Source organism: Onychomys torridus, chromosome 5 (genome assembly GCF_903995425.1).
Source record: "Onychomys torridus chromosome 5, mOncTor1.1, whole genome shotgun sequence".
Classification (NCBI taxonomy): domain Eukaryota; kingdom Metazoa; phylum Chordata; class Mammalia; order Rodentia; family Cricetidae; genus Onychomys; species Onychomys torridus.
The window spans coordinates 50,781,103-50,923,046 of record NC_050447.1 but is presented as its reverse complement, the minus strand read 5'-3'; the positions used below and the strand labels follow the sequence as shown (position 1 = coordinate 50,923,046).

The following is a 141,944-nucleotide window of genomic DNA, read 5'->3' as shown; positions in this document are numbered from 1 at the left end:
TTTTGTATTTGTTTTTAAAATGTGGAACTTTTTAGCGACACACAAATACAGCTTCTATTTCCATTTAAAAAATATTTATTTTTAAAATTAGATTTATTCATTTTATTTTATCAAGGAGTATTTTGCTTGTGTGCATTTCTATGTGCCATGTGTGTGCTTGGTGCCTACAGAGGCTAGAATGGGGCACCAGAACCCTGGAATTAGAGTGACGGGTATTTGTGAACCACCATGTGAGTGCTGGAAGTTAAAACCCCAGTGTTCTGCAATAGCCTCCAGTGCTCTTAACTGCTGAGTCGTCTCTCTAGCCCCTCTATTTCAGTTTAAATATCAATGACATTTACCATTCAAACTTAAGTGTGCAGTGTTTTCGGAATAGCCTCCAGGTTCTATCATACCTGAGTATTGATGTGCTCCAGCAGGTATGTATGTATTGGTGTCTGAGACCCCATTCTTGGCTGCTGTACAGAATAGCACCATCTGTGAGGGACCTCAGGGCCAGATCCTCCCTCTGTGATAAGTGCTGGAGAGGCCAGAGACAGAACTAGTTGTTCTTGTCCAGTCCAAGGTGTTGATTGGAATCGATAAACCCCACTCACAGAGCCCCTCACGTCAGCCTGGTGCCAGGAGTTCTTCCTGGGTCTGGGTATAGTGGTCACAGTGCTAACTGTTGCTCTGCCAGACAGGTTTCTCTTTGTGGTGCACATAGTGTGAAGGGACCTCCTGCTACCATCATCATGTTCTATGTCCACCTGGGTTTTGATTTCTAGCTGTTCTTCTTCACCTTTCTCTTGCCTCCATGGCACCATGGCCTATATGTATAAACATCAAATGACCTGAGTCTCAAATAAAGACTTGCTCTTGTGGGGCACATTTTCAGAAACTACATCCTAGGTGTTCATGTGCAGTTTGTCTAGGTCCCACTTCAGAGGGGTACATTGTATCTAATCCATACTATTTTTTTCATAGCCAGTAATAAAAAAATTATTCAAATGTTGAAAAGTATAAAACAGTAATTATAAATTAGTAAACACCTAATTTAAAATGCAGTATTTTCTTTTCCTTATACAGCACAAGAATCAATGATTTGGCTATCATTTTTAGCCACCATTTGCCCTAGATTGACTTCACTGAAGACAACTTTTTAGTTTGTTTTGGGGGTAAAAAGTCTAAGTGAATATTAAGAAATAACTATTGTTTTTAACTCATGTGTTAAGAAATACAAATACCATGTTAACTTGTGATGATAGCATCTCAAGACAGGTATTATTTCCAAAGGAAAATTATTTTTCTTTTTTTTTTTTTCTTTTTTCTTTTTTAAAGACAGGGTTTCTCTGGGTAGCTCTGGCTGTTCTAGAACTCACTTTGTAGACCAAGCTGGCCTAAAACTCACAGAAATCTGTCTGCCTCTGCCTCCCAAATACTGGGATTAAAGGTATATGCCACCATCGCCCATCCCATGCTGATGTTTTTGATGCAAACAAATTCCAGACTTATTCATGACCAACCAAGTGTTGGCATGTACTTCATGTGGTGGGGGATGTGGTAGGGATCATGTGGCCAGAATTGTATAGCTCCTGGGTTATTATCCTGTAACAGAGACCCTCCTTCCAGCCCCTTGCATAGTAGCTATGGTTAGGTAGGCAGACTTGAATTTGCCTTACTTGTAGACATGCTACCTCCCAGTATCTCAAGCCTGGGATGAAGTAGGAAGTATGGGCAGGGTACCTTCTATCAGGAGCAGCCCATAGGCCCATATTCTGAAGCAGAACAGCAAAGCTTCAATTCAGTAGATATTAGATGGACACCGAAAGGGGATTCAAGGTTGTTGGAGTCACCTGAGGGCTTAACCCTTGGCCCCTGCCAGCACTTTCTTCCATATGAGAGTTACACTGGAGAGTTTGATTGCACATTGTAGAGAGAATTCATTGTTCCTCATTAACAATACGCCCCCAGGGAAGTAGTATGGGACAGAAAGCAACTTGCTCTTTCTTCATTTGCACAGCAGCTTTCAGTTAAAGGATGAAGAGCATGTACTGTGAGCCTGTGGTCAAGGCCAAACTGCAGTCACTAACGGCCTGCTTAGCCTTGCACATGGAGCCTGGAACAGGAGAGTCTGTAAATAGCCCCAGCAAGAGATTTCCTTTCTTTGGCACATAAAGTAAAGTCATAGCTGATTTGAGAAATTAATTTGGGAATAATATGTGAAAACATCACTTTCTTTTCTAGGATAAAGATAAAGTTTCTCTAACCAAGACTCCAAAGCTGGACCGCAGTGATGGAGGGAAGGAGGTGAGAGAACGAGCCACCAAGCGGAAGCTGCCCTTCACCGTGGGGGCCAATGGAGAGCAGAAAGACTCGGACTCAGGTACCAGACAGTGGCCACTCTTCCCATCCCTTGCCCCTCCCGGTTTAACACTGTATCCATGGAGGATTCTTGCTGTAGCTGCTGCACCGGCCTATGCAATGATGGTTCCTCCAAGTTGAGCCCGTGTCATTAACAGGAAAGTCATCAAACATATAAGGGTCCCGGTGCCCTGGTATACTTCCCAGAAGTTTATACAGAGCAAAGATGGTTTCCCACAGGGCTATCAGGGCACATGAAAGTGAGGCAGCTGGTATCGTCTTCCTGAGAATGGATAGGTCTAAGATTCAGAACAGGAGTATACACGGGCATGTATAGAGGTTGGGGTTATTACCCCTTATTGTGTATATTCCCAATCTTATTCTGTGTTGGGCTTCATAAGGAAGGAGAACCCTGCCTGGTCTCTGCTGCTGTTTTGCATATCCTCCTGCATTTGATGATACTTGTACCCAGACAATACTCCTCCACTCTACTGGTCATCTGACTTTTCTTTTCTTTTCTTTTTTTAAAGAAAAAGACTTATCAGGCAGCAGAACACCAAAATGGCAGAGGCCTGGGGTGAACCAACTGAGGCAGTATCCTGGGCATGAGGCAAGGGTACACAGTATACACTTGAACATGCCCACAGAAACTAAACAGAGATGATGATTAGTTAAGTGGCTTATCTTTGCCTAAGATTTAAGCAAGTGGTATGGGTTGGTGCACATGACTCCTGTAATTTATTACTGTGTTTGGGGAGGGGGCGGGGTTTGTAGAGACACTTAGATGAAGAAGGAAGAGGGATGGGTGTTCCATTCTCTATCACAGATGCTTCCAAGGAAAAGCAGAAGTACATGAGTATTTATGATAGACATACACATGTGGCTGATAGGCTTCCTTCACCTCACCTCTGTTCTGCTGTAATAGAGAGGCTGCGTTGTAGAGGAGACAACACAGTTCCCTGAAGCTCATAGGGATGTACTCCGAGAAAACCAGATCAAACCTGTATGTCTTTTTCCTTTTGTGTGTGTGTGTGGGTTGTGGGGGCTCTCTCTTGACTTGGTTGTTGCAAAGTGTGGTATTCCCAGTTGGCTGTTAGTGTTTTGGATAGTGGTTGTGGAGGTTGAAATACAGCCTCTGAAATGGTCACACATTCTCTGGAAGTCTTGTTATAAAGAGTTAATAAGGCAAGTCCCTGTGCTTCCTAGAAGGACCCTGTGACTTCTGGAAGGTGATTGATGTTATGCTAGAGAAAATTCTTCCTCAGGAGCTATGGGAAGCCTCTTGGACCTGTGCGTATCAGTGATGTGCCTCTGTGAGGCTCTTCCTCCATGGAAGATCTCTAAATTGTCCTTTAACCTGTGCTGAAGGTGTACTGTCCAACTGTGCATGTTCACACCAGGACCTTCTGAGGCCAGCAGAGGCTCAGCTGGGGAGACTTAGAACATTTTGGAAATAATATTTTGAATCAAATCTGAGCTATAGATAAACATATAAAATATGTATGCCCTGCCCTAGGTTTAGTATTATTTTGAGGACTAATTCTTTAGTATAACATTAAGTTTGTTTTGTTAGTATAACAGCAGTCATTCCAGTGAAATGATGCTGATGTTAGTGTGCATGGTTGAACTTCTTTGTCTTCTAGTTTATTCCTTCAGTCATTTTTGTAGCACTGGAAATAGAACCTAGAGCCTGTATATATAAGTACTCTATCACTGATCTTCATCCCCAGCCTTAGACATCTCCATATTTTGAAATGGGGTTTCATAGTGTTTCCCAGGCTGGTGTCAAACTCCTGATCCTTCTGCCTTCATCTCCTAAGTACTGGAATTACAGATGTGCAGTACAGCTGTAGAAGGCTAGCAAATCTTTGTCTTCTTCCAGTGAGTTCCACCCAATCGCATGTTCTCACACAATCATACACCTTTCTTTTTAAACTGCCTTTCTATTCTGCATTTTGTGGTGAGTTTGGATACCTAACGTATTCTCCTTCTACTCAAAGAAGCAGGGCTGGCTTAGAAATGTGGTATGATGGAGTAGGAGGCATACCTCTCATCTCCAGGATGTTCTGCAGTGGCACTCACCACGTTATTCAGGATGGAGAAGCCATGAAATGTGTGAGGTGATGGTGGTGAATATTTTCTCCCATGTAAAAGAGGTTTATTTTGGCTTAGAGTTCTGGAAGCTGAAAAGTGCTGGCTGGCATCTGCAAGATTTTTAACTTGATAAAATAGTGACTGAGATACAATCTCTGGTCATCTGATAGGGTTTTTCTGATCTCCCTTGAAGTGTGTGACTTAGTCATACTAAGTACATTCTAGCTCTGAAAGGTTATTATGAGCCAATCCAAGCCCCTGGCCAACAGCTTAGCCATTCCTGACCCTACAGTGTCCCTCCAGCGCCCTCTGCTGATAATGTACAGTTTAGTACCCATTGTTGATGACAGAAGTGGCCTACCCAAGTAACACAAGGAATGTGCTCCTCCCCATCAGGATTCCCAGTAGCAAATAGTGAGTTTCCTCTGCTGCGCCCTCAAGTGGCAAAATGCTAGCTAGCCTCAGACCACCAAACCATACAAATTATTTTCCGGTTTCTCAGACCCTGCTGGATGTGACCCAGCCCACTGGAGGTGCGGCCTTCCAGTGCTTAGTCAGGACTGAAGGCAGCCTGCCAAGAACAATACAGTTTTGTCTGTTGTGAGTCAGCCTGGTTGAAAGTTTGCTCTACCAAGGTTGTACATCAGTATAGTTGTACAACACTATTGCCATCACAATGCCTGGAAGCTGTGGACAGAGCATATCAGAAGCACACCTGTTAGGGTTGGTAGTGCAGGGGAAGAGACTGGGAAAGTACATTTCTGACAGCTAGCAGTGGGCAACTGACCCTTGTGACATGCTGGCAAGGCTGGAAGCCTTGTCTTTATAGGAAAATCAGGCAGCCCAGTGTCAGTACCTCTGTCTTCTTAGAATATAAGACTATTCCTTGGGGCCCTCTTCCAGAGCAGATCTGTAGGACTGACCACACACATCACTTTGTCCTGGTGAAGAGCTCTTCCTTCTCATGTCTTGGTCTGGTCTGTTTAGAATTCCAGCATCAGAATTACTCATGATGGCCTGGTGTGGTGGCAGGTACTTTGATCCTGGCACTTGGGAGATGGGTGGATTCTGTGAGTTGCAGTCAACCTAAGGCTACATAGTATCTTGAAGGGGGGAAAAAGCCTTCATTATGGAATTATATGATGTCTAGGATTTACTTCAGATGATACTATTTTGCCCCCATTTTATGTTGGAAAATTTCTCATTAATTTAAAAATCTGTAAATAACCCCTTACCTAACCTTTCTAGGGTTTACACAGAAACCACCCACCCCATTGCATATGTCATTGTCAAATACTGGAGCCAACAACTGTCTATTCCTAGTTTCTATTGCATCTTTGGAAGAAGGGAGGGAATTAAGGCTTTCTTATATTGCTTATACTTTTGAATAAGACTCTTCTCAGGTTTTTGCAGCACATTGACTCATAAATTCTTAGGTATTCAGTTAGGTGTTCATTCCTCAGGTCTTGATCCCTCAGTTTTTCTATGGTAAAGAAGGATTTTTCCAAGTCTCTTGCCATTGGCTGTGTAGGAATTTATGAAACTCGGAATGCTTGGTATAAGAGATAGTGATTTTGGGCTAATGAGGAGGCTTCTCCACCACCTTGCTCACTAGAAGGGCATATTACTGTGGGCTGCACATTGGCAGATGCTGGACCATGGCAAATGAGAGAGTAGAGTCTGCATTTTGTCTGACTTACTGGCTGGGGGCGTGGAAGAGAAAATGCTGTGAGAACAAGGTGATTTCTGGCTTACTATGACTGACCAGCAGCCTCCACCCAGCACTCCATAATTGCCTAGTGAGGAGTCTGATATTAGCCCAAGAACCACATGTGACTGCTGGTGAAGAAACAGATCCAAATAAAATAGTCACATAATTGAGAAGTCTGTGGTTGGTCTGGTGTATTTCTCAACCATTTTTCCTGTCCAGACCTAAGCTATTTTTTTCTTCAACAAAAGGAGATCATAGACTAGCAAAGAAAGTTCTTTCTGGTTCAAATTCTGTATTTTCCAAAAATCAAAGGCAGTTATTCTGGTGGGCAAGCCCATTACATAATGCACCTACTTGATACCAAGGCTTAGGGGCTTTTGTTTGGGATTTATAGCAGTGAGACAGCAAAATAAGCCAAGCTAAAAGGTATTTGGGATTAGAACATAGCTAGGGTAGATAAAAGGAGAAATGCCAGGCAAGTACAGGAGCCAAGCAGGTTAGTCCTGGCTATATACACTGTTAGACTTTGAGCCTTGCCTTTGCTGCTCTCCCTTTCCAACTGACTGGCAGCAGCTGCCAGTGTCTGGGCTTGTCATTTTACTTACCTTTAATCTTCAGCATGTGTTGTGTGGTGAGAGTAAGTGGCAGGCTGTGAACTTACCCTGCTTGTCTATTGTGTGTATCTTTATGCTAGTATCACTCCTCATGTTCTGTTACTGAACTATGCAACAGCAAGCATACCTCCTGAAGGCCATATGCCTCATGTGATTCAGGGAAAATAATGCAGTGAAGGCCCATGTAAGTCTCAGTTTACAACTTGGGAAAACAATCTGCAGCGGTCTTAGAAGCGAAGACATGGTCTCACTTGTGTCTGACCTCACTACCATACTACAGATGGCTAGTCCATTTCTCAGAAGGAGGAACAAGAACTAGAATAGTCCACTGGGGGATAGGAGGTGTCACAGCACTTAGGTGACAGGGGTCACTTATCACAGCACAGGTTTTCTTCCTCTTCCCCTTCCTTCCTTCCTTCCTTCCTTCCTTCCTTCCTTCCTTCCTTCCTTCCCTCCCTCCCTCCCTCCCTCCCTCCCTCCCTCCCTCCCTCCCTCCCTTCCTTTCTAATGATTAATTGTGACCCTCACAAAAATGAAAGAAAAAGATGTATCAGCAAGTCAGGAGTGCAGTTAGCAATTATCACCATGACTTGATGAGGATGTCCTGCAGGTTGGGCTGCTGAGACCAGCACTTTGAACCCTCTACCCACTATGGTGAATTGTAGCTCGGATAAGTTAGATGGAGGTCCTTTTTGCAACTTATGACCTAGTGTGTCTTGTCCACAGTTGGGACTTTGTGGCCAGAAACACTGTACTTACTTACTCTAGATTCCAAGACTAGGTCAAATATTTGGTTGGGGAGGCATGGTTTGTTTTTGTGGGAGTGTGTGGGAGTGTGTGTGTGTGTGTGTGTGTGTGTGTGTGTGTGAGAGAGAGAGAGAGAGAGAGAGAGAGAGAGAGAGAGATAGTTAGTTAGTTCACTATACTTTACCTATATCTAGGAATGGTGGGAAATTATTCCATGGAGAGATTTTCATTGGCACCTACAAGGCATTTACTGCTATTTCAAGATATTACCATGGAAGTTGTTTCTGTAGAGATTCTTAAGACTGTACTGGCATCTAGATTCTGAAGTGGGTAAATAAGAGTTACAATTTCAGTAATGAGCTGTAATCTGTACCCTAAAAAGTGGTCTCATTGCAAAAGCCTAGAATTAGAATTGCCAAAAACAACCCCTACACTGTGAAATGAACTTTTAAGTACAATACCTCAGTAGAGTTCTAGGCCCCAGAATTGGACCTCTAACCTGAAGCCAGTCCTCGGACACCACAGAATTCTCGTCCCCACAAAATGGCAAAGTCTTTAGATCACATTTGTCTACAAGGAAGGCAGTCTCCATTTAAAGATCCCAGGCTCTGTTGGTATATTCTAAAGAGGATTAGTTGGCTTCTGCTCTGAAACTTGTCCCCTCCTCTAGTAGGGTTCAACTTACTATGCTTCCATACCCACTGGCAGGACCATAGGTTTAATGCCATTGCCTAGATTCCTGGATGCCAGAACTCCCTGATAGAATTACAGACAAGAGAGAAGGATGCTTTTTCAAAAAGCTCTGCAAGGGCTGGCTTTAGAATAACACCCTGGAATAGACAAAATGAAAACTAGTAGAATATAATAGAAGAAAAAAATTAAGGTCAGTAGGAAGAAATAAAAAACTAAGTATCAAACATCTGGAAATGGAAATTGTCACTAAAATTAAAAATTCAGTGGCCACACTATATAGTTTATTATATATGACATTTAAAAAAAGAATCAGTGGGAGTAAAACACTTATGTACAAAATTGAGAATTTGCACAAGCTAGGTTTTGGTGGCATGTGTTTGTAATTCCAGATCTGGAAAGGTATAGACAGGTAAATATCTGGAACTCACTGGCCGGCCAGCCTAGCCTACTTGGCAAACCTCAGGCCATTAAGAGGCCATGTTGCAAAACAATAAAAACAAAAGATAAAGATGCACTGTGTCTGTGAAAAAGATACCCAAGGTTGACCTCTGACCTGCATATACACCTACATATACAAACACCCACAGAATAACCAGTGAATTAATTGTAGCTGGAGAAATTTTCTGAACTAAGACATAGATTGAAAGAGGAGATGAAAGAGTAAGGATTAATGAATCTGGTTAGAGTTGTAAGGGAGAGGAGGCAGGCACAGGAGAGCTGACTCTAAAGGAGAGTGAAGGAGAATCAAAAGCAAGGAAAGAATCAGTATAAATATGAGCATTTGTTGTAGGTTCCTGAGGATATATCCAGGTCAGTGAGCCGAGAAAACACTGATAGAGTCATAGGCCTCTACTACCCCAGCAGCCAGGAGCTGGATGTGTTGCCCCTTCAGGATTCAAGGAATCTGTTCTCTGTTCTTGCTGCCGAAAACCACTGTGCATCTAGAAGGCCTTTCTAGATTCAAGAAGGAGTCAGTCAGAGCAGGCTGCCAATGCATTTGTCCAATCTTCCTGAAAGCCACACCAGCAGTGCCAGGTGATGGGAAGGAGAAAGGGTCAGTGGGTGATCCAACCACAAACTAGGAAGTGCTTATTGGTATCTTGTGTTTCCCATCTGAGTGATAAAACACAACTTTGTTACCTCAAGATCTGACATGAGGCATGTGGGTGCAAAGAAAGGTACTGCAGAAAAGCAGAGCACTATCACATTTTTTGTTGAATATAGTTGAGAAGTAGAACCATCCAGGCTCATGTCTGCCTAAGAGAACTGCCATAGCTGAGGTCTTTCCTTGGGTGTTGGCAGGGTCTGTGGGTCCATCCTCCATTCTCTATTTCCTCAGACCCTCTGTCCTTGGGCTCTACTCAAAGCAAAGCCTAAGGAGCACAGTTTTAAAGCGGACTCTTGCATCCATTGGACAGCCCTCCCCTGCTGCCCTTCTGTAGGCTCAGGTAAACTTGTGATCCTACCTGCCACTCATTCAACCTTGTCATAGGCTGAATTTCGCCTTGGACTTGTCAGTATTCTACTTTAGCAATTTAGCAGATACCATTTGGAATTCTTAATAAGTCTACTTTGCTTCCATTTGATTAATAGAAATGGAAATCAGTATAAAATGCCAGAGGAACTCTGGTTGTCTGCAGGAAGTAATAGTTTCTCCTGCTTCCTGCTCCATTTCCTTCTAACAGACAGGATACAACTGTGACAATGGGTGTGGAGGTGGGTCACCTGAGCCCACAGCTTAGGCCAGCCCTACAGACTGCCAGACTGTTCAGCATCTGGGGGGGGGGTGTGCGGGGGCATGCAGGTAGCATATCCTACTGCAGGAACATCTGCAACACAGCCTGTGTCCATATTGAGTAGCTCAACCATTTTTGGGTACATTAAGCCTGAGTGTATTCTGAATCTTGACATGACAGAACTTTCAGTTGTCCTTTCAGGGACTTCTTTGGTGTCCATCTTTTACCCCAGAAGTCTGATAGGCACTCAGGTTTGCTAACCTTTGAAGCTGGGGAGTGAAATTGGACAGTTGTGGGTACCAGTTGTTGCATGTGCTTAGCAAAAGCTACATTTACAATGAAGAGGTTCAGACTCTTAGGAAAGCACATTTCAGAACTATCCCTACCCCAGCTCCCATTTGGACAAGTAAGTGATGAAGTTCTAAGATGTGTGGCTGTGTGAGAAGTTACTATGCTCAGGGACCAAATTCTTCAGGGCAGGGGAGCAGAGCAGTGTTTTAGTGGTGCTGCATGTCCCTGGGCCTTTTTAAGAGCAAGGAAATGCCTCTTGGTGAGAGAGAGCCAGTGGTCACAGAGCTGCAAGAGGGATAGCTACTGTCTTAAAAGCCCAGACCTGATACCCTTCCCAGCCTGTGTGTCCCCTGGTTGGCAGCAGCTGTTCTGAACGACAGACAGATACTGTGTTCTTAGTTTCCCCACAAGGAAAGAGCCCAGAGTGGGCTCCCAGCCTGAACTTTTGAATGACTGCTAAAGTACATGTGCCTCAGACTGCTAGCCTGGTACATTTTTACTAGTTTCCTTTGTTATCTTTAAAATAACAGGTATGTGGCCAGGCATGGTAGCAAATACCTTTAATCCCAGAAGGAAGAGAGGCAGGCTGATCTCTTAAGTTTGAAGCCAGCCTGGTCTACATAGTGAGTTCAGGGCCAGTCAGGGCTATGTAGTAAGACCCCATCTCAAACAAAACAAAACAAAATGTATAGGTATGTCTGTGCATGCCTATAATGCCAGCCCTTGTGGAGGTGGAGGCAGGAAGATGGGATGTTTGAGGCCAGCCTGGGGCTATATGAGACCATTTTAAACAAACACCACCTGTAACTTAGTTGACAGGGTTGGGAGTTTCATTTGAGACTCAGTATAGTGCCATACTTAAACAAAACAGACAAGTATGCTTTATAATCTAAAGACACACTAACCTGCACTATAGCAACCATATACTGCACAAAAGCAGAGCTGACCACTTGGAGTTGTCAATGTAATTAGCAGGTGTCACCACCACTAGGAGTATGACATACTATGGAATGTATGAGAGCGGCATGGTTTTCTGACATTTTGATCTCGCCATATTCTTAATGTTTTGTTGTTGTTCTTTCTCATGTTGTACATCATGGCTTGTTGAGAACTAGCTAGTGGTGGCTTGAACTATTTAGGGGAGTTTTGCCATGCGTTGTTAAACCGGCAAATGTTGCTGCCTACAAGCTTGTCACATTAAAAATCTTCTAAATCAGCAAGCCACAAATTTAGTTTTTAAGAAGGCAGTCTGAAATACTTGTAAAGAACAAACAGTTTGTCAGAAAAGTGGTAGGATGGTTTGGGGACCTGAAGACCCTAACCTAAACAGAGGGAAAGTGCTGATGAAGCCAGACAAACCAGCTGAAGACCAGAGTGAGTCTTCAGTGCCCGGCAGTCATGTGATCTACTGAAGCTACTTTCTGAAAGCTGTCGCCTACCTCTAGAGTCGGGCATTGGTTTCAGAAGCTAGTTTATCCCTGAAGAGGGTTTTCTGGATAGGAAGGGGAGAAAACTACTGCCAGTAAGAGCCTCATCAGCATTTTCCCTTGCCAGGCTATGTACCCTGTGACCTGGGGAACCCTGAACCCGTCTTAGCCCTGCTCAGGGGCTTACCCCTGATCTCCACAGCAAGAGAGGTACTTGCTGCAAGCTAGGCAAGAAGCAGAGTGAGAGCCTTTGTGTTCCCAAACCATGGACTTTGGAGTGTTTTCTCCACATCCCACCTCTTTTAAGAGCAGCAGCAGTCTTTCCAGTAGAGGTTGGCAGGGCATTTTGTCACCTGTCAGAGGCACCCAGGACCTGCTTGTTAGGAGGCGGTTAAGATGGAACAGCTGAGCTGTTACATCGTTCTTGTTAGTGCTCTGTGTTGATGCCTTTAGATGCCTCCAGCTCAGTCCATGTTGTGGTACTGCAAGGCTGGTACGGTCCTCGAAGCACCATGGCATGAAATGGAGGTTCCTAGAAGCAAGAAGAAAGGTACAGTACTGACAAGTTGGCCTTGATTTATTTACATATATTAAACTGTGTCTGCCATTTTATATCTGCACTGTTTGTTTGGAGGAGGGCTGGGAAGGAGTTTAATTGCAGACACGTGTTAATAATAGAGACCTGTCCCATGTGGGCCAGGCCAGTGGTGTTGAACCATCCTACTGCCTTCGTGTGTGGCGCCTGTAGGGAGCAAATGGTTGGTGGAGACCAAGACTTAGATCTGATGGGCTGACAACAGGGCATTTATACTGTGTCTCTCACAGCTACTGCTCAGAGTGGGGTGATGTCAGTGCTCCCAGCACTGACACTTCCCCTCATAGACCTTCCTTGTTGCTCTGTAAGCTATCGGGTGGAATGAAGGGGCTCTGTAACATTAGTTAAAAATCCAGCTCTGAGGATTGGGCATGAAGTCTCCCCTCCCTTTCTCCCTCACCTGCCACACAGAGAAGCAGGGTCCCGAGCGGAAGAGGATCAAGAAGGAGCCTGTTGCCCGGAAGTCCGGGCTACTGTTCGGCATGGGGCTGTCTGGGATCCGAGCTGGATACCCTCTCTCTGAACGTCAACAGGTGGCTCTGCTCATGCAGATGACTGCTGAGGAGTCTGCAAATAGCCCAGGTGAGCCCCAGGCACCTGAGTGGTTTTGTGGACAGGGAGGGAATGGCTATACTTGGCAATGGGTTCTGTGTGGATCCCTTTTCCCTCATGAAAATGGTTGGGTTCTTGAGGTTCCCATGGAACAAAGCTACCTGCTGTAATGCTCTACTTGTTTCCTCCTTGGCCTGCAGTAGACACAACACCAAAGCACCCCTCCCAGTCTACAGTGTGTCAGAAGGGGACCCCCAACTCTGCCTCAAAAACCAAAGATAAGGTAAACAAGAGAAATGAACGAGGAGAGACACGTCTGCACCGAGCAGCTATCCGAGGTGATGCCCGGCGCATCAAGGAGCTCATCAGCGAGGGTGCAGATGTCAATGTCAAGGACTTTGCAGGTAAGTCCTTGCTGCCCTTGGTCCCAGAACATGGAAAGGAAGTGTTTTTGTGGAGTATGGTTGGTTTCTGTGGCTGACCTCATGTCCACACAGTGTTATTTGCTATATTTTAGGATCTTAATTTGCTTTTGTTATTCGTAAGCAAGTAAAGGGGCTTTAAATATTTACCTTCTATGGGTCTACTACAAGGCAGGTTCCTGGAGGGTCTTGCTCTGGTGTTTAAAACGTACCTGCTTTGTTCCAGCAGAGGCCATTCTGCTGTAGATTGAGCACTCATGCTGGTTCCTACAGAGGTTGGATTGGGCATAAGTGGTGGTACCTCCCGAGATGTGAGGCCAAGGCTCTGTTAATTGTGTGATTTTTGTGATTAGCGTATTGGACTGCCTTTTTGAGATGCCCTACACCATGATGCAACACTGTAGGAGAATTATGTGCTCATGGTGCAATGATAGCCTGGACAGGGTAGTGCTGGAGAATATGGTCAGAATACATTGTAAAAAAGTATGAAATTCTCAAAGAATTTTTTGAAAAGATTATCTCAGGAAGAAAAAGTGAGGAGAGGTTTTGGGCAAAATCAACTTTGTGCAGAACCTTAATTTCTCTACTGCCTAGTTTATGATTGTTTGATTCTGCCAAATTTAGCATGTTATTTTAAAACAGTTTTCCTTGGGGAAATTGGGAGCTGCCTGTAAGGACTTCCCCTAACCCTAACCCCACCCCCGCCAGAGCCCAGGGGCCTCCTGAGTCGTTTCTTCTACAAGTTATAAATCTGCAGAGGTAGTAGGCTAGATAGTCATTATGAAAAGCATAAGAAAAAAAGTGATGCCTTCTCGGGGTATAACATGCTTTCCTAGAGGCTCCTCCTTAGGGAAGAAACACCACCACCCCCTCCTGCCACCCCTCCCCCCCCCCCCCCCACACCTGTTGTCATTCACTACAATTTAGGCAGGAGCCAAGTTTTCAGAGATTATATAACAAATACCCTGAGTTTCTGTTTTTAGGCTGGACTGCACTGCATGAGGCGTGTAACCGGGGCTATTACGACATCGCCAAGCAACTGTTAGCTGCTGGTGCAGAGGTGAACACTAAGGGCCTGGATGATGACACACCTTTGCATGATGCTGCCAACAACGGGCACTACAAGGTTGGCATCTCCCTGCAGCCCGCCAGTGGCTGCTCTGTCCTTAACTTCTGGACCATTCTACAGCTTCCTGTTTCTCTGTCTTAGCTAGTTTCTACATTTTCTGATACTGGGAAGTGAGTTTTATGTTGTCATCATTGTTGTCCCCTGTTGATCCCAATCCCCTTTCCAGCCCTAAGGCTTAGCTGTTCATTCTGCCTAGATCAGTACTGAGATAACCTCTCAGTTTTGATGACTAATAGGACTATATTAAATGTACAATGTTGGCTCTGTTGGCCTGCCTGGATAGTTGTATGAGTTGCTGCTGTGTCCCTGTTACCCCTGGTACCGATTCCATCCAGAAGGTCAATTCAAAGTCTTGGGTAGAGTAACACTTGAGAGATAGAGTCAGCACATGGGATTATAGTCAAAATTAGATTACTGTGGTAGGTCAGGACCTCATCTCTTAAGGACAGCATTTCCTGTATCTCTGCAGCAGGAAACACCTAAGATGTGCTGGGCATACACCTCTTCCTACAAGAGAATGGGTTGCAGAATGGGTTGCAGAAGTGACTTCATTACTAGACTCCCTTTGAGTGGACAGGACAATAAGCATGGAGAATGAGAACATCTGCCTGGGTTAATAGTGCTGAAAAGCAACCCCTGCCCAGCTATTTTGAGAAGTACCAGGAACCTATAGATCGGAATCCTCCAAGAACTCAGTGGTACACAGTGAATCTTTGTGGGTTGGGTCTTTTGAATGAAAAGATTAGTGAGACAGCCAGGAGGGGGGAGTGTATGTATGTATGTATATATATATATATATATATATATATATATATATATATATATGATTTTAGGGCCTATTTAGTTTTTAGGTGAGATAATGGCATGGTGGTTTATTTGTTTGCTGGTTTTTAGGAGCCCTTTTAGAAAAATGTACTGGAAAAGTTTATCAAATGCCTAAGACTTGTAAAAGAATACCCTGAAAGGTGGGCATTTTGAGTACAGGTTGCTGTGAGCTTGCAGCTAATAAGACTTGAGGGCAAGGGCCATTATCAAAGAGTTTTAACTTCTTTTATAATTATGTAAAATGTCGCTGAGCGGTGGTGGCGCACGCCTTTAATCCCAGTACTCGGGAGGCAGAGGCAGGCGGATCTCTATGAGTTTGAGCCCAGCCTGGGCTACCAAGTGAGTCCCAGGAAAGGCGCAAAAAAGCTACACAGAGAAACCCTGTCTCGAAAAACCAAAATAATAATTAATAATAATAGTAATAATTATGTAAAATGTCACAAGCTGTAGTAACACAGTGAAGTGAGCAGAACTTCTTAGAAGAGAACATACAGAGTGGTTCAAAAGGCAACTTTTGAAAACCTCTCTTTCTAGCTGGAACAAGGAGATGGAAGAGACAAAGATAACAGACCTGTTAGGAATATGGCGTGCGTTGCTGGCCTTAGGGGAAAGTCACGGGTGGGTACTGACTTCTTACAGCAGGGAAGCAGATCCTTGGTCTTACCACCACAGGAACCAAATTCTAACAACAACACAAAGAAGGAAGGAGCCAGCTTTATCTGTACCTTGATGTCAGCCAAGCAAGTGAAAACTGATTCCTAAAGGCTGTAGGTTGTGGTGATTTGTTACAGCAGCAGCAGAAAACTTATATGTGCTAAAAACTCTCCATGCTGATGATCCAATGCAAAATATTGCCTTGAAGTGGAAACACTGTGAGTGACGAGAGTATGTATTAAAGCCTGGACTAAAGTGGAGGGTAGACTAAAACTGGATGTTTGCACTGGAGTTGAGTGAGTTTCTGTCAGGCATATGCAACATAGATTGCTGGTTATAAATGGTTGAATAGAGCTGTTGAAATGTCACCTTGAATGTTTCTGTCACCCATGTAACCATCTTCATGCATGTAAAATCAAGCAAGGAGGAGTTATCTTATTTTCTAATGTAAATGAAAATAAATAAACCAGCTTACAGAAATGTGGTCTTTGTTTCCTCTATTTTCCACACCCCAGTCCTCCAAAGATAACTTCCTTTATGTACCTACCCTTCGGACTTGCACTGCTGACCAGCTCTCTCTTGGTGGGAAGGGAGCTGTGTAAAGATTTTTTGGGGAAGAGGAGGAGAAATGGAGCAAGTGAACCGCTTTTGGAGGGGAACCCTGTGCAATCTCTCACAAAAAGAGGACAGGCTTGCTGGGCACCTAGAGACCTTGCCACAATGGCTCTGCATATAGTACCCCCACAACAGGATGTAGAATGGGCTATAGCTTTCTACAGGCATGGCAGAGTAACTATTTTTCAAATAGTCTGCTAATACCATTATTAATGTTTTATAGGTGGTGAAGTTGTTGTTACGATATGGCGGAAACCCTCAGCAAAGCAACAGGAAAGGCGAGACACCGTTGAAAGTAGCCAATTCCCCAACGATGGTGAATCTCCTGTTAGGCAAAGGCACATACACTTCCAGTGAGGAGAGCTCCACTGGTAAGCCAGGCAGACAGAACACGTGAGTGGGTGGGCAAGGCTCTGTACTCCCTGATGGGAGAGCGCCCTGCAGTGTCTACATATGGTATTTCCCTGCAGATTGTCACACAGGGTCTACAAGCCTCCTCAGGTGGCTGGCGCCTTCAGGAACTTGCAAATACAGGAGTTCTGCCAGGGTTCCTCACTGCCAAGATGCCTGCACTCTGTCTGCTGAGATGCCAGCTTTGTCTCTCACAAAGCACTGTGGGTTCCTTCTGCCTATGGTTGGCCTCAGATGTGACTAAAGTAAAGTGCTTCTTTAGAAGCAAAGCCAACCAGCCTCCCCTGCGGGGTGGCCATGCGCTGGGAAGGCCTGTTCCTCCACAGCTGGAGAGCATTCTTGACTGATGCTAGGAAAATGATTCTGACCTGCCTGATAACTCCCTTCCTGTTCCCAACAGAGAGCTCTGAAGAGGAGGATGCCCCATCATTTGCACCTTCCAGCTCCGTTGATGGCAATAACACAGACTCGGAGTTTGAGAAAGGCCTCAAGCTTAAGGCTAAGAATCCGGAGCCCCAAAAAACTGTGACCCCTGTCAAGGATGAGTATGAGTTTGATGAGGATGATGAGCAAGACAGGGTTCCTCCAGTGGATGACAAGCACTTGCTGAAGAAAGACTATAGGAAAGAAACTAAATCAAACAGTTTCATTTCCATACCCAAAATGGAAGTTAAGAGTTACTCAAAAAACAACACGCTTGCACCAAAGAAGGCAGCCCATCGCATCTTGTCAGATACTTCAGATGAAGAGGATGTGAGTGTTGCCATGGGGGCTGGAGAGAAACTGAGGTTGTCAGCACACACAATGCTACCTAGTAGTAAGGCTAGAGAGTCTTCTAGTTCTAGGCAGCAGAAAGAAAAAAATAAATTGAAAAAGAAACGAAAGAAAGAAACAAAAGGCAAAGAAGTTCGGTTTGGAAAGAGGAATGACAAGTTCTGTTCCTCCGGGTCAGAAAGTGAGTCCTCAGAGAGTGATGAGGATGATGGGGACTCTGTGGGGAGCTCAAGCTGCCTCAAGGGGTCCCCGCTGGTGCTGAAGGACCCCTCTCTGTTCAGCTCACTGTCTGCCTCTTCCACCTCGTCTCATGGTAGTGCTGTGGCCCAGAAACACAGCTCTGGCCACACGGACCAGCACACTAAGCACTGGCGCACTGACAATTGGAAAGCCATTTCTTCCCCAGCCTGGTCTGAGGTCAGCTCTTTGTCAGACTCCTCAAGGACGGGACTGACCAGTGAGTCTGACTGCTCTTCTGAGGGCTCCAGTGTGGAATCTCTGAAGCCTACTAGGAGGAAGCAGGAACACCGTAAAAGGGGTGGCCTACAGAGCATGCCACCTGAGAAGAGAAACACCTTCCACCCCTGTACAGACGGAGCTGTCCCCAAGTTGGACAAGGAAGGGAAAGTAGTCAAAAAACACAAAACAAAACACAAACACAAAAACAAAGAGAAAGGACAATGTTCAGTCAGCCAAGAACTTAAACTGAAAAGCTTTACGTACGAATATGAGGACTCCAAGCAAAAGTCAGATAAGGCCATCCTCTTAGATAACGACATTTCCACTGAAAATAAGTTAAAAGTGTTGAAACACGACAGAGACCATTTTAAGAAAGAAGATAAACTTGGGAAGATGAAGGCAGAGGACAAAGAGTGGCTCTTTAAGGATGAGAAGGCACTAAAGAGAATCAAGGATGCCAATAAAGACATCAACAGATCTTTCCGGGAAGAAAAAGACCGTCCCAGTAAGGCAGAAAGGGAGAAGTCTGCAAAGGAAAAGTCTCCCAAGGAGGAGAAACTGAGATTGTACAAAGAGGAAAGGAAGAAAAGGTCCAAAGACCGACCTTCCAAGTTAGAGAAGAAGAATGACATAAAAGAGGACAAGGTTTCCAAGGAGAAAGACAAGGCCTTCAAAGAGGATAAAGAAAAACTGAAAAAGGAAAAGGTGTACAGGGAAGATGCTACTTTTGATGACTATTGTAACAAAAGTCAGTTTCTGGAGCATGAGGACACCAAGTTCAGCCTTTCTGATGACCAACAAGAGAGGTGGTTTTCTGACTTATCTGATTCCTCTTTTGATTTCAAAGGAGAGGACAGTTGGGACTCTCCAGTAACAGACTATAGAGACATTAAGAATGACTCGGTGGCCAAACTTATCCTGGAAACAGTCAAAGAAGACAATAAGGAAAAGAAGCGTGACAACAAAACCCGGGAAAAGCGAGACTTTAGAGATTCTTTCTTCCGAAAGAAAGACAGGGACTATCTAGACAAGAACTCTGAGAAGAGGAGAGACCAAACAGAAAAGCATAAAAGCATCCCCAGCTATCTCTCTGAGAAAGATAAGAAGAGGCGGGAGTCTGCTGAAGTAGCCCGGGACAGGAGGGATACCCTAGAGGGCTCCCGGGAGCGGAGGGATGGGCGTATGCGATCTGAGGAGGTCCCTAGGGAGGACCTCAAGGAGTGTGGCTGTGAGAGCACTTTCAAGGACAGATCAGACTGTGACTTCACCAAGAGCCTGGAGCCCTGGGAGCGGCCCCATGCAGCACGGGAAAAAGAAAAAAAGGATGTCCCAGAAAAGGAGAGGAAGGAAAAGGGCAGGGCAGAAAAGTACAAAGACAAATCCAGTGAGAGAGACAGAAATGAGAAGTCTATCCTTGAGAAGTGTCAGAAAGACAAAGAATTTGAAAAATGTTTCAAAGAGAAGAAAGATGGCAAGGAAAAGCATAAAGACATACACAGCAAAGACAGAAAGTCATCTCTCGACCAAATGAGAGAGAAAAAGGAGAAGATGTTCCCAAGCATCATCTCAGAAGACTTCTCAGAAAAAAAGGACGATAAAAAGGGAAAGGAGAAGAGCTGGTACATTGCAGACATATTCACAGATGAAAGTGAAGATGAGAAAGACGATTACATGGCCAGCAGCTTCAAGGTTGGAGAGGCCAGTGACATACAGAGAGTGGATAGCCTCCAGGAGAAGGAGGATGGAAGAGAACATCCTTCAGACAGACACAGGAAGTCCTCTTCTGACAGGCAGCACACAGAAAAGCCGAGAGACAAAGAGCCCAAGGAAAAGAAGAAGGACAGAGGAGTTGTGGAAGTGGGGAAGGACAAGAAGGAAAAGATCTTTGAGAAGCACAAAGAAAAGAAAGATAAAGAGTGTACAGAAAAGTACAAGGACAGGAAAGACAGAGCTTCTGTCGACTCTGCCCAAGAAAAGAAAAATAAACAGAAGCTCCCTGAAAAGGTGGAGAAAAAGCACTTTGCTGAAGACAAGGCCAAGAGTAAGCACAAGGAAAAGCCAGAGAAGGAGCACTCCCGAGAAAGAAAGTCTTCACGAGGCCCTGAAATGGAGAAGAGCCTTCTGGAGAAGCTGGAGGAAGAGGCTCTGCATGACTACCGTGAAGACTCCAATGACAAGATCAGTGAAGTCTCCTCGGACAGCTTTGCTGACCATGGGCAAGAACCCGGCCTGAGCACACTTCTGGAGGTATCCTTTTCTGAGCCACCACCAGAGGACAAGGCCAGGGAGAGTACCTGCCTCTCAGAGAAGTTGAGGGAGAAAGAGAGGCACAGACATTCCTCCTCATCCTCAAAGAAAAGCCATGAGCGTGAGAGAGCCAAGAAAGACAAGGCAGACAAGAAAGAGAAGAGTGAGGACTACAAGGACAGTAGCAGTGGCTCCAGGAAGGACTCCAGCCAGTATGAGAAGGACTTCTTAGATCCAGACACTTACGGGGTTGCCTACACCACAAAAGCTGACATCGATGAGGAGCTAGATAAAGCCATTGAATTGTTTTCTTCAGAAAAGAAAGAAAGAAATGATTCTGAAAGAGAACCTGCAAAGAAGATAGAAAAGGAACTAAAGCCGTATGGGTCAAGTACCATCAGCATCCTAAAGGAGAAGAAGAAGAGAGAGAAGCATAGGGAGAAGTGGAGAGATGAGAAGGAGAAACACAGGGACAAGCATGTAGACGGGTTCCTGAGACACCACAAGGATGAGCCAAAGCCTGCAGCCAAAGATAAGGACAGCCCTCCCAACTCCTTTAAGGAGAAGTCCAGGGACGAAAGCCTGAAGCTCAGTGAGACCAAGCTGAAGGAGAAATTGAAGGAGAACACAGAGCGAGAAAAGGGGGACCCCTTGAAGATGAGCAATGGGAATGACAAGCTCCTGCCATCTAGAGACTCAAGCAAGAAAGACATCAGGCCCCGAGAGAAGCTCCTGGGAGATGGTGACCTCATGATGACAAGTTTTGAAAGGATGCTCTCCCAGAAAGATCTTGAGATTGAGGAGCGCCACAAGCGGCATAAGGAGCGCATGAAGCAGATGGAGAAGATGCGGCATAGGTCTGGAGACCCCAAGCTCAAAGAGAAGAAGCCCACCGATGATGGACGCAAAAAGAGCCTGGACCTTCCCTCCAAGAAAGCGCTGGGCCTAGACCCTCCTTCTAAAGACAAAAAGCTCAAGGAGTCAGCTCCTATGCTGCCCACTGGTGAAAGCAAGCCACACTCTGGACACACACTGGGTACAGAGTCCAAAGACTGGCTAGCTGGGCAAGGGCAACCCTTGAAGGAGGTTCTACCTGCTTCACCCCGGACTGAGCAGGGCCGACCCACTGGGGTGCCTACCCCCACCTCAGTGGTGTCATGCCCCAGCTATGAGGAGGTGATGCACACACCCAGGACCCCATCCTGCAGTGCTGATGATTACCCTGACCTGGTGTTTGACTGCACTGACTCCCAACATTCAATGCCTGTCTCCACCACATCCACCAGCGCCTGCTCTCCACCCTTTTTTGACAGGTTCTCTGTGGCTTCCAGTGTGGTTTCAGAAAACCCAGGCCAGACGCCTACAAGGCCTGTCTCCACAAACCTGTATCGCTCAATCTCTGTGGATATCAGAAGGACACCCGAAGAAGAATTCAGTGTTGGGGACAAGCTGTTCAGGCAGCAGAGTGTTCCTGCTGCCTCTAGTTTTGATTCCCCAGTACAGCACTTACTGGAAGAAAAGGCTCCTCTGCCACCAGTTCCTGCAGAGAAGTTTGCCTGCTTGTCCCCTGGGTACTATTCCCCAGACTATGGTATCCCCTCGCCTAAGGTGGACACCCTGCATTGTCCACCAACAGCTGTGGTCAATGCCACACCACCCCCAGATAGCGTCTTCTCCAGCCTACCAGCAAAGTCTTCCCCTTCCCCAAGAGGTGAACTGTTGACCCCAGCCATTGAGGGGGCCCTGCCCCCAGATCTAGGCCTACCTCTGGATGCCACAGAGGACCAGCAGGCCACAGCTGCCATCCTTCCCCCAGAGCCTAGCTATCTGGAACCCCTGGATGAGGGCCCCTTCAGCACAGTTATTACCGAGGAACCTGTTGAGTGGACACACACTGCTGCTGAGCAGGCCCTTTCTTCCACCCTTATTGCTAGTGCCTCGGAAAACCCTGTCAGCTGGCCTGTGGGCTCTGAACTTCTGCTAAAGTCTCCACAGAGGTTTGCAGATTCCCCAAAACATTTTTGCCCTGGAGAGTCCCTCCACTCCACCACCCCAGGGCCCTTCAGTGCTGCAGAGCCCACATACCCTGTCTCTCCAGTAACTTACCCTTTGCCAGCTCCTGAGGCAGGCTTAGAGGAAGTCAAAGATGGTGGGACAGGAGCAATCCCAGTGGCCATTTCTGCTGCAGAAGGGGCTGCTCCTTATGCTGCTCCCACCAGGCTGGAATCCTTCTTCAGCAACTGTAAATCACTCCCAGATACACCCCTGGACACAGCCCCTGAGCCTACATGTGTTACTACTGTGGCTCAGGTAGACGCTCTGGGACCCTTAGAGAGTGGTTTCCTAGACAGCAATCATGGTATATCTGCCCTCAGCCAGGTAGAACCAGTGCCATGGCACGAAGCTTTTACCAACCCTGAGGATGACCTCGACCTAGGGCCTTTCTCACTGCCAGAGCTCCCTCTCCAGGCCAAAGATGCTTCAGATGTTGAGGCAGAAGCTGTGGAGGGCGGTCCTGTTCCTCCAGTAGAGAGCTCTGCAGGTCCTACTGGGGTCCTCAGCAGTGGGGAGATCTCTGCCACAGCAGCTGAGGAACAACCAGCCCCGCCTCCTGAGGAAGCATCGCCTCAGCTCTCCACTGAGCCTGAGCCCACAGAGGAGCCAAAGCTAGATGTAGTTCTAGAAGCTACGGTGGAAACAGAGGTCCTTGCAGATGACAGTGCCCCTGAAGCTTCAGTCTCCAGTTTGATGCCGGCACCCAGTCCCCCTGAACAGCACCCCCTGAGAGGTGGTGATGAAGAGACTGAAACTGGAGACCCTCCTGCTCCCTGCTGTGCCCCCGATGGCCCCACCACAGATAGCTTGACACAGGCACACAGTGCAGAGGCCACCTGTGATGTGGCTGCAGCTGAAGGGTCCCCAGGCAACATTCAGTCAGAGGCTACAGACCCAGAGCCCAAACCTGTAGCCGAAGTCCCCAAGACTCCCAAGGTGGAAGAAGTTCCTCAGCGCATGACCAGGAACCGTGCCCAGATGCTGGCAAGCCAGAGCAAGCAGAGCATACCTCCAACAGAGAAGGATCCAATGCCTGCCCCAACCTCTAGAGCTAAGGGCCGTGCCTCTGAGGAGGAAGATGCCCAGGCCCAGCACCCTCGCAAGCGCCGCTTCCAACGTTCTAGTCAGCAGCTGCAGCAGCAGCTGAACACATCCACTCAGCAGACTCGGGAGGTCATTCAGCAGACACTGGCCGCCATTGTGGATGCCATAAAGCTGGATGCCATTGAGCCCTACCACAGCGATAGGTCCAACCCATACTTTGAGTACCTTCAGATCAGAAAGAAGATTGAAGAGAAACGCAAGATCCTCTGCTGCATCACTCCACAGGCACCCCAGTGTTATGCTGAATATGTTACCTACACGGGGTCCTACCTCTTGGATGGCAAGCCACTCAGCAAGCTGCACATCCCTGTGGTGAGTGCCATGGGATCTGTGTGTGCACAAGCACCAGGCAGTAAGTAGGGCAACAAGGTACTGACGTGCAGAGGCCTTTGGGTCTATGTTGGCACCTTTGTGGTCAGGAGAGGCACTAGTATTTTTGGTTGTTGTTCAAGACAGGGTTTCTCTGTAGCTTTGGAGCCTGTCTTGGAACTCAGAGATCCTCCTGGCTCTGCCTCCCAAGTGCTGGGGTTAAAAGCATGTGCCGCCACCTCCCAGCTGGCACTAACATTCTTGGTTGTCATTTGTGAGGGTCAGTGCCTCTACCTCACTAGCCCTGTATTATACGTACCCACCTCCAACCCATCTGTACAGTGGCTGTGTGGATCAAGGCCCTGGTCCCAGTGCTGTCCTTCATGGTTCCTTCCCTTTTCCTGCTAGCTCTTTTCTACACCCCTTTCACAATAAAGGGCTTCAGCTTATCTCTCTCTGTATTCCCACCCTCACTCATCATGGTTCTTGAGTCTCACTGGAACCCTGAAGCCTCCCCTCCTTTATTCTTCATTGGCATTTTAAGACATCTGTGGCTACTATTCTGCCTGACGGGGCCATCTTTGCCTCATCCTGCCTCATTCCCCTGTGTCCCTTCAGGGGTCCTCCTGTAGCACATCCTACTTGGCCATGCAGATAGCTTTGACATCAGCCTTCAGAACTGGCCTTTTTTCCACACAGCCACACATGTTGCTTTCCTAACTTCAATATCTTCATAAAAGCCAAAAGGAGGTCATTTTTCACCTCACTACTTACTACTAGCAGTTTCCTTATCTACACAGCTGGCTTTTGTAGCCAGCTTACTTGCTTGCTACTCCCTAACTTGGATGGACTCCATCATTGTGCTACAACATAAGAAGTCTGTCTCAATGAGCAGCACGAGGCCTGGAAGGAATTGTAGTCTTATTAAGGGAAGGACCATGCTGGCCCCACAGCAGTGTCCTTTTTCTAATGGACAGGTTCAGAGGGAAATTAAAATAATCATCCCTGTATTCAGTTTCCTACCTGATTCACGTTATAGATGACTTGTTGTCTCTGCCCCATTGGGAACCTCATACTGGAGGCTAGGTTTACTGAGAGGTGTGACAAGCCAAGCCTGCTGAAATTTCAAGGTCACTCCCTGCTCTAGTTTTGTTGTGTATTTGTGTGTGCACAGCACAACACACACATGGAGGTCAGAACAGCTACTGGGAGTTAGTTTTCTCTTTCCACCATGTGGGTCCCAGAGATTGAACCCAATTTATTGGGGTTGATAGTATGTGCCTTTACCTGAGCCATCTTGCTGGCCCCTAAGATTTAGTTTATAACTAAAAAAGTTCAAACCTCAAAGCAGCACAGAATTTACAGAGGTTGTTATGGCCAGTCACAGATTGATTCCTGGATGTGCCTGTAATGGCTCTCTGACCCTTCCTAAGAGTACTTAGAAGTCATGCTGATCATGGTCTAGTGTGCTTTGGTTAGATTTCTACTACATAGACATGAGTCTTTGTGTCACATGCTTGGTCACTGGGCGTGGACCTGAAACATGAAGTGAGGCTGCTAGCCAGGCCTCCCTACTGAGAAATTTTTGCCTGCATTTTGTAGCTCACCTTAGTGGAAAGGCTGTGAGACCCCAACAGTCACTCTAGCTTTCCTTGTTGTCAGGTCTTTTCTCTAATGATGGAGTTCTGCCATCAGGAAAAGTTGTTAGCCTCACAGTTTGCTTTGTGGTACAGAAAGCCCTAGCCTTTTGCTTATCTTCTGAGCTTCCACCTTCCTGGCTCACAGGGAACTCTATTTGGTGCTCCATCCCAGCCCTGCCACCACCACTGCATGCTGCTCCTTTGGTTTACAGTGACAAGAGCCAGGAAAATTTGTTTGCCTGTGGCCCTGTGCACACCACACCTCCTTCTGTGTCTGCTTTGGAAGTCTGACTCCACACTAACCTGACTTCTAGTCAGCACTACAAAAGTCTGTCTTCTGTTCCTCATTACCTATGGTGTTAATTATTTGCTCACCCTGTGATACACACAGTGCTTGTAATAAGGAATGTTGTCAACAGCCCAGAGCCTCTTCTATAGGGCCATAGGGATGAAGGTGGGTTCTGTTCAGTGCAGACTTGTGTGGTTGTCTAGTGCCCCATGCCACCCTGGCAGGTGTCCAGGATTCTATATGCATTTCTATTGCATGCACTCTGTTGAGTCATCTATTCACTCTCAAAACTCCCACATTCCCACTGCACTCCTTTTGGCATAGGTGGGTACACTGACTTCTTCCTTGCACAAAGAACCACAGACCCTAGATGTTCTTTGCCCTGCCTTTTCCGTCACTATTCATAGGGCAGAGTTCACAAGCAGCTCTTCAGTGTTGCTTCCAGGTAAGCATCTAGTATCTAGACAGGTTTCTGAGTTGGGGTGCTAGACTGGTTCATGTCTAAATTTTAAGCATGCTTTTTGTAGCTTACTCCTGTCCCCTTACATCTGCAGATAGCACCCCCTCCCTCCCTGGCAGAGCCCCTGAAGGAGCTGTTCAAGCAGCAGGAGGCTGTGCGGGGTAAACTGCGCCTGCAGCACAGCATAGAAAGGGTAAGTGGAGCCTTGGGCAAGGGGCCTGATGTCAGTGACTTGAAGCTCACCTGTTCCTCTCCTTCCTCAGGAGAAGCTGATTGTGTCCTGCGAGCAAGAGATCCTTCGGGTTCACTGCCGGGCAGCCAGGACCATTGCCAACCAGGCAGTACCATTCAGTGCATGCACAATGCTGCTAGACTCTGAGGTCTATAACATGCCTCTGGAAAGCCAGGTCAGTAGCATTTACCTGGTATAGGTGCCAGTTTTCACCACCACCACCACCACCCCCAGACTCATTCTGTATACTTAAGCCTCCGCCCTGCATCTGGACTACAGCTTCTCTGCTCACCGCATACTTTGGGACCCAAGATCTTAACCCCCAAGTTACCCCAAAGGCATGGGAGTGTCATGGATAAGACCCTCAAGCCTTTTGTATATTTCAGTCTCTTACAGTTTCTAAGTTCCTCTGGGGCAACCTGTGTACACAAGATGAGCAGCACCCTCCTCCCTCTCACAGGCTGCAGGGGTGATTGATGTCAGTCTGTTTAAATTTGCAGCCCCATCTACAGTTAAGGGGTGACCAGAGCTGCTGTGTTAGTGGCCATAATGAGTCAATGATAATTGCAGCAATAAGACATTGGGGCTTCAGGCCAAGTGCTCCTGTGAGGCTACAGAAGCCTAGATAAACTTCCTAGTTGGTTTTATCTGGGGTAGTTGGAGCCACAGGGCCTGGAAGCATTTAGGCAACAGCCCATCTACACTACCCACCAAAGCAGCATTCCAAAGCCTTAACTGCATTCCTGCTCTAACCCGTCACTGAGCACACTTCTACCTCACAGCAGCCTTTTTATTTTTATTTAATCTTAATTAATCTTTTAAATTTAATGTTTTGTATTTTGTGAAGGAGTGTGTGCATGTATGCGTGTGGTACTTTCACAAGTTGGGATTAAACTCAGGTATCTTGCCTTGGCAGCAAGCACCTTTACCCGCTAAGCCATTTCACTGGCTCTCTAGGATCTTTTGATGTTCTGAATTTGTGTCTCAGATCCAACAGATACTCTTAGCTCCTCTCTGTCACTTCTTTCTACATCATTTCAGATCCTAAGTCTCCCATACATAATTTCCCTAAACCCATTCTGCCAGGATGGGGGGGGGGGATTATCTGGAGTTGTGTTTTGTCACACACTTCTCTCTGTCCTCAGGACAGTCTCCTATCAGACGTCATGGATCAACTGTTTGAGAACTTTTCACTTGCTTTGCCCCCCATTACTCAGGCATACAGGCCAACTATGTCAGAGCAGCCTGTTTTGCTGCAGCTGTTCCAGCTCCAGGTTTTCCCCCTTTGTGAGGCAAAATAAAACTTGTTTCTTGTTTGCAGAGTAGTCTGTCACAATACAGCCAAGGTCATGTGTAATGAAAATGGAAGTGAGGATCTACTTCAAGCTCAGACTCCACACAGGGAAAGCCAGTAAGGAAGCTGATCCCAGTCTACAGAAGACCCTCAGTTCCCACCTCAAGCTTCTTAACTATCCTTTTCGAAGCAGAAAATCTACTTTTAGCTTCTAAAAAGGAATAAATTAAAATATGCCATTGCTAGTTTAATGTGACCCTGTGATCTTAAACAAAAATAATGGAGGGCAGAGTTTATATGAGGCCTTGATCTCTGCCCCCTTCCCCCTAATACACCAAGTTCCTGCATAGGAAACTGGTTCTACTCAACCCTACCCTGTACATCCCTGCCAAGTATTGACTACCCCATCACTCGGTAGATCAAAAGCTGAGTCTGTGCCCACCATTGCCTAGGAATACTTTTCCTCAAGGGCAAGAGAAAATGGTTGAAATGTACTGCTAAGATGAGGTTACCTGTGTCCTCTGATGGGAAAAGGAACAAACCATCAAATGTTTTTACCCTCCTCATGGCCTCCAAGAGCTTTTGTGAAGATCCCTATTTGGTTTCTACAGGGTGATGAAAACAAGTCTGTGCGAGATCGCTTCAATGCCCGACAATTCATCTCTTGGCTGCAGGATGTAGATGACAAGTATGACCGCATGAAGGTGAGTTCTTCTAGTGTCAGATTGCTCTGAGCAAGGAAGCTGTTCTACTACCAGGCATGATCACAAGTGATGCTTTTGCATGTTCCCACACCACTGCTGAATCCAGGGAACAAAGGTCTTGGGTCTGTTGTCTCTTCAGTGTCTTCCCTTCTGTCCAGGTGAAAGGAGCAGCTCTTGACAGGACCTAACCTGAACCCTCCTAAGAGGTCACAACATAACCTTCTACAATTGTAGTACTGGCTACTGCAACAGATCAGTAAGGAAGAAGCAAATCCCCACCTATAGCTGCTAGAGCCAAACATAGGGTACCATGACATTCCAGTATGCCAGTCACAAAATGAGACGTTGATACCTCTCCTTTATGTGGTTTCCACATAAATATTGCTCTTATGCAGAAAAGGGGAGCAACCCAGAGTCTCCTGATTGCTGCCATCAAATGCGTATTGTTGACAATAAGATGTCAGAGACAGCATATCATAGTTCATTCAGAGGTGCTGAGAAGACCTTGGGAGAATCCCAAGCTCTGTGGCACATGAGCTGCAGGGTATTCACAGAGCGTGGGCCTGAGGCATTTTTCCCCATGAACGTCTACTCCCCTCTCTCTCATTTTTTATCCTAGAGTCTCCTCTAGGTCCCTAGACATCTCATCCCGATATGTAATGTTCCCCAGAAGACCTAAGAGAGACTATGAGAAGAGGAATAGGCTTTTAACCTAACACATTAAAATTTGACCGTGTACATTGAAAATTTTGTTACTTAACTGATAATAAAGAAAACAGTTCTAACAGTCCTGGAAGGAGATAAAATTTCCAAATCTTGGTAAAAAGATATTCAGTGTTAATTTGTTTTAGAACCAAAAGGTGAGTGTGATTCTTCACTCAAAAGACTATGCAAAGCTGGGTTGGAGGAGGCTGCCTGGTTCCCTGTAGTATGGGAGATATGCCACCTAGTTTTCATTGAGTACATCATACACCTAAACTAGCAGTTTAAATGACTTTAGTCATTTAAAACTTTAATGCCAGGTGGCGGTGGCGCACCCCTTTAATTCCAGCACTCGGGAGGCAGAGCCAGGCCTCTGTGAATTCAAGGCCAGCCTGGTCTACAGAGTGAGATCCAGGACAGGCACCAAAACTACACGGAGAAACCCTGTCTTGAAAAACAAAAGCAAAGCAACAACAACAACAAAAAACTTCAAGGATATGAGCAATGTGTTCATTGAGATAATCCAGTCAACTGGACACCCAAAGCTGTCCTTCATTAACCAGAGTCAGCCACATAACAGTGTCAAGCTTAAACATCAACTCTGAGCCTGGGTGGACTCCCTGGGCCATGTTTAAAATTATTTATTTGGTCCCAAACATGTCCCTACTATATGCAGGTCCCTTATGTACGTCTTTAAATTGGCATTTCTACTATGAACACAACTATATCACACACACACTACAAAATGGGATAATAATCCAGGTTCTATGCTAAAACCAAGGGTGGGTATGCAGTCCTGTGCTGAATGAAACCTAGAGGCAGTGATGGAAACCGGGGGCTGGCCATTCCTCTCACCTTGTGTGTCCCACAGACATGTTTGCTGATGCGGCAGCAGCATGAGGCTGCAGCCCTCAATGCTGTGCAAAGGATGGAGTGGCAGCTGAAGGCCCAGGAGCTGGACCCCGCTGGGCACAAGTCCCTGTGTGTAAATGAGGTGCCATCCTTCTACGTGCCCATGGTTGACGTCAATGATGACTTCGTACTATTGCCAGCATGACATTTAGAGGAAGGTCACAGGACACAAACAAGGGCCATATAGGTCGCCCAGTGCTGCCGATGAGTCCAGGCAGCGGAGGAGGGAGCACCGCGTTCATCAAGTGGGAGAGGCCCAGAGACTGCACCTGGCCACTCGTCTCCCGCTTCAGATGCCAGTGAGGCAGAACGCACCTCTTTTTACCAGTTGCTGTGGGGAGCACGAGGCCCAGACACTGCAGAGCTTTGCCAGCCTTGGGACTAGGAGACCATGGCCGCAGACAAGGTGGTGCTGTCTCAGCCATGCCCTCTGGGTTTTCTTCCAGCCAACGACAGGGCACTTGAGGAGTCACAGAACAGAATGTGTTTTTTAATTCCTCGTTCCATTCTGATCAACTAATGGAAAATAGACTAAGGCGTCCACCTCGCATAAGCAGTGACCTCCAGGTCAAAGAGGCAGGAAAGTGCTGTCCCGCCATGGTCCCTGGGACAGGCTTGGACACTGGTGCCGGCAAGGGTCCGGCTGCCGCCTGCCTAGACACAGGGACACAGCCAGGACTCTCCAATAGTGTTTTTAATGGAGTCAAATCCACGTGGTTTGTATATTTTTTCCTTTAATCTTGGGCATTTTGTTTCTCTTTCTGAGAACGTAACTTGAAACACTACAGAGCCAATAATCCTATAGAGTGTATCCGCAAACTTGTACAGTTTTATATACATTCACAATGTACTTTTGCTGCCTTCTAGATAATTTATTTTGCAACACATTACTGCACAGTTGTAAATAACTTATGTACTGTAACATCACTTTCAGTTATGTGTAAAGAAATAAATAAATTAATTAAAATGTTTTTTGTACACGCAACGTCCCTTCAGGTAGCAGGATCCTTCCTAGGAGGGGCCAGCTTATTAACATATAAAAGTACGTGGGCTTCTGACAGCTTGAAAGGAAGATCCTGTGCTTGCAACTGCATAGTTCATCCTGTGTTCCAGGTAGATGAACAAAGCTAAAGCAGGGGTCAACCTTGCCTGCCAATGTTGGCCTATAAGAAAAGGGTAAACACCCAGAACACCTTGCCTCTAAAGCAACCTGTCAGCCTCCAAGACACCCCCCTTGTCCAGCTGGCTGTGGACACTGGGATTTTACCACCAACACATCTATCACATTTGTTTCTGCTGAAGATCCTTGACCTTGGGAATGGCCTGGCAATGTATGGATGTCCTAGTGCCTCTGCAGTTAAGGGAACATGATTTATAAACAAAGCTCCCCTGTCTTTTTCTAGTTCTTAAGTTCACTGTTTATCCCTAAACCTTTATTGTGAAACACTTCTTTGCAGCTCCATTTTGCACTAAAAAGAAACTGCATTATTCCAGTTTTTCCAAGCATCCCTAGAACCAAGAGTTTCAGCCCACAGTGACAAATCACAAACTCTATAACCCAGTGCATAAAGAAGGCTTCCTTGCAACTCTGCACAAGTCTAATGTATTGCTGCCAGGGCCTGCTATAAAGATTTACAGACACGCATCTTACCTATCAGTCTTAGAAGCCAGACCTGAATCCATGAGAACTTTCTGTATGCCCAGTATCTCTGAAACCTAAGACTGTCCATATATCAGTGGCCTGCCAACATGAGAGGCTTTGTTGAGCTGAACCAGATTTCTGCTACCAAAGAGCCAGGAACCTCATGCACATCAAAGCCAGCTCTGAAACACAGATGCCTGCAGAACATGTTCAGAAATCATAGAGACAGCATTTTTTCAACACCCTCCCCCTGTCCCCAACACACACAGGGCTGATGCCTGGCTAAGGGTGCTAGGCTAGGGTAGAAAAAGGGAATAAGAAGAGGTAGAACACTAATGGTGGCTCTTCAACCAGTAAATGGGTGCCAGTTTTCATAGAAAACTCAGGAGCAGCTTCCCTCCTGCACAGATGGCTCTTGAGGAAGGGTTAGGTCCTAGGCTGGCCTAAGGACAACTCTATCTCGGGGTTTTGTGTCTAGTAGCACCTGGATCCTGGTGAGGGCTTTTGCCGTGGAGAACCAGAGTAGCTCCTACAAGTCACTTCCATAAAGAAGCTGATTATACCAGAGATAGGGAAGGCACACAGCAGAGTGGAGAAGAGAATGAAAAACTTAAACTAGAGGGGCAGTAGGAGTCAGCCAGGATGGGCTGCAACAGGCACAGTAACTAACTCCTCCAGACGCTGCGAGTTCTCTACCTCAGAGGTATCACACAACAGCGTTTCCTAACCTCAGTGCTGCTTAAGTTCCACATTGGTGGAGGCAGGTCTGAGTACTTAACTACCAACTAATGAATGTCCAACAATATGCCTGGCCCCCATGCGGGAAATACCAATTATCCACTCCACACACAGTGTGACAACCAGCAAGGTCTCAGCTAACTCCAATTGACAGCTTTTGATATAAAGCAATTGAAGACTACAAAATAACACCTGTATTCAAAAACAATTGTATTTAATTTGTATGAAATTTAAAACAGAAGTGAGCTCTGCCATGATCATGTTTTGGGCACCTCTTATTTATATTTCACAAACAAACTTGGGGGAAAATTGCAAATAGGAGACATTTCTCCATTTTCACAAGGCACCAGAAATTATAGTCACAAACACTCTACCAAAATAACTGTCAGCGCAATTTGCTTTCCAAAGTCCCAAAACATGAGAGAACAAATTCAAAGCAGTGGTTTGCAGGTCATAACCTCTGAGGAGATGAAATAAAGAATATTAGTTTGATAGAAAACGGTAAGATTTGAAAGCAGCAAAGTACCTTCAAAATTCTGCTCCTTCAGATAGTCAACAGAAACAAACTGAGATTTGCCATTCTAGTACTTGAGAAGTTACAACAACAGGCTTATGGAATCCATGGGCTGCTAACAGAAGAAAGCAACTGAGAAGTGAGAATAGTGAGGTCTGTGTCATCTATTCTGTCATACCCAATTGGCTCTGGTGCCTTGAGAATCAGCCTGCAGCCAGCCAGGAGGGTTCCCTGCATGGAGCCTATGACCATCGGGCCTACCTGACAGCTCCTTGGAAAAGCAACTGTTAGTGGTTTGTCGTTACTGGACTCGGCCTGGACTTCAAAGGAATTCCCTCTTCCCACAGCATTGGTCAGGAACACCACAGTGACCTGATGACACAAGAGCCAGTACTTGGGGAAAGGTCTGCCGTGGGCATCCTGAAAGCTTTAATGGACACATTCCTGAGGGAGAGAAAGCTGTAATAGGTCTGTGTGCATGCCCAGGAAGCATCTGAGAACGTTTTCTTAGTTCCAACTGAGACTGATCTTATGCAAACAGCTTGTGCAAATAGCAAATGAAGTCTAAAGTAGCATTGCAACCTGTCAGCCACCAAGGGAAAACCCTGGGGAATGAGAAACTGATCTTACTAGATAGACTAAAAACCAACTTAGAAGTGTAAGTGAGAACATGTCTAAAGAATTATAACGCGGCTGATGACAGAAAACCTGTGTCTTACCAGCCAGAACAAGTTGCTTTAAAGAACCAAATGGACATTCTGATAAATAGTGAAGTAGATGAATTTGAGTTGGAAGTCAGTGCACTGGGAAGTAGCTTGTTGAGACAAATTTGAGAGAGAGAAAAAAGACAGAAGGAAAATAAAGCTTTAGTTCTGCAGATACCAGCAGGGCAAGTGTGAAATGCCTGAGGGGTTCCTGGAAGGAAAGAGAAATAGTGAAGAGAGGATGGTCAGAAGTTACCCAATTTTGATTTTTTTAATAAAAATGTAAGCTCAATGAATTTAAATAGATAGTGTCAAAGCAAAAGAGATCAGCAGAGCCAGGCGGTAGTGGCACGCCTTTATTCCCAGCACTCGGGAGGCAGAGGCAGGCAGATCTCTGTGAGTTCGAGACCAGCTTGGTTTACAGAACGAGATACAGGACAGGACAGCCAGGGCTACACAGAGAAATCCTGTCTCGAAAAAAAAAAACAAAAACAAAAAACAAAAAACAACAACAACAACAAAAAAAACAGAAGAGGCCATTGCAGCCACAGGAAGAACCTCCAGATTAGCCAGGACTAGACAGTAGAGTCATAAAGGTTAGAGGCAGCTGGCTGGCCTCCCAAAGTGTGGAAAGCATAACTGAAAAACTATCCCCCTGAAATTGGTAAATTAAAGACATTTCTGGGTCATTAAAAATTACCTTAATTTTTCGGAAGGAGATGTTAGCATCCCCACTTTCTAAAATGGATCAGAAAGGCAGGAAGTCATCACAGACCAACCACATCTCTTTGGTATCCAGACAGCATGCACCCAGCAGTCCATTGTATGAGTTACTCTCCAAGAAGAGCAGATAATAGGCCAGAAGTCAGGCTCAGAAAAATGTAAAAGGATTGAAATGACCAAACATTGTACTCCAGGGACTGGAATAAAGAGAATCTGGATGATTGAGGAACATGAAAATGTACCATCCTCCTAAGCAGCCCACTAGCTTAGCAAGGAAATCACAAGGGAACATTGAGGGAGATGGCCCAGTTCAGAAGTACTCAAGACCAGGGTAATTCCACCATGCTTTTGGCCATGGGGCCTAAATGACTGATATCCACAGCATTCACAGCTGTGTACAATGTTGCAGATCTGTGTCTCACCTAGAGAACCAAAAAGGGTGTCCCAGGAGAGGACCAGAAGAGCCAAAGGTCACCGCTCACTTGTGCTTTAAGAGAGCCCAACCTGCACCAGCACAATGAAAATAACACAGATTATGGCCCCTGATCCAGACTGAGCATGAGTATGAGAACTGAGCTGAGGTCTGGAAATATGGTTTGGCAATGTACCGCTTGCCTGGTATACTTGCGGCCCAGTACCACACAAAAACAATAGTCTGAAAGCCAAACTGATCTTAAGACTGTGGGTGGATGGAAGAGGGAAAAGGGCAGACAATGGGAACTGGCACGACCATAGCCTGATTCTAACTAGACCTGTTCCCTGATAAAGTAACAGTCCTCACAGTTTTTAAGCAAGACCCAGCATCTTAACAATCCTGGATACAAGGTTAAGTTACTAAGCATACAAAAACACACAGAAGTTCATTTGCCTGGGAAGACCCTATAGATGCCTATGCCTCAACAACAGTGTTGGAGGCAGCTATTATACCAAACTTCAAAGAAGCAATCTAACGTTCTTTAGGCCATTTGAAACAATACATCTTGTGAAAAAATAGAGGACATAAAGAATGAACAAATGGCTGACTGGAGATGGATGTGTGTGTGTGTGTGTGTGTGTGGTAGTTCATGACTGTGGTCAGAAGATGGCTACAAGTTTGAGACCACCCTGGGCTATGTATTGAGTTCAAAGTCAGCCTCTAGTAAGGAGCAAGATCCTGTCTCAAAACATGAACCAGGCTGGGAATGTAGCCTAGCTGGTAGAGTGCTTGTTGCAGGCCCCAACTTCAGTCTTCAAGACCACAGAAACCAGGCAGAGTGGTCATACCTGTAATGCCAATACTTGGGAGGTGGAGGGTCATTTTGAGGCCATCTCAAAAACACAAATGGAGGTTTTAAAGCCAAAAAATAACCAGCAAAATAAGGCACACCTGCCTAAACTTGCTGACAGGCAGAGCTGGCTATTTCTGATAGCAGTGAGAATTGTTTATCTGGAACACAAGTGAGGTAATGGAAGGGCAACTGGGCCACATTTGGTTTCCATGAGGCTAGGGAATCTCTGAATACCAGTTCCCACAGTGCCAGCAGGTTGGGGTCTGGGGCTAGTGACCTTCAGTGTGGAGCTACATTTCTGGAGGAGGATGCCATACTCACCACCCTTCAGTCTTCCTAGGACTCTGCCCTTGTAGGAAGAGGGGGGGGATGTGAGCCACCTCCAAAGTAGGAGATAAAGAGTACCCTAAGACAGCTAGTCCCCAGTTTCATCCATTCACCTGTCACCAAGATGTAGACTATCAGTCAAATACAGATGCCAAGGCCAGCTAACAGTATCATTGAAGCCGGACAGTAGTGGTGCACGCCTTTAATCCCAGCACTCAGGAGGCAGAGCCAGGCGGATCTCTGTGGGTTCGAGGCCAGCCTGGTCTCCAAAGCGAGTTCCAGGAAAGGTGCAAAGCTACACAGAGAAACCCTGTCTCGAAAAACCAAAAAAAAAAAAAAAAAAAGGACCATTGACTAAGACCTGGTGAGCAGCATCTACAAATCTGTGTGGAAGCTACAGAAGTGGACTATCACACTACACCTTGTGAAACCCCAGATTCTAAAGCTAACAAGGGAACCATGCAGAGCCAAAGGCCCTAGAGAAGGATGTAGGAGAAAACCTTGGAGGAAGTGGTGGGAGGAAGTAGACATGAATTACGTCATGTAATTTTGACAGAGAGGCTCCTACAGGTGACAGTGATAACAATGTAGATGAGGCTACACACATGACATATCTTAACATCTCCCCTCTGCTGCTCTAGGGAAAGAGCAAAGAGCCAACATCTTAACTAAATGTGGCTAATATTGTTAAGGGTTCTAAGGAGCAAAGCAGCCAGCATGCAGAGGCGGCTGAGGAAGGTGGAAAATGGAGCTAATAAAAGAAAACCAGAAAGATGCTAAAAAGGCAGGAGTGGTACTGCACATCTGACATCCCAGCACTGGGGAAGCTGAGGCAGGAGGATCACTGCAAGTTTGAGGCCAGATGGTGCTACATGAGACCTTGTCTCCAAAGAGGTAAGAAAGTGTCTTAGGATTACTATTGTTTGCTGTGGAATGATCCCCTTGTGTACTGTAAAGATTTGTCACTCAAATTGCTTTAATGAAACGCTGATTGACCAGTAGCCAGGCAGGAAGTATAGGCGAGGCCACCAAACTAAGAATGCTGGGAAGAGAGAGGGTGGAGTCAGGAGTCACCAGCCAGATGCAGAGGAATCAAGATGAGAAAGCTGTTCTGAGAAAGGATACCAAGCCACGTGGCTAAACATAGGTAAGAATTATGGGTTACTTTAAGTGTTAAGAGCTAGTTAATAATAAACCTGAGCTACTAGCTAAGCATTTATAATTAATATAAGCCTCTGTGTGGTATTTGAGAAGCAGCTGCTGGGTACATGGGAGTTGCTAGCAGGACAGAAACCTCTGATTACAATTGTTCTGATGAAAAACCATGACCGAACAACTTGGGAAGGAAAGGATTTATTTCACTCACTGTTCCATATATCAGTTGGGACCTAGAGGCAGGAGCTGATGCAGAGGTCATGGCGGGGTGTGTTGGTAACTACCTTGCTCCTTGTGGCTCCTTGTTGTCACAGCCACGTGCCAGAGCTCACTGCCTTAGGTAGTCGAGTTAGCCAACTTGCTGCAGGGAGTCCTTTGTTCTGCCTCTTGAGCACTAGGATGACAGGTTGTCACAGCCACCTGACATTTACCAGGTGCCACATCCACCAGCCCAGGGATGACACCACCCACAGTGGGCTGGGCCCTCCCCTATCAGTCACTAATTAAGAAAATGCCTTACAGCTGGATCTTATGGAGGCATTTTCTCAATTGAGGTTCCCTCTTCTCAGATGACTCTAGTTAAGTCAAGTTGACATAAGACTTTCCTGCACAGGAGGGGAAGAAAAAACAGAGACAGGCTAGAGATGACCAGCCTGGGGAAGTGGAGGATGCCGCTGCTCTGCAGAGCTGACTGGCAGACTGAGCTCCACTGACGAAACCTGAACTGAGGACACAGTAAGAGAAACCTCCAGACAGACAAACTGAACAGACAGGCCCCAGGACAAGGGGCCAACATTTGAGTACTAGGAATAGCCAAAGGCATCTGAAGGAGTAGTGACTGACAGACTTCTGAGATTCACGTCAGACACCAAACTGCTGAAACTCAAGAGGACACCAAACAGGATAAGTGCCAGGAATGGTTGCTCACACTTGTAATCACTATATGTTTGAGGTCAGCCTCGGCTACATAGTGAATTCCAGGCCAGCCTGGGCTACAGGGTGAAACCCAACTACTGCCTTAGGGGGAAAATAAACAAGTAAAATTATATCAGAGCATGATGTGTGTACATGTGTACATCAGAGATTGTTTAGACCTTAGGTGTGATTTCTGAGGAAACATATGCCTTGTTTGTTTTTAAGTTTTGTTTTATTTTTAATTATATGTATATGTATATTGGGGGTAGGTATGTGAATGTGCCTCTGAGGGCCAGGGCTATCAGATCCTTTATAGCTAGAGTTAGAAGCAGTGAGGAGCCACTTGATGTGGGTGCTGCAAACTGAACTTGGATCCTCTATAAGAGCGAATGTGCTCTTAACTGCTGAGCCATCTCAGGCCCATCCACCCTGTTTTCTGAGACAGGATTTCTTACTGGCCTGGGGCTCCCCTGTTCATTTAGGCTGTCAGACTGCACGCCCAAGAACCCTATCTTTACCTCTGTGGTGCCGGGGCTAAGTGTGTGCCATCATACTAATGGTTTTTATGTGTTTGTATGTGTGTACATGCATGTTGTGCTGACTAGTTTTGCCAACTTGATACAAGCTAAAGTCATCCTAAAGGAGAGAACCCCAATTGAAAGAAATGCCTCAAGATCAGGCTTACATGCGTGCAAGCCCGTAGGGCATTTTCTTAGTGACTGATGTGGGACTAGGCCCAATGTGGGTGGTGCCACCCCTGGGACTGGTGGTCCTGGGTGCTATAAGCAAGCAAGGTCAGCAAGCCACGAGGAGCAACACTCCTTCATGGTTTCTGCATCAGCTCCTGCCTCTAGGCTTCTGCCCTGACTTCCTTCAGTAATGAATCACGGTGTGGAAGTGGAAGCAAAACAATGCTATCCTCCTCAAGTCTTTTGGTCATGGTGTTTCATCACATCAGTAGTGACTCTAACTAAGACACATTGATATCGCCCTTGATTGCTCTGCACCTGATATATTGAGGCTCCTGGGGTCTCACTCAAACCCAGAGCTCACTGCCTTAGGTAGTCGAGTTAGCCAACCTGCTGCAGGGAGTCCTTTGTTCTGCCTCTTGAGCACTAGGATGACAGGTTGTCTCAGCCACCTTCCATTTACCTGGGTTCTGGGCTCTGAACATGGAGTCTCACTTTTTTGTTGTTTCGGTTTTGTTTTCCAGACAGGGGTTCTCGGTGCATTACTGGCTGTCCTGGAATGCACTCTGTAGACCAGGCTGGCCTCGAACTCAAAGAACCACCTGCCTCTGCCTCCCCAGTGCTGGGATTAAAGACTTGTGCCACCATCCCCTGGCTGGATTCTCACTCTTAACACTGCAAGCACTTTGCCAACCAAGCCATCCCCCAAGTCTCTGGGCATACCATTTTAAACCACAGAAATCCTGAGAGAGGCTGGCTGCTCCTATGGAAAAACAGTAGTAAGAATCACAACCAAGCCATCCCCCAAGTCTCTGGACATACTAATTTAAACCACAGAAATCCGGAGAGAGGCTGGCTGCTCTTATGGAAAAACAGTAGTAAGAATCACATCCAGCATCTCAGGAAGAGTGAATGAAATAGCATTGGTGGAGAAACCACCAACCTAGACATCTGTTCCTTGTGAAGGACAGCCAGATGTGGTCATGCACACCTTTAATCCCAACACTCAGAAGCAGAGCAAAGCAGAATTCTGGAAGTTTTGGACTACATAAAGGGAAAAAAGAAAACAGTGAAGGACAAATAAGGTCTTCTTAGACAAAAATTGAAGGAATTTGTCTTGAAGGCCTCCCCACAAGGAATTTTAGACATTATTTAGAGAAACACAGGTCAGGTTAAGGTGTGTCTGAGTGTGTGGTTAGCTTGCACAAAGTTCAGGGGATCTGGGAGAGAGAAGGAAACTCAGGAACTCAGATCTGTGTCTGGAAGAGATGGCTCAATGATTAAGACCACTTGCTGCTCTTCTAAAAGACCCAAGTTTGGTTCCCAGCACCTATACTAGGCAACTTACAACTACCTGTAGCTCCAAAGGATATGACATCTTTTTCTGGCCATTGCAGGAAACAGTACACTTGGCATACATCCATACAGACGTATATAAACAACAAAGAGAAAATTTAAGAGCCAGGCACAGGCCTTTAATCCCAGCACACAGTCAGAGGCAGGCCTCTGTGAGTTCAAGGCCAGCTTGATCTGCATAGTGAGTTCCAGGACAGCCAAGGATACAGAGTGACTCCCTATTTTAGAAAAACAAATGCACAAAAAGAGATTTAAAAAAAAATTTAAGGGCCGGGCGGTGGTGGCACACGCCTTTAATCCCAGCACTTGGGAGGCAGAGCCAGGTGGATCTCTGTAAGTTAGAGGCTAGCCTGGGCTACCAAGTGAGTTCCAGAAAAGGCGCAAAGCTACACAGGGAAACCCTGTCTCAAAAAAACAGGTCTACATAAAGAAACGAAGAGCAACCAAGTATAAGGGGTACACACCCACAGTCCCAGCACTCAGGAGACCAAAGCAGATGGATTGCTGTGAGTTTGAGGCCAGCAGGGCTTCATAGCAAGATCTTGTCTCAACTCCCACTCCAAGAAAACATTAAGAAGAATATAAACAAAGTTTTGGTTTAGCTTCGTGTTCTCATTCTCTGGTTGTCTTCCATTCTCTTTCCTTCCCCATGCTCTCCACCTCAAAGGCACACACAAAGCATGTTGGCCATTGCTTACTAGGCTTCGGTGAGAGTCCCACTATAAGGACGTGAGTCTTGGCGTATTGCATGGAGTTCTTAGGGTCAGATGCCTGGTTACTAGGGACTGTTCTAGAGTACGGGGATCACAGCTACTACTAGCCAGGCCCCCTTGCTGAAGTTACTGCCTTTCCTCTGCAGTCAAATTATGACACCAAATCAGACATGGGGAGGCACAAAGAACACCAAGCCCATACATGCCATAAAACTGCAGCTGATCTAGGCTTTGTGGTACAATCTATAATCTCAGTACTCAGGAGGTAGGAAGACCACTTCAAGTTTAAGGCCAGTCTAGTCAATAAATAGAAGAAGACCCCATCTAAACAAAGCCAAGGACTGTGGCTCATGTCTGAAATCTCAGCTCTGGAGGTAGAGGCAGTAGAACTACAACTTTGAGGCCAGCCTAGGCTATCGTATGAGACACTGTCTCAAGATAAATACAATATACCTATATTGAGAGAGGTTGAGAGAGAGAGTGCTAGAGGAGAGGCAGATAGGCCTAGCATCACAATCAGACCTGAGCGCCATCAAACAGTTTCAGTAGGCATGGTGGTGCTCCTCTGTAATCTCAGTGATTTGGAGGTGGGTAGAAGCAGAACAGTCAGGAATTCAGGTGATCCTCAGCTACATAGTGAGTCTGAGGTCAGAAGGAAGGAAGAAGAGAGAGGGAGGGGAGAGAAGAGAATGAACAACACACAGAAGCAGGCCTGTAGACTGGAAGCGGATAATGATGTCATGATGAGAGCAGCACCCACATCTGGATACAGCTGACTACAGATCTCTTCAGTAGCAGAACACAACTTCTTAGGCTTACATGGAACATGTGGAAAAGTACATTCTGACCTTAACAAATTTCAAGGAAATCATACCAGGTCTGTTCTTATACCACGATGGGATTAAAGTAGAAACAACAGAAAGATAGATAAAAAGTCCCAAAACTCTTCTAAATAACACAAAGGTCAAAGATGAAACAAATTGAGGCAGGATCTTACTAGCCCTGGCTGGCCTGAAACTCACAATATATACAAGATTGACCTGGCTGTATATTCACAGAGATCTGCCTGCCTCTCTCAGGATTAAAAGGTGTATGCTACCACACTAACTAAAAGTTTTTTTAAGTTTTAATTCTATATGCATGCGTGTTTTGCCTGAATATGGCTGTGTGACAGTGTTGTATCCCCTGGAGCTGGAGTTACAGGACCTCTGGAAGAGCAATCAGTTCTCTTAACACTCACTGAGCCATCTCTCCAGCCCCTAAAAGTTCTGTTTTGTTTCTTCAAGACAGGGTTTCTCTGTGTAACCTTAGCTCTCCTGGAACTTGCTCTGTAGACCAGGCTGGCCTGTAACTCACAGAGATCCTCCTGCCTCTTGAGTGTTGGGATTAAAATTTTTTTAGATGGGCTGTGATGGCACACGCCTTTAATCCCAGCACTCAGGAGGCAGAGCTAGGCAGATCTCTGCGCGAGACCAGCCTGGTCTACAGAGTGAGATCCAGGACAGTCACCAAAACTACACAAAGAAACCCTGTCTTGAAAAACCAAACAAACAAAAAAACCTTTTTAAAAATTATTTAGGCTGGAGTGATGGCTCAGAGGTTAAGAGCACTGAATGCTCTTCCAGAGGGCCTGAGTTCAATTCCCAGCACCTACATGGTGGCTCACAACCATCTGCAATGAGATCTGGCACCCTCTTCGGTATACATAATAAATGAATCTTTTTAAAATTTATTTACTTTTACTCCTTTACTTATTTACGTGTGTGTGTGTGTGTGTGTGTGTGTGTATCACAGCTCATGTATGGAGGTCAGAGGACAACTTTCGAGAGTCAGTTCTCTCCTACCATGTGGGCCTGGGATGCAAACTCAGGTCATCAGTCTTAGTGGCAAGCATCTTTACCTGCTGCGTCATCTCACCAGCCTTTAGATGATTTTAATTTATTGAGAATAAAACAATTGTCAAGGGCCAGAGAGAAAGCTCAGCAGTTAGGGAAGCTTAATTTTCTTTTAGTCTAAAGGATCTGATTTTGGAATCTAACACCCATATCAGGCATCTCATAACCACCTGTAACTCTAGCTCTAGGGTATCTGGCACCCTCTTCTGGGCTTCACAGGCACTATATATAAATAAAAGTAATAAAATAAATGTTTAAAAAATAGCCAATCTGTTTTTAAAAACATCAGAAATTGCAGGATGCAGCACAAATCATGCCAAGGGGAGAATTTATACCCTCTACTATGCAGAACGAATGACGGTTAACTCAATCACCTGACTCTCCAACCTAGGAAACTAGGAAGAGTGAACCAATCCAAAGCCTGCAGAAAAGACTACAGAAACCAGTGAAACTGCACACAGAGTATCAGTGGAGAAGATCATCAGAACCAGACCTGGCTTGGTGTGAAAAGACCACTCAAGCCTGCTTCTTCACATTTTCTAGAACCATTGGCTGATACAGGAAAATTGAGTCAAAATTTAGAAATAAAATAGAGCCAGACAGTGTTATCACACACCTTCGATCCCAGCACTTGAGAGGCAGAGGCAGGCAGATCTCTCTGAGTTTGAGGCCAGCCTGGTCTACACATCGAGTTCCAGGACAATCAGTGCTGTTACATAGAGCAACCTTGTCTCGAGAAAGAAAAGAAAAGAAAAGAAAAGAAAAGAAAAGAAAAGAAAAGAAAAGAAAAGGGGGCTGGAGAGATGGCTCAGCAGTTAAGAGCACTGGCTGTTCTTCCAAAGGAACTAGGTTCAGTTCTCAGCACCCACATGGTAGCTCTTAACTGCCTGTAACTCTAGTTTCAGGGGATCTGATACCTTTACACAGATATACATGCAGGCAATACATGAATGCACATGAAATAAATAATTTTAAAAAGAAAATATAGGTATACTGAAAGGGATAAATGTGCCTTACTTCACAGATAACAACATGATTACTTAAAAAGAAAAAATGACAGCTCACAACTATCTGTTGTCGCATATTTTGTTTGTGTTTTGACTAATAAAGCTTGCATGGAGATCAGAGGAGGAGGAAGCAGGAAGACCAGGAGTTCAAGGCTACCCCTGGGCTACAGGAAATTGAATGAGTCTAAATAGAGAAACAGACCTGGGCAGTAGAGGCTCACACCTTTAATCCCAGCACATATGACCTGAGTTTTCGCCCCAGAGTTGGAGACTATAAGGTGGGTGGAGAAAGGACCTCAGCCCATTCAGTCTGAGGATTCAAAGAGACAGGATGCTCCCCATTCAGTCTGAGATTTTGTAGAGGTAAGAAGTCTCTAGTGGCTGGCTGCTCTGCTTTTCTGATGTTTGAACTTTCACCCTCAATATCTGACTCTGGGTTTTTATTGTTAAGACTAAATAGATTCATGCTTCAGTCTGTAACTTCAGTTCCAAGGAATCTGACACCCTCACACAGACATACATGCAGGCAAAACACCAGTGCACATAAAATAAGAATAAATCATTTTTAAAATGTTTAAAAAAAAAAGGCTGGGCAACATACTTTTAATCCCAGTACTTGGGAGGCAGAGGCAGGCAGATTTCCAGGTTTAAGGCCAGCCTGGTCTACAGAGTGAGTTCCAGAACAGCCAGGGCTACACAGAGAAACCCTGTCCAAAAAAAAAAAAAAAAAAAAAAAAAATCTAAAGAGAGAGAGAATCCAAGACTGATCTGGTTTGGGCTGGAGAGATGGCTCAGCTTTCTAGAGCACTGGCTGCTCTTCCAGAGGACTGGGGTTCCATCTCCAGCACCCACACAGAGGCTGACAGCACTTCTAGAGGATCTGACACACTCTTCCTTGATAGAGTGCTTGCCCAGCATACATGAAGCTCTGGGTTTGATCCCCTGCATCACACAAAACCAGGTGTGGTGGTGCTATATGATCCTAGCACTCGGGAAGTAGAGACAAGAGTCAAATTCAAGGGCATCTCGGTCTGTATGAAATCCTGTCCCACCCCACCCACCCCACAAATTAATAAGGCTGGGCGCGGTAGCTCAGGCTTAACCTGGCAGAGACAGGTGGATTTCTGTAGTTCAAGGCCAGTCTGGTTTACATAGCAAGTTCCAGGCCAGCCAGAATTATACAATGAATACCTGCTCCCCCACCCTCCATCCCCCCAAAAAAAACTGTAAGGAGAAATGAAAAACTAAGAGTAGCCAACACAGTTTTGAAGAGCAGAGTCAGAGACCTGACATGACCCCGACTTAGAACGACTAAAGCTGTAGTCATCTAGGCAGCATGGTGCCAGTGAGAGAGTAGACACGTGGCTCTATGAAACAAATGACAGTGCATAAATGTAAGCAGCCGGTCTTTGCCAAAAGCTAAGGCAAGTCAATGGTGTGCACCACTACCCAGCTTTGCTTCGCTTTCTAAGAGCATTTCCTGGGCCCTGAGTTCAGTTCCCAGCACACAAATGCCAGCTCACAATCATCAGTAACTCTACTTTAGGGGATCTTCATCTTCTGGTCCCTACCAGGCACCAGGCACATGCAAGGTGTTCAGACATATATCTGAGCAACACGTTTATACACATAAAATAAATAATTCTTGAATCTACTTTTAAATAAAAACAAATGGGCTGGGGAAGTGGTTCAGTAAAGAGCACTGGCTGCTCTTCCAAAGGACCTTGGTCTGATTCCTAGAACCCATACGGTGGCTCACAAACATCTATAACTCCAGTTCCAGAGGATCTGATGAAGTCTGATGACCTCCATGGGTACCAGGCACTCGTGTGATGCACAGACATACATGTTGGCAAAACATTCATACCCATAAAATCTAAAATGTTTTTTAAAAAAGCCTTGAAAAACTAGTAAATAAATAAACCAAAACATTGTGAAAGCACAGAGGGAAACATGTAGATGACCTGACCCTGGGTTTGACAATGGCTTGTAGAGACAGCAACAAGGTCCAGTCCATGAGAAAACTAAGCTGGAACAGTGAGATACTGAGTCTGTCATGGTAACCACCCACATAAAGGCAGAGAGGTTCTGGGAAATGGCAGAGTGGGCGGCTCCAAGAATCCATTTTCCCAACTAGACAACAGAATCTGAGAGGCAGTTATTTAGGGGTTCCCCAAAAGCTTGTAAGTCTCAAGAGAAGGCTTGTGGTCCCATGTTGTGTTAACTGTCATGATTTGGGAAACTAATACTTTTTAAAACAAAAATAACTATTCATTTAAAGCTAGTCACAAGTTATTTTGCTTTTTACATAATTTAAGAGACTAATGTACGAAGTTGGTTTATATTTGGGAGCACACAATGGACAAGGATATAATTTTGTGATATCAATAACCAAAACAGATGGGGAAGGAGCTATGTGGGAGCAGAAGTTTGTATGTTATTGAAGTCCAGCTGGTTTATAAATCCAAATTAGAATATTGTGCCTTTAATTAACCCTAAGAGCCAACTCAGCAGACAGATCACACCTGTAGCTCCAGCACGAAGGAAACTGAGGTAGAAGGATTCTGTTAGATGCCAGCCTGGACCACATCATGTGACACTGTCTCAAAGAAAAAAATCTTCATGGTAACCTCTTAAGAAGACAGTGATAGATTGTATAAAGAAATGAAAAAAGAACTCAGATGTTTTTGTTTCACTACAAAAAAAAAAGTGTAACAAAAAGATAGTAATTCCAAAAATGAAAAAACAACCTTATACTGTACAGAAAATAATTACCATAATGGCAGAAATCCTTTCTTAGCAGTGACTAAAAAGATTAAACTCTCCATTCAAAGACAAGGCCTGGGATGTGTTATGCTAGACACCTCCAAATAACTCTTCCCTTGAGAAATCTCACGGTAACAATGACAGGACAAAGTGCAGAGGTGAGAAAGAGAGGGAGTCCAGAAGAAGTCAAGATAGAAGGTTGATCATGGTATCAAATGCCTTAGAAAGGCAGAGGCAGATCTCTCTGAGTTGTAGGCCAGACAGCCAGCCACACAACAGCCAGGGCTACATAGAGACCTTGTCTCAAAGAGAAAGAAAGAAAGAAAGAAAGAAAGAAAGAAAGAAAGAAAGAAAGAAAGAAAGAAAGAAAGAAAGAGAGAAAGAGAGAGAGAGAGAGAGAGAGAGAGAGAGAGAAAGAGAGAAAGAGAGAAAGAGAGAAAGAAAGAAAGAAAGAAAGAAGGAAGGAAAGAAAGAAGGAAGGAAAGAAAGAAGGAAGGAAAGAAAGAAGGAAGGAAAGAAAGAAGGAAGGAAAGAAAGAAGGAAGGAAAGAAAGAAGGAAGGAAAGAAGGAAGGAAAGAAGGAAGGAAAGAAGGAAGGAAAGAAGGAAGGAAAGAAGGAAGGAAAGAAAGAAGGAAGGAAGGAAGGAAGGAAGGAAGGAAGGAAGGAAGGAAGGAAGAAAGAAAGAAAGAAAGAAAGAAAGAAAGAAAGAAAGAAAGAGAAGGGGGGGGAGAGGGAAGGAGGGAGGGAGGGAAGGAGGACAAACAAGATGGCAGACAGCTCAGCCAGGAAAGGTGCTTGCCACCATCAAGCCCAAAGATCTGAATTCAGTTCCTGGAACTCAGATCTTAGAAGGACAGAACCAATGATTCCACACCTGTGCCAAGGCACACGAACATTCCTCTCCACACAAAGTGTGGAGATAAATACAATAATTTTTTTTAAATAGAGTAGCTAAAAAGCACCCAAAACAACAAATGGTACAGAAAAGTTAAAAATGACAGTTTTATGGAACATATACTTAGTCATTAGTTTGGAAAGACCAAAGTTACTCTTTAAAAAAAGAGGGCTGGGAATGTAGTTCAGTTGGTAGAACCAGTGTGCACAAACAGGGTGTGGTAATACATACCTGAAATCCCAGCTCTCAATTGGGGGATGGATGAAGGCGGAGGAATCAGAAGTTCAAGGTTATCCTTGGCTACACAGGGCAGCCTGTGCTACAGAGATTCTGCCCCCACCAAAAGGAAAATATTTCATAAAGACCTGAACAGAAAGCCCATATGTGCAGCAGCCACTCAGGTGATACCCAGAATAAATGGAGACAATTGCCACAAACACCTGCAGTCAGGTTCATGGCAAAGCTTAGTTTTCCGGTTGCTGCCTGGTAGAGCAAATCAAGGGAAAAGCAGGCTTTCCAGTCTATGATGACAAGGACGTCACAGTGACTGGAGTTTACCGCAGCTGATCACAGTACACCCTCGCCAGAAAAGAGCGACATAAATGCTATGTGCCAGTGCTCAGCAGACTTTCTCCACTCTTAAAACAGTTCCGAATCCCCTGCCCAGAGAATAGCGCCACCCCCAGTGGAGGCGTCTTCCCACCTCAATTAACATAATCAAGATAATCTCCCACAGGCTTATTCAGAGGTTAGCCTTCCTGGTGATTCTAGGTTCTCAAGTTGATTATTAGCACTACCCAGCCCAGCTGGTTACAACCTGCAAGGTGGGAATGACCCAAATGTCCACTCCTAGGAGCCCATGAACAATGTGAACACTCTTCAGTCCTTCAGACATGCGGTGTTGACTCAAAGTTAAAGTGGAGTTGACGTAGTTTTTATGTAAAGATTCCTAACCCGAGGCCTGAGGATTTAAGAGTCCCTTGCCTGAAGCATCAAACCAGTGGCAGCTGGTTGGTGGCTGGTAGTTGCTGGAACAAGGAAACAGGTAGTGAAGCTACCTGGAACAAGGTTTATATTGGACTTTTATAATGGTCGTATCCATTGCACCCCCCCCCCTTTTTTTTTTTTGGTCAAAATGCTGGGGATCTAGGGTTAGGTTATAACTCATATTAGGCAAGGCCTCCCAGCACTGAATTACAACTTAGAGTTGTGATCCTACTTCAACTTTTAAAAGTTAAAGGCCGGGCGGTGGCGGTGCACACCTTTAATCCCAGCACTCGGGAAGCAGAGGCAGGCGGATCTCTGAGTTCGAAGTCAGTCTGGTCTACAGAGCAAGTTCCAAGACAGCAAGGGCTATTCAGAGAAACTCAAAGAAAAAAAAAAAGTAAATATGTTCGATACAAAAATTTGTCAATTATGTTTATGAAAACGCAAAGCCCGTCCATAGCACAAAAATGACGAATCAGTGAGAAATGCTAACCTTGGAAATGCTGCAGCCAAAGAGCAGGAGCTTGAGACCTGCCTGTACCGCGCAGAGCAAACCTGGCGCCGCCCCAGCACTGTGACGTTGCCTGCGGCGACAGAGGCCTGAAGACCTTAAGACTTGCAGGACAGTACCTTCCACCTAGGGCCGCACGTGCTCAGCTACTGGGACGCCTTGACGAGAAGGCCTGGTCTGGCAGTCATCTCTGGACTCAAGCCCAGCATGGATCACGAGGGAGTTTAACCCGCAGACACCTGGGTACGTTCGCCAGGACAGGCCCCGCCCTGTTGTGACCTCCTCCACGCTTCCTGGACACGAGCCCCGCCCTCAGCAGGTTTCCTCTTTGTGGAGCCCGCCCACCGTTCCGCCCTGTGCGCAGGATTTTGGCATTCTTGCGTGTTGACTCTTATGGGCTCAGCCTTGTGGGGCTTCTAGTGATCGCTCCCCATGGCTCTGGGGCTGGTGTAAAACTGAGCCTCTGTTGACGCCCCCTACCCTCTGCCACCCTGTCCTGCTGCACAGCTTGGTCAACCCAGGACACCTGTCCTAGAACAGTGGACCGGCCTGCTATCCTCCCCATGGCCCTCCTCTGTCTGCTAAGGTGTCACGCTAGGCTTCTCATGGGACCCTCCTGTCTTGTTCAGGCTGCCCCTGGGGGACAGGCTGGGACAGGCTGGCTCTCCCATCAGGCCTAGGGATGACAGGTTGCTGGGCCTGGGAAGGAAGATTTAAACCACACTTTGACAGCAGGTAGGCTGGCTTTAGCAAGGGCCTGGACACCATACTATGTGAAGTTTTTGAGCAATCTGTGTTTGGGCTGGTGCTGTTACAGCTAGAATTCCATGACAGGAGGCACTTTAACTAATAGAATGACCTGGTCAGTTCAGGTTAAGGCGCAGACCAGAAGGGAATTGTCCATGAGGTGCACAGGCACTGGATTGTAAGCAGTGTGTGCCAGAGGCAAGCTCAGTGCTCTGAATGGGAAGTGGTAGCTGCCGCCTTCCAAGCCACCTTCATTCCTTCCTACCCTTGGGCTGATAACCTGCCTGCTTCACCACCTATTGTCCCCTTTGGCAGCCTTGATTTCACAGCCATGTCCTTCTCTTGGGCTGGGTGGAAATTAGGAAGTGGCCACATCTCTGTGAGACCTGCCAGAAGGTGCTGAAACCTGCCGCAGATGGCCCCTACCCTTCTGTCTGCTTTCACAAATGACCAGGCATTGGAGTCAACTCTGGCCTAGCACTCCTCAAAACGGTATTTCAGGCTTGAAGAGGCATAAACCCAGAAAAGAGAGGCAGAAGACCTAGCTAGGTCGAGGGCCTTGGCATCCAGAAAAGCTCTGAGTCCAACCCCACCTGGTTTCTGGGGTTGCTCTTGAAATAACACACAAGTATGGGGCTGGAGAGATGGCTCGGCCGTTAAAGGCTAGGCTCACAATCCAAAACTATAACACACAAGTATTATAAAACAAACAAGTGAACACTCCCACATACAACTTATATACACTTAGGGAACATGACAGTGTGATGAGGATGGCCCCCATTTTGAATTTTGTGCTTTACTGAAGGTGTGTCACTGGGGTTGGCTTCAGAGTTGTTATTGTTTTTGGTTTTGTTTTTTTTGTTTTTCCTTCAAGACAGGGTTTCTCTGTGTAGTCCTGGCTGTTCTGGAATTAGCTCTGTAGACCAGACTGGCCCCAAACTCAGAGATCTGCCTGCTTCTGCTTCCCAAGTGCTGAGATCAAAGGTGTGCAGCACCACTATCCAGCCAAGAAAGCTCCCAATTAGGACACGTTGGGATTGTTTTTATAAGTTTCTCAGTCATGGTGTCTCTTCACAATAATTTGCACAGTAACTATAAAACATCAAAACTGAGGCCCAGAGAGTTGAGGGCCCAGAGGATCTTCTTTGACAGTGTTAAATATAGGGATCTGCTGGGCGGTGGTGGCGCACGCCTTTAATCCCAGCACTCGGGAGGCAGAGGCAGGCAGATCTTTGTTGAGTTCAAGGCCAGCCTGGTCTACACAGCAAGATCCAGGAAAGGCTCAAAGCTACACAGAGAAACCCTTGTCTCAAAAAACCAAATATATATATGGTTTAGGTCTAGAACACTTGCTCCTAGGCACAGGTGCAGTGCAGAGGTGAAGGGTCAGAGGTTAGCAGAGCCTGGGGTAGGCAGATGCTGCACCTTTTCATGGTGGTGGAACTTGCTGTAGCATGGTACATGGGAAAGCAGTGGGGCACACAGTGAGAAGTGGATATTGTCCTAGCTTGATCAGGAAGGCTCCTCTGGAGTCTACACTGGGCTGGCATCCTCCTGCAAGACTCTTACATGGAAAGGGGTGGGGGCTTGGAAGGAATGTGCCTAGATAGGGTGGCTACCCCAGGGGACCTCTCTCACCAAGAGGTGCAGAAACACATGGTCTCTGCTTCCCTGGCTATCCTGCTGATTGACAGTCACAGCTGGGGTCCACCCATCACTACAGGACACCCACTTCTTCATCACCCTATCTGCCAATTCCCAGTAGCACAATCCCACCCAGCAGCCTCTATCAACTGGGACAAAGGACACAGCTGAGCACTTCAAATGCCCAGAGCAGAGGTAACTAACAACAGGATAGACATCACACACACACACACACACACACACACACACACACACACACACACACACACACGGAAAGTGAGCAGTGCTTGGTCTCTGCCCTGGCCAGACCCATTAGGATAAGGACAACTGTAGAACTCAGTCCTCTTTTTGTCTGAATCTGGGGGTTGGAGGGGCCCTTGCTAATGCCCCTCTGCCCCTCCCCTATATGTGTACACATAATCACACACTCACTCTGAACTCACCAGTCCTCTGCTTGCTGCCCCCCCTCACTCCCACCAACTGTGCTGAGCAAGGCCCTGAGGTCCCTCCCGAAGGCAGGCTTGAGGCAAGGGATGCTGCATGCTCTGTAGTGTAGCACTGGTCATCTGTGGTCCACCAAATACTGTTTTTAATTCCAACCCACTCCTTAGACTCCTGCTTTGATACAGAGGCGAGTACAACTGGGAGACAAAGATGGATGTACATCCCTGGCAGGGCAACTGAAGGTGGCTTCCCCACCCCAGCAGGAGAGTGCCCCCTCTGCCTATGCTCCAGGGTCTCCTCCACCACCCCCAACTCAGTCCTCTCTTGAAGTCCATAGAGATGGCCTCAGTCAGTGAGATTATCTGCCATGGAGCCAAGGATGGGATTTCCTGTTGGCCCTCCTAGTATCTCTGGGTGTGTGTCCCCAGGAGAAAGCCCCTTGGCTGGGCCAAATGGCCATGTCCAGACAGCACATCTGCTCTGGCTCTGCCTCTCACTGATGGCCGTACATGTCTGCCAGCCGGGCAAAGCGGGGGCCCCAGTTCCGAAGGTAATCATAGTCTTGGTCCTCATCTCCCAGGCTGGACATGATGGAGCTCAGTGTCCCTGCCACAGAGCCATCTCCCTCGTAGTCATAGATGAGAGCTGTGTCGTAGGGAGGCACGCTGGGGTCACTGTCCGCAGCCTCCAAGCCCTGTGGAAAAGCCCCCACAGACCTCAGGACCACTCAGAGACAAGCCAGGAAGGAGCCTTGTTAGCCATGGCCAAGGCTAAGTCTGCCTTGGGCAGTGCACCAGAAGGGAACTTCTCTTAAGAGGGATGAGTGTAGAACATCTCCCAGTACATAATGGGCTAGCAAAAAAGGTTCTTTCCCCAGCAGCATGGAGAGACAGCTCAGCCTCCCTCTCAGGAGCTTTTCCATAAGCATCTGGCCTCCTCCACTGCCACCCTCTCATCTTGTAACCAGTACCTGCACTAGGCTTAGCACCCCCAAGAATACCCCTGATTTGCTGGGAACTTTCTCTGGGCTGTGTGGGCAGGCCTGTGAATAGGATATTCCTTGCATGGCCCAAACTAGCCATCTACCCCACTTTCTGATCATCTTTTGTGTAGACAGTAGTCATTCATGCAGTGTCCCACTGAGGCTCTGTCCAGATGACTCTAATACACGTGCTGTCCATGCTTCATCAGAGTAAACACAAGGAAAGAGGTCAGGAAACATGCAAGGCTGGTATGCCCCACAGAGGGACAGGAACAGAACTGTGAAGGCAGTGCCGGCTGGCCTTCTGTAGCCATGCAGCTGCTTATGTTCCTCTGCAACCCACAGTGTTTGGAAAGTGCCTGGCTCACCTGCTCACTAACCCTCTGGTACTTTCTTTCCTAAGGCTCAGCCAGGGTCCTGCTGGTGAGCTTACCCCGATTCCTGTAGTGTGAGAACTAGAAGCAAGGTCTGGATATGGGTGTGTTTGTGTGCATGTTAAGCACACAAGTATGCCTGTGCCCATTCTGGAATCAACCCCAGGGCACTTACCTCACTGATGAAGTTGGCAATGTCAGATGGGCTGGTGGGCAGCACTCGATGTGGCTGTGGCATGTAGCTAAAGGGGGCATCCCGGCGAAGGGGTGGCCTGCCTAGAGAGTGGCTGGTGGCCCTTGGTTCCACTGGGTGGCGCAGCTGGTTTATGTCATAAGCGTCCTGTGAGCCAGAAAGCAGTTACGTTCAGAATAGGGACCACCTGGTTGCCAGACCTACTAGGAGGCTGGTAGGCATTCTAGGGACTCCTTCCCAGGGCTCAGTGTGTCTAAGCCATCCTGTTTCCTTACCTGGTCCTCCTCCCCACCTCCTTGCTCATCGTAGTTAAGGATGTTGTCCCGAAGGTCCTCTTGTAGCCCATGCAACAGACTCTTGTCCCGTGACTGCCCCCGGAACCGTGTGCGGAGCGCAGCAAGCAAGATGAGAACTGCAGAAGCATGAAAGGCTGGCTGCAGTGTGGGCGCTTAGGGGACTTACGGTGGGGAAGGGATCCAGGACAGAGGGCGGGACCAAGGTCCCGCACTCACCGAGCAGGACCACGGTGCTGGCCAGTACAATGACCAGTGCGCCCAGGCTGACGCCCACACCTCCTGCTCGCAGTGCAGAGGCCCCAGGCAGGCAAGCACCGTCAGTCCCACAGCGACACACAGTAACGTTCAGCGTTTGCTCTCGCTGCTGGGGTGGCTCCCCAGAGTCCTGGAGCAGCAGGCTCAGGCGATGCAGGCCCTCGGAGACCTGATGATGGAGCCTCAAGCGTGCATGGCTCACTGAAAAAGGTGCAGAGGTCAGCACAAACTCCAGGATAACCCTGCTCTCGTCCGGAGAGTACCAGAGTCACTGGGTGCCAGTCTCTCCACTACCCATTGAGTACTGTGGAAAGCAACCTGGGGTCCTGCCCAAGGATGTAATTGTGGCGATACATTCTGTCGGCCTATCTCCTAGGTCCCAGGGTCTTGGGGGGCAACACACCGTTAATCTGGCTGAGGCTCCAGTTCCGGCTGAGATCTGGGACCCTGGGGTTCAGCTGGAAGTGGAAGGGAGCACCGTGCGGAGGCAGGTCCTCATCTGTGGCACCCAAGAGGAGGCCAGGGCCCTGGTCTGGTTCACTGCACAGGCTGCCAGATGGAGGAGGGGCCAGTGCTGGGGCGTGGTCGTTGACTTCTAAGATCTCAATGGACAGGGTGCCTGTGGCTGTGCTGGGTGGCATGGCTGCAAGTAGAGGAATGCTGATAAGCTCAAGATCAAGCCACAACCTACCCTTTCAGTCCACTTAGAAAAGTGCTGGGTTGTGGGACAGGGACACCACCCAAGGCAGGGGTTTCTCCTCACCATTGTCCAGGGCCAGAATGATGGCCCTGTACCAGCCATCCTTCAAAAAGGGTGAAGCAGGGCTCAGCACTCGCTGGGTCTGAATCCTGCCTGTGGCCCCATCCACTTGCAGCCAGTCTTCTGGGTCATAGTCCTTGGAGTAGCTGTTGGTGGGGATGGGGGAAGTAGGGTGAGGTGCACCCATATACCCAGACATGGGATCACATATCATATATACAAATACCTATTATCACACACACGCCCATATGTTTCTGCCAGGAGCTGTGGTTACCCAGCATTCAGCCTTTGAGGCCTCCCAGCCCCTAGTTAACTTGTTTTCTTTTTTTATTTCATTTTATATTTTAAATATTTTTACATTTATTTATTTGCACGTGTGTGTACATGCATGAGCACCATGACATACAAGAGGTAAAAGGGCAATGTGTAGGAATTGGTTCTCTCCTCCAACCAGGTGGGTTCCAGGAAATGAACTTATGTGGTCAGGTTTGGTGGCAAGCACCTTAACCCACTAAGCCATCTTGCCAGCCACCAACCCTCCAAAGCTCGTTATCTGGCCCACCTGCACATGAGGCAGGCTGCTGTCCAGTGCCCCTCAGCAACTGGCAGTCTGCAGTCCACTTTTCTCACAACTGGTACCATGGAGACACTGTGCCAGGCTTGAGACCAGTGGTGTACTTAAGGCATTAGTAGCTCTCCCAGGAAACAAGGGTCCATGAAAATGGACAGGTCGACAGTCAGAGACTGGCGAAGAACAGTCTTGGACTGGACTATGTATCCTTATTGGAGCCCAGTCCTGCCCTATGGGGTGTGGTCAATCCACATGCACACATAGGTATCCAAGGGACTCAACACCCCAGAGATCCACCCCCCAGGGATGTACACCAATGGCCTCTCTCACCCTCAGAATCCAGAGGTACCCTCCCCAGGAATGGGGCCCCTGATTCCTCTGCCTGACCCCCAGGGCCCAGGGCACCCCACCTGATTCTCTGCAGCTGTTGTGTATCAGGGTCTCTGGCAGAGAAGGTGGCCACGGAGGTGCCTGGGGGGGCTCCTTCAGCTACACTTGTCCTCAGTGGGTTCTCTGGAAACACTGGAGCCTCATTGGTGTCCTGAACCCACACACTGACCCTGGTCTGGCCCCTCTGGGCCCTGGGGGCAGCTGCCTGCAGTGGGGCCTCATTCTGCACAGACACTCTGAGCTCATATTGCTCACGGCTTTCATAGTCCAGGGGCTGTGGGAGGATAACAGAGACAGCTGAAATCCCAAGTACAATCTAGACAGCCTTTCCCTGGGCCTGTCCAGAGAGCCCGTTTTTCCTTCTTCCTCCTTCAAACCTTGGTACAATAAAAATGATGCAAGACTCAAATATTAACAGCTTACAAGATGAATTCCCGTCACTCCAAAGGAATTTGTTGAGTGTGGAATGGCAGCTTCATGTGTTACTCAACAGCTACAGGTTTTTGGACATAGTTGGGTGGTAGATGTGCCAGTGGATGCTAAGCAGAGGAGCCAACCTGGCTCACAGTGGTCCCCCACCATGCAGGTTTTGAGAGCAGCATGCAAGAAATTCTCCCTTGAGAGTTCCAATCTGCCTCAAATTGTCTGACCAGCTTCTTGCAATAAATCTTCAAATGCACCAACATCCAAATGCATCTATGTCTACGTATGTGATTGCCTATACCTGTATTATTCATGGTACCTGCATCTCTGGCAGGAATGGGACTCATGCTGGTTCACTTCTCCTTGAAAATGTGGGACTCTCTAATAAGGAAGGAGAAGGCTATAGTAATGGCCTCCTGCTGCCCAGTTCTGCCAGAGACTTGTAGTCAGCATCCAGTCCATCCCATGACCTTACCCCAGGTCAGCTAGCACAGCTCTACCAGTAAGGGACCCAGGGCAGCTCAAGCTGCAGGAAGATGCCTACTAGCAGATTCTAGCTGAGGGAAACGCACATGACAGGGACCCGGCTCACCTTGACCACAGACAGCACACCTTCATTGGTCTTGGGGTCTGTGTAGATCTTGAACTGCCCATCAGGATCGCCTTCCAGGATGGTGAACCTGGCCACCCAGTTAGGGGAACCGGGCAGGTCTCTGTCCTCTACCTCGAGCCGTCCCACATCCACTCCACTGACAGCTTCTACAGCCTCCATGAAGAACTAGGAGACCCCAGCCCCAGTTACTCACCACATTGGTAGATTGAGGGAAATAGAATGCCTGGCCCTATGACCCAGGGTTCCTTCCTTGCTTCTCACCTAACTATGCTGCTCACCACAGGATAGTTCACAGGATTGTCTGTTCCTGAGCTACTGGTCCCGCATGCTGTAGCAGTTCCTGGATGCTGGGCCAACTATCTTCCTCACACAGCAAGGGTCTAGGAGACTTACTCTGGGCTGAGGACCCTGAGGGCACCGTGTAGCTGCTTCTCTCTAAGGAACCTCACATGTAATCCGTGTTCCCGGGGCCCCTCTATTTCAGGTTCCCTGTTCATACACTGCCCTTCCCCAAGCCTTGAAATCACCCATCTTCAAGAGTCCCCAACTGGAACCTACAAAGGGAAGGTAACCCTAAGCTGGTGAGGGGGGGCGGAGGTGTCACCTCGTCCTTGGTGAACTCAGGGGCATTGTCGTTGATGTCATCTATGGAGATGATGGCCGAGGCTGTGGCAGTGAGGCCATCTCCTGACATGTCTGCCACCTGCAGGGTCAGGTTATACACAGCGACCACCTGGGGACAACGTGACATGAACTCAGAAGATGTGATATCTAAAAACCATTTTAGGAAGGCAGCAGAGCCACCTACAGGCTTACTCCTTCCAGGGTCTGCCCCTGCCTCAGTCAGCTGTGCTACTGGAAATGTCAGATGTTAGGGGCAGCAGTAAGCAGATTGCTGGCTGAGGGAGCCACATCAGGGGCAGGAACAGGAACACCCAGGTCCAGCTGCACACAAGAGCCGCAGGCATCTTTAGGCACAAGTGGTTTAGGCTCAGAGGATGAGAGCATGAGCAAAGAGCCAGGCAAGGGTACTAATCACAGTACAGGCTGAGAGGTGGGAAGGCCTGTGAGGAGCCTTGAGGCTTAAGGAAACCCGATGCAGAGAACTGGGCCCTCCGTTTCCATGGGGCTGCCTCACCTCACGGTCCAGTCCTACTTGTACTGTACGGATCTCCCCGGTATGCTCATCAATGCTGAAGAACTCAGGGCTGCCCTGCTCCAGGATGGAGAACCTGAGCGCTGCATTGTCAGTCTCGGGGTCATCGGCATCTGTGGCCTCAGCCCTGGTTACAAAGGTACCTAGGAGGATGGGAAAATGGGATCAACGGCCATGGGGACAGGTGGGGGGCACCCAGTTGGTGTGGAGGATACACACATTCCCTAGGTCTGACTATGAGCACAGAGTGGATAGCCTGCTTTCACTACTGTGTGTCACTGGGGCTGGCAGTGTGCAACAGCCTCACATCCATGGCACTCCTGCTGCCTTGCCTGTACAAGGTTGACCACTGCAGGAGCATTTCAGCGAAGAACCAATGTGTCTTCTACCAGATGCTAGGTCAGTAAGTGGAGCTAATTTACTGGGTTAGAGTGCTAAAGGCACAGGGAACCTCAGATAGCCCTGAGCCCAGCTTTAGGGTGCTGACACCAGCCCAGGTGAAGGAAACATAAATACATGGGTACAGAGCAAACCAGGTTCCTAGCATCCTCCAAGGTGCTGCCGATAGGGAAGCTGTGGCCATTGGGAAGGTGCTACTGGTCAAGGCCCCAGCACAAGGAAGGGTCCTCCTCACCTGTCACCCGCTTTTCTCTCAGAAGAGATTTGGTCTGACCCTCTCTCCAGAATAGATGTAAGAAAGTTGAGGCAGTGGAGTGGGTCAGGATGTGAGGACAAGCTTCTGGGCACCCTGTATCTCAAGCCCTTGGCTTGCTCACCTGTGATGTCATTTGCTGGATGCTCTGTAGCAAATACCAGCCAGTGCTTCAGGCCTACCTTGCACAGACAGGAGCTACTGGGTAATTTCTGCATAGTACCGGCCCCCAAGCTGAAGCCAAGGACAGTGCTTCCAGCAGGCTTCTGAGTCATGGGACTGATTACCAATCCTGTGCTCTGGGAGCGTTCTCTGGCAAGCAGGTAAGGAAATGTAGGCATGAAATGCCAGCTCCTCCATCAGAGAAGGGGCTGCAGTGTGCTGTGGGGAGGGGACCCTGGGCTGACTTGGAAGCAGAGGCATCTCTGGGAGCTGGAACCCATGTGCCGTGACTCACATAGGTGTGAATGAGTTCACATGTAGTGTTCACACGTGCACATGTCCAGATGTGTGTGTATTCCCAGATGCATGGAACATGAGACTACGAAAGCAAGAATCACAACTCCAGAGACCAGAGCAAAGGCTCAGCGACTAAGAACACTAGCTATGGGCTGGGGATGTAGCTCAGTGGTAGAGCGCTTGCCTAGCAAGCGCAAGGGCCTGGGTTCGATCCTCAGCTCTGGGAAAAGAAAAAAGAAAAAAAGAAAAAGAAATACAATGCTACCAGTCTACCCAGAAGAAATAAGCCTTCCCCACACAGTGGGGAGAAGGGCCCCAAAGGACAGTTCTAGCCCACTATTGTGGCACTAACAAGTACCACAAGGACCCTGTAAGGAGCTGAAGCTGGCAGGGGATGTGGGAAGCGTAACGAGAGACATGCAGTCCGGGCCGGGACTGTGAGAGAATATCTCTGCCCTGGTGCCAGACCTCTCCTGCTCTCCGAAAAGCGCTGGAGCAGAGCTGAGGTCTTCAGGAGCAACCCCTGCTAGGAAGGGTAGGTGGCCAGAAAACGCTTGGGCATGCTGGCCAGGCAGAGAGAGATGGAAACACCCAAATAAGCCATTCACAGCTAATCACAACTGGGATAGAGCTGCAGTCAGCCCAGCCCCATATCCACTCACACACCAGTCGCTCCCTGCAAGAGGGGACCAACCCCAGAGCAGGAAGGCCACTCTGCTCCAGGGGGCTGAAATGGCCAAGTACTGTGTGGGCCTGGTGGACCTGGGAGGCACACAGGGCGAGATGGCAAAATCAGAAGAGGCACAAAGAAACAAGCCTGATAGAGAGAATGAAGGAAAGGTTGCGGGACTAGAACACCTGACCAACTGTTCTCTAGCCTTACAAACTCATTACTATGGAAATTACAACGGGATAAGGTCAGTAGACGCCACGCTGGGGTGGTATGCACACGTATTTCCTGACTTTGGTAATTACAGAGAGCTGTCAGAACACACTGTCATTGTAAGAATGTTCAGCATCCAGTCAGCCAAGTAGCTGAGTGAGAAGACCAAAAAAAAAAAAGTAAACTGATAAACAGGTCCCTGCAATGGGCACACAGGAATTGTTTTAGGCTTTCCGAAATCAGGTCAGAATAAAGATTATAACGAAATGCATACTGCTACTTTAAATCTCATTTACTTAATGAGTAAATGAGATGGAATAGAATGAACCTGAATGGCAAAGCAGGGCAAGTTTCTGCTGCTCACATGCTTTGGGATTCTGGAAACTCTTACCCAGTCCAGGTTTGAACACACTGGGAACAGGCAGAGTAGAACAGAGGGGGAGTGGGCACAGTGCTCTGCCTGGCCCTGCCCAGCCAGACCGCCTGAGGAAGGACAGGACTGGTGTATGGATTTGAAGGGGTACTTGGGGTAAGAGCAGAGTCTCATGGAGTCAAGGCTGCCCTCAGATTGGTTAGGTAATTAAAAGCGACCTTAAACTCAGGCTCCATTTCCTAGGTGTTGGGCTCCCAGGCAGGTGCTATCACAACTGGCCGGGTTATTTGAGACCAAACTGCACCGGCCAGAGGAGGGGATACTTGGCCCTGTGGAGTTTCCTCTGGAGGGTAGAAACAACACAGGCAAGCTCAGGCTCTGTGGATTCACTCAACAGGACTGAACGATTCACCACCATGAAAGAGGGGGGAACTCCTGGAACACAGACACCCAGAAGCCTTTCTGCGCTGGGCAATTTTTTTTTGGGGGGTGGGGGTTGAGACAGGGTTTGAAGGTCAAATTGACATGGAAGTGTGAAGGAGACTGCTTCCTTACACTTGACCTTTTGGGTGACCTTTGACTTGCCATTTGGGGGCAGGGGGTAGGGAGCATGATGCAGAGGGCAGCTGCATCTCTAGTCCTTAAACCCTTGGCTGTGGGGGATTCTGGACTTGGACTTTCTGAAGCCCCACCCCATGGACTTCCCACCTCACCTGGGATGGCACCCTCCAGGATGCGGCCTCTGAACACATCCTGTAGGAAGGCTGGCCGGTTGTCATTTTGATCCACCACAACGATCTCTAGGTCTGTGGGCTCCTCCAGGGTAGAGCCACCCAAGTCCAGGGCAAAGGCCCTTAGCTGTCCAAACAGAAGGTAGGCAAGGGCTGGCTCTGTGTCTCTAAAGCCATGCAGAACAGCAAGTGCCCATGGGCTGAACACAGGTGCTGAACACATGGGACGGAGTGTATGTGTGGGCATGCACCCTCTCCCTGAATGGATCCTGAGTTCTCCCAGCACATAGGCTACAACCTCTCTCCTTGGCTGCCAGGACGCTCACTGCATCATCTTGGGGGTGAAATAATGCACTCACTAAGGTTCTGGGTTTATCTCCCTTACTCTATGTGGTTTGGGCTTCTGTCAAAATTTTACTCATTCCTCCTTCTTCTTAGACAGGCTATGGGCCCTGGTGTCCTGGAACTTGGTAGACCAAATTGGCCTTGAACTTAAAGAGATCTGCCTGCATTGTGCCTAGCTTAATTCATTTTACTTTTTGGAGCAGGGTCTCACATGAGCTTACAACATTTTAACCTGCTGCTTTTTGGAGAATGGCATGACATAATTTCCAAACATTCAGGAGGCAGAGACAGGAAGGTAAGTTCAAGCTCAGCTAGAGATACACAGCAAGACATTGTGAATCACATTTAAAAAGAAAATCATCTAATGGATTCTTCTGTAAGAATACCATAGTAGTCTCTCACTTTGGAAGAATGTCTAGAGGATGTTAAAGAAATGTTGGAGCCAGGTGTGGGGGCGCACACCTTTAATCCTGACACTTAGGAGGCAAAGGCAGGTAGATCTCTTAAGAGTTTGAGGCCAGCCTGGTTTACAGAGCAAGTTCCAGGGAAGCCATGCTACACAAAGAGAAACACTGTCTCAGAAAAGAAAAGAGAGGAGAGGAGGGGAGGGGAGGGGAGGGAAGAAGGAAGGGAGGGAGGGAGGGAGGGAGGGAGGGAGGGAGGGAGTGAGGGAGGGAGGGAGGAAGGGAGGAAGGAAGGAAGGAAGGAAGGGAGGGAGGGAGGGGAAAAAAAGAAATGTTGGTCCTTGGAAGAGTGGAGATAGAAAGCTCTCCTGCTTCAGCCAGATAGGATGCAGTCCACAGGGTCCTGGTACAGTACTTGATTCCTAGTGTTTTACTTAGTTTCATTTTTGTAACTCTGTAGCTCAGGCTGGCTTCAAACTCATGATCTTCCTGCCTTAGCCTCCTAAGGCTCACAGGCCTGTAACACTATGCAAAGCTCTATTTATTTATTATCTATTTATTTAGTCATGTTGGGGATGGAATCCAGGGCCTCTTCATGTTAAACAAGCACACTACATCTCAGCCTGGCAGATGTCTATGTGCAGAGAACCCAGAGGAGGGCCTGGGCTCATCTCTTGGCCTTGTGCACATCTCAATGTGACTCTTACCTCCTTTCTAATCCCAATACTGTAATGGTAGTGAGGCCCTTGCTGGCCAGTCAGTCACACCTCAGAGATCACTTTCTGCTGCTGACGGTAACACTGTTTTGGAATTCTTGATGACATACCTATCCACCAACAGAACCTGGATCCAGAGAGAACTGGCTGTCGTGCCATCGGTTGCAAAGATGCTCTCACCTCCAAAGGAACACCCAGCCCTATTTCATGGCCTCAAAGTGACGCTGTGTTAAGTGGGAACATGATCCCAAACCTTGAATCCTCAGATGTGGGTCCTACGAGGACCAGCTCTTGCTTCAGAAGCATCTGACCTACAGCCTGTCAGGTGGGCAGCAGAGGCCTACCCTGAAGCGGTCCGTCTTCTCACGGTCCAATGTGGCGTTGAGGTACACCCGCCCAGTGAACTTGTCAATGGAGAAGACATTTTGGGGCTCCTCATCCACACCGGGCCCCTGGATGCTGTAGATGACACTGCCCAGCTGTTGCTTATCAGACTTGATCTGTAGAGTAGGAATGGGGCTTAGTGGGGGCCAGAGAGTACCCCGACACCTTCATGTTCTTCCCCAGCTAGGTGCACAAAGGTCCAAGGCTCTGAAGACCAACACATTTCCCTCCTAAACTCAAGCTCTACTCCAGGGCATCCTGGGGTTTGGTAGCCAGTTACATTCTGGGTATGTGGAAGGCTGACTGTTCATGTCACAGGTCTACTTGTACTGGTGAATAAACAAAGCATGTCTTCCAGGGTGTACAGCCTAGGGGCATGTCCACTGGAGTAGCTCAGGGTGTATGTGACCCAGGGCTATGGGAACCTTGCTTTTATTCCAGAAACTCAGAGTGGCCAAGTAGGAAAGTCCTTCTAAGGTTGTACACCTAGCTCCCATCAGGAGATGGAGCTCCCCCAAGTCCAAAAGGACCTTTAGGAAATGAGAGAATCTATAGGGACACCCGGGACACCCCACCCACCCACCCCCACTTCTCTTACCTGCACCAGTGGGTAGGGGAGGCGTTTGTGGTTCTCAGACACACTGATGGGTGGGATGACCCAAGCTCTCCGCACACGGCCTGGGGCTGGTGCCTGGCGCCAGGGGTACATGGTACTCAGCTCTGGCTCAGGGACTGCCCAGGACAGGCCAAGGCTCTAAAACACAGACGAAACACAGTAACATAGGGCACAGGAACACCAGGTAACATCACTCTTGGGGCTGTGGTTGGGCCCTACACCACCTAGAGAATACAGGCTATGTGGGCCTTGGCAGCCACATCCTGGGGTGTTTAATTCTCAAAGTTCCCATTTGGGTGTTTCCTCTCCCATATACCTTTCCCCTCTCCTTGACTAGAGCCCAGAATACAGGCTGTGTCCACAGGGAGAGCAGACCCCTAGAAGAGCCCAGAATACAGGCTGTGTCCACAGGGTCAGCAGACCCCTAGAAGAGCCCAGAATACAGGCCGTGTCCACAGGGTCAGCAGACCCCTAGAAGAGCCCAGAATACAGGCCGTGTCCACAGGGTCAGCAGACCCCTAGAAGAGCCCAGAATACAGGCTGTGTCCACAGGTTCAGCAGACCCCTAGAAGCGCCCAGAATACAGGCTGTGTCCACAGGGTCAGCAGACCCCTAGAAGAGCCCAGAATATAGGCTGTGTCCACAGGGTCAGCAGACCCCTAGAAGCAGAGTTTGTTGGTTACTTGGAGGCAATGTGTGGGTCTGCACTTTTCCTGAGGTCCCTGAATGGTCAGGTGCAACAGAGCCCAGGAAAGTGCCCAGGGGGCAACTCTTGCTCCCTAGGAGAGAGCCAGGAGGATGGTGGGGCTAGGGACTCAGGACCAGGGCCACTGAATTAGGGTAGGAGATGACATGTGTCCTTCCTCAGCCTCACAGCTTAAATGTCACAAGTTAACAGTAACAATGCCTGCTTTTATCAGAAGAGGTCAAGTGAGCAGGGGAACTGCTAAGCACCTGTGTCCAGCCTTCACCCAGACAGACTCGTCCCAGCCACCCAGGGCAGCCAGACCTAGTATCTGAAACCTCTCTGTGCCACCAGGCCTGGGGCTTGATCTCAGACACTTCCAGAAACCGGGTCATGGAGTCCAAGAGTGGACGGCTCCTCTGTGTGAACAGAGAGGGGCCATGCTCAGGGTACCTCATCCAACTTCTCAATATTGATTGCTTTGCAGAAGGAATGTCCAAACTACCAGATCCCCAGGCAGTCGAGGGCGACAAGGAGCTTATTTCAAGCTGTGTTATACAGTGGAATCTTAAATGTCTGTGGGCCTCATTTGCTGGCCAAACTGGTCTGTGACAAGGATGCGGGGTATGGGGCCAGGGAAGACATGCCCTACAGATGCCACAGCCAGAGCTGCTCCAGGGTCTAGGGTAGGACAGGACTTGCTGTGTGGCTCAACTGAGGGGGTGGCTGGGGAAAAGGGACGGCCCACTCAATGTGCCTTGTGATTTTCCTAACTGGATCAAAGTTCTGGAAACTCAGGATATACCCTTTTCCTCCTCATCACACCCCAGCAGTGATGCCCGCAGTGATGCCCTAGAACCGCTGAACCAGAGATAGTTCAGTGGATAAAGACACTTGCTCCCGGGGTTGGGGATTTAGCTCAGTGGTAAAGCACTTGCCTAGCAAGCGCAAGGCCCTGGGTTCGGTCCTCAGCTGGCGGGGGGGGGGGGGGATATACTTGCTCCCAAGCTGGGTAACCTGACTTTGATCTCTGGAAGCCACATGGTAGAAAGAGAATTGACTTCCACAAGTTGTACCCTGACCTTTACAAGGTATGTGTATGCTCCCACCACAATAGGTAAATGTAATTTAAACAAAAAAAGCAGTGTCTGGGGTTGTGTGACTGCAGACAGGAGATGAAGTATCTGAGCACAGAGGGAGCACTCCTGAGCCGCGTTCTCCCAAACCCACTGCCATTACCTGATTATGATCACAGATGGCCCCACCCCCGGGGGGAACTACTGATTGGAGAGACTCATCTATCAAGCACACAATAGAATGCACAGCAGCCCCCAAAGGCATCCCCAACCTGGTCCATCCTGGTTCTCACAGGTGGTTTCCAGCTCTGCTTTCTGGGTGGCTCTCCCCCTGAGCGCCCTGTCCTCCAGCTGCTCCTTGCTCCACTCCTGAATTTGGAGGGATGGCAAGAACCCGTCATCTGATGACCTTGGGGATACCCTTGTGAACAATGGCTCCACTGGTATTTCTAAAAGACCCCTCACCCCAAAGCACAGCCCGGTAGAGGCTGCCATGATGGTTGTGGCTGTTGGCCACATGTTGACCTCACCTTCCACAGCATGGGTTGGCTAGGAACAAAGCCAAGGGCAACTTCATGCTTCCAGGGTGCTGGGAGGTTGTCAGGCCAGTGATGGATGGGACACAGCCTGGCAGGATTTGTGGAAGTGATGGAGGCAGGGGGCTCTAGCACACGGGGACTGCAGGGTGTGGAAATGCCCCTAGCCTTTAGCTGTCCATGGCTGCATTCCCCCAGGAGGGCCCAGGGCAAGCAGAGGGGCCAATCCTTCCAATTCCTTGCTGGCCTGGCCTTCTTGAGCCAGGGGCAGGTCTTGGGAGATTTCAGTCTCACAGCTTTCTCTTTTATGCCCACACCTAGGGAAGCTCCCACTTGGCTCCCCCCGCCCCAAAGCAAGGGAATTGAGAGGCCCTGGCAGGGACCAGAAAGCAGGCAGCTCATTTCTCTCATAGGAGTGTCATGTGGAGGCTGGAGAGATGGGTCCATGTTTAACAGCACTATTGCTCTTGGAGAGGACCGGGGTTTGACTCTCAGAACTCACATGGTGGCTAACAGCCGTCTATAACTCCAGGTCCAGTGTCAGGAGGGGATCTGACATGTTCAGGCCTCCTCAGGCACTGCGTGTGTGTGGTACACACATACAGCAGCAGGCAAATCACTTAAAAATAAAGTTACAAAATGATAAAAAGGTTATGTGACCAGCACTTACACGAAGGGAGCCCTGCTGGCAAGCCTAGATCATACTGGCACCACCTCCTCCCTCTGGGTCCATCAGCTCTATGGCTGCCTAACTGCTCACTCTGCGCAGAGTGGACAGCTGCCCTCTGTGTGGAGTTGCCAGCTGGCTACCCAATCTCCTGCCCCCCTGCCCCCAGCTTCTACTAAGCTCAGTCTCCCCCTCAGCTGGATCCACGGTCAGTGGAGGGGCTGGTGGTCACAGAAGGAAAAAAACAGTGGCTGGGGGGTGGGGCATGCTCTGAGGGCAGCAGAGAGGGGATAACCAGCCAGCCAGGAGGCCACTTGGATTTCAGCCTCTCCATGTCTCTTCCTGCAGCACACATGGTTGTCCAATGGCCCAGGAAGGTACTGGCGCCTGCACACAGCATTTGCACAGAGCCTGCTTTGAGATCAAAGGCTTTGGCTCTGTCTCTGTTTTCCTGTCCTGTTTTCCAGCCCAACTGCGGTAGCCACACCCGTGGGTCCTACCAGTGGAACCCCAGCTACCTAGTCCACAGCCCCTCACTGCAGCCGAGGCCACCTGCAGTAAAATCCTATCATCTACTTGGCCCTAGAGTCCAGAGAGCAGAGGACCCTGTTCAAGATGGGAGCATGAGTCTGGAGGGGCCAGAGTCCTGTCTGGGCAGCTCTGTCCTCACAGATGGCAGCTTGGCCTTAGAACCTGCCAAGGCCAGCACACATAGCCACTTCTAGGTCAGAGCGGGGTTCCTACCAGGCACACACCTGCCCGCTTGGCATGGGGAACCTAGGCTACAGCCTCCATGGACATTGGGGCTTTTTTGCCAGAGCTTGATGGCAGACCCTGAGATGTGCCTGGGAGCTTCCTTGGGGTAAAATCTGGCTCCATCTCCCCCCCCCCCTGTCCAAGGATGGCAAGTGGGTTGGGATCTGGGGCTCTTCATGACACCTCAGGATGGGAGAGTAGAAGCACCTTAATTCATAGCTCCAAGACAGGGTCAGAGAGGCTGAGTCATTTGCCCAAAGCCACACAGAAAGAGTTGGCACCATATGGCATGTCAAGCAGATGCCATCTGTAGTGCCCAACCTGCCTTAGGCAGGGCTGTTGAGAATGGGAGTTCCCAGGCTCTCTGAAGCCCCTGTGGCCTGGGAAAACCTCCCACCCTCTCCCTGGTCCTGCTTCCTCCACCAGCTGCTCCAGCCAGCAGCACCCATGGGCTTGGCACTCACTGGGTGTGGTCAAGGCAGGGCAGTCAAGGCAGAGCCTGGGAACCTTGGGTCTCTGGCTTGTCCACAGCCCAAGTTCATGAGGTCACAGAACCACAATGCCTTGGCAGGGCCCTGTGCCCAGATCAGAAGCTGCAATGGTATGAGTGGGCGGCCCACAGGCAGGCCACAGCCAGCTTCCGGCTCTTGGGAGGCATTTGTGTAGCCAATCCTGTGTCCCAGATGATGTGACAAGGCTGAGGGCCGCCTTGGGAAGCTGGGACATCCAGTGCTTGGGACAAACCCACATGGCCCCAACTGGCTCACAGGCTCCCCACATCCAGGAGAGGCACCTGGAAGGTGACTTGGTAGACAGGTGCTCCTTCTACACTCTGAACTGCTCCTCTGTCCCTCCGTACCAAGCTAGACAAGAAAGAAACAGACTCTCTTCCCACAGTGCGTTCCAGATCATCCCAGCCCTGCTCCTGACCGAGAACCAACCCAGACAACATTCTGGAAACTCCCTGAGCCATCTGTGACCATTGTTCTGAACCTATACTCCTCGGTCGTCTACCCTCTGGGGTCTTTCCTGACCCCCAACCCCAAGGAGCTGCAGGGTGACGAGGGTTCTGCCATGCATGAAATATGTGCCTTAGCCAGGCAAGAGGCTTACCAACACTACCAATGGGAACAGTATCAGCCATTGCCAGTGTCCGACCCTCCTGCGCTCCCCTGCACTGATCCTGGGCAGAGGTTCTGGCGACAGGGAGATATCTGGTCAGTGCCCCGGTCACGAGAGCAAGTTGTCTGTTCTATCTTGGCAGAGCTAATGGCCTGGTATGGGGGTGGAGGGCCCAGAAAGCCCCTTCACTGACTCTCCACAGGCTTTTCAGGCCTGCACACCTCCCACAGGCTGGAATCCATAGCCACTTCATTCCTGGACAACCAGCATGCCAGGAATGAGCCCAGCTGCTGGCCTGGCCTAGGGTGGCCCCACATTCCCTTTGTGGGACCACCCTGTCCAGCTGCTGCAGCCATCAGAGAATGAGGAGGGGGCAGACAGGCAGCTGTTCCCCCTGATCAGACCAGTCCTGCCTGCCTGCCAGCAGAGAGTGGGTACAGTGTTCAGAACCACAGGCAGCTTCCCTCTGTGGCCTAAATCACTGTGGGCGGTGGGCTGGATCTGCTGGAGATGAGGCCCTTTTCCCAGCACCAGTGAGCAGACCCTGGAAGTATGCTGAGGCCCATCTTTCCTTCAGAGACCATGTGGCTTCCTTAGTTCCTAGACAAAGTTGAGGTAGGCCACTCAGTGGACAGAGGTCTCCAGACCATCCACACTCCTTCTCAACCCAGCTCAAGAGTAGCAACTAGAGACTGAACCCCAAATTCAGGGGCTGAGGTCAGCTTTCTGAGGAGGAGGAGTGTGTGTGTGTGTGAGACTGGGATTAGACTTCAAACATGATAGGCAAATATTCTACCACTGGTTACATCCCAGGCTGCTTTTATTTTCCTTTTGAGGCAAGGAATCAATAAATTGCCCTGCTAACTTGTGGCTCTTCACACAAGAGCAGATAGGATTACAGGCCGGGGGTGGGGGGTGGGGGGTGGGGGTGGGGGTGGGGGGTGGGGGGGGGGGGGGGGGGGGGGGGGGGGGTGGTACCAGTTCTCAAGACAATCCAACACCCTGGTGCTACCCTGGAGTTCAGGAAGCTCAGGTTTTGGAGCAACCTGTGAATCCACGCAGAACCCACTACCCACCTCCAACCTGAAGAGCCCAAGACAGAGCTACTGGGCCAAGGTGACCAGGGAAAACCCCAGTAAGGGGGAGGCAGGAATGACCAGGACCCATGTGTGTGGATGAGAGTGTGAAAGCCGAACAGTGTGGGGGAGGTGGGCACATACATGGGGGGGGGGGGGCAGGAGAAGTTCCCCTGCACTGGAGGTAATTTGAGTGCTGTTGTGAAGCAAGTTCAGGAGGCCAGGCCTCAGGGGCTGGTCCCTGCCCCCACCTGACTCCGGGGGACTCCATATGCTTGGGGCAGAGAATGTTTTGCAGTTGCCCTCACGCAACAGAGAAGGGAGGTTTGGGGAGGGAGGAGAAGAATGCTACCCAACACTACCCACTCTGCAGTGGATGGGCAAGAAACCCTGGGGCTTCCAACGTGATCTTAGCAAGCTCCCAGCCTTGGGGGAGCTGGTGAAGAATGCTGTTACTACTATAGGCAGTGGGAGCCTCTGACGGGTCATAACGTTACGCACAAGACTGGGGTTCTAGGGTAGGATCTGGAGGGTGCTGGGTCTTAGGTAGCCTAGCAGATGTGCCCAAGTGAGGGAATGAGGGTCCCCAAGGCCAGGGGTGGAAGTAGTGGGAGATGTAGGGCTGATGCCCCAGGGCCAGCTGCTAGAGGGTCTTTCTGGCCAGGCGCCCATCAGCTGCCAGGGACTGAAACCTGAGTAGAGCTGCAAGGCTTGTGGGAATTTGAGGGGACCAACAAAGTCCTGAAGAGGGTTCTGGAGGGGATGGGCCCTCCTCCCCATCACCCCCCCACACACACAGTGCTGGCTAACCACTCTTGAACCACAGCAATTCTTTGTGCTTGCCACCTGTTGCCTCTGAGTTGCAGAGACTGTCCACAACCATATATTGCCATCTATGTGGCAGTGGACCCTAGCAGCGGACCACAGAACCCTGTCCTGGCCTAGCCCAGGGCCGCTGAACAACTGTCTGGGAAGTGCCAACAACAGGATATATTGGGGACCTGGATTTTTCTACCCTTCCCTGTGCCATGTTAGGAAGACAGGGTACTAGGGATGGGAAGATCTGGGGACCACAGGTCACTACATCTCCAGGTGGGCACAGAGGCACAGCGGCTGTCCTGGTCAGGACACAGCCAGTGAAAACTGAGTGTGTATTGGGCTGCTCTGGCCTGGAGTTATGTTCTTCCAAACTCTAGGTCCTGGAGGGCAGAGTTGCAGCTGCTCCTGCTGGCCAGGACTGTGGGGCAGGGACCCAGACACCACAAAAGCCAACCAGGTACACTGACCCACTCATATCAGAGGTGGGGTTTCACAGATACCATGGGTTCCTGTTCCATCTCCCCGCCCCATGCTCCGGAATACAAGGATCTCACACAAGATTGACCACCCCAGGCTCTGGAGGCACTGGTAGGACACTTCCAAACTGAAGGGACAGCCCAAGGGGTGTTCTCTGTGCCTCAGCAATGCTCCCCAGTTTTGAACCCTTCTGCTTACTTATGTGCAGGAGAGGTGGGTCACTCTCTCTGGAAGCCCCTAAGCACTGGACACCCCTTCCCACAATGCACCAGAGAGTGTGGCCCACCCTGGACACTGCAGGCCGCAGCTCTCAGGTCCCCCAGAGACACTCCAGGCCACTGGGCCCGGGAGAAAGCTATCCCAAAGCTAGAGGCAAGGATGCCACAGGGCTCAGAAGCTTACCTGGGCGAGCAGCCAGAGGGCGAAGAGCAGAGCAGAACCCATTGGGACAGCGGACGAAGAGCTAGACGGTCTGCCGGACCAGTGGGACCAGCGCCTCTACCCCATGCGGAGAGCCAGAGAGCTACGGGGCTGAGTGACAGCACAAGTGCTCGGGGCAGCGGGCAGCGGGCAAGGGACTTGCACGTGTGCGGTGGGGCGGAGCCAGGGCGGGGTCAGGGCAGGGCTAGGGCTGAGTGACAGCACGTGGGGGGGGGGGTTGTGGGCGTGGTTAGAGATGAGTGGCAGCACATGTGGGTGGGCCCTGAATAGCAGCAAGAGAATGGTATGAAAATGCCAGGGCAGAGCCAGAGCAGTGATAGCACATGTGCAGTAGGGCGGGGCCGAGGGTGTGGGTGATAACATATGTGGTCAGTGCCTGTCAAGTTTTGAGCTTAGCTCGTGTCTACTGGGGTGCTCCTAGGCTGAGTGACCGCATGTGGTGGAACTGCGAGTGGACACGGGTCAGTACTTGGTATGCAGTACGTTGCTGGGGCTGGGGCCTCTGACAGCTCTCCAGAGAGGCCCCGGGTTGTAGAAGTCAATAATGGAGGGGGCCAGGCATTGTAGCCCAGACCTTTAATCCTAGCACCTGGGAGCCAGAGGGAGGCAGATCTCTGTGAGTTCAAGGCCAGATTGGTCTATATAGTGAGTTCCAGGCCAGCCAAGACTACATAGAAAGACTCTGTTTCAAAAATCAAAAACAGGGTTGGCGATGTAGCTCAGTGGTAGAGCGCTCCCCTAGCAAGCGCAAGGCCCTGGGTTCGATCCTCAGCTTTAAAAAAAAAAAAGGAAGGGAAGGGAGAAGACAGGAGAAAGGAGCAGGAGGGTTGGGGACCAAGCTTGGATCGTCCGTTCAGTTTTGCTCTTCCAATACTCACCAGAGGCTCCCACCTCAAAGCCTTTGCATGGGAGATAAAGACCTCTCTGGATAGTACCCAGGGCTCTCTCTCCCTGCCTTTAGGGTTCTATCTAATAGCACTCCACCACCACTGGGGTACCCTTGGAAGGTGGCCTTTGTGTTACCACCTGGAAGGAGTTCTGGCATAGTTGTGGGATGTCCTGGGAGCTCACCACCCCAGGGAAGCTTGGGTACAAGGGAAAGAAGACTGGAGTAGGCCTGGAGTGTGGTCCATTATTGGGAGTTTGAGGCTCAGGTCTCACCTCACTGGTCACTGCCTTGGGCTTTGGCCAGAGCTCCTCTGCCCTCTCCCTGCATCTGTCTGGGTACCATGTGCATGAGGTGGTCACCGTGACTTTGTGGGACACCTTCTCTGATGACAGCCATCACTTCCCGATGGTCCTCCCTAGCCTTGGCTGTCCCTGGTTGCAATCCTTGTGGCCATGAGGGGTCTCCAGGTCTTGAGGGGAAGGAGTAGAGTCATCCAGTGTTGCCACATAGACTACAGTGGCTTGCATGGAAGGAAGCAGATGTTACTGGATCCAGGGCTCAAGGGGAGCAGGGAGGGGAGTGTCTGTCCCTGCCAACTGCTCTGCTCCTCTGTCCTGGCCTGGGCAGACCCAGGGTGGATTGGTGGAGACTTGGTTGATTTTCATACATTACTGAGGGCCCAGACCTCAAACAGAAGGAACGAAGGCTGCACCAGGCAAAAAGGACCCCAGCTTTGTGCCCAGGAGATCCATATGCCACCTGAAACCCATCTGCTCAGCAACGGTTCAGAGCCCCACCCCTGGGTGGTGCCCCAGTGGCCAGAGACCCCAGGCTGGTCGGGGCTCTTTATCCTCACTCTCCCCCCAGTGCTCCCCTCAGTGCTCCCCCAATGCTGCCCCCAGTGCTCCTCCTGGTCTCGTGGCTTGAAACACAAGCTAGACGCTCTCAGCTCTTACACCCAGCTGACCCTATGGCCAGCCCACCCCCACAGATCTATGCCGGCATTCTCAGCCCGGGTGGCTCTTGGTCCACCACAGCACCCTTCCCACCGTTCTGTCCCAGTAGCCGCTCTCACACACAACTATTAGTCTACCCCGAGTACTCTTGGTCCAACCCACTTCCTCCAATGTCACCTTGTTCCTTGAGGTGCACTGCCTGGAGCACACCTTCCTTCCATTGTTACAGAGAACTCCTACTCATTCCTCAATGCCCAGTTCCAGGGTTGCCCTCAAGGGAGGACCCTCCCCATCTCAACCAAGACTGTTCCTTCCTCCTCTCGCCCGCTGATGGGGACAGCCCCTATATGGTTGCCCTTAATGCTGTGCTTTGGACTTGGGAGAAGGACAAGAAGAGGGAGGGGAGAGGAGGGAAGGGAGGTATGGGGAGATGGAGAGAGAGGGAGAGAGAGGGAGAGAACGAGAATTCCCACACAGGATCCTGCAGACCAATGAAATACTATTGTCGACCCAATGAGAACACACCTCTGAGTGTACTGAGTATTTCCAGAAAGGTTTGACAGCCCAGAGAGGCCCCATCCTGAATGTGGGTATCACCATTTCATGAGGAAAGGGCTTATTTTAGCTACACCTCCAGGTAACATTCCATCGCTGAAGGAAGTCAGTCAGGACAGGAACTCAAGCAGGGCAGGAATCTGGAGACAGGAGCCCACACAGAGGCCATGAAGGGGTGCTGCATACTGGTCTGCTTCCCCTGGCTTGCTCAGCCTGCCTTCTTATAGAAGTCAGGACCACCAGTCCAGAGGCGGCACTACCCACAATGGCCCCCGTCCGTCAATCACTCATTAAGGAAATATCCTCCCCTGCTTGACTGCAGCCCCATCTAGAGGCATTTTCTCAATTGAAGCTCCCTTCTCTCAGATGGCCATAGCTTTGTCAAGTTGATCTAAAGCAGCAGAAGGTACCAGGTCACCTCTAGCTTCCTGGACCCGCCATCACTAGCGCCCACCACTCTGCTTTTTGACTGAAGATGCAGAGTGACTTCCTCATCAGGACTCAAATTGTGAGTCAAATAAACCCTTCCTTCCCTTAGGTTGCCAGGTACTCTGTCACAGCGATGAGGACAGTGACTAACAGAGCAGGTGAGATGCCATCTGGCCCGGCCCACCTGGAGGGTGTCCAGACTGCCTGGGGATGGGACCAAGCAGTCCAAGTAGTCATCTCTCCCACACATGGAGCTGGGAGCATGAGGGGATGAGAGAAGAGGCCCTTCAGAAGGGCAGCCCCTTGGGGGCTCTGAGGGCAAAGTTCTCTGGATGCTATGGCCTCATGCTTCTGGCCCAGGGGTAAAGAGTGCCCCACCCCCTAACCTGGGGAGACACTTGGGGAGACCTGCCCCTGCTCCCCAGCCTTCCTTTAACTCATTGCCTCATACTCAGTCACAGGCCAAGCCCTTCTTTGGAGGGGTCTCTAAGGCCCATGAGGCCAAGCCCTGTCTCCTCAGATCTTCCCAGATTGAGCACACCTATCAGCACCCATAGGCCCTGTGTGTCCCAAGCCCTGATGAGAGTCTAGCCCTCTTGAGCTCCCCCGGGTAACTCCTCTTCTCCTGCCTCTGTCTCCCTCAAGGGCCACATGAGGCCAATGAGGCCTCTACTCACTGTTAACAGATGCATCCAAGCATGTGGAGGTAGAAGCAGGCAGATCTCTGAGCTCTGAGGTCAGCCTGGTCTACAGACGAATTCCAGGACAGCCAGGACTACATGGAGAAACCCTTCTTCAAAAAACAAACAAACCAACCCCCAACAACAACAACAAAGAAATGCATCCATTCATGGGGCGAGAAGCTGGCAGGGGCAGCCCAGCTTGTCCCTTGGAGGGTAGTTGAGGGTGGGCAGGGACCAGCCTGGGGCTTATCTTGGTTAAAGAAATTTCAAGGCCAGGCATTGTGACACAGACCTTTAATCCCAGCATTCCAGAGGCAGAGGCAGATGGATCTCTGTGAGTTTGAGGGTAGCCAAGGCTACATAGTGAGACTCTCACAAAAAAAAAAAAAAAAAAAAAAAAAAAAAAAAAGACATTTCAGCTTTATCAAGATCAAATGAGGCTTTCAGAGAAGCAACATCACTCTGCTTTAGTGCGACACTGGTGTGATGTTAAGTCAATGTGGTTTACACCAGCACCCACTAACAGCCAAGTGCTAACCTGTGTTAACAAGATGAGCTGATGGTGTCCCTTAGAGGCTCAGTGCTCTGGTTCCTGGGACATTGTTGCCCTGCGGTTCATTTGTAGGTGGGGGGTAGATGGGAAGTTAGTCCATGAGGGAGGGGATATTGTGTAACATTTTCCTCCCTCAAGTTAAAATATTCCGTAGTGCAGCTCTTTAAACAGGAGGTAAATAACTCAAAATAGCTCCAGGAAGTCCCTGAAACTGACTAGATTCACTAGGCCCTTTCCTGTCAGAGTAAATAATAAAAGCCAAGAGTTCCTTCAGATGGAAGCCAAGCTACAAAGAAGACTCTTAAGACCAGAACAGCTGCCTGGGAGAGGTTTAGACCAACTGAGTCACTTGGAAAGGACACTCCAAACTGTTGAGCTGCCTGTAGGCTGTATAGTGTACTCCAGGTTTCCAGCTTTTGTGAGCTGTCACCCATGCTGGGGTGGGCTTTAGTAGTGCTGCTGTCTTTGACATATTTCTGCTCTTGTAAGTAACCTCAATAAAACTCAAGAGGACTTTGGTAGTATCTGCGCTTTGGTTTGTCATAGGTTCCCTATCTGGGGTGAGTGGCTGTGTGTAGCATCTCTCTACGAAAAGTTTTGTCACACAATAGGACCTGACCCAAGGTGGAAAAGAGTGCAGGGGGCAGATCAGGAAGGCCCATGAGCCCGGCCTGGCCAGGTGGCCTGGAGGAATGGGATAAGTAGAGGGTTTTCCTGCCCTTTAAGCACCTCCCCTGGAGAGGAGGAGGAGGAGACTGTCCACAGCTGGACGCAGATGCTGGAGATGCGCTATCCAGCATCCAGGCCTCTGCCCTCTGGTGGCCACAGGATGTAGTATATACAGGGTGCCCCCAGAGCCTTCAGGACCCTAGTAGGGAGCTGTTGTCCAGAAGCTCTTGTAAACACACACACAAAGAACAGTCACTTGCAAAGTATAGTTAAAAGATGGAGGTCCCTGGCACTATGGCCGCTGTGTGCTGAGTGGAGACAAAAAGCATCTGATGACATAGAGTGTGAAGTTAGAGGCACAGGTCATGTCTGTTGGGAAGACTTGGACTCAACAGCACTTCTAAACTCACTCAGCTTAGTCAGTCTTCCTGAGGCGTCGATCCTGGCAGACCCAGAGGGCGATACCTGTTGTAGTTTTCTCCATGTTACTGTCTAAACACCAGGACCCAAAGTGCAATTGGGGTAGAAAGGATTTACCTCATCTTACCAGTTACAGTCCATCATTGAGAGATGTCAGGGTAGAAAGAAGCTTAAGTCGGGGACCTGGAGCCCGGAACTGAAGCACAGATTAACAGTGTGTACTGGCTTGCTCCCTCCACTTACACAGCCCACCTGGGCTAGGGATGGCTCTGCCCACAGTGAGCTGGACCCTCCTACATCAATGAGCAATTAAAAAAATGACTCACAGGCATGTCCACTGGCCAAGCTGATCGGGGCAATTCCTCAAATGAGGTTCCCTCCTCCCAGATGACACTAGTTGGTGGTAAGGTGACAAAAATGAACCAGCGCACTGTGCATGAAGCCACCGAGGCCCAGCATCGCTTTGAAGCTCGCTGCATGATATTTGAGCTGAATTTGTGCAATGAGTGTGGGACTATTTCCCTTGTCTACAAAAACCAGGAAATCGGGATTAGCTCATGACACTGAGATCTGGTTCCTGGACAGTGTTACACTGGCGTTTTCTCACAGACACTGCATGGCCTATTACTGCCTGGTCCTCACCCACCTGGGCCTGCCCCTCTATCACTAGGCCAGCTATGGCATTAAACCATGGGCCAAGCAATGATACGGTGTGTGTAAACCCATTATTGCCTATAACATAAGTCTGCTCACAGAGGAGACCAATTCTTCGTGAACAGGCTGGATCTCAGCGAAGGGGTTGAGAGTAATGCTCTACAAAGAAAGAGCCCTGTGCAACCTGCAGATGGCCAGAGGGGCGCCGGCCCTCTGCTGCTCTATCTAAACCCTCCTCTGGATCTGGAACCCTGATGTAAAAGAAGTACCCCTCAACAGTGACGTCAGTGCACAGATGGCCCTATGGGTGCCCTATCCCAAGCTCTTTTTGTGACTATAGGCATCTTCCTGAGTGACCGAAGTCCAGGCTTTTACTCAGAAAGCTGCAAAGGGCATATGAATTCTCCCCAGGAGACCTGCCCTTGGTAGGTGTGCCAGACCCATCTCCAAAACCAGCGAGGAGTTTCAGATCTATCTACTGAAAGCATCTCTCTTCCCATAGCCAACCCTTAACTTCTTGGCAAGTGTTAGGGCAGTATCCCAGATAAACTCTTGACTTCACCCATGACACATCAGTAGCCACTAGCCATATATGACTGCTTCAGTTATGAAAAATTCATACCCTCAATCCAGTCACACTTCAAGTACGTGCATGACTGGTAGATTTTGTTTTGGATACTATAAAAATAGGGAAGGTTCCTTTCACAGAAATGTTGTGCCAGATGCATGAGAGTCTTTTCATTCTGTTGTTCTTTGGATTAGTTCATTTTTACTGTTTGATAACGTTGATGCCCTAACGGGCTAATGTTTCATGAAAAAGATGAAGGACACAATTTCGTGTTTATGTTCTTTTAAACCAGACAAGGCAATTTCTTTTTGCAGAAAGTCTACACCATGAGGCCAGAATGATGGCTCACTGCTCTTGTAGAGGACCTGGGTTCAATTCCAAACACCCACTTCAGTTCCAAGGGCTCCAACACCCTCTTCTGAGCCCTAAAAGGTCCTGCATGCATGTGCTGTATGTACACTCACACACACACACACACTGAACTTTTTAAAGAAGGGTGCACCATGACCTCAACTCTCCCAGGGCAGACCTCTCACGTAGTTTTATTCTAACACAGGTGGGCATGCACCCTCACAATCTGATGTGGTTGGCTAATTCATACTCGCCTCAAAGGGGAGGGTGTAAAAGCTAGTCAAGTCTCAGGAATGTCCAGGAGTTGGTCAAACAGGCATGCAGAGTTTCACAATACAGGAGAGCTTTATGGAATCCAGCCACCTTTGATTGATAGGAGAAAAAAAATGTTTCTAATATTTCCCTCTTTATTATATGTTTTTCTCAGTATTTCAGAAATATTAAACATTATTCTCAATGTTCCCCACCCCCCATCAAACTCATCCAGCATATGTTGACTTTCTGAACTTTCTAGTAAAGGAAAATTACTGAAATAAGTGATTGGGGATTGTTTGGTTTTGATGGACCTTTGGGCCCCTAGTACAAGGAATTTCTTATTCTATTTCTTTAGCATGGCTTAAGGTGAGCCTGTCTTCCTGGGGCGGTCCCTTGGCCAGGTGACTGATCTGGAATGTTAGGTCTCCATCCAGGCCAGAAATCCTCTTCTCTTGACCAGAATAACCTTTCTTTCTAGTCCCTCACTGCTACTTTAGTGTGCCCCTCTAAAGAGGTAACCATAGAATCATTTAGGGACAGATCAGGGCCCTTCAGACACTTTGGGCATCTCTGGCTTCTGGCAAGAATGAGGCTGTCAAGGGGCCCAAGGACATTTCTGGCCAAGATAAACTGGTTATATTTCTTTGGAGTCTTTCAACTCTAGACTGCCTATCCAAATCATACCTCCTGCATCGTCTTTGTCACCCCCTACCTGTGTGGAAGCAGCCAGAACTGCCAGGTGGAATTGGGGGAACAACCCCTCTGGCTTCTCCCAGCTGAACGGGGGCATCAGGTGCAGCAGCTGTTAACACCCCTGCAGTGGGACAACCTGCATTAAAAACAATCCCATTTATCTATTTTATGTGTATGGGTATTTTGTCTGCATGTGTGTCTGTGCACCTTGTGCCTGCCTGGTGCGCAAATAAGTCAGAAGACAGAGTTTAAGCTCCTGGGACTGGAACTTCAGATGGTTGTGGGTGCTGGGAATTGAACCTGGGTCTATCTGGGAAAGCAGTATGTGTTCTTGACCACTGAGCCATCTCTCCAACCCCAGTGAGCCGCTTTAAGAGTCCCCATAAGTGCATTAGCAGCTCCATAACAGCCAGGTGTAGAAAGGAAAAAAAAGTCCTTGGCTGGTGCTGGGAGAGATGTGAAGGGAGGTAAAGGCAAGAATTACTAGCATTGCCTGGGCAGGGAGCCGGGAGAAGCCAGAACAGAGGACACTTTAAAGATGTCCAGATCAAAGACCGTTAGAATCTCCTGATGGGCCCACAAGAGCCTCCATCTATTGGCTCCTTTGAGGAGAGTCTTCAGAGTGACAAGCCAGGCGTCTACTTTCAGGAACGTTGGTAGCTGTGGGGAGGCTAGCATCAGTGTGAGCTCCCTCTCAGATGGCTTCTGAAGACTCATCTCCTCCCCAGGGCTCAGCCTGCTGACATCTCCCAGCTGTGCCTGAGCTTCTCTGGCCTGGTTCCTGCCTCAGGTGGTGATGCCAGTTCCCACACTGGCCCCTGTGGCAACCTCAGGTGTGTGCCGCTTAGGAATGTGGTGTGGTCCACTCTGTCCTGGGCCCACTGTCCATAGTGGCTTGCCAGGAAGGCAGTGAGAAGGGCCAGCAGCTCCAGTCCAGGTGACCTAGGACCTGACACTGTCAACCTAGTTTGGGCATTCTGGAAACCATGCTCCATCACGTGTGCCACTCTAGGTGAGAACCCAACTTTATGTTCTTTACCACCTGGACCACAACTAAGTCTCACGAGTTGTGAGTTGTTTCTTTTTAAATCTCCTATATAATTCCATGTTCCTGTAAAAGGGAGGAGGCACCAGGACAAGCATGGGAAGGGAGTAAGCAAAGGAAGAACAGGATAGCCACATGGGCCATCCTGTAGAAGGTCAGCCTGGGCTACAGAGTAAGACCTGGTCTCACCCCCTTCCCCAATATAATCAATCAATCAACTAATTAAAAAGACATGGGGCCTGAAGTGGTGGCATATGAAACTACTCAGAGTGGAGACAGGTGGATTGCCTGGGCAACTTCGTGAGACTGTGTCAAATTAAAGTAATGAAGGGCTGGGGCTGTGTCAGTGGTGGAGGCTTGCCCAGCATGCATGAGACCCTGGATTCAATCTTCACCAGCAGGAAAAAAAAAAGTATGGAATGGAACATTCTAGATCTATGGACAGACAGGTGGGTGCAGAGGAGCCACCAGACTGCATGCTGCTGCCCCTGCAGGCTCCTGCATCTCTGAGGACCTGGGGTCAGTCTCAGTGCTTCATGGGTTAGGACAAGGGTGTGCCGATGGATGGCAGCTTCTTAGGGCTTTTCCTGCATTCCAGACCTCAGAACACCCTCTGCCCAGCTGCTCTGGCACTAGCCATACCTGCCCTCCCCACCTGGCAGGGTACCTATCCACGCAGAGGCCCAACCTTAAGCTCACTTGGCTTCCTGTGTGTCCTGTCTGGTGTCAGAAGCGTCAACAGATTATAACTGGCTCCCACTCAGAATCTGCTGAAGCGCTTGGGGGCTGTGTTCCACCAGAATGAGGAGACACACCAGCCTAGAGGTTCCTGCCATGCCCACTAGCAGCAGCAGGGGGCAGTGTGGCTCTAGAGACTCAGCAGAGGAAGGCAAGGACCTGGTCCTGTAGCTTCCCTTGTCTTCAGACAGGGGTGGGGGTTGGGGATGAGCTTTCGCATGCTGCTGTCTCCACCTGGTTCACACCTGTCCTCCTAACTCTCAGGCATGGAGGCCCCACATCTGCTCTGTGGCCCTGCACATGGACCTGTCCAACTTAGTGCTCCTGCTCCATCAGCTCGGGCCCAGAGGATTTTCTTCCATCACAGGTAACCTGGCATGTAGGTCAGGTCTCCTGTCTTACTATGATTTAAATGTGATGTGGCCACAGGATGTGTGTGTGTGTGTGTGTGTGTGTGTGTGTGTGTGTGTGTGTGTGTGTGTGTCACAAGCAGTGCTTCAGGGCAGAGGTGTCCAGTGGGTGCGGTTGGTCTCCAAAGGAACCCAGTTTTACAGCATTTTTTTACACTGGTCCAGCTGTCTCCAGGCTGCACTGGATGGGAAAACACACCCCAGCAAAAGTGATCATCAAGAAAGGCCACCACCACTTCACTGCCCCCAAACCCCTCCAGCTGTGGCCCATGGGGGCTGTGCTTGGGTGAAACCAGGCTGCCCTCCCTGGGGACAGGTGGGTCATGTTTGGCAAATCCAGAAAGGCAAGTGGGGGTTGGGTGGCTTCTTCCCCGGCAGACAGAGCTAGGGGCTGGGAGTCTAGCCCATGGCCAAGTACGTCACAGCAGCCCCTCCTCACAAACCACAGGTCTCCGGGACACACAGTTCTGTGTAGTGGTCAGGCCATTTCTACTCAGCTTGGGGTGCCTGCCTGCCCGATCCTCCTTCTCAGGGCCCCCCTTCCCTATACCACCACTCTGTCCTTTATCCCTTCAACCCCATGCTGGTGTCCAGGGAGAGAGGAAGAGGGAGGAGTGCAGAGGGCGGGGTACAGAGGGCGGGGATGCAGAGGGCAGGGGTGCAGAGGGCAGGGGTGCAGAGGGCGGGGTACAGAGGGCAGGGATACAGAGGGCAGGGGTGCAGAGGGCAGGGGTGCAGAGGGCAGGGATGCAGAGGGCAGGGGTGCAGAGGGCGGGGTACAGAGGGCAGGGTACAGAGGGCAGGGGTGCAGAGGGCAGGGGTGCAGAGGGCAGGGGTGCAGAGGGCAGGGTACAGAGGGCAGGGGTGCAGAGGGCAGGGGTGCAGAGGGCGGGGTACAGAGGGCAGGGTACAGAGGGCAGGGGTGCAGAGGGCAGGGTACAGAGGGCAGGGGTGCAGAGGGCAGGGTACAGAGGGCAGGGTGCAGAGGGCAGGGGTGCAGAGGGCGGGGTACAGAGGGCAAGGGTACGGAGGGCAGGGGTGCGGAGGGCAGGGGTACAGAGGGCAGGGTGCAGAGGGCAGGGTGCAGAGGGCAGGGGTGCAGAGGGCAGGGGTACAGAGGGCAGGGTGCAGAGGGCAGGGGTGCAGAGGGCAGGGGTGCAGAGGGCGGGGTATAGAGGGCAGGGGTGCAGAGGGCAGGGGTGCAGAGGGCAGGGGTGCAGAGGGCGGGGTACAGAGGGCAGGGTACAGAGGGCAGGGTGCAGAGGGCAGGGTGCAGAGGGCAGGGGTGCAGAGGACGGGGTACAGAGGGCAAGGGTACAGAGGGCAGGGGTGCGGAGGGCAGGGGTACAGAGGACAGGGGTGCAGAGGGCAGGGGTGCAGAGGGCAGGGGTGCAGAGGGCAGGGTGCAGAGGGCAGGGGTGCAGAGGGCAGGGGTGCATAGGGCAGGGGTGCAGAGGGCAGGGGTGCAGAGGGCAGGGGTGCAGAGGGCAGGGGTGCAGAGGGCAGGGGTGCAGAGGGCAGGGTGCAGAGGGCAGGGGTACAGAGGGCAGGGGTACAGAGGGCAGGGGTGCAGAGGGCAGGGATGCAGAGGACAGGTACTTGCTCACACGCCTCTGGTTCAGCTGGAATTGCTTCTGCAGACTTCCTGGGTGGCCGTGAGCCTTGAGCCAGGACTAGTGGGGCAGGTTGTCAAAGAGAAGCAGAGTAAACCTAGAGCTGGGGACACCATGGGGAGCTCAGTGGCTGGGCTACTGCTCTCATGGCATTGCCTCCCAATCTAGTTTGTTGGCCATGCCAAGGGCTGTGATCACAGGCCACCGACCATGGCCTCTGGGTGTGTGTGGTGAGGGAGCTGCAGAGTCAAAAGCTGGAGGCAAAGCCAGAGCACTGGCTAGGGGGCTGCTGCAATGCTAGCAACTGGGTTTTTGTTTGTTTTCTTAAGACAGGGTTTCTCTGTGTCCTGGAACTTTCTTTGTAGACCAAGCTGGTCTCGAACTCAGAACTCACAACTTAGAGATCGGCCTGCTTCTGCTTCCCAAGTGCTGGGATTAAAGGTGTGGGCCACCACTGCCCTGCTTTCTTTCTTTCTTTTTTCTTTTCTTTTCTTTTCTTTTCTTTCTTTCTTTCTTTCTTTTTCTCTCTCTCCTTCCTTCCTTCCTTTCTTATTTTTTTTCTTAATAGAAGGGTTTATTTGGGGCTTATGGTTCATGAGGGATAGGAGTCCACCACCATTGCCATCATGGCAGGGAGTGTGGCAATAGGCAGCCATGGCACTGGAGCAGCAGCTGAAAGGTTGGCATCCTGAGTCTCCAACGCCAGGATGTTGCAATGACCACCAATGGCCAGGTAATTGCTTCCTGTTGTCAGGGAAGCTCAGTGTCGACTGAGGTCACCTCACAGGCCTCCCCAGGGCACCACTGGGGTTGAGGGAGGAGGGAACTCATCTGCCAAAGTAGGAGTGGGTAGAAAGGCCAGAGGTCATCCCTTCCTCTGTCTTACCACCCTTCCCAGCCCAGCTGCTCTGAGAGCAAACAGCAAGGGATAGGTGTGCATGGGGGTCCTGAGCCACGCTAGGTAGTCCTGTTTCCAACCCTCTCCACTCTGAAATGGGATTGTTGTCTTTCAGGCAATTCCAAGAGGACTGTTGACAAATTGGGGAGCAAAGAATCTGAAGCAGCCAAATAAATCACATTAATGACCATTCAGATAGAATCAGTCTCTGGACTAGAACCCATTTAGCTGACGAGACATTGCTGCTGCACCCCCACCCCTATCTGGATGCTTTCCAGCTGGCCGCCCCTGAGGATTCATGGGATTGCCTCACAGCTTGGAAAGAGGGGGCCCACCTGTGTGTCCCTTTTAGCCAGAGTCCAAGAAGAAGGCTGAATCCATGAGGAAGATGGGGGGAAACTGGTTGTCAGGGGCCATGGCCCTTCCTGCTGTTCTGTTTTCCACACAGACTTGGGCTGGCAGAAGCCAGGAAACAGGTGCATGCGGGGAACTGTGGGAGCCTCCTGCCAGGTCCAGAGTTCCAGGCTGAGCTGGCCATGAGTTCACAGAGACAGGTTAAGGACAGTGCTGGAGCTGGTGTCTGCTGAGGAGACCCTCTGGACCACATCTGGGCCTGTACTGCCCCTCTGCTAGAAATGCCAGATGTGCAGCCCCATGTGGCTGCCCACCCCTCATTATGCCTTGCCCATGTTAGATGGTTGTGAGGCACACAGTACCCATCTGCAGGTCGCCTCTTACCAGCTCACTTTTCCTTCAGTGGCCCTATAGCCAGACCCTCCATACTGGTAGAACGTTCTAGACTCCTCCGTAGGTCCCTGCACACCTCAGGAACCTGCCCTTTGGCTGCCTCCAGGCTACTCTCCTTGGTCACTGCCTCCTGCCTTCCTATGGGCAGCTGACCTCTCTGGGGCTGGCTTTCCCACACCTGGCTCTGTGTTCCACCCGTCTCCCAAAGCACTTGTCTTTCCCAAGGGGACAGCAGCTAAGTCACTGCAGGGTCCTCCTGCCAGTCCTGGACTCTCATTGCTGCTATGAAGAGTGCCAGACCAGAGTCTCACCACAAGGCTCGCTCAGTGTTAGCCAAGGTCATCCTGGGGCCAAGGGCGAGGCACTGGCTCTGTAGTAGGGTGTGTACCCATCCAGGACCCAGCCTTGACACCTCTATCTTCTGGCTTTTTGTTTGTTTGCTGAGACAGGGTTTCTCTGTACCCCTGGCTGTCCTGGAACTCGTTCTGTAGTCCAGGCTGTCCTCGAACTCACAGAGATCTGTCTGCCTCTGCCTCTGCCTCCTGAGTGCCAGGATTAAAGGTGTGTGCCACCACTACTGGGCCAGACACCTCTCTCTTCTGTGGCCACATCCTCTCCCACGTCCCTGTGCCATGGCCCTGTCTCCTCCCTGATCTCCACCGCAGTCCCTTGGGTCGTTACCTCACATCAGACTGAAGTCTTGTGGCAGCCTGTCTGATGAGTGTCAGCACCTGGTGGACTTGTGTTCTGGGTGAGTGGATGTGCTGCAGTGTGTGAGTGATCCCCAAGGCGGATGTGCTGGGGAGAGTGGGGGTCCCAAGGCAGATGTGCTGCAGTGTGTGAGTGACCCCCAAGGCGGATGTGCTGGAGAGTGGGGGTCCCAAGGCAGATGTGCTGAGGAATGGGGGTCCCAAAGTGGATGTGCTGAGGAGTGGGGGGTCCCCAAGGTAGATGTGCTGAGGAATGGGGGTCCCCAGGGTGGATATACTGAGGAGTGAGGGTTCCCAGGGTGGATGTGCTGAGGAGTGGGGGTCCCAAGGTGGATGTGCTGGAGAGTGGGGGGTCCCAAGGTGGATGTGCTGAGGAGTGGGGGGTCCCAAGGTGGATGTGCTGAGGAGTGGAAGTCCCAAGGTGGATGTGCTGAGGAATGGGGATCCCCAGGGTGGATATACTGAGGAGTGGGGGTCCCAAGGTGGATGTGCTGGAAAGTATGGGGTTCCAAGTTGTATGTGATGCAGAGTGGGGGGTTCCTGAGGCAAATATTCTGTAGAGTGGGGGGTCCTGAGGTGGACGTGCTGTAGAGGAGGGGGGTCCTAAGAAAGGGCATCTCACACAGAGAGGGGGCCTGTGAGGGGTGTTTGGGAGGTTCCAGGGAGAGGTTTTGTCTAGGATTCCCTCATAGGGGTGCCCCACACAGGGTCTTCCCACAAGCATATCAGCTAGGGTTTCAGTCAGGTATCTGCCTTCCACAGTCCTTCAGGCCTCCAGAGCAGGGCGGGCCTTTGGTTGGAATGGTTCTACTGATAGTTGCAGCGTGGTAGCAGGGACCAGTGTGGCCTGACTTGGTGGCCTGTGTTCCCATAGTATGTGGGAAGGTCACAGAGGTGGCCGGGGCTCAGCAGGTCAAGATTCTCCCCCAAAGCTCCTCTCCTGCCCCAATGTTGGGCCCACTCCACAAAGCCGCTGCTGGAGGGAAAGATGGCCTCCCAGACTTTGGTCATAGAAGGCCTGGGCTTCAGCCTCCAGCTCCACCAGAGTGCACTCAGGGGGGTGACAGGGGTTGCCAGAGGACTGTTCAGCCACATGGGGAGGGCAGACACTGGGGGATGGTCTCCACCTGTGTCTGGGTCACTGCTGTGGCAAGGACAAGGGGTGTCTCAAATGCACCACCAGAAATAGACCCACCAACTCGGCTATTGAAAGGGCCAAAGGCAGTGCCAGTCACAGATGGCAGGAGCTGGCACTGGGGGAGGGACAAAGGTATGGAGTCGGGTGTTGGTTGCACACCTCTTGATGCTCAGTGGGAGAACTGCAGTCTGTGGAAGTGTGACCCTTGAGCCTGGAGGCAGCAACATACACAGGGACACACAGCGACTCACAGGCGGATCTCTGTGAGTTCGAGGCCAGCCTGGTCTACAGAATGAGATCAAGGACAGACACCAAAACTAGACAGAGAAACCCTGTCTGAAAACAAAACCAAAACAAACAAAAGTGTACCAAGATGTCAGAGGAGCAATCTACAGGAAGTCCAGCCTGGCCAGCCTGGCCATGGCCACAAGGCTCCATTTGGTGAACAACTGCACACACTCCCATAAGAGAAAACATGGCCGGGCCGTGGTGGCACATGCCTATAATCCCAGCACACGGGAGGCAGAGGCAGGTGGATCTCTGTGAGTTCGAGGCCAGCCTGGGCTACAGAGCTAGTCCAGGATAGGCACCAAAGCTACAGAGAAACCCTGTCTCAAAAAACCAAAAACCAAAAACCAAAAAACAAAACAAAAAAAAAAAAAAAAAAAGGAGAGCGAAAACATGGCTGCTTCATACTGAATATGTACCTAGAAAATTTAAAGGCTCTTGCTAAAAGAACATCAGCTTAATTTATAGTTTCTAAATAAGCGGAGAGGAAAAATGCAGAGGTTATATGACAGAAGAAGGAAAAGGGGGGCCATGATGTGACTGCCAGGGCAGGAAGACAGGTGGTCTAAGTTCACTGGTAATCACAACAAATGGTTAACCTTACTAAGACAGGTTTATCAGATCGGATTAAAACCAGGAATACCGTTAACACACTGAACCACGCCTTGCAGGAGGTGGGGGACAGAAGTACAAAGATGGACTACTTAAGTGCCAACCTGAACGGTGGGCCAGCAGTGCAGTGGAGAGAGAGAGGGAGGGAGGACCAGCAGTGCAGAGGAGAGAGAGAGGGAGGACCAGCAGTGCAGTGGAGAGAGAGAGGGAGGACCAGCAGTGCAGTAGAGAGAGAGAGGAAGGACCAGCAGTGCAGTAGAGAGAGAGAGAGGGAGGACCAGCAGTGCAGTAGAGAGAGAGAGGGAGGACCAGCAGTGCAGTAGAGAGAGAGAGGGAGGACCAGCAGTGCAGTAGAGAGAGAGAGGGAGGACCAGCAGTGCAGTAGAGAGAGAGAGGGAGGACCAGCAGTGCAGTAGAGAGAGAGAGGGAGGACCAGCAGTGCAGTGGAGAGAGAGAGGGAGGACCAGTGGTGGGGTGGAGGGAGGGAGGGAGGACCAGCGGTGCGGTGGAGGGAGAGAGGGAGGACCAGTGGTGGGGTGGAGGGAGGGAGGGAGGACCAGCGGTGCGGTGGAGGGAGAAGGAGTTAGTAGCATCCACTCTGACATGCAGCAATTGACAAGAGGACCAGAACTCGGGGTTGCCAATGGCTGAGAAAAAGTCTTGCGGACTCTATGGTGGTCACTTTGTGGGGTCAAGTCAGTAAAGCAGACACTAGCACTGCAGGTCCACTGCCAACCAGACAGAAACGTGTCCTCTGAGAGCAGAGGAGCTTGTCTCAAAGGTCTGGAATCCAGAGGTAAGTTTACAATGCTAAGAGGGGAAGTTTGTTCCCAAACAACTCACAACAGTGTCGTGTGTGTGTGTGTGTGTGTGTGTGTGTGTGTGTGTGTGTGTGTGACAGAGAGAGAGACAGAGACAGAGAGAGACAGAGAGAGAGACAGAGAGAGACAGAGACAGAGACAGAGAGACAGAGAGACAGAGAGAGACGGGACTCAGTGGGGCAGGCCCCATACTCTTGGGAACTGAGGCTGACACCAACTCAGCTTGGGCTCCCAGGAGTACCGAGCACATTGAGAAAGATGGCCCACAGATCAGCAATCAGGACACTTCCTGAAAGATGGCGGAAGGTACACAGGACACACCGACAGACCCAGAGGCTGGAGCCACCTCATGCCCACAAATCTGAAACCTGCATGAGACCCATACATGCTCACGTGGAATTCTAAGTAAGCCATTAGTGCTTGGGAAATGGAATCTGGGGCCTGACACCCCACCCTTCCTCCTTTCGAGCTCAGACAGAGGTCATGAGGTTTCAGAGGCCAGTTTACTCCCCTGCAAAACCCCAGATTAAAAGTAGTCCTGCATCCTGCATCCAAACCCCACGGCAAGAAGTCGGTGTCTGAGTCTGAACTGGCTGTCTCAGAGGCACATTTGCCACCTGGAATGTGACCCCCAGCAGGGTCTGGGGTTGCTTCCAGAGCCAACATACTGTAGCTCCCAGCATGACTTGCAAAGATTCTCACCAAGTGGGGTCCAGGACCAGATGGAGCCTCAGGCACATTCAACTAGGCTTTCTTTCGAAATGAGTTTGCAGGAAACAGAAACACTAAAACAAAACCCAAACAACGTTGCTTTTCAGGGCCTTCTGGATTTTAGAACTGGAAATAGGATCCTGCAGAGCCACAGTCAGATCCAATAGTGTAGCTCTGCCCTCACACACCCACATACCTGTAACCCTGTTCCAGGAGGAGGGTCTGCAACAGGAAGTCCTCAAAAAAGACTGGACCTCTAGGTCCAATCACCTTACTTCTGACAACCTGAACAGAATTCAGTGCTTGCTCAGTGAGCATGTCAGCCCTTAGAACAGCCATGGATTAGCTGGCCGGTGTCAGGGTCCTGTGTGGTGTGTGTGTGTGGGTGGATGGGTGGCTGGGGAGGAAGGTGAGGAGGAGGAAGGAACTGCAGGCTTTATTTCAGCAATGCAGTAAGAGAAGGAAAGACAGATAGGGGACAGAACCCTGGAGAGTTCAGAGAAGAAACCAGGAAAGGACCCAGGCTAGGAGGCCTGAGGATCAACACAAGCCATCCCAGACCACTCCAGTAACCAATTTAAAAAATAAAGGACAAGGGCTGGAGATGGCTCAGTGGTTAAGAACACTGGCTGCTCTTCCAGAGGTCCTGAGTTCAATTCCCAGCAACCACATTGTGGCTCACAACCATCCATAATGAGATCTGATGCCCTCTTCTGGCCTGCAGGCATATATACAGGCAGAACACTGTGTATATAATAAATAAATAAATCTTAAAAAAGGCGGGTGGGTTGGGGGATTTAGCTCAGTGGTAGAGCGCTTGCCTAGCAAGCGCAAGGCCCTGGGTTCGATCCTCAGTCCGGGAAAAAAAAAAAAAAAAAAGAAATTCAGGACTTAATAAACAGTTGGCTGAACGTTGAGGCCAGGAATATGTGCAGAAAGTCAGTTGCTGAGAAAATTTAAAAAAAAAAAGGTGAAGGACAAAACCATCTCACTCTGGGTCCACCAAAGGCTGCTGACACTGAGGCCTCTCTGAAGACAGGAACTACCCAGAGGAACTTGCAAAAGGTGTGGGCTCCAGGGTGTGGTCTTGCAGGATCGGACTTAGTCAAGTTAATCTATAAATTCTGCAACTCCAATCAGAATCCTAGAGGCTTTTTGTTTAGAGAATCTTTCTTAGAAATAAGTTCAGGGTCACAAAGAAAAGAGACTACTCCAACGGAATTGTCTGGACAGAGCAAACTTTACCCTTGATCAAGAGGGCACTAGGAAGAGTGAACACAGACAGAAACTGACAGTGTCTTTTCCACATTGGCTGGAGTCTGACCTCACAGGCTTATTCAACAGGCTAGTCTTAAAAGAATCACTTTGTTATTTTATGTGTATGGGTGTTTTGCCGGAATGTAGGTATGTGTACTACACACGTCTGGTGCCCACAGAGGTCAGAACAGGGCATCCAGTACCCTGGAACTAGAGTTATGGATGGTTGTGAGCCATCATGTAGGTGCTGGGAAGTGGTGCTGGGTCCTCTGTAAGAACAAGTGCCTAACTGTGGAGTCACCTCTCCAGCCCCAAATTATATATTTAAATTAATTTATCAAGTAGTGGGTTTCCATAAGGGAACCTTTAAAAAATGTATGCAGAGTTATATAAGGCCATTTTTACTGACATATTAATTTAAACAATCAGTGAAGTTTCTAATTGGAACACACTTAACCATATCTATACAAAAAAAACCCCAAAACACCACAATTATAAATAGGAACAAGCAGAGTTACATGATAATTTAAAGGAATGTACATATATATATATATATATATATATATATATATATATATATATATGAATTACACACACACACACACACACACACACGCACACACACACACACATATACTGTTTGTTTGAGACTGGGTCTCTTTATGTAGTCCTGGCTGTCTTGGAACTCACTACGTAGACCAGGCTGGCCTCAGACACAGAGATCCCTCTGCCTGTGCCTCCCAAGCGCTGGATTTAAAGGCCTGTGACACTATGACCAGCCTTTCATTACACACACACACACACACACACACACACACACACACACACACACACTTTGGTTTTTCGAGAGAGTTTCTCTGTGTAGCTTTGCACCTTTCCTGGATCTCGCTCTGTAGACCAGGCTGGCCTTGAACTCACAGAGATCCGCCTGGCTCTGCCTCCCAAGTGCTGGGATTACAGGCATGTGCCACCACCGCCTGGCACACACATACATGTTTTAAACAGTTAAAAAGATTTATTTATGTGTATATGTGTGTGCATGTGCCACAGGGCCATGTGATAAGAACAACGTCAGGGAGTCATTTCTCTCTGGGATTGAACTCAGGTCCTCTGCCTTGACAGAGGCACCTTCACCTGCTGAGCCATCTCCATGGCCTCTCTAGTGAGTTATTCATGTATTAAGTTGGTATTTTAAAAAACACAAAAGATGCCAGGCAGTGGTGGCACATGCCTGTAATCCCAGCACTTGGAAGGCATAGGCAGGTGGATCTTTATGAGTTCAAGGCCAGCCTGGTCTACAGAGCTAGTCCAGGACAGGCTCCAAAGCTACAGAGAAACCCTGTCTCGAAAAACCAAAAAAGGGGTTGGGGATTTAGCTCAGTGGTAGAGCACTTGCCTAGCAAGCGTAAGCAAGGCCCTGGGTTCGGTCCTCAACTCCAAAAAAAGGAAAAACAACAACAACAAAAAACAACCCAAAACCAAAACTCAAACAAACAAAAAAAACCAACCAACCAAACAAACAAAAACACAAAAGGCAATTACAGTTCTATATTATTATTATTACTATTTTATTTTGTTTTTTTAGACAGGGTTTCTTTGTGTTGCCCTGGTTGCCCTGGAACTTGCTCTGTAGACCAGGCTGGCCTTGAACTCAGAGATCCATCTGCCTCTGCCTCCAGAGTGCTGGGATTAAAGGTGTGTGCCACCACTACCCAGCTTTGATCTCATATTTTTAATTTTAAGGTACAATAAAATCAGTGGGATAATCTTTTTGTACACTGTGAAGATGTGTCTCTGTCAAGGCATCTTCTGATTGGTTTAATAGCTAGGCCATCCAGCTTCTGAATGGCAAATAGCTAGGCAGGAGAGGCTAGGTGGGACTTCTGGGCAGGGATAGGAACACTGAGAAAAAGAGGAGTGGGATTCTCCAGTGAGACTCAGAGCAAGTCAGTCATACAGTATGGAGCAGAGGTAATGAGCCATCTGGCAAAACACAGATTAATATAAACGGGTTAATTTAAGTTTTAAGAGCTAGTTGGGAACAAGCCTAAGCTAAGGGCAAGTATTTATAATTAATAAGAAGTCTCTGTGTCATTATTTGGGAGCTGGCCATCCAAAGAAAGACCTACTACAATCAGTTAAGACTATTTTTCTCTTTCTTGCCTCCCTCCTCCTTTATTTGAGACAGGGTCTGCTGGCCTTGAACTTGGGGCAATGCTCCTGCCTCCACCTTCCAAGTGCTGGAATTACAGGCATACATATACCACCACACCTGTCTGGTTTTATGCTGGGCCAAGGTGGATCAAACCCAGGGCTTTGGGCATGGTAGACATGTACTCTGCCAACTGAGCTACACTTCCAGTCCTCTTTATGAGCTTTCACCTGTAGAAATGCCCCAATGATCTTTCTTACAACGTTTCCAAAACAACCCTCTATGGCTACAGTCATATAAGACATTGAATGCCAACTCTCTTTCCTATTTGTTGCTTATAATTCATCCTTAAGTGTTTGACATCTAGTATTTTCACTGTTAGTTTTAGACATTGTCTTGGTCCACTAATTCCTCTACTTCCTCCTAGAGCCACAGAAAAGCCCTGCTTTTACAAAGACATGCTGGAGGTCATCATGTATGAATGAACTCCTTCTCTGGTGCACTAGACTCATCCCAGGAACAGTAGAGAGTGCTGGTGGATCACACTCTGTCAGCATTCAAGACACAAGACATCTTTTCCCAGGCAGGGAGGCAGCTGACTTTAGTATTGCTCCACCTACAGAGCAACTGGGCCTCCATGTCACCAGCGAAGTCTGAGTTTTACACACACACACACACACACACACACACACACACACACACACATGTATATTGGTTTTTCTGTGAAACAGTCCTGACTATCTTGGAACTCACTCTGGCCTCAACCTCACAGAGATCCGCCTGCCTCTGCCTCTCGAGTGCTGGGATTAAAGGCGTGTACCACCATGCCCGGCTATTTCATGTATTTTTAATGAGCGTTTGGCCTGCATTTATGCCTGTGCACAACATATGTGCATGCCTGGTACCCAAAGAAGCCTGAGGAGGGCACTGTATCCCCTAGAATTGGGATTACAGGCAGTTGTGAGCTGTTGTGTAGGTGCTGGGAATTGAACCTGGAACCTCTGGAAAGCAGCCAGTGCTCTCAACCACTGAGCCATCTCTCCAGTCTCATGGGTCTCACTTCCTAAAGATGACCAAAGGAAACACAGCAAGAACCTCCTACTCAATAAACTGGTGCGTGTGAGGAGGCCGACATGCAGGTCAGCCACTCTTTCTCCTGCCCAGCTTCCACAGTGTTGAAAGTGCCTTTTAAAGAGTGATTTTCCCCTGCTTTGGGTGGGCTTGCTGTTCCGGGGCAGGAGCGAGTGTCTACAAGCAGGGTCAGTGCAGAACTGGAGATGTCCTGTGGACCCCAGGACCTGTCAGGAACTGCAGAGTCCCACACCTTCCTCCAGACATCTAACCCTGCTCTCGCTGACTGACATTGGCTGCTGGAGCTTCTGAAGCAGCTATTTCACTCAGGGAGACATTTCTGAGACCAGGACTGCTTTGTCTGTGGACACCCATGTGTACATGTGTGTTATGTATGTTCAATGTATGTGTATGATCCAGCCAGCCTGGTGGAGCTCTGTCCTTTTCTAAGAGCTCTTTCCTATTAAAGCAGGTGCTGGGGAACATGGTTGAGGCACCGACATGTGGCTACTGGCTGTTGTTTTTTTTTTTAGGTGGGGGAGAGCCTGGGATGAGGGACACTGATGGCATAATGGTCTATCATCCTTACAGATGATCAGCCTGTCATTAGGGGCTACACCCTGCAAGTCAATGACCTCCTTGTGCTTCAGAGAGGATCCAGAGAGTGGGGGATGGCCACCAAAGATGGGACATGCAGATGTGCCTGACCCAGCTGAGTCTAATCTGGACCCTAACCTGAGCACCCCATGTGACACCCACAGTCCTCAGGACGACTCCTGTTAGAAGCCTGAACACAAACATGGTCACTCGTGACAGTGTGCAGAGGCACCAGCCTCACCTACACATGCTTACTTTTACAGGGACAAGCGTCCATGTGTACCACCTATGCACACACCAGATCCATGTTCATCTGTGACCTCTGCTCACACACAAATGCCCTAGGCAGGTAGTGTGTGTGTGAGGCCCCAGGGAGGTGGCCAGGATACACATAGAGGCAGACCACCAAGGGCTCTGGATCTGAGCACTGCAGTCTACACCTTAGTCCTCTCTCTCTCTGTTTTAACTATGACAATCACTTTCCAACTTTCAGATGCTTCGTTAGCAGAAGAGGCTAGAGGTGCTCCTCTCAATGTGTAAATGTACCCACAGACAGTACTGCTTGGGCAGTACTCACTGCCCACCTCTGAGAAGGGCTCAGGTCACAAATGGTGTCTTGTACCCTGCCAGGATGAGGCAGGTCCCGGGCCTGACCTGTGGCCATCCTTCACTGCGGCTGACAGTGCTTTCCTGGGCTTTATTAACGACCCTGTCAGCAGCTGGCGCGGGATGCTGCCACTGTTTTCAGGTGATAGATCACAAAGGGCCTTCACGGCTATTTATTTCCAGTGACCCTGTCTCCCCTCCATTCCTGCTCACTTAAGAGTTATGAAGGTGAATTGGGATAATTTGATATCGATCTATTTGCTGAGCTAAATTGACCACACAGTAGACGTTAGCAAGGGCACTCAGCTCCACTAGGGCAGGTGGAGGTGGCTCCTGCTCATGGCCACAGTGGGGACACAACAGGGGCCAGCACCAATGGCCTGGGTCCAGATATTGGGGAAATGAGTCTCCTTGGGTGTGAGAAGGTTCTACAAGGACCATGAGCCACCAGCACTGCACCCGTAGGATTGTAACAAGCGTGACAGCGGATGCTTCCCATTCTGGCTAGAGATGCTGTGTCTAGAAAACAACAATCTGCAGTGGCCTTGAAGGTGCTGTACAGAGAGATCAGGGTGTGTGTGTGTGTGTGTGTGTGTGTGTGTGTGTGTGTGTGTGTGCGCGTGCGTGAAATACATGCACAAAGGCACAGCTCTCTCCTGTGGCTGTGCTGATGTTATTCTTTTTGCTGTAGAACTAAGCGGATGCAGCCTCCAGCATCAGGTTCAGGTCTGCATGATGGTCCCACAGCATCTTTCACTATGCTGGGCCACATTAGGGCTCCAGACATCTGCACTATCAATGAGGATGTGGGGGAGGGCCTGCAGGGACCAGTGCCCCGGGCTTCCCTGCTCTCTTCTCAGGCTCGGTTTACCAGGGGAGTGCCTGGCTGCCCCCCGACTTCCAGGTATACAAGGCTTCACTGTCTGGCCAAGAGCCAACTGAGTAGGTGTGCATAGCAGGGGTGCCTCCTTCTGTGACCCTGTGAGAGTGCCTTCTGGAAGCTTGGGGACTGAGGTCTGGGCGGGCCTGTGACACCTCTGCTTTAGAAAGTAGGTTCTAGGTGAAGCTGGCTTCTGCAGGGGTGATACTGAAGGCAGTCAGGGAAGCCAGGGGCCGGGAGGGAAATTTAATGGCAGCTTGGAGGATGACAGCCTAGGCTCCAACCTGTGGCCATGGCCTAAGCAAGGTTGACTGTGACCATGAGGAACCCTTTCACAGTGCCTCTCTTCACTTCCTTTCTGGTGTCTAGGATTAATACACAGAAGTCAACCTTGCTCAGGCCACGGGGGTGGCCTATGGTCAACCTCACCTCCTACCATTCCTGAGGCCATTTTGCATTGCCCTTTGACTCCAGAGGCTTGGGCTCAGTAATAGCTGTGCTGTTTCCTTGAGCAAGATTGCCTAAAACAAAGTGATGCTGTGCGTAGAGGCGGCACAGGGTGGCTCCCATGGGCTGCACTGGGCGGCTCCCATGGGCTGCACTGGGGCCCTGGGCTGCACTGGGGCTCCCATGGGCTGCACTGGGTGGCTCCCATGGGCTGCACTGGGCGGCTCCCATGGGCTGCACTGGGTGGCTCCCATGGGCTGCACTGGGTGGCTCCCATGGGCTGCACTGGCATTCTCTGGGAATCCTGCCACTGACCGTAGGGAGCAGCACAGCTACCAAAATGGACTGACTTATGGGAGGATTGGACAACCAACAGGTCCTTAAGCATCCTGGTTTCTGGGGCCAGAGCAGCTTCCATTCAACAATTATAGGAGAGAGGAGAGAGAAGGGGGGTGGAGGGAGGGATGGAGGGAGAGAGCAGGCGAGCACACTCTGTTTCTCCATGTGGCCTGAGGGCACATGTGCACACATCCAAGCTGGCAGGACACTAAGGTGTCTGTGGGCCTGGAGGATGGAGGTCAGGGAAGCTTTTGGATGTGAGCACGACAGGAAAGTTTGATAAGAAGGCAGCTAAGGGGCTAGAGCACAGGGAAGGACCAGAGACCCTAACTGGGGTGAGGCAGGGTCAAGGAAGGGAAGCTCAGGGCCATTTGGGGATGGCCTTGGGTGGCTACAAGGAATTTAAATGTTCTAACACTAACACGCACACACACACACACACACACACACACACACACACACACACACACACACACACAGTTCTGGGGTGACAGTCCCAGTAGCAGGAATCCGGGGGGGTGGGGTGCGGTGCAGACTCCACCCAGCACTATGGTTTGGCATCCTGTGTGGCCTGGGAGCTGTGATGGCTGTTGATGTGTACACACAGACATGTAACTTGCAGGTCAGAGGCAGAAAGCACAGGGCACTGTTCTCTGCCTTTATTTCATAACTTTCCCCAGCGTCGCCTGACTCTCTGGGACCTGCCCTTAGGAGAGTCAGCAGCTCTGGGCACCAGGGAGCTGGCCACACACTGGCCACAGCCATGTCCTTCCTGTGCTTGCGAGACAGACACACATCAGTGATCTCAAGGCGACACAGCCAGTGGTCAGGGTCACCCGAGCTTGAACAATCAACCTAGGGTGGGGGGAGCCTCACTTGGTGATTTCATCCCAGTGTTTTCAAATCTGGTTAACCTGATTGCAGGGGAGGGGTTTGTTTCCATTCAAGGATCTCTGGGCCTGCTGCAGGCCCACAGCACATGATCATCAGGGGATGTCTGCTGTCCTCTGGCCTCGGCCCGCTGGCTCCTCTGGTCACGAGGGGTAGAACTGCCTAAGAAGCTCCTTCTTATTCACTTTGCCCATCTGGTTCCGTGGAATCTCCTCCACCAGCAAGAGCTCCGAGGGCAGAGCATAGGGTGCCAGGACACCTCTGCAGAGACAAGCACAACGTGGGATGACTGCCCGCTCCGGGGGTATGTAGGCATGACACACCCAGCAGTCATCGTGGGCTCACACCCTTGCCCTTTGCAGGGAGAAGCATCCTCTTCCCTCCGGCTCCGAGGCCTGCAAAGCCAGGTCGGAGGCAGCAGAGTGACTGGATGTGACAGGATGTGGACATTGAACAGTGACGGGGGAAAGCAGGGAAGAAGGTGGCAGCGAGGTCCCTGCTCTGCTCATCCAGCCTGGTCTTGTCTTGCCCTGGAGGGAAGTGACCACAGGCTTGCCTACTGGTGTTCCCTCCAAAGGTGACTCTGGCACAGTAGAGTGGCCTCTGTAGGTGACAAGCATGGTTAACTACAGAGAAGTAGCTTTGAGGCCACCAGCACACAGGGGGCATTCCTTTTGGTAGGAAAAAGCTGGAGTCCTGATCACAGTCTCAGAGGCACTGAGATAGAGATGTACTCCAAAGGCCACATGGGCCAGCCACAGGTGACTCCTGCAGATGATCTCCTGTTCCTCTACATGGACAACCCAACCAGAGATTGTGTGTAAGGCCTGGAGTAGAATCCTAGGCTGCCCCCAAGTTCCTCTGACCAGGGGCGACTGGTCTTGACTTTACCCAGGGTCATGAGTGATACGTTCAGGATTTCACATGCCTTTTAAGTTCAAATGCACTTTTTAGACTTTAGGCCACTCATGGCCGTCTATGTCACACTTTGCTCCTATCTGAAACCCACCGGCTCTTACGCTACAGACCTGCACATGCTGATGACTCATGTGACAGCCTTTCTGGCCACCTGCAGTAAATGCTCAGACTCCCCAGCAGAGCTTGGTGCCCTGTGGCACTTGGGCCTTGTTTCTCCGCCCACCGTGGGACTGCCCCCCACTTCTGGTTGGCCTGGCTTTACTCCCTATGGTTTTTACCCCAAGGGCTCCTTTTGGAGACCCCACAAGGAAGGGATCCCAGGCCTCGCAGGGGCCCATCTCCCCTCTGTGTAGCTTCTGGTCCTACTCTGCTTCCTGGCGCCCATCTTTCTCTTTTGTCCTGTTTGCCTGGCCTGTGTATTTCTAGGTGGAAACCAGGCTGAATTTTACAGGGAGGTCCAGTGTGCAGTGTCATGTGGGGACTGGGTACAAAGCTCTACCATGGCTAAAGTGGCCAGCTTGACACTCAGTACCAGACAGGGAGGCACAGCACAATCACTGTCTGGACTTCTGGCCCCATCACAAGGAACAGACACATTAGTGTCTGGATGAACTGTGTGTCTGGGTGGGACTGGGAAGAGGAGGTGGGGATGCTTGCTGGGAACACAGGAGGAAATGTCCAGTTGACTGCTGGTGGTCCTCCGAGCCCTCTCCCCAGCTCAGGAATTCCTGGTGCTGCTTCGAATTCCTGTAAGTGGCACTGGGATCTAGAGACGTTCTTTCTGTGTCAACTGAAAAGACTGCACTGCTTTTCCTCTGTAAACACGGCACGCCACACGGACGGGTGTCTGAATGTTTAACCTCACATCTCTGGTATAAATGCCACGCGATCATGATGTGTTGGCTCTTTTGTGAATAGGACCTAATTTCCAGCATTTGGTTAAGCATTTTGTGTCTGTCTGACAGGAAACTGGTCTGGGCTTCTTGTCTGGTTTTGGTAGCAGGGTCGTGGGTCCCATGGAGTCAGCTGGGAGTGCCCCTCCCCACCAGAATGGACTTGCATGCACTTTGTGGCATGTCCCCCGAAGTGCTCAGGATCATCAGAATCATTTGCTGACAGAGCCTTCTGGGCCTGGCATTTGCTTTATGGTAAAGTTTTTAGCTGGGAACTCAGCTTCATACACACAGCTCTTCAGCCTCTGGCTTTGGGGCCAGTTCTGATAAAGCTCCAAGGACACACTTGAGGCTGTGAGGCACCTGCTGAAGAATACTGGACAGCTGTGAGATCGCACTCTGTGGATAACAGTGACACCTGGGTTCTCTCTGCTTCCTCCTGAATCTCTCTCATCTCAAGCTCAGGCTGGCCTTGAACTTGCTATGTACCCGAGGCTGGGCTGAACGCTTGATACTCCCATGTCTGTTACCTCAATGTTTGAATCACAGGTGTGAGCCACTGTGCCCAGCTCTCCCTTTCAATCAATGCGGAGAAAATCTGGTGCTCCGGTAGTTCCCTCTCCAGACACTGTCTCTCTGGAACTTGAGGATGAGCACTCCCATCTTTCCTCCCCACCTGCCTCTCTTTAGTGGTAACTGGTCAGCACAGCACTGTGGCCTGAGATGGCATGGCCAGCAGGGCTCCAGGGGAGAAAAGTGTGGGTCACCAGCAGTAAGCACCACCCACCAGGCATGGCCAGGACACACCAGGGAGAGGAGCACCTGGGCCTCAAGGCCTCTGCCAGTGGCAGGCCAGCCTCCCTTGCAGGAGGCACCTGGAGGTGTAGACACTGTTCTCTGGGGGAGTGGGTAGGTCTGGGGGTTAAAAGTGGGAATATCTCCTCAGCACACCCCCACTAAGAAACAACTTGTGGGGAGGCTACCCACTGTGGGGACAAGATCTGAGGGGCAAGCAATTCCCTTGGGACAGTCTGCACCTTGGTTCTGTCCATATGTCTGGCAATCTCTCTTGTATTGTCCTGTTCTACACAGCTACAACTCCCAGGATGCTCCAAACCTCGGCTCCCTATTTCAGGGTCTTCTTATAACTCAACATGAATACCCAAGCAAGGAGCCTGACTTGAACCTTAGAGACCGGCCATGAGGGGAAGTGCTCATGGACACAGGCCATGGCCTAAGGAATCCAGGCCAGTGGAGGAGCTGCACCCAACAACTACTGTGGCTCTTAGCAGAGGATGCCTGGGTGTTTTTCTTCTCAAGAAAGTAATTGTTTAATCAAAGCAGCAACCGACCGGCCAAGCAGACTGTTGCCTCTGCTAAGCTATAGAGCTCCAACTGTGATTTTGCAAATCCAGGGGAATCGGTAATTGCCCAGCTGTGCGGCCCGTGATGAAACAAGGACCCCTGCTGTTTGTGAAGTCTTGTTGGACAGCCAAAAATAGTCCACCGCCATGGCGAAGAGGGGGGATGGGCAGGGGGAGACACAGCAGAGTGGAGAGAACTTCTCCAGTCCTGGGCCGCAGTGGAAGCTCAAAGTCGCTCACCCAGCACCCAGCTCTGAAGGTCCCAGTGAGCCCCTCTGTCCTGTGGGTCCTGGGAGGACATCAGAACCCACCAGGGGCTGACATGAGAGACACTGGAGTCTAACACAAAGGATGAAGGTGGAAAACAAAAGCCAGCATGTTGGCAGTGGCACAAACCCTTAACCCCAGCTCTCGGGAGGCAGAGGCAGGCAGAGCTCTGAGTTCAAGGCCAGCCTGGTCTACAGAGCAAGTTCCAGGACAGGCTGTGCTGTTACACAGAGAAACCTTGTCTCAAAAAACAAAACAAAACAAAACAAAACAAACAAACAAACAAACCGAGACAAGCAAGTACAGGTGACAGGCTGGAAAGGGCCCCACCCTGGGTCTGAGGAGGGAGCTGAAGGCACAGTCCACAGGCACTGAGAGCTAGGGGTACACCAGGCTTTGAAGGCTCCACAGAAAGGCTGAGGCACTGAGACCACCCTCAGGGCAGGAACAGAAAAGGCTGCCGGGCCCAGGCCATTCTGTGGCAGGCTGTGCAAGTCTAGCAGGGCAGAGAGAGGCTGTTGCTCAGCTTAGCGCTGATTAGCCAGGAGCTTTCCTGAGGGTCCTCAGCCCCACAATGCTTTGGGGTTTATCTATAAGTTGAGAAACACACATCTCTGCCTCAGACTTCTCCTGACTCCCAGTCCAGCTTGCAAGGGGAGGCCCTTCCTGGTTTCAGGTCTGCGCTTAATGAGGAAAAGACGGCCGCTCAGGGGCCATCTTGCTGGCCTTTTCAGCTTCTTCCTCCCCATTTCCAAAATCCAGAATGGTCCACCCCTGCTTCCCAGCTCCTGAATAGACCCTCTCCGTCCTCCCATTCCAAGATATTCCCTTAGATACCTTAGAACCCACAACAGTCCCTTTAGCCCTACCTGGCCCATTCCTTGAGATCCCTGTGTGACAGTGAGGCCCCTTCTTGAAGGGCCACTACAGCTGTGACCCGCTGGCCCCATGTCATGTCCGGAACTCCAATCACAGCAACATCTGAAGACAGAAGAACAGGTTGAGGACACCTGGGAAGGCCCTGACGACCACTACAGACTGAATAGCACTCAGGAATGTGTGGGTAATGCCAGGCAGTTAATTGTAATGCCCAAGTGCCTGGAGCAGGACCATGGGAATGTCCCTCATGGGAGTGGGGCAGCATCTCTAGGGGCTCAGCCTGCTCTTGCTTGATCTGCAGAGTGGGTGTACATTCTGGCCAGGTCTGTAGGCCCCTCTGGTACAGCCGACAGCAGCCTGGGGTTGCCATCAGGATCCTGTGTGCTGAAGGCCAGGGAGGGAGCATGAACACATTTCACAGGATCCCCATTAGCAGGCAGAAGAGGGTCCTTGACAGCCAACCCTTAACAGAGTGCCAAAGGTGGTACTGTGTCTTGAGGGCAGCGTGCCACTAAACCCGAGGTCACCATTCACTCACCTGTGATGCTGGGGTGGGCCAGCAGGTGCCGCTCAATCTCCAGGGCGCTGACTTTATAGCCTCCAGTCTTGATGATGTCCACAGACGTCCGCCCTCGGATCCAGTACCTATCATTCTTGAACACAGCAGTGTCTCCTAGAAAAGGGGTTTCTGTGACAGTTCTGGACAGTCTGGGAGTATCTGGTCACAGGAGACCTTGGTGATCCTGATCACCACCCACAAGAGTCCTAGGGGGCCACATGCATATGTGTGAGTCCCACAATTTTCAGTGTCCGGGCCCGCTTCCTGTGGGGACTGGTTCTAATGACATGGGCCCCTCTCCATTCTTTATCCCTATGATACCAGCACCTTGCCTCACAGCCAGCAGTGGGGAGTAGATTCCACCAGAATCCAGGGCACGCTAGGAACCCATTGGGCCTCTGGGGTCTGGAAATATCCTGAACTTGTAAGCCAGTGTGGGCCATGTTCTTGTCAGAGCAGTCGGCAACCGTGTGTTTTCAGAAGACAGCAGCAAGCAGTTTACTGCCTATGCCTCTGACTCAGGATGGACTCCAGCAGGAAAGCAGAAGCCTTGACCCTGACACAATCCACAACCAGCTCCACACAGGGCATCCTCCTGCCCAGTTCCACTCCTTGCCACGTAACTGTCATCCTACCATGGGTGGGTCCTGGTCATTTCTGGCTCCTTCTCTGACACGGGGATACCCTGTGATGAACGTCCTCCTGCTCTTGATGCCCCCCCCCCGCCCCCTCAAATAGCTATGGTGCTTTTTTCCCTAAGCAGAATAACTGTCCCACTTGGCTCTTTTCACTGGGGAGTCTGGGACCCCACAGAAACGCTGGCAGTGTCAGGAGCAGGGACCAGGCCAGAGTACAGGGCTGTATTTCCAGCTGAGGCTCCCTCCTGCACAATGGCATGGGGGAGGTGTGTGTGTGTGCACATTAGTGCGGGTGCATGTCCACGCACACACATTTGCATGATTATGGCTGTGTGTAGGCATGCAGATGTCAGCGGCAGCTCTGACAGCAGCGATGTCTGTTCACACGCTCCCTGCACTCCCTGTGGGTTATTAGCTGGAATAAATCATAAATATTTCATTATACATCACGTAGTCCGACATGGGAAGGCACCATCCATCACCTTACTACTCCCTGGGACTTGCAGTACAGGGCACACTCCAGTCTATTAAACAAGATGGATGGATGGCCTGGACGAGCCCAGGGCTTATTTATTGTCGAGAGGGAAGGCTGGCCCCTGGAGCAAGGACTGGCACTGGGCAGTTCTCTCTCCAGTGTGGCAGCTCTGGATGTAGCAGGTGGCAGAAGAGCTGAATGGATGGCCTCAGCCTAGACTAGGATAGCCCCTTGGGCAGGTACTGACTGGAGGGACAGGACCCAGGTGTGGGGTGTGGGGTGTACACGGCTTGTCCTGAGCCCTAAGGGACCCTCCATGATCCCATTCCTGTTGTAGCTCTGGGTCCAGCTGTGCCCCTCAGACTGGAAAGCCCAGTCTTCCATTGGATTCCCCTACCCTGTAGGTATCAGGTTGCTCAAGCTCTACAGCGAGGTGGCATCCTGGCATTGAGGGTCCCAGCAGGAACCTCATGGGCCTCCATTCTAAGATGAAGCCCAGCAGAGCCACCACCCTGCCTTGAACATGGCCTCTCTCTTTGGTTCTACAAGAGGTGATGTGCTGCCCACTTGCAAAGCTCCATCCATACCCTCTCTGGGCAGTTCCAAAGTATGAGTCTGCTACTGCCCTGGGTTGCAGTTTCACCTGCTGAGAGCCCTTGGCTTAAAGAATTCCACATATGCCAGGTGGTTGTTGGCACACGCCTTTAATCCCAGCACCCCAAGAGGCAGAGACAGGCAGATCTCTGTGAGTTCAAGGCCACCTGGTCTATATAGTGGGTTCCAGGACAGTCAGGGCTCCAAAGAGAAACCCTATCTTGAAAGAAAAAAGAAAAAAGAATTCTGCACACACAAGTTCCTGCTTGGAGGCTGTGCTCTCACACTGCTCTTCTTTTTCTTAAGAAGGGAGATCTGAGGGTTGGGGATTTAGCTCAGTGGTAGAGCGCTTGCCTAGCAAGTACAAGGCCCTGGGTTCGATCTTCAGCTCAAAGAAAAAAAAAAAAAAGGAAGAAGAGAGATCTGGGCATCGTTGGGCACAGTCTCTTCTTAGGTGGACCCAATGCCAGTGCTTGAGGACAGGCTCCTGCGTGTGATATACAGGGTCACACATTTGGGGAGTCAGGCCGATTGCTCCTCAGGGAGGAGATGCTGTGGATCAGAGAGGGGAGCGTGTGACTAGCTCTCTGGGCAATGGTGCCAATGGAAGAGGGTGTACAGAGTGCCGGGCTGCTCCACAGCAAACACCTGTCATGGGAATGCTAGGTGCCCTCTGAGGACACTAGCTCTGCAAAGCCACCTCCTGAGTATGGCAACAGTAGCTGCCATGGCTTGGGGACAATGTAGGATGATGGATGCCAGTGTCTGACTACCTTAGTGTCCTCTCTGACTAGAAGGTACCTGTGTTAGCAGCATTCCTGGGAGGATGGAATTAAGAATCGAGCCTCTGCCTAGGACTTCAAACCTCCCTGACTTGGTTCTCCTTTATAAACTTACATGTTACCTCACGCTCTGTCTATAGAACCACTCTGTAGTGTAAATATGGAGGCCACACCCCGGTGACCAGTCTGGGCTCAATTCTGTACACCTGGCGATAGAGACAGTGCAACTCCAGCTTTGCCTCCCCTCTCTGAGCTCACTCACCTGCTGGCCACGGTCTCAATGCCTGACCTCATCCAAGCACCTCTAGGAAGCCCAGAGCACTGACACAATTTCCCTCTGCCCAATGCCACACTGCTTAGAGCTCATGATTTCCCACAGCCCAAAGGACCTCAACACCAGCGTGCTCAGCTCTGACAATGCTGACTAAGGAGTCTGCGGGGTGCGCTTGGCCTTGACCAGCCTTGGCCATCGAGACAGCCTAAATCTCTACAGCTGGTGCCTACACCCAGGTGATAGCTGGGTGGAGAAAGTGCCAGGTTTCTGCAGTGCTCACATGAACATCACCAGCCCAGGCCTCCATTTCTACATGGATGCCTGGATTCCATTCTGCTGATCAGGCATGTTCACTGCAGAGTCTGATGAAGGACAAGCAGCCTAGGCCTCCCATCAACACCCCAACCAGAGTGGGGTCCGCGCCTTTTGCAGTGTGGCACAGTGGCAGCTCCATGGCTCCAGAGCGGGGTCCACGCCTTTTGCAGTGTGGCACAGTGGCAGCTCCATGGCTCCAGAGCGGGGTCCACGCCTTTTGCAGTGTGGCACAGTGGCAAGTCCACGGCTCCAGCCATGTTTTTGCTCTTGTCATTGTCTGAGTCTTTAGGGACATTACTCTCTCCAGGCCATTTGGTATCCTTGGCCTTCAAAGGCTTGAAGGACCAGCAGAGCACGCTGGTGTCGAGCGAGGTCTTGTAGACTGTAGGAAATTACGAACTGTCAACAGCATGGCATCAGGCAGTGGAGAAACCTGGGTGTGGCCTCCAAGGTTATCCACAGAGTGGCTTCTGCGGACAGATCTCAAGCTTAGAAAGGACAGCCAAGTCAGGGTTTGAAGGTAAGCCGTAACCAGAGGCTTGATTCTTAACATCAAGCATCCATGTCCTCATAAAAACTAAGTTTTGGAGTTCACAGAGTGCATGGGAGTGTATGGGAGGCGATCTTGATGGTGGTGTTCCCCAGTGGAGACAGAAGCAGGACCTGGTCATTCCCATTGCCGGCTGCCACACAGGCTGAGTTGCTTTTGCTTCAGGGCACTGTGCTAGGTCTTTACTCCACGTATGGGCTGAGCATCAGTGGCTCCATATAAGAACTACTCTAGATGTGCCCTGGGGCCTCACTGTGTTGGGTCCTAGGCTATCTCCAAGTTTCAAAAGAAGGTAACAACTTCCTTGTCTTCCTCTCCTGGGTGGGAGTATAGAAGGGTGTTGTCTCTAAAAAACAGCATGGTGCTGCTCACAATATCCACAAGGCAGAGATGTAGGGGGCCATACTCTTTTCAGGCCACTAGATTTCTGGGAGGTTGTCATCATTAGAAAGCTGTACTTAGTGTTAGCATGACAGAGGGAGGCCAAGCGGATTAGATTGACATGGGGTTAAGGTCCATCTTCCATTACTGCAACCTAACTTGGTCAGGCTGCCTCAGTGGCTGAGCTGTCTATACCAGGATATCAGGAGGCTGTGAGCCTGGCTCATCCTGGTCATTCTGCATCTTACAACAGAAATCCTTACCCTGTTTGTGCCCTTGGGCAGAAGGCTTCCTGTTATCTCAGAAGAAAGCTCGGGTACCTCCCAGGGACCTGAGGTCCTGCCAGGAGACTGCCAGCTGGGATCTCCAACACAGCCATCCTTAAGCTGCTCACGGTGCTAAGTTCCTCCTGGCACTACTGTGCCTCTGCCCTCCACCCCCCCTCCCCACTTTTGCCCTATCTCTGGCTAGGACATTCATAGGAAATCTCCTGGATGTCACAGACTCAAGCAGCCTCCTGCTATTTTCTGTCCTGAGCTAATCCCTTAGAAATTCACCTAATTTTTGACCTTAGACTGACTTCTCAGTGTGGTAATTTCTGACCTTAGACTTCTCAGTGTGGAGCCATTTTGGCCCCTCCAGCTTATCCTGGCCTGTTCAGCACAACCCCATTACCAAGGGCCAAATTAAATAATTATTAATTAAATTATTAATTAAAGACAGGGAAGCTAGGGCAAGCAGGCAAGGAAGAAGCTCCAAGCACCCGAGACACCAGGCTGCTGGGCCGAGAGTTAAAGACAGTCTTCATTTTGAAGAGCACATCAAACAAGTTAAGTAACTTTTACTTTTTATAACAACATATTTGTCAGAATGCATTGATCTGGATTTAGCCTCCTGCCAATGTGCCTCCTTGGTCTGACCTGACGTGTGCATCGAGGGAATTTTGTTCCGACAGAAACAGCATGCGATCAATAAAATCTTATTACATGGATTTATGCACTGCTTTCAAACCCAGTGCTAGTTCATGTCTCTGCCTTAAACTGTAATTGAAAATAAATCTGTGATAGTCGGATTTCGGTTTCTGGATGCAAGGATGGAATAGGAGGCAGTGCCTTCCCTGAGGGGCCTTGCCAGGGAAGCACTTCCTGTGGTCAGTTCACTCTCCTGGCTAGGGACCCTACAAACAATAGCACGGCCTCCACTCTGCTGAGGACCGAGGGCTGCTAGTCTGGCATGATGCCAGGCATCCACAGGCAGCTGCAGAGCGGCATCCTACACTTGGGCTTCTGGTCCTCAAAGCTTTGGGGACCCAGGACCACCTATCCTGTGGCTGCTCTGTCACATCTGCCAGTTCTGTCTCCCAGCAGCTTCAATCCCACCTGGGCCTCTCCTGTCTGATAGAGGAGGTGGCTGAGGCAGGGAAGAGGAGGCATCATGACCTTGGCAGAGGGGAGCCAGCTGTCACTGGCACCAAAGCAGAAAGCCTCTGAGACCTGAGCCTGGGGGCAGAACCTAGGGAGGTATTAGAAAGAGCAAGGAATAAAAGCAGAACAGATGTAATAACTTCCCAGGATCCTAAACCTCACCAAAACCTGCCTGGGACTGTGGCAGACCAGACACAGCTAGGAAACCCTCAGGCAAAATCAACAATAGTTGATTTGATTTTAAAGGCATAAATCCTAAACTAGGGAACAAGCAGAAGAAATTATATTTAAGAAGTTGAATGCCAGAAGGCAGACAGGCACCATGTGATCAAGAACTGTACAGCAGGAGCACCACATGGCAAAGAAAGAACACACAAGTATATACTGATCATAGACCTCTACATACCTTGGGCAAAAGAGCACGGCCTCAAGAAAGAACTGTAGGGACCTGAGACCTACGGATCCTGGCCTCTCCAGCACAAGCAGGTAGCATCCACCAGCCTGAGCTAACTGAGCAAATACTGCATGTGGACTAAACGGGTTGTGGGCACCATTTTGGGAGTAGAGTCCAGCAGAGGATGGCAGAGTATGAGTTACCAAGTGGCAATAAAGCTCATCATCTGGGAATGGGGGTTGGCATCCCAGAATCCACCAGCAAGGCCTGGGGGAGAGGATGGAAGCAGCAGTGGTTTTTTGTTTTCACATTAACATTATCCTGGAGTCTTGAGTCTTCTGGGCTGTACGGGCTGGGAGAGTCTAAGCCATGGGTAGGCACATAACTCAGATGCTAGCTTGCAAACTCCTGCCTAGAGTTCACAGCCCATTAAGTAGGAACAAACCAGGGACAGATTCTGTTAGTACTCATACCATTCTGGCTCCAGGTCGATGAGGCCACCTTCCTGTGGTCCCCGGTCTGTTTGGTCCACACACTGCCCCTGAGGCCAGGGACTTGCCATGCCATTGGGAACAAAGCTCAAAGGGTGCCAGGTGACCTCCTTTTTCTTGTTTCTACTAGCCAGGAAGGTACTGCTGTTTTCTCATCCTCCCAGGTGACAGTCACACAGCAAGGCAAGAGTAAGAAGCTCAACGGTCAGAGATGAAGACCTATACACGCCTCCTCCACTGACTGTGATGCTAAGAGTCTATGGGAAGACTATTAGGGCTTGATCAATCAGCAATTGATTAAAAAACCTAAAGCTCTCCAACACATCAATGCTAACCTTTAGAAGTCGCACTGGAGAAGCCTAAGGAGGGCTAAGGAGACTTCACAGCAGCACATGGTACTAACCTTGACCAAACAAACACGTACAGAATCTCATAGAGAACTTGGCATACACTGAGAGCAGAGGAGAAAATGGAGCCTTCTGCCCAGATGGCAGTACAGATGGGGCAGTGCCACTTCCTTGCCTGGCTATCCTGGCCCACATCAGGTATGTGGTGAGTAGTGGACAGTGTCATCATCAGGGGGTGGCCTCTTCCAGGTTAAGCTCTGGCTTCTGCATGTCCTAAGTCCCCATGGAAGTCCATGTTAGGGGTAGCACAGCCTGTCTGGAGGATTCCAACCCCCAAGACACCCAGTGCCTCTGGGGCTCTGTTAACTCATGATCTCCCTGCTGATGCCTTGTTCTCTTGATGGGCACACTAGCACAGACTGCCCACCATGTACAGTTACTATGGTGCAGGGAGGCAAGGTTGGCTCCCAGCCCAGGTCTTGGCTGATTCCAATCCTGCAGGCCAACAACCAGCCTCTGTCAACTGCATAGAGGATTCAGGGGTTCACAGACCCTGACACACAGTACCACCATTCCTATGGAGGGCATGGGTAAAGGTCAACAGGTTACATCTGAAAACTGTCTAAAGCCATGTGTTCGAGACATTTTGCAGCCCAGCCCTCCAAAAGTACACGATGGTCTAGTGTTGATCATCATGGAAGGGCAAAACCCCCAAAGCTAGCCACACAAAACAGACAACAGTAGAGCCCCAACAGCTAGACACACATGAAGCAGGGTACAAAATCTGAAGGTGGGAAGGCCCTTTTTGGAAGAGCAAATGCATTTAGCTCACTTTCTCCCTGTAGCTTGGAAGTCCCTGGTGACTTTCCTCAGATCAGAGGACAGTTCTCTAAGGCTCTGCCTTGAGGGCTTATTAGTAACCATACATGTTAATGTGCACGCTGATGGCATTGATTCATAGCTCCTAAGATCCTGTAGGGCTCTGATCCTGCTCTTTAGCCTTGGTGATCCTTAACCAACCCCAGAAGAGTTGCGGTTTCCTCCTGTTACCTACCACAAACAAACAGTCTAGCTCTGCACTCCAGGCTCACCTGTTACTGCCTGCCTGGGCCCAGCTCCAGAATCGCAGGCCATAGGTAGGCCATACATTCCAAACAGTTTTGTTGGAAGTCTCAGAGTTAAGAGGACTAATTCTGGCAGGGAGGGAGGCCTCTGCTCCTTCCTGAGTAGCCACCAACCTTGTGAGTTTCTCTGCACATCCTCTGGGGCAAGAATAATTGCAGAAGCAGGGTGGTGAAGGTGAGAGAGAGCACTAGGGATTAGGTGGGTGGCCCCTCCTCTCATCTGAACCCCCGAGGACGACCTGGGAGAGCTGGGGATGAGGCCCTTCCCAAAAGCCTGGGACAGTTTTCTCTCCAGCTTATGCCACAATCCGAGTGGCAGGAGGGACAGCTAGGGAAAGGGTTAAGTTTAATTTATCCTGATTTCTACTTAATATCATGCTCTCCCGTAGGAGCAGCAGCTGCGAGCTGATTGCGCGCTCTCATTATGCAGTCTGTATCGCTAATGGCCTGTGACAAAGGCTTGCCAGCTCCCGGCCTTACCCCCGAGAGCCAATTAAACACACACACTCCCTTCCTGTTTGCAGCACGTTACAATGAAATTAAACTGAATTTCAAAATCGTTTTCTCCTGAAGACATCTCTTTACAATAATTAATGCATGCTATTCCTTTTCAGCAGAAAGGCCCACCCGGAGTGCTCACTGCCCACGTGGCTCCTGCTGCACCCCAGGGCTCCAGGAGTCCTGGCATCAGTAAATCCTATAGGGCTTGCTCCCTATGTTTTTAAAGGGAAGAACACAGCTTTTTTTTTTTTTTTTTTTTTTAATCCAAACCTAAACACAAGAAGGTGACCACAAAGCAAGTTGGGATTCCCACAGGGATTATTCAGAAGGCTGCTGGAGAGGGCTGCTAAAAGCAGGATTCACTCAAAAGCAGGGTTCCCTACACACTGCATTGAGGGACAATAGCGGGAGGTTTGTTTCCTCCAGATAGCTGGCATTTACCAGGGTGTTTACAGAGGAGCACCGGGGAGCTGTGTATTATATGTGTACCACTTTCCATCACTGATCTACCCCTATAATCACATCAGGTTCCCCTACCCTGAGCTGGTGACTCCCTGGAATAGTGGCGGGCAGGCTCAGGAGCTTGTGGGTCTCTACCTTGGGCACTCCCTGAAGGTGTTAGATAGATCCCTCCACTTATCTAGAGTATACTGGCCTAAGGTAGCGGGGATAACACATGTTTCCAGGCCCACCAGACTGAGGGTCACATTTGGCAAACTTATAGATTGCTTCCTTACCTCGGACCTCCCTCTCTCAGATGAGCCACAGGACCCACTCAGGGCACATGGTCCCCACAAGGCTTTGCTTCCCAAAAGAGCATGGGTGAAACTACCTGTCACAACGGCCGGGATCTCACATGGGAAACAGGCCTTTCCCTTTGGAAAGTATTACCTTAAGAACTAGAAAAGTAACCACATACACAAAAATGTTAGAGATACAGAAGGGCAAAAAGGAAAAACTACCAGAACCCTGACACCCTGAGGGCAGTAATTCATGTAATGTTGATGAACTTCTAGGTTAAAAAACAGGCCAGCAGACAGACACAGCTGTACAGCCATACTGTCTCAGAACATGGGATTCCCACACGATGAGGAGGGGTCTCAGGAAAACGGACACACAGGTGGGGAAGCTACAGTATATGCTGTGTGTCTTCCAGCCTGCTTGGGTCCACTGTACTCACCCATGAGCCACACAGAGGAGACCAAACTGGACTATGCAAATTAATAACCAAACCAAAACAGGTCATGGTACGTGAACCTGCTTCTGACCCTAATGTGGGGAGGGAGATTTTCAGTGCAAGAATGTGGCTGTGTGGGTGGACAGGAGCGGTAGTGCACCCCAGAGGGAGAGGAGATCCTGACCTCAAGGGCAGTAGGCCCAGGATCATGTGGCATCAACAAGGCTGTGGCAATGTGGCCAGCTGGCAGAGGGATAGTGTAAGAGCTATATGTCTTGGGACAAGGGCTCCAGACTCCTTTTAAGGGCAGTGAGCCTTTAGACCCTCTTTCTAGTAGCCTGTAGGAGGCTGGGACACCCAAAAAGGTGTCAAAACGGCAGTCTCCAAACAGCCTCTGCCTTCAGTGGGAGGTTCTAGAACACACAGACTAAGAAACATCCACATCGACCAGACCTCTCTCAACCAGAGTTCCCTCGGCCACTTCAGAGCTTGGTCCTACCTGTTCTGAACCAGCCGTCCGAAGTGAAAGCATTTTTAGTTTCTTCTGGCTTATCCCAGTATTCTCGAAACACAGAGGGTCCCCTAACTAGCAGCTCTCCTTCCTTTTCCTCGAACCCCGGGGTCACCTGCAGAAGGTAGGAGAGACATGCAGGTCAGAGCAGGCAAGTGGCTTCCACCTACATCAGAGACCAAATGTTTTTTGAAATTAGACAGTTGAAAATCTTGGAAAATCACAGCCGTCAGTGGGTGAACCTCAATCAGGCCCGAGCCAAGGGCTTCTCCTGTCCTTGGCCCGGGGTCTGAAGTGGAGGTTAGTGGTCTGACCACTCTTAAAAACTGTTCCCGAATCCCATTTCTGTGCACTTCTCAGAAGTTGTGAAACATTGTCAGCACTACCCAGTACAGCCTCTGGGCAGCAACCGCTTTTGCTCGGAGTAATCAACCAAGGGAATCTCTAGATGTTAAGTAGATAGACCGTGCGGCCACTCTGGCACTGTCATGAACCCTATGTGTCTTTACCATGGCGCCTCTGTCTGTGGTCATGCTGCGTAACCTGGCCATGTCAGATCAGCTCATAGTTACACCAAGGATGGCATGCTTGGAGCTGGCGGTAAATGAGGCGGCTGCCTAATGTGCCCACTAATCTACTTCTCATTGTCATTAGAGTATGGTCCTTCTGCTTTTTTATTGCTTCAGACAGGGTCTTGTTCTGTAGTACAGGCTGGCCTAGAACTCAAGTGTCCAGACTGGCTGCAAATTGGTGGGTGAAGGAGCCTGCTGCCAAGCCTGAGGAGTTGAGTTTGATCCCTGGAACCCACATTATAGAAGATAACCAACTCTCACAAGTTGCCTCTGACCTCTACATGTATGCTGTGTCACATACATGGGCACAAAGGTACACACACACACACACACACACACACACACACACCCCCAGGACGCCCACTCTCCCTGCTTCTATGAGACCCAGTATTACAAATCCAAATTAGGGAAATAGGGCAAGAAAAAGAAATGAATAAAATTTTGGAAATAAAAGGCTCCTATTTGAAAAAGACATGATAGCCTATGTGAAAATCCCCAACATATTACAAAATCAATCAAACAACCTCCTTGAACTAGCGGGTGGACCAAGCCAGGTTATTAAAGGATGTGAGCATGCCCACCCTCAGTTAGTTGTATTTCTACAGACTAGCAATGAACAGCTAGAGACCAGCACTTGCAGCCCTGTGTTTCGTGGAACAGAAGATAAGACAAGGAAGAGGGAAGGTAAGAACCATTTGAGCACGTCAGACAAATCACGTACAGCAGCCCTTTGCTGAGAATGCCCACACAAGACAGGTCAGAGCCACGCAACCAGAAAAATACCATGCTTATGGACTGGGACTTGGGAACCGTTAATTCTCCCTCATGATTCATAGGTGCAATATGATTCCAATTAAGAACCCAAAATGACTTCGTGGGTACAGACAAGCTAGTTCGAAGACTGAGGGCCTGGGAAGATGGCTCAGCGGAGAAGCCCTTGCCATGCAAATGTGAGGGTTGGAGTCTGGATCTCTAGAACCCACGTAAAAGCCAGAGGTGGTCATGTGTGTCTGTAATCCACACATGCAGCAAGACGAGAGGAGGAACAGGAGGCCTCTGCAGGCTCCAGGCGGTTGTCTTGGTGTGAATGGTAGTGAACAAGAAGAGCCTGCAAGACGGGGGATGAGGACCGACACCTGAGGTTTTCTTCTGATCTCCACATGCATGCCATGCATGTGTGCACCCCTACATGCAATTAAAACGCTGGTATGTGCGAGGCTGTCGGGAGGAATAGCTCAGGTGGAGCACTTGCCGAGTAGGTACAGGTCCTGGATTTGACCCCCAGCACCGCAAAACTTCAATTCGAAAAATGACATCTGTAGTTCAAGTAACTTTGAAAGCAGGGGTTAAGCTGCTGGAACCACACTCCAATGTTAAGCCACACTATCACGCCAAAGGAATGAAGATGGCATGGTGCGGGCACAGTCCACACATTCACCCAAGTGTGTGCAACTGACGTCCATCAAGGGTGCAAAGGCAAATTAATGAGGAAAGTGGTCTTCTCAGTAGATTACAGTTGACCAGCTGGATAACCGTAGATAAAAATTACTTCTTCATATACTAGGCAGGAACTCACCTCAGATACCACATAGACTTAACCCTGAACCAGGCTTTCCACAGAAAACCTAAGGAAGACTCTTTTAGCTCAGACACCACACCTGGAAGCTTAAGCCATGGAAGAAAAAAAAAAAACAAAACAAAGCAGGCTTGATCAGAATTTAAAACTTGGATCCATACAACACAGGAGAATTAAAAGACAAACCACAGAATGGGAGAACCGGCAAATCACGTAACCCAGACAGAACTCTTAAACCCTGCTCTGTTTCTGCAATGATGAGGACAGGCTGAATGTCTACTAGCCAAGACCACAGGCGTGCCCACGCCAAGTTCTTTCCCCAGGTCTGGGTTTCAAATGCTGGTGACAAAACCAGGTAAAAGGCAACAACAACACACCCCAACATCAGGAAAACGACGCTCTAACATGACCAGAAGCACAGTGCTGCCGCTAGAGAACGCTGCAGGTAAGTGGGTGCCTGAGGGCGGACGGCACCTTAGCCCCGGGGGCGAAGCATGCGCTGGACAGCAGACTATCACACTAGTGCTAGAAGCTGCCAGCATCCAGGTAGTGGTCAGGGGCAAAGCCCAGACAAGAGCAAAGGCTGGGAGGGCTGGCAGGACAGACAGGATCTCCCGTGTTAGTAGGAAGGGGAAGCAGTACAGGCCCTCTGCAGGAACGGTTCAGGTAGCCCCCAAACGTTAACCTCAAAATTAACATTCAGGTTGGGGATTTAGCTCAGTGGTAGAGTGCTTGCCTAGGTTCGATCCTCAGCTCCGGAAAAAAAAAAAAAGAAAAAAGAAAAATAGAAATAAAATAAAATAAAGTAAAAATTTAAGGGCCTTGTTTTGCCGGGTGGTGATGGCGCACGCCTGTAATCCCAGCATTCGGGAGGCAGAGGCAGGTGGATCTCTGTAAGTTCGAGGCCAGCCTGGTCTACAGAGCTAGTCCAGGACAGGCTCCAAAGCTACAGAGAAACCCTATCTCAAAAAACAAAACAAAAAAAACAACAAAAACAAACAAACAAACAAATTAACATTCATCAAAACTATTCATCACAATCCAAGTCTGGAAACCACTTGTGTTGGTCAGTGTTTGACATGCGATATCTAGGAGGAAATGACTTGAACGGAGAGCTGGGCTGGGTGGTGGAAGGAACCTCCCTCGTCGGTAGAGGCTCGGGGTGCTGCTGCTATTGATGTATTAACCCCATAGCCTGCCATTCCAGGTCTCCTATTCACCCAGCTGTCCTCACTCCATCTGCAGATCCATACATCCAATAATGCCATCAGACTCTTCATCTGCTGTGCTGTGGCACCAGGAGCCATCCTTGATACCTCTTCAGTGGGCAGCTATCTTACCTCACCTTCCCCTCCAGGCACTTCCCTGGGGACCCTGCTGAGTTCTAAAGCAGCGGCTCTCTCAGTCACCATGGTTCAGCCGATCTTGACAGCAAATATCACCTGTGGTTTCTGTGTGACTGGAACAAAACAATACACACTCTGCTAACTCAGTAAGAGAAGGCATTGCTCTACACTGGAGTCCCTTCACTCCTGTGGCTAGGAAACCAATCACTGTAACCCTACTGTGTGTGACTTTAAGATCTAATAAGTGAGAACGCCAACCTCACGAAGTCATGTTCCCTCCACAGTCAGGTGATACCAGACCAGTGCCTGGCTCGTGTGGTGGGCAGGCTGCAGGGACGGGAACCTTTAACCAGGACGTCACCTTGAATCTTAATTTCAGCTTCCATATAATAAGAAGCAATAGACATGTATTCCCAGAGGAAGCATACCAGCTTATTAACCCCGAGATACATGTCTGCCCCCCAACTCTCAACATACTGCATTTCTGAAATCTCGCTGTGGCTCATCTGCCATGGTAACTTGGATTTTGGACATGGATGCTCTGGGCTCCTGAGGATACATGCTATCGTTCTCTGGGTGTCAAACCAGCTAGCTCTCATCACTGCATCGGCACCCAGAGACACAACAGAGTCAGGGTCCTTAGGACACTAGCTCCCCAAGACTGAGCTCAATCCTCTCCTCAGACACCTCAAACAGGTTCACCATGTCCAAGGCCATAGAGACAGATGCCCTCAATCCTAACTGTGCTTGTGAGGATATGGGCTACCGTCTAGTCTCAGGGTACAACCTTGCTGTGGTGTCACAAACGGGACCATGTTTAGCCACCAGGAGAAACAAATACTTCACTCATGGGGAAGTAGTTGGATTTCCAGCCCATTTCCAGACTGTGCTGCTGGCCAGAGGCTGGGAACAGCATTGGCCCCTTCTTTCCTGTCAGCTGCAAATGTGGCACAGCCCAACCTGACTCCTACATACATGTACACTCAGGACTGTTGTGGTCCATCTGTGGCTGAGCCACATTGGAAGATGCTGGAATCCCAGAAGTAGAGCAAATGACAAGGAGGCAGGGACCCATACAGGACATCCCATTCCTAAATGTCACCTGGGGTATCTTCATGATACCCTCTTCCTTCTCTGACCTTATGGGACGATGACAGCTTCACGAGTGTTCAGTTCTGGAACTTTCCCCTGTATCTTCCATCCTTCCCCGCCTTTACCACCATGCTCTTCTATCCATCTACATCTGCTTTTGTGTTTCCACAAGTGAAGTCATGGGGGTTAGCCTTCCGTGCCTGGCTTATCTGGCTTAAGGATGTCCACTAGTACCACCCACGTTTTCCCAAATGACAGCACTTCCCCCTTTCTTGAGATCAGGTCTCATCATGTACCCCAGACAGACTTGGAATTCATGATTCTACATATAGGCATTCACTGGCACGCCCAGTGTGCCCCCTTTCAAAGGCTGAATGGTCCTCAGTATCCCACTGTGCATATATGCCACATTCTCTTTATTGAGCTATCACCGAGGCTGGTGCTATTCACTGGCTATTGCGGACAGTGCTGTAGCGAACACATCGCCTCCCTGGCATACAAACATAGGTTGTTGGGTCTAGTCCTTGTTTAAAAACTTTCCATAATGACTAAGAATGTAGTAACTTACGATCCCACAGTGAGCATGGGTCCCTGCACATCCTCACCAGCTGTGTTTTGTCTTTTGCTAGCTGCCATTCTAACATAGAAGATGGCGTTTACTTAGGCGTTCATTTGTATTCCCTTGACAATTGGTGATATTAGTATTTTCACATACTTGTTGACCACATGGATGTCAATTTGTAATTAGTGTCTATTCGGGTCTTTCGCCTCTTTCAACAGGGTTACTTATTTCCTTGCCAGTGAGCAGTTTCTTCTAGATTTCAGATGTCTGTTCTTTTTTTTTTCTTCAATGTGTAGGACATTAATGTGCTCAGAGGAAGGCAATGCATTCTGTAACCCTCCTCACACAATGACCAGATTTCTATTGGGTGTGTAATAAACGGAGGAGCCATTCATTCTTCAGGCACCTTGCTCTGAGCACACCCCCGAATGTTTGGTCTTATCATATGCACGGTTCCCACATATTCCCTCCCACTCTGTCCACCATCTCTTCACCATCATCTCCCTGGCAGAAGCTTTCTTAGTTAACTTGACCCAGCAACTGACTCTGGCTTTCGCCTGTTGTTTCTGAAGTCGTATCCAATCATCTCTGCCTAAACCACTGTTACCGAGCATCCCATCCTCTAGAAATTTCACAGTTTCCGATGCTGCATTTAAGAACCTGTGACTTAAAAAAAAAAAAAAAAAAAGAACCTGTGACTTAGACCTGGTTCTTTCCTACAGTCAGGTTTCACTGGATCTTTGCTTGTTTTTGAGTTAGCACCCCAATAAGTGACCCGGACTTGGAGTGGGTACCTGTTCCACCTATGATCTTCAAGTACCAGCCCCTAGGGCGTGGTCTCGGGGTTAGCTTAAGATGAGGGCACATACACCTGGCCCTCTTCTCCCTCGTGGGCTTGGATGGTGCGGACTGGCTCAGGAGGCAGGAGCAGCGTGGAACAGGACATCAGCCTTCCAGGACTCTGGATGATTCTGTCTATTCTGTTCAGTGAGTTGTTCTCTCCAAAATAACTTCTAAATAAATACTTCCTTTATCAGCATCTATAGATTATCTGCAATACAGATGGCCCTAAACTCACTATGTAGGCCCAGGCTGGCTTCACAAGTGCTGTGACAACAGGTGTGTGGCCCCACCCCTGCTCTGATTTTGTTTTTCTGCATGTGGGCATCTGGTTTTTCCAGCATTTACTGATGACACAATCTTCTTCCCAAAATGTCTTCTTGGAACTTTTAAAAAATTAGAAACAGACAGCTACATTGATTTCTCGTCTGTTCTGTTGCACTGGTCTACATGTGTCTCTTCGTGGCAGTGCGGTGTTCCTTTGGTTATAGTATAGTAGTCCTGTGGTACATTCTGAAAGCAGGTAGTTTGAAACCCACAGCTCTGTTCTTTTTGCTAAAGATTCTTTGGCTATTTGGGATCATTTGTAGTTCTATGCAAATATTAGAATAATTTATGTTTCTGTGAAGACATCATTGGTATTTTGATAAGGGTTGCATTAATTGTATAAGTCATTTTCAGTATCCATCTAAGTATGGGCTTAACGATTTATTTTTATGTGTACGAGTTTGTCTATCTGCATATATGTGTACCACATGTTTAGAGTGTCCTCAGAGGACAAAAGAGGATGTTGGATCCCCTGGAACTAGAGTTACAGATGGTTGTGAGCTGCCATGTGGGTGCTGGGAACCAAACTCAGGTCGGTCCTCTGCAAGAGCAGCCATGTTCTTAAGAGCTGAGCCACTTATTTCTCCAGCCCTGCTTTTCTCAACTTATCAGTGTCTTACAGTTTCTGGTGTAGAGATCCTTTACCTCCCTAGTTAAGTTTATTCCCAAGTAGTTTATTTAATTGGGTGAATGGCTACACACGGGGAAGCCAAAGTATGCCTTGTAGGGGTCAATTCTCTCCTCCTGCCATGATTCCTGGGGATCAAGCTCAGGTCATCTGGTTCGGCAGCAAGTGCCTGCTTCTGCTGAACCATCTTAGTGGCACTAATTTATAACTTTTTAAATGGTATTATATTGGGATTATTTTCTTGACTTTTCTTTCTAGATGGATCACTATTAGTGTATGGAAATGTTGATTGTACATCCTGCAACTTTTGACTTTGTTTAGATCTGATAGTGTTTTGGGATTGGGGTTGTATAATTTCATGTCACCTGTAAACAGGATAATTTTATTTTCCCCTTTCCAGGTGTGGTAGCTTTTCTTTTTGTATCTGATACTTGAGCCAAATCTTCTAGAACTGTGCTGACGAGTAACAAAAGCCAGTAACACTTATCTTAGACCGGAAAGGGAAGGCCTTAGCTCCTGCCCACTCGGGGGATGCGGCTGCAGTTTGTCAGATGTGGACTTTTGGTTGAGGAGCGTCCTTTTTCTATCTAATTTGCTCAGAATTTGTCATCAAGCGATGCTGAATGTCAACAAATGTGTTTTCTGTACCCACTGAAATTATTTAAACATAGGAAAGACACAGAGAAAAGAATAGGTGAGCAGTAGCTTGGGGCCCAGGAGGAGAGTGACAAGGGAAAGGTACACAACCCTGTGAAAACACTACAGACCCCTGGTCAGGACACCCACAGGGTGAACTGTACGCGAATCACACCTCAAATAAGTTCTTTAAAATCAAGGCCCAGGCAGTATTAAGATAAGGAGGTAGGGAAGGAAGTGGGGAGGGCCACAGCGAGAGAAGGCCACGGTGGAGCAGTCTGCTGACCAGAGTGACGGCTTGCGTGTGGAGAAGTGATGAGCTAATTAATTTTTTTAGAGAAGCAAGTTTGCTGCCCCCAGCCCACCCTTATCTCTGCTGCATCCTCAGCAAGAGAAGCAGTTCTCTGTAAAGGCCCTGCTTACAGGGTGGCATTATCCACAGCTGTGCAGCCATTTATCTGTTGATAGACCCCTATTGTCGCTGGTTGGTGTTTGGCTCTCATGTAAGCGAGCAATTTGAGAAAATAAAAAATAAATAAATAAAGAGACAAAGCCTGATGCACTCACAGGGCTTGCAGCAGGAGCCAGCTGGGGAGCCGAGGCACATGAAATATGCATCAGAGCCAACAAAGCAGGCTCAGCGCACGGAGGAGCATTCACCTCTTCAACAGTGAGGGGTCAGGCTCGGGGAGCCCCATGAGCCTCCACTTGGAGGGGCCTGTGAAGGTGGAATAACTTCAGAAGGAGCCGTGTGCACAGGGGGGAAGGACAGGCAGTGTTCCTCCAGAGTCTCACTGCCTGTCCGAGCTGCAGGACTCAGGAAGCCGGGCTATCGGGAGGCAGATACGTGGGACACTGGCTATGATGCATGGTGCCGAGGGCTGTGGGCTATGGGGCTAACTAGGCTCCAAGAGAGGTGAGGAAGCAGAGGTCTCTGGCACGAGAACCAGGCTTGGGAGCCCCTGTCATCTAGTGACTGTTTGTCTTCTACTGGTTTCCTTCTGAAGGATCCAGAAGCCCATTCTTCTCACTTCAGATGGGATTGTGCACAGGGCCACTGCCTAGAGAAGAAAGCCTCAACTCACAGCCCCGAGCTGTTAGGCTTTGACACCGCCGCCTAGATCCAGGGACACCGCCACTCCTCCCCTCCCCTCCTCCCAGAGTCCTCCTGAGATTATAAATGGTGTCAGGCTGATACCTGGATATGCTCTTGAGGATCTAAGGCAGCTGCTGTTTTAGGGGCCTGCATCCTCAAGGATCCTTGCGTTTAGAAAGGCCAGGGAATCCACAGCAAGGGGTCATGAGTGACCATCCTAGTGTTCCTGTCAGGCTCCAGTGCCCAGAGAGGGTGCCAGCTGATGTGGCTCTCAGGAGCTTCAGCAGGCCGACAGGGATGGCCCCTTCAAAGTAACAACATGGCATCACTGACCATAGAAAACATGTCTGTCCTGTCTCTGAGATAGACTAGGACAAGATAAGGGGGTTTGTTTATTTCTTCCCTGACCACGGGATCTGATCAGGTAATCTTCCCTAACCATGGCAGGGGTATGAAGAGACTTCGAGGTGAGCACATGGTAAGTCCTAGGCTTTGGCTGTTTATGTGACGACTCGTTGGAACTGAGGGTCTATGCATATCAGACAAGCACTCTACCACCGAGTCCACCCAAGTCCAAAGGCATAAACTTTAAGGTCAGACAATCTGACTCTGTCAAAATGCCACATGTTGGCACATACTCAAAGGAACAGCATCCCATCTTCAGACTGCTCAGACTTAAACAGCATGCTCATGAGGGGATCATGCCAACAGGGCATTGTCTATTATCACAGCAGCCAACAGCTGGTTCAGTGAGATGGAATGCACCATCAGAGCAGAAGCTATCCCGGGCCAGAGGGGCAGGGACATCAGTACTCTGTAAAGGCAGCGCCTGGCTGAGGCCACACCCCCTGGAGGTTGAGCACAGAGGTCTATGCCGGCAGATGCCTGCTGGAGCCCTGAACAAAGGTAGAAAGTTCCTTCTGGAAGGCAGTGCCCACAGGAAGTTCTACCTGTGAGGCTGGCATTCTCAGGCTACCAGCAGCAGCCCCAGATGCATGTCCCCCGTGCCACACACATGGACAGTGGGCACAGTGGGCACTAATCACTGACTGCAAGTGGGGGGGAGAAAATCCCAACATTGAAAGTCATGTTCTGGAAGCCTCTCAGATAAATGGCTTAGGACTTCCAAGTATGGGCAAACAAAGTGTCTATGAACTCAGCTCAAAATACTGAGCGTGTCTGTGCACTGTACGTATGTACACACACGTGCACGGACAGAGACACACACTCTCTCTCTCATGCCATAGTCACCATCTCTAGCTAGAAACCCAGTTTCCCCGACGATGGACTATGATGTCGAAGGCAGTTAGCCATCAGCAAGGTGATAACAGACTCAGAATTGACAGTACTGGGGCCAAGCAGACGCCCCCTGGGGGGCTGTGGCCGTGGAAGAGCCCATACAATCTAGGCCTAGGTGTGGAGGTGAGATCTCAACACGGGCATCCTCCTGTCACCACCTGACACTTCTCTTTGTGGGCGCTTTCCAATCACTGACAGGTACCACAGGTGAGTGGCTTTGCCCCTCCTCACTTCAGGCACAAGAGCCTGGCGGCCACCTGCCAAACTTGGTTCTCAAGTCTTGAGAACTCTTTTTGTGACAGCCAAAAGCAGACTGGATCTACAGTGAGGGAGAGGCCACACACGGCATCATAACAGGTTACATACAGTTGCCAATGGTGCCCCGAGTGGGTTCTCACTGCCCTTACACGAGGGCAGCTCCAGGCACCGGAGTGCAGCTGGGTGATGCAGGGCCCTCTGTCCAGCTGGGGTGAAACACTGAGTGCCAGAGTGAGCCAGTGCCCTTTGCATGACACTGCTGGAGGGAGAGCAGGCTCTTCTTGGCCCAGGCAGCTTCCACTTGGCCTGCCATCTGGTGGAGTCTCAGGGCATCTCAGACTCTCAATCCAGGGAGTCTGGTTGGTGATCTCTACGGAATGAAGGTCCACGCTTACTCTGGGGCTCCAGAGCAGCTGCTATAAATCTTAGCCCCATGATAACCCTACACTGGCGTGCACCCCTCTTACCTCTCAGAGTCTATCCAAGCCACCCCCATTCCTGGAGCCCTGAGTATAGCTGTCCCAGGCTGGCTGCCGATCCTTTCGGTTTTAAGTGTGTCTCAGGAAAGAGCTCTCTGCAGACAGTATCAGCTGAAGAAATGTGGGCCACAGTGGTTCAGGTGAGCAGCAGCTTGCTGTGTAGGTGCTAAGCAGCTACATCTCACCCTCAGACAGCCGTCCTTCCTGGCCCGACCCACCCTGTCCTCACAATGATTCTGCCATTTTCTGAAGAGCAGGTGTACCTGAGGCCCACTCTTGAAGGACACGTGAGTGAGAAATCATTGTGACGTAGCTGTTAGCCTTCCATCTACCCTCCCTGGCAGAATCCATCAATGCACAGAGGCCTGGGACTGGTCGAGCCGGATGGAGGCAGGTGGCCTGAATGTGCATTGTTATCTGAGCTGAGGGTGGGATAGGCAGGGCAGAGGCTCAAGAGCCAGGTAAAGTTTGGTGATTACAGACATTTCAACAGCTAGGGCGGCAGAGGCAGGGCCAGGAAAGGGGAGACTCTTGGGCCAGCTTGAGGAGGCCTGTGGTCAGGGGAGATAAGATACCCAGTCAGGTCAGGGGATGAAGGTGGTCCTGTAGAGAAGGCTGACCACAGAAGGAAGAGTCCAGAGAAAGACACTGAGACACTCCATGGCAGGCAAGAGACTGCTGACCCCCACCCCCACCAGGGAAGGGGTGAGAAGTATTCCTGGGACATAGAACATTTCATGACATCACTGGCTCTTCAGACTTAAGCTCAGAGCCACCAGGTCCCATTTGCCTGCTCTCAGGAGCACCAGCAACCATTTTTCCCCTGGTGGAGGCTAAGGTTAGTAAGGGCAGGCCCACAAAGACCTTAACAGTTACCGTTGCAGAGATGGACTCCAGGGAGTTCTGGAGCACCTGCCAGCAAGACGTCAGCATGGGGAAGGAAGTGACTCAAGGGGGGACACAAGACTCCTCGCCCATTCGCCTTTCCCAGGGTGGCAGCACCAGCTGCAGGTAACACCCAGCCAGTCTCTGAGACAATCATTTCCTTTCAGGTCAAAATTCCATTTCCTATGAATCTTAAATTTCTCTTTGGCTGAGGTTCCTTACGATCAGTTCTTAGCTCTTCTTTCTTTTTTAAAAAAGATTTATTTATCTTTATTTTATGTGCATTGGTGTTTTGCTTGCATGTATGTCTATGTGAGGATATTGGGTCCCCTAGAACTGGAGTCACAGACAGTTGTGAGCTGCCATGTGGGTGCTGGGAATTGAACCCAGGTCCTCTAGAAGAGCAGTCAGTGCTCTTAACCACTGAGCCATCTCTGAAGCCTCCCAGTTCTTAGCTCTTAAAATCCTCAATGAGAGAAGAGAGCATCCTCCTCTTGTCCATGCTTGCTAAGTTAAGAGTCATGTGCAAAGTTGAGAACCACCTCCCCAGAGTTGAAGCATTACCTGAGCACACAGGGCTCTGGGTGGTACCAGTCTGTGGGAATGACTGCTGTGCTATCCCAAGCTTCTCCTTAGTAAAACCGCATGACCCCTCTGGATGTCCCCCAGAGCTATGGGGAGGAGCTGGAACCAGCAATTAGGAGCAAGGCACACCCAGGCTGAGCTCCCTCCTGGAAGGGTACTGGAAGACCCTCATGGGTGAGGCCCAGACACGTTAGCCCATAACCCCAGTCAAGGCTGTCCAAGGCTGCCCCCTAGTACGGCGGGGAAGAACCCTCTAAAAGATGACCTCACCTTTGTCTCCTTCTCATTTCCCTCTGCATGGATGATGTAGGGAGAACCCTTTTGCGGGTCTTCTGAGACGATGCGTACCGCCACTCCTGGCAGTGGGGTCCCCACAGAACCTGTAAAAAATGAGAAGGAAGGTGGAACTGGATAGTTGCACTCGTGGGTTTGGGACATGCTTCCTCGTGTATGTGGGACACTGGGATCACTGTCAGGGGTGGATCATGTGCTCTGTGACTGCCAGGAAAGACGTGGAGAGGGTGGCAAATGGTGTATGTGAACAGCCAGGCAAAGGCCTGCCCAAATCTCACTGACACTATGGTAGTAGCTGCTGGTGCACAACCAGAGGCACTCTGGTCACAGGGCCTTGCAATGCCATGGTGGATTCTTCACTACTTCTGCCTGGTCAAGGAGAGCTGGCCACCCAGCTGGATGTGTGCAGGAACTGACTAAAGCAGGCCACTGGGGTGTCCCAGAAAGGGCTGAGGTGGAAGCGGTGGGGTTCTCTGTAAACTGGGCTGCCCCTTTTTTTTTTTGGAATTACATTTCCTCCTGCAAGGGTGAGACAGAACCTGGCTGGTAGGGATGTGTTCAAAACCCCCACACTTCTGGACAATGCCCCGTGTTGAAGCATCATTCTGCCGTTGGCTTGGGGGCCTGAGCTCACATGCCTTGGTGCCAACACATGAACAGCAGGAACAGAGTGGAGAGCAGACAGGTCACCACACCCAGGAATGAGGCCAATGTCCAAACACACCTTTCTCCTGAGAATTCACTTTATAGTTTCAGGGTCTTTATTTTAAGCACTGGAGTTAATGGGAGTCTGTGACAGGACTAGTTTTCCAAGTGGCAACGCAGCGGACCACACACACACACACACACACACACACACACACACACACACACACACACACACTCTTTGCATCTTGGGTTCAGCTTCCTAGTGAGGTGTCTGCACTGTCCCTGTTTTAGGTGAGGCATAGGATCCTCCAGGCTGGGGTTCCACGCAGAGGGTCAGGAGGCACGGCGATGGAGCAGCTGCTCTAGGACTTTCTTGGCTCCAGGTGTGTAGGGGCCTAGGCCTCACCTCTAGAGTGAGTCACCACCACAGCGAGACAGCTAAGCAGCATCCTTCCTGCTCTGACTTTGAAGTTCTAAGACTTTAAAAATCAGGGTGACTGTGTGTGGCATCATTAATCATTTCAAAATGCAGTGAGGATCCATGACACTGTGGCCCCCTCCTCATCACCTGGGAAATAGCCAACAACAGTGAAAACTTCCTGCTGTCTCCAGGGTCTGCTTTGTCTCAGATGTTCTAGATGCTACATGATGAGACCACATAAACTGTAGTCTTCAGTCTCTTTATGCTTCATCTCCTGGTGGCCAGGACTGTAGACCCAGAAGGTCTACAAGCCAGGGTGGGGTCCTCTCTCTCCTCCATCATCTCATGAAGTCTCTTCCCAGAGCCGAGGCAGCTCCTGTCCTCTAGACCACCCAGCTGCCACTGCTCCTCCCAGCATCATGTCTGCTACAGTTGAGCTGACAGCACAGGCTGACCGTGGTACCCAGGGTTTGCTACTCACATATCCCTTTTCACAACAAGCCCACCCTGCACTCTACCGAGCCAGTTCCCACAGGAGAGCCTGCTGTCTGGGTACCCTGCCACCTGGGTACCCCACTACCTGTTCTCCCCATGGCAGTCAGGGGCCTTGCTGCTCTCAAGTCAGGCCATTTTGCTTCAGATGCCACCAGTACTTCCAGCTCTTGCCCAGCATTGCCAGGCCTGCTTCAGCCCTGGGCCCCTGCCATTTCCTGCCTGGCCAGAGACCTCTGCCCAATTCCCAACCACCTCTCAAACACCGGGCTATGGCATCACCCTGATCCACATAGGAAGGCAAAGGAAGAGGAGCCAGGTTGCCTCTGAGAAGGTCAGTGATGGAAGCACCTGGCTGCAGGACTCATGAGGGTGGAAATAATGAACATGAGAAATACTCTGACAGGGCTGGTCACATGGCAGCAATTTAAGAAAACCCGTGAGCCCATGCCCAAGTGTACTGCATGACACAGGATCCACGCTCACACAGAAAACCTGTACACGGTGTTCACGACATTATCGTAGCTCAGGCCAGAAAGGCGCTAGGTGTTTTAGGCTGACTGCTGGGTTCCCAGTGGGGCAGATCTGCATTCTGGGCACCGAGGGGGAATGAAAACTGATGCATGAACACACACACAGCCCTGAGAAGCAAAGCCCAGGATGGGAAGTCAGGCCTGGAGCCACTGCCTGAGGGTGGAGAAGGTATTAGCAGGCCAGAGACTGTGCCCCGAGGGTTGGGCCTTTCCATGGGCACCTGCCAATCACTCAGTCTTGGGCTCCTCCCCCTCCCCAGATGACCCAGCAGGACTGGAATGAAGCCTGTTGTCCTTGCTCTACCACCACGTGGTAGAAAGGGGACAAGGGGAGAGGGCGGCTGTCACCTTGAGGACATGTAGCCTGGAATGTAGCCTGCTGCAGAGGACAGTGTCCTCTGTGTCCCTCTCATCAAAGTGCAGGTGGACCGGGAGTCACATGTAGGGCACTGGGATGGAAGGGGACAGCTGTGGGGCAGCCAGTACCTGGCAGGCGAGCCTCCGTCAGGGGGTTGGACAGGGCCATGCCAATCTCCGTCATGCCATAGCGCTCCAGTAGCGTGTGGCCCGTGGCGTTCTTCCACTTCTCCAGCAGGGGGACAGGCAGGGCAGCTGAGCCTGACACCATCAGCCTAGGCAGCACAACCACAGGGCTTACTTAGCTCTGATGGGGGCAGCTCACACGTACACTTCCTTATGAGTGCGCGGAACAGGTGCGTGGGACGGTCCTCTCCATCTCTGTACTTAATATTCATGATAAAAGTGGGTTTTTAAAAAAAGTTTCTTCTCAGCGTGTTTCTGTAAATTCAAGCAGGTCTTTCATCTTTGGTGATACCACAGATAATTATACAATGCTGCTCACCAACAGCCCTAAACAAGTGATCACGACAGGATGGTGGCGATGGCTGGTGCCTCATGGAGGAAAGGCCACAACACTGCAGGAGGCAGGTGCTGTGTGCGCAGAGCTGCTGAAGCTGGAAGACACGGGGAGGGGGGACGACGGCAGAGATGGTGGGTGGTGCTCAAGTCCCTAAGCTGCTTTCGGCTACAATCCCATGCATGGCCTGCCACTTGCAGAAAGGAAGGTCCTTTGTGTGTCATCTAAACTGAAGCAGGAACCAGCCCCATCCTCCTCCAGAGGTGTACGGCCAACAAGAGCCTCAACGGTCTCGTTCGTCTGCTGAGGAGTCTGTGTTTCAGAAATGGCAACTGTGCCTGTGGTTCTTTGGGTTTGGTGGGATCTACTGATCCTTCCCTAGCTCTGGTTCCTGAGCACTGGGTGCCCCAGAGTGCTTCAGCTGACAGGCCTGGGTAGGGGCCCAGAGAGGCCGCCATCAGCAGTACCATCTGAAGCAGGGCTCTGATTTCCTCAAAGCATCGATTTGCAAAGGGAGCATAAGAGCAGAGCAAAAATGGAATGCTATCACATTTGTCTCTGATAATCCAGAAGTCTCTTAGGGATACAAGGCACTGCTTCCTGAGCCCAGATGTGTGGCAGGAACAGTGGCTGCTGGGTACCCACATAAGTCGTGCTTGGAGTTTTCTTTCTTTCTTTCTTTCTTTCTTTCCTTCCTTCCTTCCTTCCTTCCTTCCTTCCTTCCTTCCTTCCTTCCTTCCTTCTTTCTTTCTTTCTTTCTTTCTCTCCCCCGCCCCTCTCTTCTAATTCAGGACTTAATACTTTCCTTAAGAGTGAGGATTCAGAAGGTTGGGAGGGAATATATAGCATCAGTGAGTGTCTGTTAAAAATTGACGCCATGTGAGGACTCTTTCATTTCCAAAGTAAGACTCGATCACTTCCTGGTCACCAGCCTGAGCTGGAGCTGGCAGCAGACACATCAGGGTCAGGCCCTGTCCTAACTCGTGCTTGGAGCTTTAAATCAAAGTTGTCCCTGCAAGTCTGTCGGCCAGCTTCAGTCCCCTTCCCATGTGCCACCACATCCTTGTGCCTCTGGCAGAAGAGAAGCGCCCTAGCCCACACCTGCTGGAAATGTGGATCTGGTCTGTGTGTGAAGATCAAGTTAGCCACATTATGATCACTTCTAGTGAGCAAATCATATTTCGACATAAAGTTGGGAAAGAAATGATATCCACGGCTCACAGGAGAGAGAAGGGTAACTTCACACCACTGAACAGCCCACAGGCCTCAGCTCATGGCTGTGAGAAGTGCCTGTCCCGAAGCGGGGGGGGGGGGGGGGGTGGGGGGGACAGGAGGACAGTCAGCAGCAGGTGCAGAGTGAGGGGAGGTCTCAGAGCCAAGTCAGAGAGGTGCAGGGAAGAGGCTGGTTCAGTCCTCGGCCTTCCCCAGGCAGAGAAGCAGACAGACATGAGAGACAGAGGGACCAGGGGTAGCCAGACATGAGGGTGCAGATGACAGACAGAGAGAATCCAGGCAGAGGACAGGGCACACACGTGTGCGCAGAGCCATCATTTAAAGGGAGAGAACTGGGCAGACACTAAGAATGAGTTATGCCTGCTGCCCACCAAGCTTCATGGGCGGGGGAATATGGGCTCTTTCCACCTACCTGATCTTTTCTTCACAAACTGCACGCACAAAGTCCTGGACATGGGGCTGTGTGAAATGTTTGTCATAGTAATCCAGCAGTTTGCTGTAGATCGTGGGCACTGCCATAAATACATTAATCCGTGGAGCTTCTGAACTCAAGAACTTTTCCCAAACCTAGAGGGAAACAGGAAGCAGCATTCAGCAGCTAGAAGACAACACAGCTGCCTCCTGTCTCCATCCCAGGTCTCTCCTACTGATGGAAGCTGTTTCCTGGGTGTGATGAATGTGCCCATCAGTGGCCTCCAGTTCAGAGGGACTCCTGTAACTCTGAAACATTCCCTGGGACATTTGTGCCTGGCCTATGAGGGGAAACATTCCAGAAGCAACTGCAGTCAGAAGCAACCTTAGCTCAACTGCAGCCACACCGTGGGGCAGCCTTGGGAATCTGGACAGTGCTCAACACAGGTAGGAGACAGGTCTGTTGTCTGATCCAAAAAGCACCACATGAACTGCGCATTTTACCCCATAATAAATTTCTAATCAGATTTCATATAAAAGCATTTAAATTCCTCACCAGTTAGGTTTTCATTTCAATATAATCAGTATGAGGCATGCAGGACAGGACTGAATAGTATCATGTTATCATCATAGGCAAGGGCAGAGTCTGGCTGGTGAATTAAAAATTCCAGATGGTCAAAAAGTCAATTCTTCACACAATCCTCCAATTCCCAACAATCTTCACCTTGCAGAGACTGACCAGAGGTTCTGGTATCTTACACTGATAGGCAAAGGTCCCAAGAGCCAGAACAAAGGTGAAGACTTGTTCCTTCCAGTGCCCAGAGTGGAAGTCACTAACAGTGTGAGCCCAGCCTGTTCTAACACAGTGTCCTTGAGCTGCTACTCTGGAGACAGTGCCACACTCAATGATGCTGGCCTCACTGTCATCTCCCCTCCACAGGGCCAACACCATGTCCCCGCTTCCTGTCTACTGGAAAAGTAGGAGCACAGTGTGACTCCGGTGGGTCCTCCAGCAGGAGTTCCTCTGCAGAGGGACCAGAGAAGATGTGACAGAGGACAGCCTGCTTCTCATGTCCTGTTCCCCGAGCTTGAGGAGGGCATCAAGCTGTGGGTCTAGACACAGGAAAATGACCCTGATTAAACACACAGTGATTTGGGGACACGAAGGAGAGGTGACTACTAGAGTTGGTTGCACTGAATGGGGAGATGCACCTCAGGCCCAGGAGCAGGTGCCTGGAGAAGCCATAAAAAGAAAGACCAGAGACCTCCGTGAACCTTCCCATGGAACTCCCTCCAATACCTTGGTATTGGCTCTACTGGGCAGCTAGGAAGATAAATGTATGCTGTTTTAACCCTCCAGCCCGGAGTCACTGGGTTGCTACGAACCCTGGATCATAACTCACCTGCTGAGCACTGAACTCCGGCAGCATCACACAGGTGGCTCCTACCCAGAGCGGACAGAGCAGCTTGTTGACCACGCCGTGGACGTGGTGCAGAGGGAGGACATGAAGGATCACGTCATGTTTTGTCCATGCCCATGTATGGACCAGCCCAGTTACCTGTGGGGAAACAGCACTGCCTAAGAACAGGGATGAGAGGGTGTGGGCATGGCATAGGCAGACAAGTGGTCCACGGGATCCTGACAGAGAGGAGGGAGAATAAAGATGGTTCTTCGCTCCTTCCTTTCAGTGGCTCCTGAAGAAGGGAAGTAACTGGGTTCTCCCACTTATGGGGTGAAGGGAACACAGACACCTAACTGGAGACCACAGAGACCTTGGGAAGCCTGGGAACAGGTTCTGCAAACACTGTGGAAGGCAGAGGTGGGGTTTTGGTACTGCTGCCCACAGCATGGTCCCCTGCAGAGGACAGATTGCAGCAGAGTTCAAGTTTGAACCTGGACCAGCCTAGCACAGCTGCCTACCTGTGGTCACCCACTCAGCTGTAACAGGAGTCACAAGGCAGATTGCCAGGCATATCCTCAGCTCTCACTGAGAAGCCACGTGGACAGGGCTCCTTCGTGGTCCCTGGACTGTCCATGTGAGGATACGGGCCCCACCACAGCCCGGGTTCACTTCCTGCCTTCCTCTGTGTGTGGCTTTCAGTTTACTTTATTGCTTCTACTGTACAAAGACTTCACTATACACACACACACACTTTTCAGAAAGTGAGCTGAGTCAGACAAAGAGTGAGTAACTGATGGGTTTTGCCAAGGCAGTTCCGGAGGTGGCTGAATACAAGGTAGTGCACAAGGCAGGAGCCGACACAGGAGTTGCTCCTGTTCCTAGGGTGCTCTTACAAACCCCAACCTAATCACATAGCCTGACTATACAACTACACAGTCTTGGTGGTCATTCAGCAAAGCATCTCCGGACCCTACTCAGTGGTGGCTGGGATGGTGAGAGGGGAGGAAGCAGAGGCCTCTGGAGCACACCCAGCACTCACCACAGCTGCTATGTTACGGTGGGTGCTCAGTGCACCCTTGGGCTTCCCTGTGGTCCCACTGGTGTAGAAGATCATAGCACCCCGGTCACGCCATTCCCTCTCTTGGACCAGCTGCTCTATGGGCTGCTCTGCTGCTCCATGGTAGATGGCAGGTGTGAGGGGCAGAAGAGGGACTCCCAGCCTCTGGGCCACTGGACTTAGCCGCTCCAGGTACTCCTGGCCAACCATGAGCACAGAGCTCCGGGAGTCCTGGATGAAGTACTCCAGCTGGGCCTCAGGGTGCTTCCAGTAGAGTGGGACGGCAACACCACCACTCATCCAGGAGGCCCACTGAGCTACAACATAGGAGACATCATTGGTGCACAGGAAGGAAATCCTCTCCTCCTGGAGGTCCCCAACCTTACAACCCCGAAGCCTGCAGATCTCCTGGGCCAGGCAAAGGCTGCGGTCATAAAGCTCCCTGTAGGTGTGACGGCCATGTTTGTCAATAAGGGCAATCCTGTCCCCAAAGGCCAGGGCGCGGATGAACACTGGGGCATTCCCATCTGTGCAGGCCTCTGGAGCTGTATGCAGGAGGCTATGTCCTCTGTGTCTTCTGGGAGCCAGCTGACTCGAGGCCAAGGACCAGATGAGACGCCTGAAGGGCAGTGTCAAGAGGGGTGGCATCACACCAACAAACCACTGGCTGGGCTGGGGAGGAGAGTGCAATGTGTGAGTGTTTGCCTGGGTCACCCAAACCTTGCCCAGAGCAAGGTTCAAAATATACCCTCCAAACACCCCAAAAGGTTGCATAAACTCTTAACAGCACCCTCTAAACAGAGAAGCTAACACTCTTAATCGTACAACATCTTTAAAGTGTCTAGCTTTTTATTTAGTTTCTTTAAAGATTTCAAAAACATGCAAAATTCCCAAATAATTTTAAGTTAGGAAAAACAAATAAAATATACTTAAGATAAATCCTGAATAGTAGATTTAGGAATTTTGAGCCTGGAAAATCACTAGTCAGTAGAAGCAGGTATCACAGGGACTCAAAAGTCACCCTTGTTGTGGAATATTTAACTGCATAAAGGTGTGTTACATTTGTTTTCACTGAGGAATGTTACTTTAACTGTGTAAAGGTGTGTTACATTTGTTTTGGCTGAGGAATGTTACTTTAACTGTGTAAAGGTGTGTTACATTTGTTTCTGCTGAGGAATGTTACTTTAACTGTGTAAAGGTGTGTTACATTTGTTTTGGCTGAGGAATGTTACTTTAACTGCATAAAGGTGTGCTACATTTTGTTTCTGCTGCCTTTGTTTAATTATGTAAAATGTGTTGCTGTTTCATTTTGTCTGCCTAAGGCATCTGATTGGTCTAATAAAAGGGTGAATGGCCTATAGCTAGGCGGGAGCGGGAGAGGCGGGGCTGGTGGGTAGAGAGAATGAGTAGGAGGACAAATCTAGGCTGGAGAGAAGAGAATGAGGGGGAGAGGTTTGTGCATGGGGCCGCCAGCCAGGCAGCCACAAGAAGCAGGAAAGTAGGCCATTCAGAAAGAAAGGTAAAAAGCCCCAACACAAAATGTAGATAAAGAGAAACAGATTAAAATAAGACCTAAGGCTGAGCATTCTTAACTAATATGAAGTCTCCATGTCATGATTTGAGAGTGGGTTGGTGGCCCAAAAGAAAAAGCCTGGTACACACCCTTGCCGCTTCTTGCCAGCACACCCCAAAGGGTAGCAGGAACTGCACCCCAGCAGGGCTTTAGGAAGGCAGGGAGCATCAGTTTGTTTCTTTTTCCCCCTTTAGGTTGAAAAAGAACTCTTCAATCTGTCTTCTCAAAAACCACTACTAAATTGTAACTGAAACAAGCCGGGGAAGAGTACTCAGGGAGAGGGGTTGTCACTAAGAACTGAGGTGCTATTGGCATGCTCCACTGGCTCTCACCTCTGGGGACCCTGAAGTGATCCAGGACAACACAGAGGGGCCATCATGCTTCCACACTGGCTCTGCATATGACATCTAACAGGTGCAGAGGCCACCCAATATTCCAGATCTGCTTCCCAGTGCTAGCTAGCAGGATCCCTTCCTTTGGTTCTATAACCCTCATGTCACTTGTCATTCCTGCCTAGGCGCCTGGCAGCGAGAAGACAGACCCCATCCCCAGTCCATTTGGTTCCCAGCAGTTAGAACACATCACTCTCCACTGAGGCCCTCTGGCTTCTGCTACACCTACCCAGCAATCACTGTGGCTTTCATCAGAACAGCCTCCCCAATCACAGGTATGCTACAAGAGGCCACACCTGCTTTGGCAGGAGCAACTGAGCTGAGGAAGTGACTCAGCGCTGAGGAGTTGCGACCTGTTCTTACAGAGGCACTAAGTGCTGGAATGTTAGCCACTACTCAGTGCTAGAGGTCAATAAAGACACCCGCTGAGGAGACCTCTGCCACTGTCCCATATGTCTAACATTCCCCCAGAGACATAACAGCTGGCGCTCTCTGGGGTGAAACTCTCCTAGAAGGCCCAGGAGAAGGACAAAGGCAAGAAGAGAATGACCATACCTCGCCCCACCTCCCTTCTGTTCCCTCACATCTCACAGCATGACCTCATGTAACATTCCCTCAGTGAGGTCTGTCTCCATTAGCATGCTCTCCCTGACACATACTCTGACAATTTCTCTCTTTCATTAACTTGCCAGGGGCAAACCAACACATCATTATCTGCTACTGGTATTAAAAGCAGCTTTGTCATTTTGTTTGTTTGTTTTCAAGACAGGGTTTCTCTGTGTAGTTCTGGTGCCTGTCCTGGATCTCACTCTGTAGACCAGGCTGGCCTTAAACTCACAGAGATCCACCTGGCTCTGCCTCCCAAGTGCTGGGATTAAAGGCCTGTGCCACCACCACCTGGCTTTTTTTTTTTTTTTTTTTTTTTAAGACAAAGAGTTTCACTGTGTAGCTCTAGCTATCCTGGAACTTTCTCAGTAGGCCAGGCCGGCCTCTAACTCAGATCTGCCTGCCTCTGTCTCCAGAGTGCTGGGATTAAAGGTATGTTGTCACCACACTAGGACAGCTTTGTTCTCTTCTCCATCAAAATACTCCTAGAACTAAATTTTGTTCTGTGCTTGAGATCTTTGGGTATAACTTTGTTTCCCTGGCTCCTTGCTGGGGTTAGATAGCTTCTCCTCTAGCCAGGCACTCTGGTCAAGAGAGCAAGGAAACTCGGCCTCACTCCTCTGGGCAGGAGTCTAGCTCATGGCTGCTTGGAGGCTCTGCGCACACTGGCTCTGCACATGTCAGTTCCAAGCACACTGGCCCCTGGAGAACACATGAGGTCTAGACGAGGCAGCCAGGGTCCACAGCTGCTCTCAGCACCACTCCACAAGGGCTCAGAGCTCCTGGCCTGTTCATAGCCTGGGTTTCCACTTCTACAGGGCTAGGCAAGAGAAGCCAAGAACCTGACAGCCGTGTGGGCTTCCAGAAGTCAGGGAGCATAAAGTAAATTAGGGAGCTTTAATTCTCACCCCAACAAATTCTCCTCTATTTGTTTTATAGTTGGAGATGCCAAACTCAAGAGAAACTCAAAGAGAAGACCTACTGTATGGTATTTCTGAATTAAAGACTTGTGGCCAGATTCCAGTGGGTTACAGTGTGAGATGTCTCAGAATGCTATGGATGAATGAGAAGGACAAGACATTTGGTATTTGTCTATTGTCTCTGCACAAGGGAACAGAAAATAGAGAAACTCAAACAGAAGACCTGCTGTGTGAGAGACACCAGGAGCCTCCCACACAATTCTACACCACAGCCTCCAAAATAGCACAACTTTCCTGAAGCACCTGGAGAGCTCTAGGGAAGGAGCACCTGCCCTTCACCCAGGTGTGGGAGCTCATCAGCACCCCGAAGCTGTAAAAAGGAACCCCGAGGGCTGGGTTCCTGATGAAGAGCTGCCCCGAGAGACTATGGCACACAGGAACAACATACAAGGCCATGCACACGGGAACAACATACAAGGCCATGGGAGAGCAGTCTGGATCTAGGCCTCTAGACCTGGGGAGACCAAGAACTTGAGTCATGAGAGAGAGGCCCTCTCAGCAGTAGCACCGACACTTAAAACCCTTCTCCCCCCATGTTAACACTATGACCTTAGTGCAAAGAGATGTGCATATAGGATGCTCACATAAGTGGTAATTAGCCAAACTGAAACTAACCAATGATTCTCAGGAAAAGCCTAAGGAGATCGTGCACAGACATTCAAATGTGCATGTCCAACAGGGTGCTGGCTTCCACTAATCTCTGTGTACCCCTCTTTTGACAGCACCATATCCCGTGTTGTGGTAGAGCCTAGTCAACATGGCTAACCAGGAAAAGCAATACAGTGGCATGGCCACAAGATTCAGAGCAGGCAGTTGGTTATGTAGCTGCAGACCTCTGCATGGACCTGACTTATAGCACCATGGGAGGAAACACCACTGCCCTCTGGGGCAGAGTCCTCAGCCCTGAAGGTTGGTGGCATTCCTACCACGTACAGACACTGAGCATCAGGAGGTGTCAACGCAGGCTCTTTGTGGAACAGACTTAGTTGCAGTTCCCACGGGGCCCCAAAGCTGTGAGAAGATGCCCCCAGCAGGAAGAACAGTGACAGCCATGAGGAGGTGGTCAGTCAGGGAGGATGACAGAGGGTCAGGGCAAACTGAATCCTGTGTGGACAGCTGGACACATGCTGGGAGGCACTGCTGGACCACCTTCAATTCTTATAAGTTCTACCATGTCCCCTGTGAGGCATTGTCTCATTCTCCCATATGTAGAAATGGGACCGGTCCAGGCCTCCGAAGCTGCTTTGGTCTTCAGGCACGAGCCTGGTCCAAGCACTTCTACATCTGTCAGTGCTGAGCTAACTCCCAGCTCATCCCATCAGAGCCAGCTCTTCAGAGCAAAACAAAGTCTGTCTATTGAGAGCATCCGGCTGCGCATGGTCCTCTGACCCCTGCAGTCCAGGGATGCCAGAGAATGCCATGTTATACCTGAGGCTTAGGAACTGTCAAAACTACATTTTAAAGTAGCACCCACAAATTAAAAAAAAAAAAAAAAAGGAAAAAAGATGTTAAAACCTATATCCATTCTACATAATAAACTACCATTTTAAAAAGACATCTGGGAGCTAGAGGTGTATTGCTAAGTGCTTTTGCCTCAAATGCAGGAAGCCCTTGTTCCCCAGTACCACCTCAAATGGGCATAGTGGAGGCAGGAGGTTCAGAAGTTGAAGGTTACTCTCGGCTAAATAGTAAGTTCAAGGCCAGTTTGGATACATGAGAATCTGTCCTAAAATTTAAAAATGAAGCCACGGAAAGGTATGTTTACATCTTTCTCAAGTCCAAGAACAGCAGGGAGACCTGTTTCACAATAATCACGTTGGCCTTGGGGAGAAGAACACTTAGAACATTGACGTTTTCAGTTACTCCCTTGAGGGGCAGCACAGGCTCACCTGTGCTCCTGCAGCAACATCTGGAGCCTCCCACAAGTCTTAGTGGTCGGCCACAAACAAGTTCCCTCCCAGGATGAAAATCAGAACAACTTCTCTTTTAGAGAAATTCCCCGTCCCGGTTCCAAGTCCAGCAGCCCTTCCTTGAAGGCACACTTGTCCTGCCCACGCCGCCATAGTCTGCTTTCGGGACCCATTTGCCTTTCGGAGCCAAGCCTCTGGGAACTTGCATCCCACGTGGTGCTCCGTGTAAACAAATCAAAGGGAGAAGCTCCGCTAGGGTTTCAGCTCTGGGAGAAGGGCATGAGTTTAACATACAGCAGAAGTTTCTGGCGCGCGCGATGACAGACGGCTGCCCAACAGTTCCCACTATCCCCTGATCAGCTCCAGCTCACCTCGATACCCCCTTTCTTGTTTTCTGCAACGCGCTCACCTGGGGTCAGATGGGGGAGTCACTGGGGATGGGGGGGCACGGGCCTGAGAAGCCAGGTGGGTGGATCAGGCCGGAATGAGTCCTACACCTAAAAATGTCCGCAGGCGAAATGTGTCCGTCTCCCTAAGCTGTCCCTGTGTGCATAACCTGGGTAATGAGTTCCCTACTCGAGCGTTCCGGCTTATTCACATACCAAGACTGGTCTGTGCAGGACTGCCAAAGGATGGCCTTCAGGTGCCTGAATATCATCACCAGACCTCTGGATCCATTGTCCTGATAGATTAAGTGCTGTGGGTGCCTTGCATTGTGTCAGCTTTAACTTTTTTTTTTTTTTTTTTTTTAAAGATAGGGTCTCATGTAGCCCAAGCTAGCTTTGAACTCATTATGTAGCCAAGGATGACCTACCTCTATCCCTTGAGTGCTGATTAATGACAGGCTTGTCTCACCACATCTGGCTGATGTAGTGCTGAGGATCAAACCCAGGTCTTCACACATGCACTTCAACAAGGCTGAGCTATATTCTCAGCCCTCAATGTTTATTTTAACAGGCACAGTCGTCGCCGCAGCAGGAGGGACTATACAGCTATGGACAACATCTCCAAATAGAATGTAAGTGGATCCCTTGGTCCCTGAAGAGGGGCTCCTTGGCTTGCAGCTGGGAGTCTGCATGTTAAAGGTGATTTTTAAATTTGTGACACATTGTGTGAGAATCCCTCCTCACAGGAACTGTGGCAGGGTCTTGTATTGTTCTTTATTTTGAGACAAGGTCTCGCTCTATAGCACAGGTTGGCATCAAACTCATGGCAACCCCCCTGCCTCAGCCTCTTGAATATTGGGATTACAGGTCTGTGCCACCGAAGCCAGCTTTAGGGTAGAATCTTACATTTTCTGTACAGTAAAGGAACACATTGAATGTTAAACACCGAGTCCTTTTGTCAGTGGCAAAAGCCAGAGACACAGCTCCACCACCTGCAGCAGCCCGAGAAGCTTCACAGACCTCCATGTCAGTCAATGGGGATTCTTGACTTTCAGGACGTCAGTGTGAAGCAGAGTTGGAGTTGTTAAGTCATGGTTTTAGCATAGTTTTAAGCATAGACATTGAGACAGACTGATTGGTGGGAGAACTAATTTAGAGCAAGGATGGTATACACCCAAGTATGGATGCGGACTTCTGAGGAGAGCACACAGTGTCTTTACAATAGCCATATATACAATTCAGGCGGCTTCTGAAATATATTGGAATTTACACCCTAGGCCCCAGGAATTATATGCTTAAATGTCTACTTCCAAAGCAGAAACCTAGACATGACCTTGAGATGCGAGTCAGCTTCTGTAACCCCTGGATCTTGGGGACTGTCAAGAATCTGGATTTGGGTTTGGAGTGGCCCACTCATTAGCATAAACCCTGGGTTTGATTCCCAGCACTGTACAAGCCAGGCTTGGTGGTGCATGCCTATAATCCCAGCACTTGGGACGTGGAAGCAAAAGGATTAGAAATTTAAGGTTGGGCTGCATATGATTGTCTCCAAAATGAAACAACAGTGACAGAGGGGTTGGAGAGATGGCTCAGCAGTCAAGAGCATATATCCCTCTCCCAGAAGATCTGGGTTTGATTCCAAGCACTTATACCAGGCACAACTGCCTGTCACTCTCGCTCCAGGGAGATCCTGCTTCTGTGGATATATCCGTGCGCGCGCGCACACACACACACACACACACACACACACACACACACACACACTTAAACAAAAATGAGACCCATTGTATGAACAGGAGGGTGGCACTGGTAAGGATGGTGGTGGTAGGGAGTCTCAGTGGTCACTCTGCAGGGGAATCCTGACAGCGTCCAGTTCCACCCATCGCCTGAGCTTCTGATTAGCACTTCAGTGACCATAGCACAAGCTGTCGGGAATGAACAGCCATTTGGGGTTAGCCAGATAGCCACTTACATGAGAGATGTAAGCTAACATAGTCAGAAACAAATGCAGCGAGCAGGGAGGCCACGTGAGGACTACTCCAAAGCAAGCCCTATTACTGTCATCGGAGCTGAGGTACGAGGTCCCACAAGACCAAGAGCAAGATTCTCCAACAGAGAGCTTCCCTAAGACCTGATGGCCAGGAAGACCAGTGGCCAAGCATAATCCCCCACTGGAGGGTTGGAAACAAGGAACTATCTGGACAAAAGGCTGAGGTGGAAGCAGAAGGTGAAGAGATTGGGTGGGCCTGCTGGGGGAGTCCAGCAGACAGGATTTCTGGAAGGGAAAGTAGATGAGACAGAACAAGAGAATTCATGAGAGAAACTCAGGAGCGCCAGCAGGGACAAGGCCACCGAGGGCCTGGGACAGTGGATTAAATGGCCACTTCAGCTTAGCAGTTGCCCCACTCCCCTGAGGGAGGCTGTGATCACAAGGAACCAGGACACTGCTGCTGGAAAGTGTCACTGGCTCCCCACAGTGGTTCAGGGAAGGTCCCTCCCAACAGCTGTGAGATAAAATGGAAGTAGCCAGACAGCAGCACCTGCAGCCTTGGGCAGGAAGCCAGTTCCCACCTGCCCCCGAGGAGGTGGCTGAGCCATCCCACATGACAATTTCAGCTCAACTCAAGATGCAGCCTCTTTTTTCACCTTGGGTTCAGGTGGTCATGATGACTCTGTACGTTCCAGAGCACACCTCACACCTCAGACACCAGACCTCAGACATTTCCCCATATCATATGCCTCCATACTCCAGATACCTGCTGTCCCCCACATATACCTGCCCTTCTCAGAAAAAAAAAAAAATCTCATAGCTGGAACATCTTGGAAGGGGACTCAGCCCCTCCCCCTTAGTCCTTTGCACCTCCAGCTTAATGAGCACAAGCTGCTGGGGGCGCCTGGGTCACACCTTCTCACTTGATAGAAGCACAACATGGATCTGGCTGGCAGGGGTTTGCTCATGAGGGGAACTTCCGCAAGCTGTGAACACATTACCTTCTGCAGGCGGCTCTGGGAGCCGCTGTTGCCTGTTCTGGGGGAGACTGCACTGGTATCCTGGTAAGGCCCAGCCCTAGGAGCACTGCACCAGGGACACCTGCACCTGGTGGCTAAGAGAAGAGGCCATGACAGACTCTGACCTGTCACTGGCTTTCTGTGCCCAGGCTAGTCCAGCCTACATGGAACGGGGCTGACCTGAATCTATTGCTAGACACTGACAGTGGTTATGTGTCCAGGGAGGTCATGGAAGGGGCCTTCTTGTTCCCTTGATTGATTGATCATGTGCCTAGGGAATCCAACGTCCATGAAGTGAAGACTCAGGAACAGCCTGGGGAGGGTCTGCCTGGCACAAAACAGAGGCTTCTTCACACCACTCCATGAAGAGCCTGCTGGCCAGCAAATCCCACAACACCTGTGGACTCTGAAGGCCACCTACAACTGCACTTCTATGTTACCCTGGATTCCTGATGGTCATAACTGTGTAGGATAACTTTGTTATTTTCACCCATGCAGTTTTTTTTGAGACATGGTCTCATATATTCCAGACTGCCCTCAAACTCATTATGTAGCTGAAGATAAGGACGACCTTGGACTCCTGTTCCTTCTGTCTCTGTTGTTCAAGCTCTGGGAGTACTTTCATGTGCTACCGTACCCAGTTTATGGGGTGCTGGGGATTGAACCCAGGGCTTCATGCATGCTGGCTAAGAGCTTTACCACCTGAGCCATATCCCTAACCCTGTAAGCAGTGACATTCTAAGGCACTGTGAATACAGCAACAGAGGAGTAATGCAAGACTTCCATCAGTGAGGGCTGTGTATGTTGGCAGTTGAATTTCCCGGACCCTCATCTCCTCATCTATAGGCGAGGCCATCTCCAGTAGGTGTTATAAAAACCAAATAAAGAATCTCATATAGGACACAGTACCAGAAGAGCAAACACTAGACACAGGCACCATTCTGTTACAAATCATCTTTATACATCTGTATCACAGAGCAGTAAGGACTTAGACAATCTAGTTCAAGAATCAGGCTTCAAGAAAGGCTGTATGTGAAAAGTGACTGATTGGTTCCCAAAAGGCCAGCAGTTTAGGGACAAGAGGAGCTAGGAGGAACATCATATTTAGCAAAAGGGATGTCAGGACAAGGTCAGTGTGTCAGGGAAGCCAAGGTGCTCATTTGAGGGTGCCTGGATGGTACACAGGATGGGAGGCTGTGGGTTTGTGGGAGTCAGAGGAAAGTTCTAGAATTAAAGAGACGAGTAACTAATTAGAGGGAATCAGATCTGTTGGAGAGCTTAGAGTCACTATGGGGCTATAGCTGGGGCCTTGAGGCTATCACTCATCATGGTGAGGTAACCCTGAGCCCAAGAGGCAGATATGTGGGGTTTGCTGAGGAAGTGGAGGAGGAAATAGACAGAGGCGATAGGTTGGAGATCAGAACTTTAGATGACCATGTAGTTCATGATGGTATCAGCCTGAGGACACTGGTGCTCCTGGGTCATCCTGAAGCTAAGGGTAGCTCCAGATGAGAAGCAGACTCAAGGAGGTCATGACAGATGAGCCCAAGGGGTGAGAAGAGAAGAAATCATAGGACTAAAAAGGCAGCTGCCACCCATGACCTGGTTCCTACTGTGCAATAAGTAATGGACATCTTAATCCAAATCCCCAGTCCCTGCTTAGAGATACTGATAGGTTCCTTGACTTTGGGTGGGATTACATCTTAGTGAATCCCTTGGAAGTCCATAAAGCATTTTAGATGGGCATGATGGGGTGGGGGCTGGAGAGATACCTCAGAGGATGTGAGTGAGTTTGGATTCCCAAAACCCTTGTAAAAAACAAAACAAAACAAAAAAAACCCCAGTAAACTGGTTTTCGTCTAAGCTGAAAACTCTGTGGACTTCAGTGAGAGACCTGTCTCAAGGGAATAAAGTGGAAAGCAAGAGAGGATACCTGATCCCTCCTCTGGTGTGGATAATGACACCCCCCCACACACACACCGCATGTTGAGCATGGTGATGCACACTTGTATCCTAACACTTGAGAGGCTGAAAGAGGAGAATCATGAGTTTGGGGCCAGCTTATGGGCTACGTAAACCATGTCTCCAAAAAAGTCCAAACAGAAAAGACTTAATGCACACAA

At 49.7% G+C, this 141,944-nt stretch overlaps 3 protein-coding genes and 2 non-coding genes across 14 annotated transcripts in view; 2 read left to right on the top strand and 3 right to left on the bottom strand.

The window, feature by feature from the left end:
• Ankrd11 (ankyrin repeat domain 11) overlaps positions 1–31,018 on the top strand; it is a 181,769-nt gene extending 150,751 nt beyond the window's left edge. For 6 of the 7 annotated variants that reach the window (XM_036188671.1, XM_036188670.1, XM_036188667.1 and 3 more), the window contains 10 exons: positions 2,227–2,365; positions 12,663–12,833; positions 13,004–13,207; positions 14,209–14,351; positions 16,672–16,819; positions 17,260–23,810; positions 26,291–26,389; positions 26,460–26,603; positions 28,334–28,426; positions 30,000–31,018. In XM_036188671.1, coding sequence (XP_036044564.1) covers positions 2,227–2,365; positions 12,663–12,833; positions 13,004–13,207; positions 14,209–14,351; positions 16,672–16,819; positions 17,260–23,810; positions 26,291–26,389; positions 26,460–26,603; positions 28,334–28,426; positions 30,000–30,185 — 7,878 coding nt within the window. In that variant the 3' untranslated portion in view covers positions 30,186–31,018. Of the gene's footprint in view, positions 1–2,226; positions 2,366–12,109; positions 12,207–12,662; positions 12,834–13,003; positions 13,208–14,208; positions 14,352–16,671; positions 16,820–17,259; positions 23,811–26,290; positions 26,390–26,459; positions 26,604–28,333; positions 28,427–29,999 lie in introns of those variants that run through there. The other variant, XM_036188673.1, reaches the window with a different exon arrangement.
• A 20,790-nt stretch (positions 31,019–51,808) lies between these two features.
• Positions 51,809–70,914, bottom strand: Cdh15 (cadherin 15). The gene is made up of 14 exons (XM_036189071.1): positions 70,873–70,914; positions 63,239–63,394; positions 62,601–62,756; positions 60,774–60,918; positions 57,676–57,836; positions 57,142–57,270; positions 56,517–56,702; positions 55,522–55,775; positions 54,544–54,686; positions 54,184–54,423; positions 53,742–53,981; positions 53,505–53,641; positions 53,212–53,376; positions 51,809–52,374 (listed from the first exon to the last, which is right to left on the bottom strand). Exons 1-14 carry the CDS (start codon positions 70,912–70,914, stop codon positions 52,174–52,176), a joined length of 2,355 nt encoding a protein of 784 aa, XP_036044964.1. The 3' UTR covers positions 51,809–52,173.
• A 25,375-nt stretch (positions 70,915–96,289) lies between these two features.
• Positions 96,290–136,928, bottom strand: Acsf3 (acyl-CoA synthetase family member 3). Of its 4 annotated transcripts, none has more exons than XM_036188453.1 (10): positions 136,798–136,928; positions 130,948–131,637; positions 129,909–130,064; positions 128,507–128,661; positions 126,471–126,616; positions 123,867–123,976; positions 111,404–111,530; positions 101,417–101,551; positions 100,869–100,980; positions 96,290–96,818 (listed from the first exon to the last, which is right to left on the bottom strand). In XM_036188453.1, exons 2-10 carry the CDS (start codon positions 131,611–131,613, stop codon positions 96,701–96,703), a joined length of 1,725 nt encoding a protein of 574 aa, XP_036044346.1. In that variant the 5' UTR covers positions 131,614–131,637; positions 136,798–136,928; the 3' UTR covers positions 96,290–96,700. The 4 variants fall into 4 exon arrangements, with proteins under 4 accessions (XP_036044346.1, XP_036044347.1, XP_036044348.1 ...); XM_036188454.1 differs by having other exon boundaries at positions 136,836–136,928; XM_036188455.1 differs by lacking the exon at positions 136,798–136,928 and adding an exon at positions 136,406–136,727.
• On the top strand, positions 113,787–113,914 carry LOC118584926. Its single transcript, XR_004945094.1, has one exon. It is a non-coding gene; the product is annotated as a small nucleolar RNA SNORA72 (small nucleolar RNA).
• Positions 116,856–116,988, bottom strand: LOC118584946. Its single transcript, XR_004945112.1, has one exon. It is a non-coding gene; the product is annotated as a small nucleolar RNA SNORA11 (small nucleolar RNA).
• Positions 136,929–141,944: the final 5,016 nt, after the last annotated feature.

What these genes read in the sequence shown, in the direction of transcription:
- Acsf3 (XM_036188453.1), bottom strand. Translation starts at nt 131,613, where the DNA reads ATGCCACCCCTCTTGACACTGCCCTTCAGGCGTCTCATCTGGTCCTTG. An exon ending in GGCCCACCCCAGCATCACAG is followed by an intron (nt 100,981 to 101,416) that starts GTGAGTGAATGG and finishes TTCTGTCTTCAG; the next exon opens with ATGTTGCTGTGATTGGAGTT. An exon ending in GATCTCAAGGAATGGGCCAG is followed by an intron (nt 96,819 to 100,868) that starts GTAGGGCTAAAG and finishes TTGTCTCTGCAG; the next exon opens with AGGTGTCCTGGCACCCTATG.
- Cdh15 (XM_036189071.1), bottom strand. Translation starts at nt 70,914, where the DNA reads ATGGGTTCTGCTCTGCTCTTCGCCCTCTGGCTGCTCGCCCAG. An exon ending in CAACAGCTGCAGAGAATCAG is followed by an intron (nt 54,687 to 55,521) that starts GTGGGGTGCCCT and finishes CCCCACCAACAG; the next exon opens with CTACTCCAAGGACTATGACC. An exon ending in GAGGTGGGGAGGAGGACCAG is followed by an intron (nt 53,377 to 53,504) that starts GTAAGGAAACAG and finishes TCTGGCTCACAG; the next exon opens with GACGCTTATGACATAAACCA.